Raw genomic sequence first — 141,110 nt, 5'->3', positions numbered from 1 at the left:
TGGCAGGAAGGACAGAGCTACTGCTTTTACACATGGGAATCCATCACGTATGAAAAAGGAGGGCTAACAGCCATTTGTTGTTTATTATGTGGATACAGCACAGTCAGGTGATAGTACAGCTGAGGAATCCAGTCTCAGGTACCTTTAGGAGAGTGCAATGAAGATTGTTTTGAGAACTGACCCAAGAGAACACACTTGTATTCTGAATACCCCTCACTTGTGGGTGCAGGTCACCTAAAGGCACTTCCCAGAGTTGAAAGGGGTAAAAGCTTCTTCCTTGTAAACTTTGTAATTGCCAGGAGTCAGAAAAAGACACATAAAGAAGGTGTATGTAACTTGAACACTTTTAAAAACTGAAGGACGTATCAAAATAATATATAAAGAAGAATTTCAATGTTTTTTCATAGAATTATAGAACCATTGATACAGTTACATAATGGCTTAGGTTGAAAGGGAGCAGTTCTTTATCCACCAAATAATCTTTATTCACCAAATGATTCTGCCTTTTCCAATTTTTTCCCAGTTTGATCAGGAAGCCATATATACATCCTAGTTTGTTTCTGGATTAAAACTTTCTCCTTTGTTGCCAGTTCTCCTTTATCATCAGCTTCCTGCAGATGCATCTGTAAGGACCATCTGTAAGGGCCAGGGGTAGTCCACATTTGCTCAGACCAGGCTTCACCATGCAGGACCCTACTGGTGCCCACAGGAGATCTGAGCAGCAGCACCAGCACACCTGTGATGCTTAAATACATCAAGATCAAGGCAAAGTATACCAGCTACAATGTCATTCACAGATCAATATCCTATTAAATTACTTGGGGTGCTGCACTATAAATCTTTACAAATATTCCAAGAAATACCTACATGACTAAATGGAACAGCTTCTTGATGAAACATATGAGTGGAGGAAAAAAAAAGAAAGAACTTTCTTGACAGTTCAGTATTATTCATAATATTTGAGCAAAAGTGCGAGAAGTTGTTTAAAGAATGTTTTAGCCAGACAGTGTTCATCATTTCCAAAACAAAGCTGTTTGCTCAACAAAAGGCATAAAAACATAAAGAAAAGATGCAAGATACAGTTTTGGACTAGCAGAACATCCTTAAACTAGGACAGGGAAGAGAAGGAAAAGACAGCAAACTGGAAAGACTGAAGTACACTGGGTTGTTTATTTTCTCATTTGAACCAAGGTGGGAAATTGCAACTGCTCTAAAGCCCTGCCTCCTGGTGAATTCATCTCCTTGGGTTCTCATCTTTACCAGTCCAAAATCCTTTCTCTTTCTGATACAAATCCAAACTGTCACTCAGCTTCAGTACACAACTCTAGCCCCTATATCCCACGTATGCAGCTGACTGCTTCCCATCTCCCCCATGCCTTGATACGGCCATTCTCCACTTACCAAGGTGAGAGTCTGTAGTCTGTGCTCAAATTTTTCTTCATTTCTTCTCAGTGCAAAATCTATTAACAGCATCTTAGCAATGCAAAATGCATCTGTAGATTTGGTGACGGATTTTATATTTGTTCGCAGCCCTCCCAACTGTGCCTTTTAGATGACCACCTTCTCCTAGATTTGTACTAAAAGCTATTGCAGTGGATTCACATTTGAATTTGGTCTATTAAAATGTAAACCATCAGCTGGCACATCTTCAGCTGGCACGTTGCACTATTACTTTCATGAAAGTACTGAAAAAAAAATATTTTTCAGTGATACAGAAATCATCCTGAAACATTACCCGTGCTATGACATAACACATCCCCATATAAGTTAAACATATTCTCATTGGGAAAATGTTCAATTTTCCCAAGCATTTCTTTGTTTGGCTCTTCGACCTGTTCTGTTGGAGTGTGAGATTGGGACACACAAATGAAAAGCAAGAAAAGTTGGGTGCAATTCTTCCAAGGACAGTATTTTTCAGTCCAAAGAGAGTTTGGCTTTTAACAGCAACATATGCTGCAGCAAATGTTCCTTTCTGTTGATGTTATTCATTATCAGATGAAATTTCCAAATGTTCCAAATTTTAGCAATGACAGAAATTCTAAATACTTAATTTAGAAATCTAATCAATGAAACTAAGTTAAAAAAATAATTTGTTAAATAAAAATCCACGAGTTTCTCCATATCATCTATTCAAAGGCAAAAAAAAAAACCTGTTTCTGCATACTGAAAATTATTATTTAATTGAAAATTATATGAAAATTCCTATGAAAAAAAAACAGAAAATAATCAAAGGGAAACTTAAAAATGTATATTACTTCTTACTAAAAGTCCTTTTTCATAGAGATTAGAAAAAAAATACTGTGTCCCATATACTGTATTCCCTCCCTTCACACATGCATACCTTTTTGTCCTTTAGAAATAAAGACTGTACAAGCTGTTATCTCTTGGTTACATCTGTTATAGGAAAAGGAAAGCAATGACACAGTGCCACTGCGTTGAGTAGCAGATCTGGATGAGAAAGGAATGGAACTGGGCCTGAAACTACCGACCACTTACATAATACTGAGCCTCATGTATGTGTATGCATCTCCTAGGTTATAAGAAGAAAATTCGGCATTTACCTATGCCATGCCCCTAGCACAGAACTGTGAAGAAGTCACAAACAGAACCTGTGCTTGGTTTCAGCCACCTCAACACACTGCAGTCCCTGTGCATTCATTCACTCACAGCTGTGCAGATGCCCACTGAGGTGCTTCAGCCCCAGAGAAGTGATGTACAGGCATTCACACTGGCATAGAGAGTGAAGGGTTTAATACAGCCCAAACCAGCATAATTTCAATAGAAGAACATATATTAATAAGAGTCCTAGGATCACAGAACAGTTTGGGTTGGAAGAGACCTCAAAGTCCACCCAGCCCCAACCCACTGCCATGGGCAGGACTGTCCCCCATCAGCTCAGGCTGCCCAGGGCCGCAGTTGATTGCCTCCAGGGATGGGGCTCCCATAACTAATCAAAACAGAAAAATGCACTTTATGGAAAAAGAAAAAAATCCCTTGAATACATACTCCAGCAATGTTTAAAAGATAGCACCTTGTCTAGCTTTTTCATACCATTCTTATCTTTGTAGTGTCAGAGTTTCTCCCAGTTTATGGCTCTAGTGTTATGCACACAGCAATGAAGCATGACAATACCTAACACTTGTTAACAGCCCTCATCAGCTTGTAAGCATGTAACAATTACTAATTAATCCTGGTGATACTCATCAGCTGTAGGCTGTTAAGTAGAGTACGGTTATCTTTGTTCAGTGACAAGAAAACACTGATGCGGTTACAGCTCTCCAGTGATCAAAATATATGTGGTTCGTGCCTCAGAACTTCAATATTCTGTTACATTATGGATATCAACCATTCCAGGATGGAAAAAACTCTTTTCTTCTATGCTTTCCTGAAATACATACCTGCACTGTCAGCATTTCCGGCTCATTTTTCCTTTCTGTTAATTCATCAGCAATGTAGAAACCATTAGGATATCAAACTTGCTTACTGACTGCCTGCTCTATGAGCACATTGGTGAAACAGACTTTCAAGCATGTGCACAGGGTAGGGAGCAGAGCCCTGGTACTCTTTGCAATTCCTGCTAACCTGGGTTCAAAATGTCAGTGTTGGTTCTAGATGAGTCAGTTACTGTTGAGTTCCTTCTTGAAGGACTTGGGCATGGGGTGCACATAAAGAGCAGGACTGCACATCTGTAGGCAACAGCTAGCATCTCCTAGGAACACTGATAGGCCAAAAGGGCTGCAGCAAGTCAGCCAGTACATATGCAGTGTTATCTGCTGGGATATGCACTGCACAATAGCCAGGCTCATCCTGAATAAGACACTCAAGTGCAAGCACCAAAAAAGCTGAATCATTCAGGGCAGGCTCAGAGGTATCACTTGATTCTTGCCTCTCTGAACAAAAGTATTGGTGGAATTTGATTTTTTGTTTATTTGTTTTCTTGTTTTCATTACTTTGGATTTTGGGGGGTAAAGGGGAGGAAAAAAAAATCTTAGGAATCATGCTGAAATATCTCCAGATTTGGAATGTTTCCCCTGTTTGTTGCAAGAATCCCAGCAGACTCAGGACAATTCAGAGTTACATGTTGGACCATTTGGAGAAGTCAATATTTAAAAGAGCTAAGTCTTTACTTTTATCTAAAACAGAATAGCGTTTCCTTATGATCCCAAAGATAGGAGGCTCAAAAGCATGTCTGCAGCAGTGATTTAAAGCAACCTTTTGACTTTGCTCTGAAAGAGCCTGGACGGGCTCCTGCAGTCACTTACAGCTGTTCCTGCCATCCTGCTGTGGTGCAAGCTTCCCCTACCAAGAGAGAGGAGGTTAGCTGGAGCATGGAAGGACAGCATTGAGCAGACTCTGCCAAGGAAGGGTGAGGGTGAGATGAAGGGCAGAGCTGAAGGAAAAGCCCTGGGGAGTGAGCTGCCTGCTCCTGCTCCCTCAGCAGCTCTTTCCAGCTCTGAACCTTCGCATCATTTTGTCACCAAGAGGGACGTGACCATTCCACTGTTTGCTGGTGGCCAACATAGATCTGACAAGATCTGTCTTCCAGACAAAATATCCAGCACTTTTCCCTGCACGGCCAGGCAGCAACAGCAGTGCTGGGCTGTGGGTTTCCCCACTAATGTCCCAACCTTTTGCCTGGGTGCATAGCAGGCAGTTGTCCTGGAGGTTGGTCAGCTGAAGGCCATACTAGCTTGGCTGAGCTGATAGGACTTGCGAACTAGAATCATGGAATCGTTTAGGTTGGAAAAGACCTTCAAGATTGTCAAGTCCACTTAACAATAAAACAAACCATATCCCTGAGTGCCATAATCACATATCTCTTGAATACCTTCAGAGGTGGTAGCTCCACCACTTCCCTGGGCAGCTCCTTCCAATACTTGACCAACCTATCCATGAAAAAATTCTTCCTAAGACCCAATGTAAACCTCCTCTCATGCAACATGAGGCCTTTTCTTCATACCCTATCACTTGTCACCTAAGAAAAAAGACCAAACCCTACCTCGCTACAATCAGGTGGCTATGGAGAATGATGAGGTCTCCCCACAAGCTTCCTCTTCTCCAGACTGAACAACCCCAGTTCCTTCAGCTATTCCTAATGTATCTTATTTTCTAGTCCTTTCATAAGTTTCGTTGTTCTTTTCACAGGAGTCAGGGGCCAGGTAAAGCAAAGTGCTGCTTCACCAGCTTAAGGCCACCCAATTGTTGTAGGTTCAGACAAAGGAGCTTTGGGGAAGTCCAGCTTAGAACATAAGCAGATACTTCTATGACCATTGAACTACACTGTGTACTTATGTCTGACAGGTTAAACAAGACTTCTGAGTGAAATTTTTGAATCTGTTCTAGATGATTGGCTCTACAGTCTCTACTAAGTGTGCCCATTCATAACGTATATCATATATACATATATATACAAACACAAACATTTAATAAAGATAAATCTAGTATCAGTTCTCTTACTGGGCTATTGCAGGATGTTTTACTGCAGCTATGAAAATTACTGTTAGCTTTTAAATTGGATCATCAGCTCAGTATTTTACAAATAACATCTCCTATGCCTTGAAATGTTACATCTCAAATATTACAGCAATTTACTATCAAATAAAAATGATAAGGTTATTTCTTCTGGCAACACTGACTAAGAAATTTCATACAAATTATTTAAAAGTGCCGCTCCAGACATCACATTTTTCAAACAGATAAGAAAGAATTAGGCACCTTTTGACTGTAAAACCTTTCACAGAATGAATAGTCTTGGCTTCCATTCAAAAATTAAAGATCAAATATGTAATAGCTTAAAAAGTACCCCAAACCTGTCTGTTTCCAGTTGCATGAATGGCAATATCTCATGACCTTGTTTTTGGATTTCTACAATAAATGTTTGATATACAAGTTTTTAATCCAGAGTTTGCTCACTATAGGAAAGAAGTGTACTGTTAAGACATTCTTCTTGTTAAAAAAGAAGCCAGTCAGAATTCTTTGTAATGGTACTTCCTGCAGCATTATCCTCACTAAGTAGTTGGCACCATGTATAAAGATAAGGAGATTGAAAACACAACATGATATAGACAGATGAGAGGGAATGAGAAATATAGGGAAGAATTCAGTGTGAAAAACAAGCACACCATTTTAGCTGATCTCCTCTCTTCCATCCTCTTCAGCATCCCAAATAATCCTTATCTAAATATTTTATTATGAAACTATGTTGTCTCTTATCTTTTTACACCGTGGGTTTGTATTTGATCTTAATCTTCTTCTGTTTATTTTGTACCAGCCTCTGGCCTTTTCACATTCAAGGATTTTCTTTCAGCAGAAATTTCCCATTAGAGTAGAAAAAGTATGACTATATCTGTGGGTAAATAAGCACATAGGATCTAATGATAAATGTGGAAAAAAGATATGGCCATCTTTGCATGAATACATTTTCTTAGAACTTAAAGATAAGCCACATCATTTCTTTTCATGATCTTTCTTTTATAATGGTATCTCCTATAGGATGAAAGCATGCTGAAGGCAGTGCACTGAAATTACACCAATCCGCAATATTGCAACACATCAGAACTCCAACCTCATGTCTCAGTAGTGCGCCTCCAGCTCCCATAAACAGCTCTGCAGTTCTTTGGAGGAAACATTTACTTTACAATTTTACCACAAACCAGAAAGGCAACATCAGCTATAGTGCTGCAAAATTATTCCCCACTCACAAAAGCAGCTGTGAAAGAACATTATCATTACAGAACTCAAACATACTTTTTTTTTTCTGGTTACAAATTCTCATTTAAGATTGCCTATGAATATTAATTCTCATTCTCCCAAAATACCACAGAATGTGCATTCAATCATGAATTTCTCATAAGATAATCAAGACTTCATATTTTCTATTGCCACGTGAGCTTCTTCTGGAAGACAAGGAGCACCTTATTGGAGCTGGAGTTTGAACCTGATAGTAATTCAACTTTGTGCCTTTCAGAGCAAAACCTGGCCCTCGTAGTTTGCCCTCCCTGCAGTAATACCATTGCCAATACAGCCTGCATACAAAATCAGCATTTATTTTCCTCACATATTTCAGAGCAGGGAGTGGCATAAATAAATATAAGCATTAAAAAACAGAAGCTTTTCTTAATCAAATGCGTGTGTACTCTGACCTTATCAGGACCTTAACATTCAAAAAACGCTGAACCCAGAATTTATCTCCACTGCCACAAAGGTGGAACCATGGAGCACACAGGGGAAGTTAGTGGTATGATCAACTTGGCTGCCACAGGCAACAGCAGAAATAATGCAAGGACAGACTTCAGAACAGGATGTGTAAGGACCTCAAGTTCTGTCTGAACTACTGACAGGCCATTACTGCCATTGGTTTTAGTGAGTAAAAACTGGGGGTTGTGCCCTAGTGTTGTAATCACGTTTCTATTTGTGTAGATATGACAATTATTGTGCAGAGTTATCAGCAAAAGCTGTGCAAAATATTTACAAGGAGTGATGAGTCCTCAGGCTTATGTTTCCAAGAACTTGGTTTACTGGCTTCGTAATTGTAATACAAATCTCTTTTCACTTAGGCACCCTCACACCACGCAGAACTTTTCTATATTCATATAACAAATGGAGACACTGGGGTCAGGCATAGCTGAGAGAAAAGAAGAACAAAATCTGCAATAATGAACTCAGCCTGGATATTTATTAATTTTCTTGTTGTTAAACACCCAAACAAACCCACACAGAATGTTTGCTTCCAACTAATGCAGACCACGAGGTTTAATTAGCAGAAAGCTCCACAAATTGAGCCCTGCTGAGTTTGCTGTGCTGTTTTTCATCCAGGTTTTAAAGGAGACAAAAACAGCCACGGGATATCTCATTGTTTCCTGCATCAGAATGAAATGGTGAACACCCAAGTTAAGGTGATAATATCATCTTTTTTTTTCTTTAAATGCAGTGAAAACTATTGCTGTTTTTCCAGGGTCTCTTTGAACTGCTGAAGCCCTGTGTTTCTGGAGAGACACAGACACCACTAATGTGGAAGTAAGCATTGGGAACAGTCAAGTTCCCAATAGTGCAACCCATTCTTAAGACTTCTGTGGTTGCTTTTCTAAAAATAAGTACTATGTTGGCAAACATGAATAACGTTTATCTTTGTTTTCCTTTCTTGTATGAAAAATGAATATGAAAGTCTGAAAAATAGAGAAGCTGTATGGATAGTCTGCTTTAATAAGCGGACTTTCATCTTGTCAAACATGGCTTGTAGGACTTAACATCTCTTCTTTAGATTTAATAGCATTTTTATTTTTATCAGTTTGAGTTTAAAAGATGGCTGCTTATTGATTCATGGCAGGAGTGCAATACTGATTTCCTATGAATATGACGAAATCTTGCCCCACTGTCTGGCAGAAAAAAGAATCAACCACACGGCAGTGCTCTTCCTGAGGTCAGTCCATGCAGGAGAGCCTACATTCAGGAATTGTTCCTTTTGCTCATCTTTCTAAAATGGCCTCAAGTTGCTCTGAATCATCCTCTGCAGTCCTGGTTGCTTTTTTATCTGTCATTCCCAAGCGCTTGTTGAAGCCATGAGTGAAACGGCTGTTGATTTTGGAAAGCTTTCTGGAAGCTATCCTTTCCCAAGAAGAAAGAAGAATCTGTAAGTCTGTCCCAAAAGAGTCATGCTGTTTGTTTTCTTGTTTTGGCTTCTCCTGGTTTGGTTCTTTGGGGAAATTCCCTACAGGGAGTCCAGCTGTCTTCTGATTATAATAGCACTGGCAGTGCTTCTTGTTTCTCAATGCACTACTTATCTTCCTTCTACTGCGTTGGAGAGCATCACCTTCCTCCTAGTTTGTTCTGCACAAGGGTTCAGGAAGTGAAGGAGAAATGCCTATCTGTGCCCTAAAAGGGCTGCATTTGGAACTCGCAGCCATAGTGCCCAAAGCTCAAGTGGCTTGGCAATGAGCATCTTTTATTGCCATCATCACCATATAATTCTGTGTACTTACTACACCCATTTTTGTAATGATCATTTGTTATGCTTTGTCTTTTAAGTAGCCTTGACTTCATAATAACTTTTTTAGCTCACCCGAAGATCAGAATGAATCACTTACAAGGCTAAGGTAAGAACAGCAGTGTCCCAGGATTTCAGCCCAGAGGTATAACTTCACTAAGTGATCTCTGAGTAAAAGATTTGTAGGTTAGTCTCCATCCATGTATTCCACAATTTTTATCAAAGGCTCTCCTGGAAGGTTGATGCATGACAATGGCACTGCATCTTGCTAGCTTGTGTTAAAAGGTTTACTTCAGCAAAATCTTTGAATTTGTATTGATTTTAGTGTAACATAATGGAAAATAGGTACCTAATTGCTGATGTTCTGGTCAGCACTGTGAATTTTTTAATAAAAGCCATTTTGATGAACTAGTGCCAGGAACAAACTATCCATTATTTCAGACTGTCTCTGGTGCTTTGCATTTTGAACTCTCATAGATATCCGTGCCAACTTCCTGTCAGTTCTGTTCTGTCATCATTTCTCACCTATTCTGCATAAAAGCCAGCAGCCAGACCAGGGAACAGCAAGAAAGAACAGCCCCTTTGAAAGCAGCCTCCCTGCCTGTTCCTGCCAGTCATAGAATCATGGACTCCTATTGCTGGAAAAGACCTCTAAGCTTATCTAGTCCAACCACCAGCCCACCCCCCCCCACGCCCACTGCCCACGTCCCTCAGTGCCACATCCACACGGCTCCTGAACACCTCCAGGGACGGTGACTGCACCACCTCCCTGGGCAGCCTGTGCCACTGCATCACCACTCTTGCTGCAAAGAAATTCTTCCTTATATCCAAGCTGAACCAGTCCTTGATGACTGAGGCTTACACAGGCCTTGGGGACAAGTGGTGATAGTCCCTTCTCCAGCTTCATCCTACGGCTGCAGGACCAGCAGCACTGGAGACAGCAGAGGAGTTTCTGTCCCCATCTTGATATTGATATCTTTGGAGAGATATTTCACTCCCCAAAGAACTTTAACAAAAGCCCAACAGAAATGTGCCAGCTTGTGTCCACCCATGAGCATCCACCAAAAGTCATAGCAGGTTGGGAGGACACCAGGACTCCACACATCAGCAGATTTTCTTTTAGACTACAAGCACTGAGACTATGAACGAGAAAACACCTCACTACAGAGCAGCACGGGGGCATGCACATGGCCGTACGACACACACCATTGTGCTTGAAACACTGCCTACGAGACTGCAAGGACAGGTTGTCTTGCTAGGAGCAGTTGTGGCAGTGGAATAAAGCTGTATGCACCCAGACTGCAAGGACAGGTTGTCTTGCTAGGAGCAGTTGTGGGGGTGGAATAAAGCTGTATGCACCGGTAAGTTAAGAACAGCTCCAGGCCTAATGATTGTTTTAGCAGTGACCTGGAGATGACACAAACCCAGGAAAAGTATGCTGTTTGTGCTCATTGGTTTATTACCACCCATTGTCTGGAATAAAGCAAGTCAAAAAGATTGTTAAACCCTGCTGTGGTCTCAGGTACTAAATCTGCCAAACAAATAATTCCATTGCTTCTTGTTAACATATCCCAGAATTGTGAAACAAAAGGTACAAGTGATGTGTTGCTCCCCTCTCTGATTCTAAATGCAGTTTTTCAGACAAGATGTCTCTGAGCACAAATTCATTACAAAGCAGCTACAATGGAGAGGCGAGATGAAATAAAAACTCCACATCTCTCTGGGGAAGTACAATCCATTTCTAACATTTTTCTGCTTTTGTGTAGACAGCCATCATTGGAGGGTAAGCAGACACAACAGAACAATGTGCCAAGCTGTGGTTAAAAGAAGAAAGGCTGATGTGAGATTCTACTGCTAGTTTACAGAGTGCAAGAGGGGAAAAGAACAACAGCAGTCCGAGGCAGGAAGAATTACCTTCAGTTGTATAAAAGATTGACAATTAGTTCTCTGCATTATGGAAAGATCCAGATTAAATATAATAATTAGCACAGAATGGAAATGGGTGTTTCTTTCACACCAAATAGCAATTACCAAGGAAGCCTGGCTTTAGAAGCTAATGTGAGTTTGTAATGAATAGGGAATCAAGGAGCAGGTATACAGGGTGCCACTTAGTCATCCCAAGGATATAAGGGGCCATGGTCAGATCCAGTCAACATGGTGGTATGAAGAACACATGTATTAAAGTATCAATAAAGGGAACAATGCAGCCATTCATAGTGTGGGCTCAGAGTTAGTCAGCATGTATTTCTCCAGTCTGAGTGGGGCTACCAAATCAAAAGCTATTCATTCCACCCACCCAGGAAGCAAAAATTAAAAGAAGTGCATTTTCCCTGCACTTCCAGTGGTGTGCCTGCAAGTCCTCCATAAGGATGGTAGTTACTCAGAAATGCCCAATCCTCAGGGGCCATGGTGAGGAGGGGGATCACATCCAACATGGATGCTCTACGCTATAGGTTTACCAGGTGGGAAAAATTACAAATGCTGGGGTTCCTAGAGCAAAGACAGGAAAGTGATATTGAGGTGTAGAAATGCTTGAGAGAAAGGGAAGAGTGAATTAAATCTTGAGGGGAAGACCAGAAAAATAAAGGAAGCAGCAAAAATAAAAGTCCCACAGAAAGGTAAAGGAAGAGTGGCACTCTCAAATGTTCCAAACAGTGCAAGTCTTGCTCTGAGATCTTGGACTCGCTCCATCTGTCTCTTAGTATTGATCAGTTACATATAATCTTCACACACCTGCAGAAACATTCATCCTAATACCAGTCATCTGAGGTAGATTTGTAGTGCTATTGTTCTCACCTATAACTAGGGCAGCAGAAAAAATGAGAAATGAGCCCAGGCAGAAGGTCTTCAAGCATGTCTTCAGCAAGGTGTCAAGTCGTGTTTTAATTCACACTAGCTAATTCCACTGGGATTTCCGCACCCTGTTTCCCAGCTTGAACACTCCTTACCTTCTCCTCCATCATACCATCATTGACTGATGTATAGACTGAAATCGTATTTAATAGCTAAGGAGGAAGGATCAGACTTTTTAATATATGGATAAAGGGAGAATTAATGAAGAAGTATCAGTCAGCTGAGGGAAAGCATCAAATGAAAAGCAGACAGGGGAATACAGCTGAGGATTGTGCTCACTGCCAGCCAGGGGTATGTGACACCGGGTGATAGCATGGAAAGGGAAAATTGGGAGACACTCCTGAGCCACAAGGGAACCACTCTGCCGCTTAAGGCCCACCCACACACGGTTACTGATGCTGACTGAATTCTCTGCTCACAGCTGATACGTGGGCAGCAGTGGAACTCGCACATTCATCCAAATATTTAGCTGAATTTCTCCCCAAGTGCTTTTAATATCTAATCGCTTTCATTGTGAGCAGATTTGATTTTCTTTTAGTATCACCAGCTGCTCCGCACACAAAAGCAGTTGGCTGTGAACTTTAAAGTTTAACACTGATTTTCACTGCAATTTCATACTGGGATTCCTATAGGAGAAAGAAGAGAAAGGAGAGCAGCTCACTGGGGACACATTTATCTGTCCTGAAAAGGTGCTCTTCAGCTACACTACAGTCTTCTGCATACATAAATATACAAGCATAATCCACCAGACCACAGGTTCAGCTAGGCAACTCCTATTTCCAAAGTAGCCAGGGGCAGATATCAACTGCATAATGGTGTGCCAAATAACACTCTTCCTCATAAAATTCCAAGTCACTCTTGAGAAATATTCAGTTTAGAGTCTCTCTAGTATTTTTGTATTTAATTGCTCTCAATGGATTTTGCTCCCAATAATTTGTCCAATAACGTTGTGAGCCAAAGTAACCAGCTATACTGCATAGCTCAAGATTTCCACACCTGTACTGTGCTCCATGTAAAGCACTGTCTCCTGCAATGAGCTACATGGATGGCTGTGGCTGTCTCATTTGACCTGTCCTAGTCCTCTGTTGGAAGAGCCAGCAAGCAGCCATTCGCTGTTTGCTCTCTCCTTGTCACTAGTGATGTAACACACTTCTCTCATATACCTTTGTTGTCATTTCTTTCTCAACCTGGAGAATCACTGCTTGAACAGAAGCCATTCCGTCCACCCAATTATTCTTGTTGTCCTCCTTGGTATATTTCCTATGTCATCTGCATCCTGTCTGAACTGAGAGGACCAGATGTAAACACATATTTAGGACACAGGCACAGCATGATGCCTGCACACTGTGTTCTCCTTTGATCTTTATGCTTTTCCTAACAGCTCCTAATTTTCAGCCTGCTTGTGTGATCAGCAACAAGCACTGTGATAGTGTTTTCATGCAACAAATTATTAGAAACCTAAGAGCTCATTCCTGTGAGACAGCAATCACCTTCAAGGACATCATTTTGTTTGTGAAATTTGTTACGATAAATTTGTATTGTTTTTCCCATGTGCGCAATTTCATGTTTCCTGACAATGAATTTCACTGACCACTTCATCATCCCATCATTTATTCTCATAATGTCCTTCTGTAGTTCTCACAGTCAGCCTTGCATTTGCCCTGAATAACTTAGTATGATCAGTGAGTATGGTCAATGCATTTTTTCCATTTTCAGATCGTTATGAACATGCTGAACAGCATGAGCTCCACACACAGATTCCTGCAGGACTCCACTCATGACCTTCTACCACTGTGAAAGCTCACCATTCATTTTTACCTTGTGTTTCCTTTTAATTATCCATGCAAAGACTTTCCTCTTTCCCCAAGGCTGCTTGCTGCTACAGCAGCTGATGGTGAGGGACCTTGTAAAAAGGACCTCAAAAAGAAATCGATTAAATGAATCACCCTTGACTACATGCTTGCGGATTCTCTCAGCATGTTAAAAAATGGGTAAGGAGATAGGATTTTTTAGTCTTCTGGATGTGAATCCACATCCCAAGGCAGTGGAATTTCTAGCCATTTCACCAAATATCAAAAGCAAAGTTCTCCCCAACCTCACACATGCTGCTTTACAGCTGCATAATTGCGCAACCACAGAACGATTCCTTGATCTGCTTCACAGTTTATGCTGGCTTAGGCACTTCCAAAGAGCTGATTTCATATGAAAGAGAGAATAAACTATAAAATAACTGGGAACAGATGTCATAACCTGCAAACGCAGTTTTATACCAATGTTGATATTTGATATTTCTATTTGAATTTGACATTCCCATTTGGCAAAACATTATGTCTCTGTAGCTATGTATACATCTATATACCACAACCTTCTCAGTGTGCTCAGAGTGGTTTATTCTTTTTTTAATTAACTAATTATTTATATTTGTTAAGAAAAGTTCTTATAAAGGCTGTGTTCACGCATGGAGATGTTGAGCAACCTGGTCTAGTGGGAGGTGTCCTTGCCCATGACAGGTGGAACTAGAAGATCTCTAAGGTCCCTTCCAACCTAAACCATTCTATGATTCCATAATTCTATGTTAATCAGCTATGTTTTTTATATCCAACCTTGGGTAAATCAGAAGGAATGCATCAGTTCTTTAAGAGCATAGGAAGAGGATTTGAATATCATCATTCTGAGTATTTTCAGGCCAGCAGCTCTTAGATGGTAAGACCTAGCCTCTACCCATTACTTAAAGAGAAGAAAGCAAGCATTTCTGCTTTTTATAATACCAACTGGTTACCACATTGTGAACCAGGCATTGACCTGAACTAGCTGAATAAACAAGAATGGAGAAAGAATCCCCTTACTGTCTGAAAAGTTACTTCTTGTCAGCATTCATTTGGCACCTGAGTGAGTGCTGCTGGTCCATAAGCATCCATCATCTCAGCAGCCTGGCTTTTGTCTAACATGCTGGAACCAAAAATGTGCTGCTTTGTAACATCCTGTAATCTAAGCAAATATTCTGAAATAAATACAAGAATATTTCTTAAACTTTACCTTGCCATGATTTTCTCAAATTGTTTCTCAAAGAAAGAATCATAATTAAATTTGAGGAATTAGTTATTGCAGAAGGCATCACATTATACCCACTGTGAGATCTCTAATATTCCCATGCTCTGTGATTAAAGTGTGGGGAACGTTTCAGGGGCAAGAAAAACATTGCAAAGAAAGAGATATATTTTAAAAGCTTTTAAATTAATCCGTAGAAGAGCAGCCACCTCTGCTGCCACAACAGTATTGTCATCCCGGATTGTTCAGTACAGGGCTGAAAATATGGCAGATAATATGATAATAAAATGCCTCCTACACTCCACAGAAGTATCCTGGCAGCATATCCAACCTGGGTTACTTTAAATGGAGCTGGTAAAGATGCTGGCCAGTCAGCAGAGGTGATGACTGCACACAGAGCTCTCCCAGAGAAGTATAACAATGCTCTGTCCCTTAAGGTCCTCCGCTGCTGTATTCAAATATTTTATCTCTTTCCAGCACTCAGGATTATGTATTAGGGAAAGGAAGGAAGGATCTGGAAGATTGGTTTCCTGTGTTCTGGTTAAGCTTCTCTCTCTCAAGCCCGATGCCCATATGGCCTGTTAATAATGCAGAGCCGTAATTTAACACAGTTTGCCTTCAAATAAATCCCAAAGTAAGCATGGTCCAGGATAATGCTCACTTTAAATGAAGTGCATGTCCCAAAGGGAGCTGACAAGCAAGCCAAAATATAAATGTGAAAAGATGGAGGAAAAATACAAGCCATCCCATGTATTTCAAAAGATTCTATTATTATTATTGTGTTCAGGTTTCATCCTGCCAGCTTAACTGAAAAAGGGTTCAATCTTAGCTGACTCTTCTGCAGTTCTGCTGAGTTCCAGTAATGCACAGAGTTTTAATCAGAACATTAGAAGTTCATCTTTAACATATAAAAATTTTGTACTTTCATTCTAGTACAGTAAGGACTTCAAGGCAAATAGTGCAAAATGTCATAACTCACTAGCATTAAGAAAAGAGAGAAAGAAGGAAAGTTATAAAATAAAGGAGTTAAGGAGGTAGACCACAAGAGTAACATAGTGTTCACAAATCCGGAAGTGAACAAAGATGATTTTACAGCAGCAAGTATCACCATTAGGTGAATACAAGGCTTAGGGGTTACAGGTCAGTTGTTGGGGAATCACAGAACCAAAGAATTGTAGGGGTTGGAAAGGAGCTCTGAAGATCATCCGGTCCAATCTCCTGCTAAAGTGGACTCGCAAATGTAGGTTGCACAAGAATGCATCCAGGTGAGATCGAGTATTTCCAGAAGAGACTGAACTTCCTCTGCTTTCTCTCCGGCAGGCTGTTCCAGTGCTCTGTCACTCTCAACACAGGTAGGTTAGTATGAGCTGCTCAGCTCTTGGGATGACACAGGCAGTAGGAAAGGAAAGTGCTTTGGGCAGTGCTCATGTGGCAACCATAACACTGGATGTCATCCCACCTTTACCATACCTTTGGGCTTTGAGATACTGCTCTTATTTATTCTTCTGAAAACATAAAGAAATGTAATGATCCCAAAGAGAGATGTTTCAACTTGAGAAAAAAAGAATGCAACTGCGATTAAGCTGTGCCCTTTCATTAGCACTTATTCATGCAAGTCCTCCATCAAGAGAACAAGAAAAAAAACAAACAAAAAGTGAGCATATGGTTTGGCCAGTACATTTGATTTTATTGCATGTTCCAAACAATGCCCCATAAGGTCAGAACAGCGGCTTGAGCCAGCAGCTAGTTGAGGTCCATTAAGACAAGCGGAAGAATTTGTAGTGATCAGATGGTCATTTTTACTGCCAAGAGCTGGCCTGATCAGCAGGACAAGGACACATTTCTTCTAGCAGCACTGCACTGCTTCTCCTCTGTGGGCTAATCTTTGCAGCCTACTCTTTGCATCCTATTCTTGCTGCTGAGGGCACCCACCAGGATCAGCCCTACCTGAAATCCACAGGGCTTAGCACACCAAGGCCCACAGAGGGCTTCTATTTTTTCTAAAGGAGAGAGCAAAAACGTTTACTAAATGTGAAGTTCAAGTCACTTACTGTACTCCCTGGGATTATTCACCAACAGTAACAATTTTTATTTGATTTCTGCCCACAGCACCCAAGCTATCATAATGTTCAAGTATCCAAAGGAGACAAAAATTATTACGTAGCTTTGTGATATCTGAGCAATAATAATGAAAAAGCCTCGTTTCTAGTACAGTTATAGAAAAACAAGACCTATTACTCACATTACATTTAATTCACTTTCAATATGGCAGTATAGCTCTCCTGTCTCAAAGCATTAATAAAATGTAACTGCACTGCAAATGGTGTTGAGAAAGCAGATTTTCACAGATTTACTAAATCTATGAAAATATCTGAAGCTTTCTGAAATATTACTGCAACCATGAAACTAACATCTTTTCAAAAAATACTATTCCCAAAGTGCACCTGTGATCCGAAAAACAGACAAGAGGTTGAAAAACAAAATATCACATATTACTGCTCTACAGATATATTTTTTCCTTAAAATTATGAGCATAAGGACCTTTGCCAGCTTTTATTTCCCCCTAATTGCTTTTTTATAAAAGGACTTTTTGAGACATAGAAACAAAAAAAACCTCATTCCTCTTTATGCATCATCAGGTCGCATTCTGCTCTGTTTTATGAGCCTGAAACCTGCCTGTAGTGTTGGCATGTGCATGAATTTGGAAAGGAGAGATGAAACACCCAATAAAAATATGGGGAGTGGCTGGCTATACAGAAAGCCCTACAGAGAAAGATCACTAATGATTAATGAGTCAGTAATGTAACACTGGTTCTGAAAGAAGAAATCTTCTCTCATGCATTTACAAGATTATTGTTCATAAGATTTGAGAAGAAAATGATTGTTTCTAGCTGTACTGGCAAAACCTAACCAATGAAAAGGTATATAGCTTTGGGAACTGCACTCCAGGAACACCATAGGGGAGATGAGAGAATACAGAGCCAATCTCCATGATAGGTCATTTGATCTACACATCTTCATGAAGAAACCTTTTGGCCTCAAGTTGCACCAGGGTAAGTTTAGGATAGCAGGAAAAACTTTTTTATAGAAAGGGTTGTGAAGCACTGGAATAGGCTCCCCAGCAAGGTGGTTGAGTCACCGTCCCTGGATGTGTCACCCTCCATTTGGATGTGGTGCTCAGAGACATGATTTAGCAGAAGATTGTTAGAGTTAGGGTAGGATGGTTAGGTTGTGGTTGGACTTGATGATCTTTACAGTCTTTTCCAACCTGAGCAATTCTATGGTTCTATGAAACAGTGAAGGAATCAACGTTGGAAATTGTTTTAAGAACTGTTGGAGAGACAATCATCTGAGAAGAATACAATTAAGCTAACTTATTATGCCACAGAGGTGATTAAGCTAGGAAAAATCACGACATCAGAGTGTGGTGTGCTTATGTATTCCTAAGGGTAGTGAAGCAGTGGAAGAGGTCACATGATGGAACTGTAGGCTGTTCTTCACTGTAAGATGGAAGAACAAATGAGAAGAACATTGGTCAAGAGATGAACTGCCCTTTGTTCTTCTTCACAGGCAGCAGTCGGAGTCCCCACTGGCTCCAAGTCTCATCATAGCTCTTCATGGTGCTGGGTAGCATCCTAATGGTCACCCACTTTAGACCTACATAGCTCCTTACATGTCCAAACTTATGTGAAGATATTATCTCCTTAGACACCAAAATGCCCAAGTAGTAACATCTCAATTTTGTCAATGGAATTACTAAGGCAGAAGGCATGTGACTTGTACTAAATTCAGATCAATGCTTTGTCTTTAAAAATTGATCCCTTAAATATATATGTATATAAATATACCCACATTCAAATATATACTACATCTAAAAGAAGATACCTTGGGAGTAGCAGTACTATACAAATCAAATTTGGTGTTATATGAATCTGACAGGACAGCTTACATCCTCATAAGACAGTCCAGCACAACACCTACTTCAGATTTCTTAATGAACCATTTACTATATTTGATTACACGAGAAGCTATGAGAAACCTACATTAGCTATCCATAGAAAAGCTTAGGTTTTGGCTGAGGATTAATATAAGAGTTTTTATGTGATGCAGGCAAATCTACTTTAGCTTTCCAAGACTATAGCATTCCAAGGTTCAAGAGAATTTGCTGTTCAAAAATCCGCTTTTCCCCATACTTAGAGTGTGAGAATATTATAAAGCATAATTCTTCATGATCCACTCATTGCTATCATGCCCCAGTTATACCAGCTTTAGTAGATTCTAACTTAGTGGTTCTGTCATTGCCAGTGGATATATTTATTTCTTTTTCAGACTTACTTAAGAATGATTATCTGAGTTTTTGCTGATCTTTCAAAGTTTCTTCTGAAAGAAGAAATAGTAGTATGTCTTCTAGACAGATGACAGGAGAAGGAAGTCACCTATGAATGCACACGAAGGATTTGTACCCGTAATATTTACACGAGCATTAACTTTCTAAATCCTACTTTGTGACTTTCGCAGTTTATATTTTTAGCTTCTTGAGCTGGAAGAATTTGAGGATGTGATAGTGTAATGCAGAGGCTGAAATTTTTGCTGAGCTCTATCTGCAGAGACAAACAAATATGTTGAAAGTACCTGCAATTCTGCATGCAGTTTTCAAATGGGACTGTATATCATGAAGATTTCCTGCACTGTATCAACAGGGGGGAAGCAGTTAAGTCAAGTTCAGATATACATAATGAAATGTTGTTCAAGAACAAAAGCTGTCCCCATAAAGGATGTTTCACACCAAACGTCTACCAGATGGACTTTCCTGATAACTGCATATCTCTCTAGCAGTGACTCACTGTTTGAAATATCTGCTTGTTCATTGTATTGACATTCTGTAAACAGCAGAAGAGATGCACAGGGTAGAGTAAATGTCTGTCTAATCTGGAAATATACCCATGCTAGTTCTGAGGGATTCCTCAGCACCTTACCTAACAATGGCAGCTCTGCAGGCTGGTTAAAACGTTGACTATTCCTCACAGGCTGTGGATGTGCTACTACTGCATCAATGTGGATATCTGAAGTGCTGCTTCACTGCTTCCCTTGTCCATCCCTTCTCCACCAGCCCTCTGCTCTCCCCCAAAGACAGTAAACATCCTGTCTGGGCAATCTTCCTACAACTCACTACAGAGCTTTCAATAGCTGGTTAGGGCTAGGGTAGAAAAAAGCTTCTCTCACCTGTCTGACCAGAGTAAATAGCCCAGGGGAAAGAAAGGATATCATCCTCTTCATGGTAATTACTTTTACGTGTGTCTTGTTTGAATCTCACTTGTGACAATTCTTCCAGCATCACTCAGGCATTTGAATGGCTGCCATTTTAGTAAGTGTGTATGAAAGGTGCTTTCATAAAATCACAGAATCACTGAATCACAAAATTATAGAGTCATAGAATCACAGAATGCCTTGGGTTGGGTTGGAAGCGACCTAAAATCCTACCCAGCCCCAACCTGCTGCTGTGGGCAAGCCCCCACCGTCTCAGGCTGCCCAGGGCCCCATCCAACGTGGCCTTTAGTGCCTCCAGGAATGTGGCACCACAGCTTCTATGGACAGCTGTGCCAGCGCCTCACCAACTTCTCAGTGAAATATCTTCTCCTGATATCTCATCTAAATCTCCCCTTTTTCAGTTTAAAACCTGTGTAAAAAGTTGGCTTCCCTTCTGTTTATTGTTCATTTTGTAAGCCAGATTGAAATGGTAGAGCAGTTGTTGGCAAATTTCCTTTCAACACTGCAAAACCTTTACTGCATTAAAACAATGCAAGACTTTTCTCTGTGCGCATGACCTCATCTTTTAGCAGACTGGGTTAAATCCTGATACACTTTAGCAAAATGGATCCCAATTTGTGCTATCCCTTTAGCTATTACAAACCATCAATTTGTGTGTGAATTATAGGTGTTTTTATGTTACTTCTTGCACACATGACACTCTCTTCAAACACATGTTTTGCTAAGAGAGGCTTCATAAAGGCTTTGTTAGTGGACAAAAAGATACTTATTTTACACAGTTAAAGTGTGTAGGTGTTGCACAAGTAATGAACGGTTAATTTATGCTTATGGTACATTTAACTCAAGTCTCTATTGTAGCACTCCTGAAGTACTTTTCTATTTTCACTGGGTGCATTCAAAACAGTGCATGGCTATTCACAAGTTTTCTGAAGCTCTGTTACATTGACCATTATGTATTCACAATAAGTAGCACTGCATTTTAATTGGATTGGAGGAGGTTTGGGCTTTGTCATTTTTTCCTCATCAAGAAGCAAATTTTACACAGATTTTCATTAAAGGCATGAAGCCAGAGCATGCTGATGGTGGTTCCAATTGCTTGTTATAGATTAGATTGAGGCAAAGCACATGGCAAAAATATGATAGATTCCTTCACACGTGCTGCTTCTCTCAGAAATCGACAGGCACTGTGATGGTGTGAAGGACTCAGGGATTTCACCACTCCTCACAACTTCAGCCTAAAATTTTCTATTGTTTGGTGCATTCTTCACCTCCGTTCACTCCCAGTTTTGAACTGTCTCAGAAAAAAACTATGGTTGTGGTTTTCTGAAGTTGCCCTCAATGAAATACTAATGATGGGTTATTCTGCCTTTCTATTTTATTAAGATGAGTGCATGCAGAATCTCATAGACTTCCCTTCTTTGTGCTGCACAGCTTCAAAAAAATGTAAAGTGTTAACTCAAAAGGAGATTAAATTAGATTTGGGAGATGTGAACTCCCAAAAAAGAAAAGAAAACAAGAACCCTAATCAGTGTATTGTGATTGTGGAAGGCGATCTAAAGAAATATAGTGACATGCAATACATATTTAAAAGGCAGCTTTTTACAGCCACACATTTTTTTCCCATTTGTTTATTCATAGTAACAAGTATCACTGAGACACAAAATGCATTAGAAGCCACCTCACAGCACAGCAACCCACAGAAATAGCAGGTTAATTTAGCATCATCTTCTTGTGGTTTTAGACAGAGACACAAATGGCAAATTCTAGAAGTACCAGCCTGATGTAGTTGGTTGTACTACGTATTTTCTATTTCTCTTATTCCATTAAGAGGCCATTCTGGAAGTCACTCTGCTTGTTTCTCACTCTTTCCTCATCTGATGATTTACTTGGAGCTCTGCATATTTTGTTCTTCATGCTGAGAAAACCACGCTTACATTTTCTGACGCACCAACCATGGAGAAGCAAGCGCAGCTTCTTCCATGAGTCTGTGACTCTTTCCACTTATGATTTTTAGGAGATGACCAAGGGCTAGACTGGCCAAGAGATTCTGATGAAACATTCTGTGGTTGTCCTATGAGTACCTGCCCCAGCCAAGGAACTTGCAGGCCTGAGTCAGTCTCACTAGTGATCAGCCACAGGGAAAGGAGTACCAATGCTACACTCTGGTCAGTGGAAATGCCTCTATATGAAGGGTCAGACTACACATGATGCTGGACTCCAGGCAGACATCTCATGTACTTGGATGCTAATGGCATTCTGTGCATGGGAACAGACTAACTAATCTGACATAGGACTTCCAAGATGCATGTAGTGTGCTTATCATCTCCCCAGCACCAAGTGGGTCTTTCTACACATCTGTTCCTGATGGACCACAGTAGGATGTAGACAAAAGCATAAGCATGATGACCCAAGCTATGCAGGGGCTTTATCCTCTCTCTGAGATTCTGAAATCCTCAGTTTCCTCTCACATGGCATGCTTACTCGTGAATCACCGGTACAGAGACATGAAATAGCCACAGATCTTATGCCATCTTTTTTCCTGAACATTTCAATGACCAGCATAGACACATATGAACTTCGCATTCCCTCCAATCTGAGCAAGAATTTTGGAGATGGTTCCAACACAGCATTCCCCTTTCCTCTCCAAACTGAGCTTTCCTTTCTCATATATACCACTGGTATATATGTATATATATGTTCTGAGAGATGTTATACTCTCTCAAAAAGACAAGAACATTCTGTTCATAATAAACAATAATTTCAAAGGATGTTCAAGTTTTTCCAAACTTGGAATTGAGCAGGGGTAAAGTTCATCCACTAAACTGTACTGTACTCTATTTGTGAGCACTTTTCCTCTAAAAGGGTAAAAGATCACACATCCACTCTTACTGAGAGCCATAAAAGTCATGCTTCTGAAATTTTGAGGATTTCCATCAAATCACTTACTGCTACCAAATGGACAGAACAATTTTATTAAGGTAAAGAAAATAGACCATCATGTTCAATCAGAATCCTATTAATACAAGAGAGGACCATTATTCCAGTGACTCCACACCCTTCAGGAGAAGATATGAAACTGTTTCTGCAGACAGATGGACAAATGTTCATTAATGAGTCACCTCTCAATAATCAAGACAGAAATCTATCTGGAATTCAAGAATCATTAAGTTTTTTTGTTTGTTTGTTTGTTTGTTTGTTTGTTTGTTTTTAAAGATGTTTTATTTTGAGAGTGTTTAAGGCAGACATATTACGCATGGTAGATTTTTAAAACAACAGAGTGGAAGCAAATGAGTCGGCCAGTAGTAAAAACGAATCCACAGTACTACTCTGAATTCACCTCAGTAAGCCTGGAGTCTTTCTGTTATTGATGGGTTGCAGACAGAACAGACCATTATGCAAAGGTTTGCACCCCAAGAATATAAAAGGACAGTAAAACAAAGGATACATTACCAGCCAATAAATCAGATAAAGTCAGGCAAATAATTTTAAACCTAACTCATGAAACCTTCCCATAAGAACCCCTCATTCAATGTGTTGATGTAAGAGCACAGAAAACATACATTTTATTAGCTGTCAAGCTCTCAGATAAATCTTTAAATTTATTCTCAACTAAAGCAGGAACTGTTTCAGCGTGTGTAGGCTATATCTTGTCCTGCTCTGCAACTCTGTGTTGCAAGACGGAAATGTTGCAGTGAGCTGAGCTGACAGTTATACTATTCCCTGATTGAACTCTAAATTGTATTTTCTTGGGGGAAGGGAGTGTGGAAAATAATAACAAAAATCAGTGATTCCTGATGTGTCCCACATTTCACCTCAAGCCACTTACAGTTTTCTAGAGTTGTATGCCAGCAGCCATTGGCTAAGTCAAGAAACTATGATCTCACTAGCCTTGGATGGCACTCTGCATGCTGATGGTGGAACATGCACTGACCCACTGATCAACAGAGACTATATGATCACCCTCTTCACCTTGGCATTAAGTCATTCATGGGTTTTGGAGGGCAGAGGACCAGCAGTGACATGGTCAGACAGTAGCGAAAAGAAAAGCTGGTAATATCATGCTGGATGTGGTGGCAATGCTGATGGAGGGAAAAAACTCCCACACCCTGTGCACCTGCCCATGTATACACCTACCACCAGCACTCTTTATAACCCTAACAAGAAATCTTAAAATAAAGATCACAAAGAGGGAAAAATTGCAATTTTTTTCTCATCTACCCCAGCCTGGGATTTCCTGGATCTAGAGATTTTAAAGCTCTAGGCAAATGAATATGTTGAAACTATGATGGGTGGAACCAAAACACCTTTATTTTTGCCTAGATGAGTCATTTTAACAAAAACTTTGTGGAGAGGTAAACCTCACCATTACCCTTATTCCCGTATTTTCCATTTTCACCAGCACCATCAGGACACAGTAGTCCAGACAGTACTTAAAATGCTGCAGTATTTTAAGGACTCTTTGGGAGCCTGGAAATGCCTGAAGTGATACAGAAGAGGTTAACTTGAAGACTCTCACCATTGAGGGATTTCCCTTTTTTAAAAAAAAAAAACTTTCCTGCAGGACTTACTTTGTCAAATGCCAATTCTTACCATTATCATCCACAGAGATGTCAAAAATCAGCAGGCCTTGCTTTTCATTCTTTTACAGCAGATATGCTTTCCTGGATAGACGCAATGGAAATCATGCTAAAATGTAAGAGTCAGATAGGACAATAGCCTGCCTCTTTAGAAGGAGAGCTGCAGAGGCCCATGAATCTCATGATCAGTTCCAGCACAGCAGAAACTCTCCTTTCTTCTGCAAATTTAGAGATAATTAATCAAGGGAGTCTAGATATATAATTTTCCTCTTTCATGGAGTCTCAGTGCAGAATACACTCCAGAATCTGCCGAGGCTTTGGAATTTTTCCATTTGATTTAATTGATGTTTTAAAGAAGTCTCTGTTACACTTTGGGTTTTGGAGGTGATGTGTTGATTCTGCAAAGTTTATAGGAAACAGATGAAGCTTCAACTTACTCTTTGTGAATTTCCTCAGTGCAGAGTTTCAGTAAAAGCTACTGTCAGAAAATATTTTACATCAGTAACTTCTGTAAACACTTTCTGGATCACTTCATTGCTATCCATAGCTAAGGAATGGAAAAAGTGTAGTGGACCAAATAACCCAGGCTGGAGTCTTCCCGTATTCAGTATCTCAGTAAGGTTAATCAATTCACCAAGAAGTAATTGAGAACCAAGTTTAGGGTATTTCAGGCAGAACTCAATAGTCTCTGATGTAGTCAATGTTACAGATTTCTTTTGCTCAACTGCAAACATAGAACTTACTTTGACTAACTGTATTCATGTTCATTCTCTTCTTGAGCATTTGTCCTTCCGTTTTCTTGTTTGCACAGAAAAAGCAGAAGGACTCCACCATTTGAATGTAAAAATATTATCTGAGAACACTTATTATTTTATAGCGACATTTTTTTCCATCCATAATATGAACAAATGCATGCTATCCATATTTTAGCAGCAACTATTTTACATTAGCATCTGCCCAATATTGCTCTCTCTGTTCCCCAAGGAAACGTGGTTATGCAGATGTCAGCAAGACATCATCTTGTCTGACAGTTTCCCCAGTACTTCCTAAACAAGTTCTTGGCCAATTCCAGTGACATTTGACAGAAACACTGAAAACCAAAAATTAACTAGCTTTGTGAAAATGAAAATCAGGTGAAAGACATGGACCCAAGTTTCTGCCATTATTGTGGGAAAGGCAGGCAAAGCTCAGTCATCCTGCATTTGGCAGCAGCTACTGGGCCAAGGTGCAGCACATCCTTGCCTGCTCATCAGCAAGAAGGGGACCTGCCTAGCCTCCACCACTGGTACTTGCCCTCTGTGGTGACACAGCAGCACGTGCAGGGAGGAGAGGTTATTATCACAAGAAGGGCTTAAGGACACAAGCCTACAAGAAACTCAGCTAATGGGGCTGGAAGTTTCATCAGTTGTGCTGCTCATGGGACCTTTCTCTTATTTATTTGGCAGTTGTGCCTGAAAGCCTCTTTTCTGTATCAGACCCCAATTGCTTTCGGTGCTGTATAATACTGTATATAAAGACGGCCCTTCTTCCTACCAAAGCTTTAGTTGTCCTTATGACAGCTTCTCTCTGCTGATTGTGTGTCAAATAAAAACAATAAAAACAATAAATTAGCAAGATAATATAGAGGGACAGAAAAAACACATATTAAAATGTACAATGAAGCAAAATCATTCTTAGCACGAAGTCTCAAGTACAATTAGTAACTTTGCATATGTCACTAAATTTATTTTCGGTTCTCACTGAACACGTTGCTGACAATGCCTTAAGAAGGACAGATTTCTCAGAAGTAGATGCTCAGCACCGTGAAATAAAATGAAATCTGTGTATGGAGTTTGTGCAACCACTGATCTAATGTGAACAGTTGAAATTATTGCTCCCTCAGCCAGAAGCTCCCTCCCTGTAGCTGAGATGAGTGAACTGACCATATGCATGCTCCTAATCTGTTATAATGTGAAACAGAATAGGTAGCTTTTATTACTCTAGGTCTATTTCTGGCTCCCATAAATGAAAATAAATCTGCCTTGTCACCTCAGCAGGCATGATTTTTCCTCTCTCTCCTGAGTACTAAGAGCTTTGACAAGAAAACTCTTATTTGAGGGAAGGGGAAAGCAGCAAAAATAAATGTAATGTCTTAAAAATTCAGTCAACTGTGCAACTCCAAATTAACCAAGGAGAAGTAAAGTTCTTCACTCTGTCCTACCCCAAATCATTGTCTTACCTCTGGTCATTGTGAGACACCAGGGAACTCAGTGGTCACCAGCCCCATGAGTAGAATCCATCTGGGGTATGCCAGCCCACCAGGGCACTGGCACAGCTGGTGGCTCAACTAGGTTTTGCCATAAGGTCAGGTTTTATCCTTCATGAGCGTAATGCCGTGTTGGGCAGGTTTCTCATACCAAAGCATCCCATACTTCAAAACGACCTGTGTAACCCAAGTACCTCTCACATAACTTCTGTGCTCTGAACTGAGGCAACTGGCGTTGTGGGCAGCTTGAGAAGTTAGGCAGGATGCTGAGGAAGGAGCTTCAGTGTTCTGTGCCGCTCCATGCTGGCATAAGTTCAGAAAAAAAAACCACTCAGGGACTTCTCCTTTTTTCGCCAGTCCAAGGACTAAGCTCCCTTCCCCTATGCACAAATCACAAATTAGAATAAATGGAAATGACTTTGAGAGACCTTTGCCTTAATTCTCTCTGCTAAGAGTGTTGTCTATATCACATCACCACAGGGCCTTATACCAAGGACTCTCTTTTTCAGGAAAGAGTAAACTCCGTATTCCCATTTTTATTCAGTGTTTATGTCAAAACTATTTGCAGGCTCTTCTAGTGGCTGAAGATTAAGAGCTCTTTCATCTACATTCGGTTACTTCGACTTAATTTCCTTCAATTCATTCCATCGGCAGCTGCAATTACTTCTCTTCACAGACACTCCTCGCCTTCTGTTATCAAATTCACAGCAGCATTCATGAGTGGTGTCAGCTCCTGAGCAGAGCACATCTCCTTCTAAAGGACAGATTAGTGAGTAGGCGCTGTTGGCTTCCAACGCCTTCCTCCCGAGGGTCATACTGCAAGCAAGTCCAACTGAAGAAGAAAGGAAACACCACTCATGCCGTATGGTATATTCCAAAAGAAATTTTCAGGAATAAAACCTGACTGCCAGTGCAGAGGGAAAGAAAAAGAAAACATCACTACTCACTTTTGGCTGCAAAACTTGTTTTCACACTGCAGCCATCCAGTGTACTGCTCCCTGCTATATGCTCAGAATAAGAAGGCAATGTGATGTGGCAGTGGAAATGGCACAGCAAAGGCAAGAGTTCTCCAGCAAGCGTGTGGCTAAGGCAGGTCAGCCTGCAGTCACTGTGGGCCACTTATCCAGCAGTTGGCCTTACCTGAGTGCAGCAATACCATTGCTCAATACTGAGCCGGCCCCCTGCTCCTGTCCTCAGTTCAGCTGCTGGTTTTGGCCATACATGATGATGTGGGGGATATGGGAAAATCATTCTGAACTGCTTAGGCTCTTTTAGATGGATACAGGTTTTAAGTGCTTTTATGCATAAAGAAAAGTATCAAACTCACCTTCTAATATTTCAAGATATTAACTTAGATTTGGACAAAGAGATGTGGAGTCACTGTCACTGGAAGCATTCAAAGCCATGTGGATGTGGCACTAAGGGACATGGTTAGTAGGTATAGTGGGGACAGGTTGATGGTTGGACTAGGTGATCTTAGAGGTCCTTTTCAACATTAATGATTCTATGATTCTGATTCTATGAAATCAGATGACAATAGCTTTGTTTCTCTGCTTTTTTCCCTTTCCATCTCGTTTCCTCAATTACTTTTTTCCTCATCTTTACATCTTTCTTTTCCTTTGACCTTTTCACCTCTTTTGTATTTTCTCCTTGTCTTTGTCCCCCTTGGGGCAGCATATCCCCATCATCTCTCTCTAGCCTGGTTCAACCCAGAGCTGGGACACAAAGCTCAGTGTGGGTTGAGGCTGATATGGACAAGATGTGCTGTACACTGTGTAGCATATAAATTCAACTAATCCTCTTCTTGGACACAGATGCAGTAGTCTTGTAGTTCTTACTAAATATAAAGCTCCCAGGTTGCCCTGTGGAATGCAGTAAAATGCATTGGAGGGGCACAACCCATTTTCAAGTGTTGATGCAGACAGAAGCAGCAAAAAAAAATTGTGCTTTTCTATACACAGTTCCCATAGAAATCTTTCACACAGCAAACTGTGTGCTTCTCAGATGGATTTTGCATGGCTGTTCACCACCACCAAAGTCCACTCATCTCTGCTCCGACTGTTTGTTCTGCCCCAGAGACATGAAGAAAGATGGCCCTCAGCAGCAGGGACAGAGTAGGACTGGTCAGTGCTTCCCCCCATTCACAAATCCAGTTGGCAGGCAGATCTGTCAGATACCCTGGAAGAAGTCCTTCCCTTTTGCAGGCATTTGCATGGGAGCATATGGTCTGTATCAGTTAGCACCTTGCTCATCATATAAAGCCACCAGAACTGTAAAATCTAATGTATTCTTCATGTAGGTCTTGTGAGCACTGATGCCTCTGGGCTATTGACTCGTTTTCCCCTCCTGTTCTCTTCTACACCAGTGGTATTTTATCAGGTTGATAATTCGACTGTATAAGAATCCCCCGGTATCAGCATTAGTTTTGCCAAATCCCTTTTCCCTGCACGAAGACAGACAGGCATTCTATTGAAACAATAAATCCATTATGTCAACACAATTAATTCTGTTAACTGATTAAAACATTCTGTCGAGGTACAAAAGGCATTCATCTAATATCTTCATCTAGTTGACAAAACACAAATCATAGTCTTATAGTCTTTGAAGTCGTTGTGTTCTATGCCAAGGAAAATCTTTCCTGTCGACATGCCATTTTATCTTTGCTTTGCAGGGAGTGGGGACATGTGGGCTCTACCAGGAATCTGCCCAGTGACACACAGAAAGCAACTGTATCTCCTGGTGTCTGTATTCCATCTGTCTGCCTGGACAAGGGCTTCTGCAAGGGACTGCTTCTAATTGTGTGCTTGTACCACAACAGTCTTTTCCCTGGGTCAGGGACCATCATTCCTCTGTGCATTTATTTATATAACACAAAAGCAAAGGAATGGGTTCCCTCTCTGCTCTTGCAGTACAATAAGTGCTTGATTTCTCTTGGCACTTCTTAATGCTATTATAGAGCAAATCACTTTCAAAGTCACTGGTGAACACAAGGGGTTTCAGGGCTCCAAGTTTCTAAATGAGATCTGCCATCCATGAGTGCCTCCATATGCCTTAAGGAAAGACCCTCTCTTCTCACACATAGGTTTTGTACTGCAACCATTGAAAATTAGAGGTTGAAATTCTCCATTTGTTTCTTCAGGGAATCATTTCATCACAAAAGGACCTCAAGTTTCACTCAAGCTCTTAACAGTGGGCTATGGAAGGAAGAGAGGAAGGAGGTTTTATATGGGGATTATGTTCCTGTTTTCCCTCTTCTCCTCATAAGAGGTGAGTTTTACCACAAGATGAGTTTTTAAGTCACCAGAGCAGTTAATCCTGCTTCCCTGGAAGCTAAAATGCAGCCAGTAGGGGTGGCTCCTCTGCAACGGGCCAGGGAGTGCAATGTGCAAGAGCAGATAGCTAAGACAAACTCAGTCTGGTGTAAATGATGGCCTCTGAGAGCTGAGAGAGGGCTGAGACACATCTACGGGGCAGGACCACTGCTGCAGCTATTCCTTCACCACCTGTGGGTGCATGCACTGGGACAGCAGGCCTGCTGGCCATGGAGGAAAAGCAGATGTAGCAGGACATGTTGCAGTGGTGGCTTGGCAGTACCCTGAAGAAACACAGGCCAGGGCAGAGGCTGTGTTCATCACAGCCACCTGCTTGTTGGGAAGATAAAGTTGCCTCATGTATGAGACAGGCACTGGAAAGTATATTTTAATAAGTTCATTTTAAAAGCAAAATTATAAAGAATTAAGATGTTTACAATAGATGTTTCAAGGAAAACCCTCAAAGTACACTTCATCGCATCTAAATCTCTTTCAGACTACATCCCACATTTCTTTTTATAACCACTGTAGCTGCATTTTCCTCCTTATACTTTCTAAAAGGCAGCCGTGTAGTTTCACATAATGCTGATAGGATGATTGAGAATTGTGTGGTTATCAATAGATAGCTGATTAGCAATTTTTCTCCCATCCATGTCTGCAGTGGTTAAGAAATATCCAGTTGATTCCTTCCTTTCTAAAGAAACCTTATTTTTTTCCTGTTCTGCTAGAAAAATAACCTGTTTTGGTTGATCTATGATTTAGCCCTCTGCTGTTGTCATGCATTGTTTTAGAGTCTCTAATGAATTGTGGTAGTGAGCTGAATTCCTAATGTACTTATGCATATGCTTACCTTTAAGCTGGTGAGTGATTCTTGCAAGATCAATAACGCTGTGTTTAAGTACGTGCTTAGGGGCTTTGGTGGACTGAGACTGAAGTGTTCACATTCTGCAATGCTGAATTCCTGCTGGACAAGTTCTGCAGTCTTTAGATTTGTTATAGATTTAATTTTGCAGACAAGTTTTTTCATTTATTAGGCATCTGCTGTCCCCTGAGCAAATCTGTTACGACATTTTTCTGAGTAATTATCTCAGTGCTCCCACAGATTTCACCTGTTGGATCGGCTGAGACAGTCAGCTCGCTGAACCTCAGAAGTGGCACAGAAGTTATCGAAGTTAACAACAGTAATGAATTAAGTGATAGCTATTTTGCTAATTTGACTAATGAGATGCTTTTCCAGTGTGGGGCAGATGTTGCAGATACACAGGCACAGAGATAAACCTAAATCTTTGGAAATTTAATTCTTACCTTCAGGAAATATTCTGTTCAAAATATTCACAAGTGCTCATGGGAAGCCATCCTGTGCTACCTAGCTGAATAAAACAAGTAAGTGGTTAGGGATAGCCTATCTTCAATTCTAAACTTTTCCAGTATTATCTGAAGTGCTTTGATACTTGATCTTTAGTTAGATCTTAGCAGTAACTTAGCAGTTAGCAACCCTTCCTGTGGCAAGGCGGTTGAAACCTGATGATCTTTGAGGTCCCTTCCAACCCAAGCCATTCTGTGATTCTATGATACTCATTCTCTGAGGTTTTGATGTTTCATAAGGTACACCCACTGAAATCAGCTGCAAAATCTTATTAAAACATTACTTGAAATCAGTACAGGGTCAAAACCAATCTGCCAATCTGTACAGTCATAATATTTTACATGGTATCTGTGCAGAGGTCGCTTAAAAATAAATAGTTTTAATTGCATATAGTTTCTCTGTTGTTTTTCCACTTGGTTGCCACTATATTAAATCTGCTGTACACAGATTTTTCATTTTTCCCAGACAAAAATCTAGGTTAACCTTTCAGTATAAACATTTCCCTTCCAGACACAGAAATATGTCTTATTTTGCAGCGAATAAAATGTTAGAACATAATGCAAAATTGTATAAATACTTACTGCCTGGTAGAACAGAAGCAAGAGGGCAACGTCATTTTGAGCTGCTATTAATATACTGTACCAAGAGAAGTAGAGAATTGTCAAATCACAGAATGGTTGAGGTGGGAATGGACATCTGGAGGCTCTCTGCTCTAAGCCCTTGATTTATCAGGGCCACACACAGGTGTTGGACACACTAGCATAAGAAGGGACAGTAACTTGTAGAAGGGCACAAGTAGAGCAAAGCTTGGGGTTGACATGGGGTACTCAGTTGTTCATTATACAATATGTGACATGGGGTCAGGAGGAAGGGAAATTTCTGCCTGATGAGTGGTGCCACAGTGCTTGTTTTCTGAAAACCCTTGAAACCTCCCTTGAGGAACACAGAAGGCTTGCTTGTGTGGGACATCTAGACAGCCATCAGATAGAAGGCATAGTAATGTCTGTCTTTGAGTCCTTGTGCTGCCCCTGAGGTCCTGGGCATGGAGAGGTGTTCGGATCCACATCATCCTTGGGATGTGGATGGTGACAAGTCAAGTACAGAGGGACACAGACATGGCACAAGATGTTACAACTTTGTCATTGCCAAATGGTACTTTGGGAGCCCATACTTGCAGGCAGGAGGATAGCTGCTGCCTTCTGAAGACTGATGACTTCTCTGCACCCATCAGTCTTTAACTAACCCACTGGCAATGACACAGCCACCATGTACATGATACTGCATGTCTCCACAGCCTCCTTCCAAATTTACCAACTTTGGGCTATGTGGCAGATATCAGCAGATACCAGTACAAATCACTCAACGCTCTGCTTTTCCCAAACTTCACTGTTGGTAAGACCCAGATACTAACCCAGGGATTACACAGCCACACAGCACTTGTCCCACACCTTCGGCAGAGGATGTTAAGTGGAACATGCCTCCAGCACTCTTACTGAGGGCTGCCATGTGAAGGGTTGGAGGCAGCACAGCAAACACTGCCCTGCACAGCCTCTCATTTTGACCAGAGCAACAAGGACCAGAGTTTTGGCAGCCATATGCAGTACCTTCTATCCCCACAGCACAGGGTCAGTTTGGCTGGCTGGTACTCACATCCTGGCTGCCATCCCTGCCCGCATCAAAGAGAAGGGCAGCAGAAATGAATGTTCACGGAGGTGCCACGTGAGGACCCAGATTCCTCTGCAGGATGGCAAATGTCAGCAGATGACTAAATAACACCAGATGGCTTGTCAGGTTTTTCTTTTCACCCTCTTCTCTCACTCCCAGCCGCACTTGGTCACAATATCTTCTAGGCAAGTGGATTGCCTTTGCTTTCATCTCCCCAGCCCCATTCCCAAACTCTGTGCCATGACCCCACCATCCTTACACACCCCATGTAGGGATGGATGGATAGTGAAAAGCACATCTCACATGTGGCTGCACAGAGGATGGTAGGATGGGGTTTGCTTTCTCCCCATTTCAAAGAGAGAAGGCAGGGGATTTGGAGTCTGTAGGCAAGAGAAGATCAGTGAGCAGTTGGATGCAGTAGCAAGTCTCAAGAAAGTTAGTGTGGCAGTTAAGAATCAGGGAGATGAGCAGGGCTAGCTGAGAGGCCCTACAGCTTTTGGAGTAGGACAGACTGACTTGGAAAGCAGGCAGGGAGAGAAGAGGGTAAATCAGGATAGCAGCAGAAGCATCACTCACTGTATCAGCACATCCTAGCAGAGACTATCAGCAACAAACCCTGGGCATATAAACAGACTGAAGCAGCAGGTGTGATGTTCCATGGTGCAGAAGAAGCTCCAGCCATAACTCCCAATGCAAAGCCTGCTGCTGAGCCTCAGCCCAGAGGCGTCACCATGTATGTACCCAGGGACCATCACTGCGGGTCAGTGCTGAGAGAGGGCACGGTCCACTCTCAGGGGCAGGGCACCTTTCCCAACCCTCCTCCTTCATAATGCTGCACATCTGAAAGTACACTTGGCCTCTGTATTGCTGAAGAAGTTCCTCAGAGTGCTGCATAACCTCTTGGTCTTCTAAGAGCATCTATTAGCACGTGAATCCATAACAAGTCCTGGAGGCCTCAAGAGCTTCCTGACTGATTCATTGGCTCAGACACTAACATCCCCAATAGGGCTAGAGTGCACAAGGTCTGCTCCTGGAGCAGATCCTCCAAGTTCCACTCAGTCCCAAAGGACCTCAGGTCACTGGCACCAGAATATATTTGCAGTACAAGCCATGACTGGACATGACTGGGGCTTTCACCTGAAAAGAACACCCCAAAGCCAGTTAGTGCTAGTGCAACTGAGAGTTCTACACTGTACCTGTTCCTTGTCTGATCTAGCATGACAGCTTGTAGGTAAAATTGCATTTTTATATTGTCCTAAAGCACAAGTGACAGTTTTCACTGAGCGTCCCTGTCATGGAGTAACATGGGAATGGCCACAATTCACTATGAGCACTGCCAGGGTAAGCTTAGTTTCAATAGCAGCAGCTGGAAGAGCTAATGTAACACCCCCTCATCACCCTAAAATCCCTTGCTGCAACTGCAAACATGCTTTCGCTGCCACCGAAACATGGAGCAGGCAATGGAAAGGGTTGTAGTAGGTTTTTGCCAGCCAGCATCTAAGCACAAGAGATGTCTGTAAGCACTTCTGTTTTGCCCTTACACAATTACAACAATTCCTTCAGGTTCAAACTCAGATGAATTTGATTATGTTAGCAAAATGACATTGGCCCTTCAGATGACTACATCAGTAGGTTTCAGAAACACATAGTGCGTGTAACGTCTCAAGGATGTTCACAAAACAATATGCAAGTGAGGCCAGCTTCAGGTGCCAGCCCAGAGATGTTGGAGCTATAGGAGGAAAAAGCTCCACTGAAAAAAGATGTCCCAGTCCTCTGAGATGGCCTTCAAGTTACTTTTGTTTGTGTAGCTGAGAGATTTTTCCCATCTGTAAGGCCAACATAGTTGCATTATGGGAGGACATTATGGGAGGATGTTCCTCCTTTCTTCTTATTGTTTTCAGGACCAGAGAGTCCGAAAAATTAGTTGATAGACTGTGATGCCTACAAGTACATCTATTCTCCAGCCAGAGATCAATATTGCACACCAGTGCTGCAGCTTCTACACATAGCTGTGGGATTACTTGTCTCTGTCATAATACAGCTCTAAATTTCTGCGTGTTTGAGATCAACGTTTTATCATCCTGAAAGTGTCTTCCTCATTCCCCACTGTCAGGCAAGTCAGGGATGGGACATTTCTGTGGCCTGACAAAGCATTTAGGACAATTAATAGTTTTAGAAAGCATTAACTCCTTTGATTCATATTAAGCACACCCTATGCAGTATGTTTTGTGCTTATTTGTCAGCGTAGAGTCGTAAGCCATCAAGCTAAAGCTCACACAGCTCATAGAATCATAGTCATATAATAGCTTAGGTGGGAAGGGACATTAAAGATCAGGTACCAACACCAGCTGTGGGCAGGGCTGCCCCCCACCAGATCAGAATGCCTGTTGCTGTTTCTACTGTCCTGAAATTATCTCTTGATTTCTCTCTTCAGTCCCTGATGGTGTTGTTTCTCTTCCCCCACCAGACCTTAATTCTCCTCACTAACGTTCATGAGCTTCAAGCCCTGCCCCAGCAGTCCCAAACATCCCCTCAGCCCATCCACCAAGATCACATCAGCTGCAGCTCTTTGCGAGGGGAGCATAGTGTGCCCACATGGCTTGGGGAAAACCTCCCCAGACATCACCACTGCACTCAAAGCACAGATTTTATCACAGAACACTCCATTTTTTTTTAATTTTAGCAATGACTTCATCTTTACTTCTTAAAGTGTAAGCAAGGATAGTAAGAAGGGTGACTTACAAATCATTTAATTACCTTCTGCCTCATTTTTTCACTCTTTGTGAGGTTTTGGAATGGAAATAGGGCCAAATTTTCTTATGTTTTTAAGTTAAGAGAGGTTGCAGTCTTTCTATATTTCTTTCCAGGACTATTTTAGTATATAATTTGATAATAGTCTGCTATTGCAGTGACCTCAAAGACAGCTTTTCCTGTTTTAGTCTTCTAGCCTCCTACTGGAGATCTGAAGGGCTATATTAGAAACTTGAGGGAGATGAAGAAGTAGATTATTCTGAACATTTCCACTAGCACCAACATCAAGTATGCTTCCACAATCTCACTGTCTTCTCCAACAGTAGGTTTTATTTCCAAAACTTTCTGTAGCATCATGGAGAACTCTTGAATGCTCTCCACTTGCTGTCCTTAAGGACTGTGAGGCAGTTCTCAAAGCAAATTTTGGCGGTGTTCAGCTCTTGCATTGATCCACCCAAGCACAGCACAGGGAGGCTCTGTACAAAACTGGAAATGTGAATGGCTGCAAGCTACTTCATGGTCTGCAGACCATGCAAAAAAGCAACAGCAGCAGTGAGAGGTACAAAATCTCCTTTGTGCAATATCTGCATCTCTAAACCACTGACACAAGTACTGTGACTGCGCTGAGCAGTCGGCCACCTTCAACACCTTTGCCTGCTAGGAGGAGCTATCGCAGACTTTCCCTCCTTCCTAAACCCCTGATGGTCTCCTCCAGTCCTTTTGGAGAGTCAGCATGAAGTGCTGGCCAGGAATCAGGGAGAATCTCTGCCCTCCTTAATCAGGAACCAAACTTGCTGCTTGGGAGGATCATAGAATCATAGAAACAGAATTTTTTGAGTTGGAAGGGAACTTCAACAGTCATCTGGCTCAATCCCCCTGCAACGAACAGGGACACCTACAGCTGTATCAGGTACTCAGAGCCCCTTCTAGCCTGACCTTGAGTGTCTCCAGAGATGGGGCATCCACTGCCTCTCTGGGCAACCTGTTCCACTGCCTCACTGCCCTTATTGTAAAAAACTTCTTTCTTATATCCGATCTAAATCTCTCCTCTTTTAATGTGAAACAATTTCCCCTTGTCCTATTGCAGTAGACCTTATTAAAGAGCCTTTCCCCTTCTTTCTCACAGCCCCCCTTTAGATACTGAAAGGATCAATCCCACTGCAATTAGTGATGGGATGACCAGAAAGATATGAACCTCTCTAATACCTTTCGAGGAGTTAATTAAAGGGGTCTAATCTCCTCTGAGAAGAAAAGAATCTCAATCTATCCCTGGAAATTACTTTCTCTAATAGAATGACGTAAAACCAACTAACATCCTACACTGGGTCGATAGTTACCTCATAACTAAACACTTTGCATAACACACAAAGGACGCAGTGCTCTACTACCCACAGAGCACGTGTATTCAATATATATCTATATATTTTTACTGTTCGTTTGCTTTATTAAAGCTGTAATCCCCGGGCTTTTAAACACAGCTGAAGAAACAGGGCAACCGGGAAATGAACACCGCATTTGCAGGGGAAGAGGGACCTCTTCTGGCTGCAGAACGAAAGGAGCAGGGTTTGGTTCTGCGCAGAGCCTCAGCTCTGACCTGTTATTTAGCAACAGCCCCAGCAAATAGGCACAGCCAGGCAGCTCAGCTCCTCACCATCTTGGGGTGCTCCAGGCAAGGCAGGGATATCTGAGCTGGAATGGGGCCCAGGAGGCAGGCAGGCGCTGTGGCTGTGCAGCCAGCCCTGGGAGCTGCCCTGCAGCTGTGAGGGAGACCAAGGAGCAAGACCTACACTGGCCCTGCCCCGAGACTGCACAAAGCTGGGCTTTTCTCTCTGAAAAGCCAAAGGAATGCTTCTAGAACCACATCCATGCTATTACATTTAAAATGCAGTGCCAGAGCTTGCCCTCTGGTGCAGGAGTGAGCCCATATCTGTATTGCAGAACTCCACACTTCCCCACAACATGGCGGCCATAGGAAGATGACTCCTGCAGCCACACGCTGTCCCACATCAGCACAGGTCTTGCAGGGCCTGAGGAGCATCTGGCTGTGGGTGGTGTCCAGAGCAGCTCTTGTCGGTGCTGACTTTTGTCCAGCACCTTTTTTCAAAGCAAGGCCCACGCCACATAGGCTGCAGCCACACATGGGCCCATGGCACAGAGCAGCACTCGGTGCCTCCCAGGGCTGCACGAACTGCCCAGTGCTCAGAAGTGCTACTGATATCTGCCTCCCCACACAGCACGCACAGTTGCAGGAGGAGTTTTCCCTCCTTCTCCTCATGTCACACAGACAGCTGGCTCCCACTAGTGCTGTGTTTCCATGCCAAAGCAGTGGGGAGGATTTCAGATCTGGCACAGCAAAGTGCACAGCAAGCTGGCGTGCACCAGCCACTTGTCACTGCTTGTGTGCATGCTTCCTGCCTGATGCCTTCACTCTTCCATGGCTTTACTACTTCACTTCAAATATTACAAACTGCAAGTAATCCTCTATTAAGTAGGAAACATAAACTGGCTGCAGGAGATGCCACGTGAAGCTGCTGTCTTCCCCAGACATCCCCACACAGACAGGGCCTTGCACCCTCGGGATGGCCGCAGTGACTGTGCCTGATGAGATTTGAGCAGCAGCATTCACCTTCGGTCTATGGGATGCCATAGTTTTGGTCTTATGGAGAGCCATAAGATTCTACACCCTGAAACAGCACTGCGCAGCTGCATTTAGGCAACTGAATCCCACTCATTTTAGTGGGAAAGTCCCTGCAATTGAGAAAGACCCTGCAACTGCATGGGAGCAGGAGTGCAGTCAGGGAATCATCACAGATGTTTGCCCTCTTCTTCTCTAGAGCCGTCTTTTGCAGGTACTGCCTGAGGCACAGGGCTGTACCTCCTACTGTCCCCTGCACTCAGCCCTTCCCAGGAGATCCCTCCTTCAGCAGAGCTGCAGTTCAGCCAGGGTGCCACTCAACCACCTCCCAGACTCTGGGAGGGGGGAATGGAGCTTGTAAGTCTGATGCACTAAAAAATAGTAGTTAAAGGGAGAAATGAGGAAGTTCTATTTTGCTTCACCTGGGAGGAGACAAAATGGCAGAGAACGTGTTTTTATATCCAGAGAGAGTTTAGATAAAAGTCTAGTGATGTTTCTGCAGAAAGGTCCCAAGGATTAATGGCAGTCAACCACTGCTGCCATGTATTGTGTCCAGTGCATTTTGGGTACCCCAGGAAATGCATCTACAACAGCACCAAGCAGTCCTCACTGGGGTGAGGACCAACATACAGTGACTTGTGGCCTCCACTGTTGGCTCTCCTCCCCCCTCACTCCCCAGTAAATCTGCATTCCTGCCACTTCTTATGGAAGGCTGTTACCAAGCTTTATCTCCTGGGAATTTGTCTACTTGTTCCATCACAAAATTGTCATCTTTTGATACAAAACTGAAGATACGTTTTTTCATTTATTCCTGGTCTGAAAAGAAAACAATACAAACCTTTCCTGTTTGACTGACTGGGAGTGGTGCAGAGGGGATCAGGACCATAGGACAGTGCTGGTGGGAAGGGCCACCAGTAGGGTCTCCAGCCCCATGACCAGACCAGGCTCTGAAGGCTTTCTCCACACCATCCTTGCAAACAGCCAAAGAAGGACCCTGCCCAGGCTCTACGAACTATTTGTTCTCATTTCAGGAGAACTGAGGCATTCCCCCAACGTTACGTGCAGCCAGTATCACCTGTAATGTCAGTGCACAGGGGTGAACAGCTGCAGAAACCATGGTTTTATTTTGAAGGTCAAATGGAAAATACTTCATTGGTTAAAATTATTCCCTGGCTCATCATCATTCCTTCCATGTTAGAAAATTGACTGGAAACAGAACCGAGAGGAGAAAGCAAGCTGGATACTTCAGTATTAGAGGATTCCCAGGTGTACCTGCTGGACACACAATTCCATGCACTCCAGGCAGTCAGTGTGACTTTTCTCACCTCTTCATCACTTTGCCATAAGAAATGATTACTTACTACATCTAATTACTTCTTCACGTTAATGAAAAGGAAGCACCATCCAGCTCTGCCTCCCACAAGCAGTTCACAAGCTTGCTCCATGACCTTGTATACTCCTCCACCTGCCTTCATTTGTCAAACTTAAGCCAGGAACAATTTACCCAGGCCCCAAGGCTACTATAAGATCTCATTACTGCAAAGAGCTCCTCTAGCCCATGCCCATGTGCAACACAGCATTATGTATTATTAACAGGATGCAGCCAAAGGAAGAAAGAAGCAGAGGAAGTAATTTTTCAAATGTTTTCTTTCCCCTCTTCTTCCCCTCCCAGAACAATGCAGAGCCAAGCAGGCTTCCAAAGTTCTGGGCTGGATTCGTTCAGTGTCACTGACACAGACGGTTCTCAATCTACATGCATGACAGCTCTTCTAATTGGAAAGATTACAAAAGTCTACTGCTCAACTGAGTTTCTCAGCAACTGTTAAGAATAAAATTAAAGGGAAAGGAAAACCAGCTGCAGAGTACCAGAAGACATCCACAGTGGGAATGGGAGCTGTGGGGTAGGCAGCACTCCTGTCCACATTTAATTTGGCCATATTAAAACTAACAGCACACAGGCAGCAGGGTCACATCCTCAGCACAGTATGTGCAGAGACAACAACCATGGAAACAAAACACTACCTGTGCCATTCTGAAGCAGGTGCAAGAAGAGCAGGTCTGCTAGAGGGGACAACAAACAACATCTGACCAGTGAAAAGAGTTAAGAAAAGCACTTCCCAAACCTCATTATTAAGGGATGCCTGTGCTTTTCCCATGGATGACTGCTGCTGCTCTTCTACTGCAGGCAAAACCTAGGGGCTGTGCAGGATTTCAAGAAACAACAGCAGTAAAAACTTGTTTTCTAATAAACCAGCTCCCTACATTCCCCAGCTCACCTTATAGGGTCCGTCTGCCAGAATCTGCACACAAAAGCAAACTGCTTGTGCTTGAGGAGTCCTAGTTCCTGTCAGTCTGCTGACTGAAGCTCCTGTCAGTCTGCTGAGAACAGCAGCTCCCTATCCACAGTGGATCCTCATGTCTGCACTGAAACTCAGCACCCCAAAGGGGCTGGCTTTGGCCAAATAACTGGCCACACCTAAACTGAAGGGCTCTTATAATACAAAGAGAATTCTGGATTTTGCTGCTCTCCTTGCCTCTCTTATTTAAATATATACTTATGTTTCTTGTGATCATCTCTGAAGAAGAAACCAATCTAGCTGGTTATGGATATAGTAAGGAAAATGGCAATTGTCACTTCTGCAAAATATGAAGTGAGTCCTACCCACATAAAGTCTGCACAGTTCAGGCTTCACGTCTTTCCCAAGCTATCGTAGATGGCAGGTGAGAATACAAGAACTACTTCAAAGCATTGCACCTTCCACCTACCAAATCTTTTACGTAAGACCTCTTACAAGATAAATTAACTACATAATGTTAGTTCCTGAAGCGAGGCATGATACAAGGCTCTTTATATCTGAAAGCTGAAGGCAGTTGCTAGAAGCACTGTAAGAAATCACAGAATCATAAAACAACCTGAACTGGAAGGGACCCACAGGGATCACTGAGCCCATCTCCAAAAACTAAACGATGGAGAAAATACACATATGTAAATAGAGGCAAACTCCTGAACACAACCGAAAAAAGGTTATGGCAGTTGAAATGATATTTCATACTTGTTCACATTCATTCTCAGGTGAATTTACAAAGAAGCACTAGAAGTCTTTGCTCTAAGGTTTCGTTGGAAACTGATGCAGTTTCACAGACTTGGGGAAAAGAGTTGTTAGTTGCAGACTCGAATACACTACTTTACTGTGTCATAATTAGTCACACTGGGCAAATATTTGCATCCAGCATTTGGTATTCCAGTCTGGTTTTCCATTTTCTAAAGGGCAAGGCTCCTGACCTTTCACTCATAGGAAAAATGAAGTTCTGCACCCGTGGCCAAAGGAGAAGTTCTTTACCCTACAGCCCAGATTCCACTGAACTGCAGAGATGAGGGCTCTGCTGAGAGCTGCAGCTGGAGGAACCCATTCCAAAGGAGCATCTGCACAAAACCCAGAGCGTGCAGCATGAGAGGTGAAAACCTGACAAGTAAAGAGACCCCACAGGCTTCAAAGGCAAGGAGTGGATCCCACAGCTTCAGCTGCTGTAGGATTTGCTTCCTAGTTGCTTTCACTGAGAAGGGCACCCATCTTGGAGAATATGTACACACACCACTATTTCGACTTTTTTTTTTTTTCCAGTATTTTATTTCTGACAGGCATTTACAACGTTCCATTCATAGAACTAAAAACATAAAAATAGACCTTCTTTCAGCTTATAAAAGAAATATATAAGAACCTTTGACATAGACATGTCATGACATTATGTACAAGAACAACGGTACCTTCCCAGTACCAGCCTTCCAGTATTCCAGAACTGACTGTATTCCACTGGGTACAACATAGGACAGCTAAAACCTCTGCTTTTCTAGTATGCTGGGACACAACTGATGGGTAGATGATATAAAACAATGATGTAATCATACAAAGGGTATAGAAACCTTTCTAAAGCTTTTACGAAACAAAATGAGAAGATAGCAAAAGGTTAAGAGAGAAAGCTTTCATAAGAACAAGTATAGTGCACCAGAAACCAGAAAGGGGTGGAGGAGAGGGGGATATGCTAAGTGGGACACAAAGACAGTGATGGATTTTGGGGAGAATAATTTTCGTTATGTTTTAAAATATAGTCAGAGTGGATTTTATAAAATATAATCCTAAAGTTATTATAAAATTTCAGGTTTTCAAAGTACCTACTGATGTGTCAAACACCAACAGATACCAAAAAAAAAGAAAACTTCATATAATCTTCCTTTTTTTTTTTTTTTTTCCTCATAGGTGAAACTGAAATGGGAAAAGCTATATAAATTCTTAAAAAAAAAAAAAAGTGCTATTTGTGTTTTGCATTTGGAAGTCTACTTAAAAACCATTTTAGTCACATTTTACCCTGTTTCAGATGCTTAAATAAAAGATTTAAAATGTTGAAGAGGTTTAGAACTTGCTCATACTCTACTGCGGTGGAAAAGCTTTCAAAAAGGAATTGAAATACACTAGTTTCACCCAAAGTAGGAGAATGGATGAGGTCAGTTTTTTTGGCCATGAATTCCCTGTCCCCTAAGCCCAAACTGTGTCAGAGAAAGCAGACCAAATGAATCCACAGTGCTGCTGCCCCATCGGCAGCGAGGCTGCACCACGGATCAGTTTGCTCCGCTATAATTCAGTAATGTCATTTTATTCTTTTTATTATCTAACTAAACTCCAGCCTCAAACATATACAATAATCCTTTTCTTGAAGAAAGTTATATCTAAATAAGAGTTTCCAGTTCATATTTGAATATAAAACCCACCATTCCTAACCCTCTGCAAAAATCTAGCCTTGTATCCTAGACATGGAGCTAAGCTAACACTGTAAAATTCTTATCCCTTTGTGCCCCTGCATCTCAGGTAAAATACAAAAAAATATGTCTTCAAGTGTTAAATTTGGATCTCTTAAGAGAGTTTGGCATCTTTACAACATTATGCAAAACTAGAGCTTCCAACATTGACATTAAATTAGACCAGCCACAGACCAAGAGGACTTAACACAACATAAATCCCAAACCTTTCCTCACACATTCCTAAAATACATGTATATTCTCTTACATTTAAAGAGGGAAAAGTAATAAGAATACTGCAACTGTACATGTTAAAAAGGCAGTTTCCTCATTCAGGAGATGAACCTACGGTTGACATTTTACGGCTATAAAACCCTTTGTTCGTTGTGCTATTGTATAAGCTAGTTTGCTGTACGTAGGTTAAGACATCCAGAGTAATTTGTTTTCCAGTGATTATATTTTCCCCATACTTAATTTCAGCCCCTGATTATGTTAGAATAAATAAAATAGTGTGAAAGCCCTTGGTAACGTAAGACAGGACCTTAAGGTTATTCCGTTCCAAGATTTTGAGCGTTTTACAGTTGCCTAAAGTGTGGCCGCATGGCTTCAGACCAATTCAGCTGCCATAATGGTGTGTGCAAGTGTGCAATCTATGGGGACTGGTTCTCGGCGGTGCACCGAGAGCGGGAGGGAGAGCGGGCAGGATGGGGAGACCTACGCATCTGGGCAGGGAAGGGGACCGGTTTAGAGCTCCGTGTTCAGTTTCCTGCTCGGGACAAAGTCTTCACGCCTGACCCAGATGACCTCCTCGCCGTGGCCCTCCACGTCACCGTTGATGCCGCTCAAGGCCGCCTGCTTCTTCAGCTGGGTCATCCTGGAGGCGTGCGTGTCCATGGCCGGGCGCGAGCGGTCTCCGCGGCACGTGATGGAGGCTGCCTGCAGCCGCTCCCGAAGGTCTCGTTCGGCCACGGCACCCCTCATGGCCTCACAGTACTCATCGTCATCGCTGAGGATGTCCGTTTCCTTGATGTCCTCCTGCTCCTCATACTGAGCAAGGTCAAACTGTTCCTCTACCCAGCGGTCAGTGTCCCCACCGTGCGTGGGCTGCTGGGGCTCTTTTTCGGGGCTGCTTGTGAAGACGGCATCTGAGTCAATGGTAAACCTGTTTCGGGCCAGCCGCCTCCTCCTCCTCCCAAGAGACTTGCTTGGGGCTGACACTGTGCACACACAAAGATAAAACCCCAGAGGCTTTTTACACACGGTACAATTCTCTCTAGAAAGTTAGTCTTCCAAGGGCCCTTTATGTAACACCGCTAGGCACAAACCAGGCAGACTCCCAATAATGACCTAGGCATTCCGCATCCTCCCTGTGGGCTTCACTCAGCTCCTCGGCACAAGTCTCTCTCCAGCTGAAAAAGGGTTTTCTGCTACTCAGATCCATGGCTGGGATAATGGCCCACAATTACTGTTCCTCCTAAGTGGTAGGCAGCCAGCCAGCACAAAGTGCATCTGTTCAGCTCAGCTTCTTGCAAGAAGCACCCTGCCATCAGTACACAGCAAAACCCAGCTAGCCTTACACCTCAATACAGGAAATTGCTTTGTCTCGGGTTAGAGCAACATTACAGGTTTCCAAACAGCTACCTCAGTACTGAAGGTGCTGGAATTGTTGCTTTACCTATGTCATGTTTTCTATCCAAGCTGTGCTAGCCTTTTCTCCACTTTCTCCCTGCTAGGGAAAGGGGGGGGGTGGGGGGGGGGGAAACCAACCCTTTCAGAAGTTCCTTACTCAGCATCAGCTGGTCTATTAGCTTTTGCAAAAGGCCCAATTAGCAAATTCACATCTTGGTAGGAACATCATCCTAAGAGGCCTGTGAGACAAAAAAGCAGGGGATGAATCCTGCAGCTGGAGGACTTGCAGCATCCCAGTACTTTACGTGCATACACTCAGTTCCGCTGCAAGCAGGTGAACTGTGAGGTTACAGTTTGTCCTTCTTCACTCAACAGCATCTTAGCGCTTGCAGAACATATTCATTAAACTCTAGCAGCCTGGGGAGCATGGGCTACATTTTAATATCCCTGAGCCTCAAAACATGCACAAAGGATAACAGCTAAGCTGTTGCAGATTTTAACTATAGTGAAAGATCTGGACTTCGAAAGATTTTCATCTCAGCAGAATTCATCATGCAAATGCACTGACAAGCCAAAATAAAATAAGGCCTGGCATCTACACATCAGCCCCACAGGCTGACTGAAGGAGCACTGTTAAGACCATTGCAATCTGGCCTTCTCTCAAATCTTCTTGCTTATGATTTTAAGCGTCTGCGAAGCAGATGGCTAACATCACTTCAAGTGAGAAGCCATGCTGCTAAAATTGCTATTGGTCTGGCCTGCCCATTACAGAAGAGGAACAGAAAACCGGATTGTCTACACTGCTGGATCTAATGAGCAGAAAAAAAAAAAAAGAAAAAAAAAAAAACCAGACCAGAACAAAACACGCAGCGGTGCTGTGTATTTTTCAGTTGGAAGCAAGTGTTTCATCCCTCCATCATCTAGTGTTCTGAAAATGAAAACCTGTTTTTCCCTGGGATTTTCTCACTGGTTTTGCCTGAAGTCAACTGAAAAGGAAAATCCACGGTTTAGGACAGAACATTACAATAAGAATATCAAGTGGATGCCTCTCAAAATACAAGAAGTAGAAGCATGTGCCTTTAGCCATAAGGCTGAAAAGGCTAAAATGGAGGGCATAACAAGCTGTCTCTTCAAACCACGCAGATCTTTCTTGTGCATTTTACTTTAAAAGTGCTTGGGTTAGCTCAAAAATTCTGTACATGCTTCTGTTTAAAAAAATATGCAGTGGGCTTCTGCTTTCTTCAGTTGAGACCCATTTCTAGATTAAAGTGCACAGCCAATTGGTATCAACAGGAATTCCTTTTCTCCCTTCCATGCCAGGAGGATTGCTCTGAAGCTGAGCCTCAAGTGCAAAGCAAGGTAAGTAGAGGCAATTTAAGGCTCTGGAAGAGGTGAAGCATGGAAAAAACAGCAGGGTTTTTTTGTTTGTTTGTTTGTTTTTCCATACACAAGAGAGAATGCAAATGGCAATGCGCAAGTATCAGACACCACCACATCCTACAACGGTGCTGGGGTTACTGGGATCTTGAAAGTCTGTAGCCCTACAGTACCTGCCCTGTTCATGGCTGGCCTTGCACCTTTTAGAGCACACAATCTTTTTCCACCAAAAGGAACATATTGCTGGGATGAGGGCAAACTTTCGGTTTTGAGAAGCTGCCTTCTGTGCTTATCCCGCAGAATCGAATGCACTGCCTTCAGAAAGTCCTTCCTGTGTTCTGGTGAACTGAAAAAGAGGAGAGAATACAAGAGGCAGAGTTACCTCTTGCAAACTGCCAAAAGCTCACTGTAAATGAGATAATTAATGACCAGTACTGTAACTTAAAACCGCACACTGACTGGCATACATTTACTCCCAGGAAGACTCAATTTAAAATAGCATTTTCAAGGCAAAGCCAAATCTATAGTTATTGCAACAGATACCAAAGAAAACAAACATGCTGTTTATTAACGAATCCTGTTGCCATGCACTGCTTTTTCTCCAAAACCAACCACTTTGCTTTGTCTGATAAACATCAAGCTGACCTGTGGTGACTAATTAAATCTCAATTTGTAGCCTGTAATCACACACCAAGAAGTCTTGCAGATCTGTACTGCCTAATAGTGGGACCTGGCTTGATATCACCTCTGTTGGATCCTGGCAAGTTTGCAAGTTCTCATTTGAAGTCTAAAACACAGCAGGGCAACCACCACAAAAAAGACAGACAAAATTCATCTAAGGAAAGACTAATGCCCTAAGGACAATAGCTGGAAGTTGTTGGCACCAGTTGTTGGTACCAGCTGAACAAGACATGTTAGCAGCTATCTGGCACAAAGATCCAGAAGTTTAATTGGATGTAAATTTGTGAAAGGAAAAGTGTAAAAAGGACATTCCTGTGAGTGAGGTTGATCAAATATATGCCTTTATCTTAGGTAGAGTTTCATAAAGGTTCTAACATGCTCTCCCTAATTTTCCCCCCAGGCAGCTCCCAGACTGTCTTAGATGAATGATACAGGCAAACTGGGATCCACGGATGCAGCTGCCATTGGAAGATTTGGAAATACACTTACCTACAGCAAAGGTGAAACGTTCTTTCTGGCCTGCCTTCAGACTCAGATTTAACGTGGACAATCTCACATACAGAATTGGTCTCTGCATCTAAAGCAAAAGCAAACAGCACTTCATAAAACAGGCTCTCATGCTTAACCTTAGCTAGAATATTTATTCTGTAACCCTGAAAAATTGTTAAAGGTTGTGTGGGATAACAAATCATGTGTTGAAAATAATATTAATTCATGGATGAAAAGCAGTAGTGGGCAAGTGGCTAATGAAACACCACATAAATTGGCCAAAATCTAGTAAAGCTTCATATGCACTCACTCAGTACTATAAGAGTAACAGAAAAAAAAAGGCTTTTCAGGTACTCCATATATTCCAGTATTGCCATATCTTACAGGTGTAACTTCTGCAGACAGCTAAGTTACATGTTCCTTCCACTTTTGCTTATGTACCGGGAGAATATATTAAAAAAAATCTCAGTCTTAAATAATGACCTTCACTGCCATTTGTCATCTGTCACAACAAACAGAATTCACTAGCTCTGTTGTTTCATAGCTGCAAGATCTCCTTCAAGTCTCTAGAAGAGGAACAAAATGAGCCAGAGCCAGGAGCAACTTTGTTCAGGTTTTCTAAAACCTTGACTGCCTTCAGAAAAAGAAAAAAAAAACTGACAAAGTGAAAATACAGAATTGGAGCTTTTGCCCCTTTGTTTCTCTCCAGGGTTGTTACTGCTGTTGATTGTGGATTCCATTTTCAGGTCCCCAGAGCTGCACACACATGCACTAAGGACAAACATTGGTTAGTCAATGAATGTTCCCAAAACAAAGGTTGAAAGGATTACCAAATTTTTGCAGCTAGAACATTACCTGCACTTGCCAATGCTCGAACCTGCAGTGCTTCCAAAGGTATCATGTGACGAAAGCGGAATGGATCCCAGTCTTCATAAATTGAAGCTCTATGTGATCCTCCCTGGGAGAATTTCAAAACACCATTAAGAAATTGGGATATTCAGATCTCAATGACAGTTGTCATTGCTATGCACTGAAAATGCCCAGCTAAAGACTTGTTGCAGTTCTTTTTTCTCTACATCATCTCAGTAACTAGCAACATTGAAGTGCCTATCTATGAAAATCTTGTTAAGTTCTGGACCAAAGCAACCATTAGACCAATGAACTCTTGTCAATTCCTTCAAGAATCGTTTAAGACTAATCCTACACTCACACTTCCCATTGCACATACGCTCATGAATGTGCACTGATCTTGCTTTAGTCACTCCAAAGTCATTCTGTGTCCAGTCAACTTAAAAGATTAGCATTTCAAATCACACTTTTGGTTTATGCTGTATATGGGAATCAAAGTGTTTCTTATAATATTATAAAATATATTCCCTGTTGCATTAAGTCACGTGTTCACTGTGAACCATAGCTTTAAATTCTGACTCCAGAAGGATCTGGTGATTCATAGTGCTGGCACACCTTATTTGCCAAGAGCAGCTACCACTTCCTCAGTGGCATTTAAAACTAACAGCCAGGACTGAAGCAAAGGCATTGTGTTTCACTAAGAAAGTTGACAGCTCTCACATTTGATTTGTATACACTGACTGAAGAGCCAAACACAAGAGACTCACTCAAGGTGGTACCTTGTTCCATGAAAGTCCACTCCACAGCGTGGAGTGGATGTGGTAAGCAACATGAAGAGCCCAGCAGACAGTAAAGGATAAATTAAACAAACATTTGCAAAACACTGGCTTCAGGCTGAATAGGAAGCCACTCAGAATTCCTCAAATCCTTGTTTGCATGGTTGTAAGCAAAGATCAGATATGCAAAAGCAATCACAGGCAGCACAGCTTTATGGAAAGCAAATCTGGATTAGTGAACTACTACAAATGTACACAGCGGCACAGAAATGGTCCACACAACTTACAAGTTTCTTCTTCTGTTTGGAACCATCCTTGTACACAAGGACCACAGCAGTTTTGAACACTGGAGAAGAAAGTTAAAAAAACAAAAGCCATGTAGTAAATAAGGTTGGGAAAAGGTTTCCTACATGCCCAAGCACACAGACATTTCAGCTCTTCAGACAGCCCTTAACTGAGTCAAGGAGGCATGAGTCATCCTAGCAAAAAGCCCAAGCTCAACAGCTTTTAGCACACCATTACTACATGGACACTTAATTTTGGACATTTTATTCCATCAGTTTAAAGCTGTTGGGAGTACTTAAAGTCGCTGCACATTCCCAGCAGCTTTCACGAGGCTACTCAGCTTCAAGGTTTCCCAGCTTACAGCAATGCAGTCAATTTTTATATGCTCTTCAGAGCAAAGATGAAAGATTCTCCATTCATAAGCTGTTTGGTAAAAAAAAAATAAAATAAAATCAAAACCAGTGGCTTTCTAACCTGCATAGCTTTCTGAAAACAGCAACATAAAAACCTATCGCTTATGAAGAAGTCTAGGAACAAACAAAGCCTAACAAGTAATGCTGAGCTTGACTTAACATTGAAAGTAACAAGTAGATGATTTGCCAATATAACTTTGCAATGTATCATGCTTCAGTGCAGTGGAAAGACCTTGAAATCTATGCCAACAGCATCAATTCCTCATCTGGCCACCCAAGAAACAGTACTTGGGAGAAAGACAGACTACTCTGAAGCAACTCTCTGGGAGTTCTGGCTTAGCTTTAAGTACTCTCTGAAGTTTAGATGCTCAAAACATTTTTGGCAGGAGGCATGAAGAAGAAAGGCAAAGCCTCATCAAGCCTTAGCCCTATCCAACAGGATGTGAAGCAGTTAGCATATATCAGACTACCAAAATATATCTCTTCAGATGCAAATATCTTTCTGCATAGTTCTCAACATATAGCCTGGAATATGGGTTTAAAAATCTCTTGCACTATTACAGCAATCACCTCCAATTTTTTTTTTACCAAATTTAGATGAACACAGAACAAAATTTGACCAGTACAGTTTTAAGATCCAGCCAGTGTTACAGAAGACAATGCTCAATTACCTTCAACAAATATCTGGTAAGGAACATGATACAGTTTCTCACACATCTGAAATAAAACTACTAGGATACAAACCAAATGCTGCCAGCTCAGGTTCCTTCTTCCATTTCCCTAGTGAAGCAGGAGGATTAAGCCATATCACTGTGTTATGCAAGAGCAAATCCCCCATGGAAAGGTCTGCAACCTGTCAATCACAAACACATGCACAAAGAAACAGTGTATTTCAGTCCAAAGTTTTCTTTCTTGAATTTCAGTTCAAGAAAACTTTCCTGGACTTAATTCTAAAACAAACAAACAAAATACAAGTACATTTTTGGAATAGGTTATTTAACCAGATGACAGCAAGTGCGTGCAAACAGACAGATGGCAGTAGATGTGTGTAAATCTTTAATTGGAGGGCATATATAAGAAATCAGACTCAGCCTGGCTCTCAAAATTTTACAGGCAGCCAGGACTGGCAAAAATGAGAAAAACATAAACACTTTCCCTTGTGTTTTTGTCTGCTCCTTTGCCATCCTTCCTCTTACCAGCCTTGTGATATTTCGTTTGAACATTTAGGCATGCTCCCTCACACACTCACACTCATGCAGTTTGGGGTAAAGTTCAAAGATAGCACCAGATTAAGCAATTGCAGCAACTTTCCCCCCAGATTTGCCATGGCTTGTGATTTCCCCCAAAGGTTCACTTTGAAAATCATACTGATGGAAATGGACTAATAATGGAGTTCTTAATGACTGCTGGGATACGCATACTAATGCCACTGCAGCAACCAGATCTTTTTCTTTGACTTCTCCCAAAGCGATAACTCAAGGGCAACCTCCAGTCTAGGGGCTATCCTTTTGCAAAAGGCAAACTTCACCCAGAGAAGGATATCACAGGTAACATGAGTGAAACAACCTGAGCTCTCCCTGACAACAAGAGCAACACTAAGATACGTTTGCTGTCTCTTCTCCCAAATTAACACCAAGCCACAGCTGTTTTGTCAACAGAAGTCCTGACCCATTCTCCCAACTCCTCTTTGCCAGGATCACCACATCTTTGCCAAGGGCATCTGGTCTTCTCTGCTCTCTCCCACTACTTGCTTCTCCACACTGCTGGTATGTAAGTTGCTCACTTAAAACTTTCCCAGGACCGTTCAATCCCACACCACCTGTATCCTGTATTTTCACAGCAGCTCTTAAGCTTGATCTTCATCTCAGTGGTTGGCAAAACCTTACTACCGTTACTTCGTATGGTCATGTCTCTCTTGCATTCATCCATACCAAACTCACACTAGCCCTTCAGCACTCAGCTTCAGCATGCCTCCACCTTCTCCTCAAGTCTCTCCTCACCTTGCCCATTACTTCACACTACTCTCCTTGATGGCACTGTTGGACTGCAGGCCTACATTCTACTCAGTAAACGAGCGATCCAAGTCTCAGTTTGAAACTTCAACACATCTTCCACAGCCTACTGCACCCAAGACTGAGCACATTCAACCTTCAGGTGTTTCAGTAAGCACTCTGCAAGATCTGGACTGAAGTCCGGGACTCTCATATATCAAGTCCACTAGCACACTTTCTGAATCAGAAATAGTAGTTTCTCGCACACTGGAACTCATTTTGATCTCTGTGAAGTGATTGAAGAGATAAATGTAAGCTTGCCTCAGGACATCCATCTACTCAGACTGGTGGGATGACATTGTGTTGAGAGAGAAGAGCCAAGATATGGACATTAAAAAGTTGAACTGGGTTTCTGAACCAAACACAACCTTCAAAGTGAATGAATGCACTCTTTACATTGGTTCTACTCACTGAGCTGTATACAGAGAAACAGTTTTTTAATTGGATTGGGATTTACCTCTTTGCACAGGAACTACTTCAATGACACAGAAGGAACGGTAGCTATTTGGTAAAATTTAACATTCACGCCACAGGCACCAAAAGAACAGCCTATTTATTTTCTTTACATATTGTTTATTACCTCTTTTTTCTCTCCTGTTTGTTCTGCTATGAGTTGGTCAAACACTGCCCCATATTCTTCATGGATTTTCTGCATTTCATTAATATGGCTGGCAACTTTGTTCATTGTTTTTATGGCCACTACAGAAGAGAGAGAAAATGGGAAGGAGATGAAAAATATTTTTAAATCTTTGAAAGGAAGGGCAGGAGAAGGGCTCCAGACCAGAAGTTAAAAAGAGAAGAGGAATGTAGGTTAACTCCATACCATCAAGGTGATAATGTTCTTCACTGTCTACATCAGTCAGAGCAAAGAGCTCCTTCAGCAGGAGAGGGTATTTCAGTATCCTCTGGATGGGTTTGATGAGGTAAGACTCCAGTGTGGAAGAGTGCTGCCGTCTGGGATTCTGAGCATCCAGAAATGCCTTGAAAGCAGTGTCTGTCTTGGCTAAAAGATTAAAATGAAGCAATTGCATAAATCAAAAATCGTAACAGCTGTCCCAGCAAAGTGACTTTTTGAGCATTGAATTCATTTATCTGTAGACATTTTGCAAGGAACTGCAGGTTTATCAGATGATCAGTGTTATTGGGATTATGCATTTCAGGTTTTGTGCTATTGTCACTTTGCCACAGATAAGCTATTTATGAGTTAATATGAAGTAATACCCACTGTACCAAGACTGGGTACACTGTACCCGGTGTGATTTCACTATACACCTCATTTCTGGCCCTGCCGCTATTTGAGAGCAGCATAACCCCTTTTAATCAATTGTTTCCTTTACAAACAGGCTCAAATCAGAAATCTGTAAGAAATCACAGCAATCATCTGGTCTGACAGTCAAGCCCACAGTATTGGCAAGTATGGTTATTTTCTCACATCATTATACCTCAAGTTGCATAAATAGACAATAAAATACAATAATAAATAAATAAAAAACCAATATGGAGGCAGGAAGCAGTAAATTTATATACCACATTTTGAGAGTGCAAGCAGACTGGGTACCTGATTGCTATCATCTTTTCTACCTTACTGCTACCAAATGTATAGAAATAGAAATACCATTTAACTGTTCCTTCTTTTACTAGAGCATAAAAACAGAGAGCAAAGCACAGATAAAGTTTTTTTAGATAAGAATAGATAAAGAAATTTTTAGACATACAAGTTATTCAGTGCAGAAATAATCCCCACAAATGCTTTTATGAGAGCTGCGATCCCTGCTAATGTTGGGTGTTTGGTTGGTTGACTGTAGTTTGGTTTTATTTTTTCCTTCCTCCCTCAGACAGTCACCTGATTTCAATAAACAACTTCAGTTTCAAATCCAGAAGCCATGTGCACCTCAGCTGAGGACACTACTTCACACTTGAAATACACTCCTGGGCTTTTTAAGAGATTTACCTCTGGAATCAAATTTGAAGTTCTGTCTGTGTCATAATTCAAACACAACCATTTTTCATTCATAAATATAGTCAGTAATGAAAAAACAACAAAACAAAACAACCAGAACTATGTACTGTTTGCTCTTAGCATTAAGGTCAAGCAGATTGCAAAAGAAAGCAAGAATGTGACCAGCAACAAATCATTTATTCATGTATTCCACTGAGCTGCCAACTATTCTTTGCAGCATGGCAAATGAGAGTTTACAAGAAGAAATGAAAAAAGAAACCTGCAAACAGAAACAAATCAAACAAACAGTCCACATAAGCTTTGTATTGACAGACATCCAGATGTTCTTTAAAAAAAAAAGAACATCCCATTTAATGGCATTGCTCCCACAACTGGAGCCATCTATTTATTTAACATCTCAGCCAGAAATTAATTGCATGAAGCGCTGCTAACTCTAAGAGATTAACACTTTCATGGAACAAAAACATCCCTCCAAGTCAAGGAGGCCCATGATCAACTGTATGCCAGAACACAGTTCATTTATCTCCACTTCAGGAAGCCAAACTCTGGTAGGAATTTATACATGGAAACCTCTCAGGCAAATGGGATCAAAAACAAGAGGAGGAAGAGAGGGTAGAGAAAGCACAGCTAAGTTTAAATATTTAGACAGCTTCCATAAAACAGTCTCACAGGCTGATCTTTTCCTAGCAGCTGTCAGCATTCAACCACATTTGCTGGAGCTTTAATGGAATTGTCATGAGCATGGATTCACTGCACACACTCTAAAAGGAACCAGAGGTCATCACCAGTTCCGGTTCCAAAGTGCACAGTGATCCATTAGTGCAAGCCACATTGCCCAGTGATGGGAGACTTTTTACTCCCTGTACGACTGAGGGGGAATTTGATGTGTTGGAGAAGTGGAGGAAAAACCACATGTGAGGTTAACTGCCTCTTGTAATGAGCTACTTGGGTATGATTATATCAGTGGTGGTCCACAAACATCTAGGGCAGAGAGTTCTCTGTAAGCCTGTCAAGCCAGACAGGCTGACTCCCCTATCACTGTAAGAACTCACAGAGAGCAACCATACACACATGTCCCCAACTCTCCATCATAAATCTTTGAGTGGTCTGGTGTGCAGTAGCCACATTTCATCCCCCACACAGACATCTGTGACAGCCCAGACCAGTGCATCATTGGCACATCTCTCTCTCTGGTCTGTCTGTCCAACACACAGCTCCTACCTTTCACCAGTACTTTTGGGACTTTCGTGTGGCTGGCACAGAAGGCACTGTACAGCTTGAAACGGTCGGCGTAGTAAAGGAAGGATCCACCCAAGGAAAACAGCACTTTCTAGGATTAAAAAAGAAAAGCATGTGAAGACCAGTTAGTTATTTTCCCTCCTGGAAAGCCACCTAAAGTCAAGCTAGCAAGAAGATAGGGGACTTTCACAGAGAATTGTGTGAAAGCACTGCTGTTCTAAACACTGCCTTAAGTATCAATTGTGGTTCCCAACTGAGAGCCTTCATCAGCAGAGAAAGGTCAGAGCAACAATACAGAGATGTCTTGCAAGATTGATGGGAGGAGTGAAAATGGGGTTTTCCTCCCTGACCCTACAATGGGGTAGAAGCACAGAGGAAGTGGGAGTAGAAGCACGCAGGAGTGGGATGGAGGGTTTTCATTTAGCTGTCAGATGACAGATACTGCATTTTTCACAGAGTTTTCACACCATGTAACAGAAAATAGGACCAGCCTTGGTGCCGGAATCCAGCCTGGATACAGGCTACATGGTTAACATCATTAGCTGTGTTCCCAGTCAGGCTGATCTGCAGACACCACTGACTAAAGAGGAACTAGCTTCACAGCTCCAGAGATATATTTAAATGCCTGAGCTTAAGATGTTCTTGTGGCCAGACACCATAGGAGGGACTGGGTGTGTCCAAATTCACAATGGACCAGTCATTAAGGAACTGCAAGCAGGACTGGTATCCCTCTGCACAAAAAAAAAGCAAGGTCCCTACTCTGCTGAAAATTAGTTTGTGTTATGGTTCAAATATAATACAGATGTTTATGTCACAGTCAAGCCTTTGCTCCACCACCCACCAAGGAACAACAGCATGGTGGAAGGAGACGAGACAACATAGGCAGTTTGCCTACAGTCAGCAGAAGGAAGCAAACTGCAGAACTGAAACCAAGTCCAGCCATCCCATTTTGCAACTGCTTTCAGAGCACGCCCATAGGACAAAACTGAAAAATAAATTTGATGCACATTTTATGTAGAAAGGTAGAAATAATCTCATTCAGAACAGAATTCTCTCCATGAGAAAGACTCTTCGAGAAAGACTCTTCCTAATTTCTCTCCTCTACCTAAAAAGAGTCAAACTTTTTTTTTTTAGTGGGAAAGCCTGTGCATTTGCATTCTCCATTAAAGGCACATTTTCTACAAAGCCAAAGTTAGGATAGCAGCATTTATGATTGATGCTGATTTTTAATGAATACCTGACAGCAAGAAGCACAGAAACACACACAAAGACAACTGTTTTCAGCAGTTTTTCCACGTCTGTAAGTTGGTCAAAGTGCTATCCCAATGGATTTATTATTATTCATCACAACATTCTGTCCTCTACCAAGGTGAGCTGTCTAAGCATGAAAAAGTTCCCCAAAGACAAAACTGTTTGAGCTGCTTGCCAGAAATCTAATACATCACGTACTACAGAAGACACAAAACTATTTCTTCATTTTACTTCTTTTTTTTTATTATTTTTTTAATGAAATATATATGTCTCTAGTTTACACTTCTAACTTTCATGCACAAGTGTCGATACTTGGAAGCAGTTGCTGTATAGTTCTGCTATGCTCAAAAAGCCTAACTGCAGAACTCAATTTATATTCTGTACCATAGCCCCAGTGGGCTTCTGAACTGCTATATTAGACTTGTCAGAACAAAAATCTTATGTAATATTCCATTTCTAGTTTTTCTTTACAGCTTGAGACAAGAAATCTGACAGAAGAACAAGAATAGTATCTCTAAACACATGGTGTTACATACTTCTAGTGCTCTGTACAGCTAAATGCAACACGAAGCAAAGTAATAGCAGGATGGTCTTCCAACAACCTCAGTATTAGCAACCAATCTCAAGCATAAGTAGATGCTGGTTTTCACAAAAAGAGTGACAGTAAGTAAAACAAATACAATAAAGAGTGTTAGAGGACAACTTCTAAGATTATAGTTTATCATTTATTATAACATTAAATTGTGAGCCTACTCCGAATGTAGATAGAATCACAGAATCATAGAATGGCCTGGGTTCAAAAGGACCACAATGATCATCAAGTTCCAACCCCCCTGCTGTGTGCAGGATCGCCAACCAGCAGACCAGGCTGCCCAGAGCCACATCCAGCCTGGCCTTGAATGCCTCCAGGGATGGGGCATCCACAGCCTCCTTGGGCAACCTGTTCCAGTGCCTCACCACCCTCTGAGTGAAAAACTTCCTCCAAATAATAGATAATGAGTTTACCTTAAATTGCTCAACTTTTTCAAGCTTTTCCAGGTCTGGAACCAGCCTTACTCCATCTTCAAGAGTTTTCAGGAACTCTACCTGAAATGCTACCATTTCAGTCAGATTCCCGAAGAGAACATCCAGCTAAAAAGAGGAAAAAAAGCAACATGCTGAAAATACCACAGTTAAGGTCACTTCACAACTAAATCAAGTCTTCTAGAACTTCAGCAATTTTCAGTCCAGTCGTATAATCAGAGTGATGTTTAAGATAAAAAACACAAACTATCCATTATTGTACCTTTACACTCTGCTCAATGAGCTATTTTAAAAGAAATGGAATTCAAAATTTCTATCAGAGCTCACTGAAACAAGCAAATTTAGGGGTGTGGAGGGGTGCATGTATGTAAGCTATCTAACTAAAAGATAAGCACTAGTTAACATACCTCATCTGGTGTGAGGAATGTTTCTTTCTGTAGAGGCTTCAGATATCTCTCCATTAGACAGTTTAGGTCCTAAAAATTCAGAAAAAGATTCCCATGTTGGTTCCTTGAACTCTGAATATTTATTGAAGTGGCTAAGATCACAGTTTTCCTCGTGTATGGATTTTTCCTCCCCACACATAAGACGAATCAGATTTCACTGAATCTATGACTGTGTAAGAGCAGACACTTACACAGATTTACTAAGAAAACCTATACAAGATTTCACAGACCACCGTTCCTCTGCATTTCTGTCAAGTGAAGACATTTCAATATTACCGAATATCAATTTTGAATGCCGACTTACTTCAGACAGTTGTTTAAATTACTATTCTAGTGACAGATTGTAGAATCCAATAAGAGACACATGCACAAAATAGGAGTTGAAGTAGAGAAGTGGCTAACAAGGCTTTCCAGAAGGAGAAACATTAGCAGACTGAAACAACATATCAAAATCCCCTACTTTGACATAGGTGCGCTCTGTTTCGAGAAGTTCGCAGATGACCTTTCGCAGTTTATCTGCGTCTGTGAGTTGTCTCATGGTGGCCAGCTGGGGTCCTGTGAATTCCTGAGGATGAGCACTTGAGTCAGAAGGGTTCATTTCATGAAGACTGCGACAGAAAGCAGCGACCTGCTCTGTACTCTTTAAAAACAAGAAAGAGGAAAGGCCAGTGGTAATAACTGAGGCAGGAGTTACAGGAACAAAGGAGTTGAGAACCTCTGCAGTTATGAAGTTGCAGTCACCAAAGTCTAGAAGTACACACATTATTTCATATATATATCTACCCTCTTTCAGTGTCTAAGGGTAAAAGAAAAAGAGTTGCACAATTCAAGTTAGGTGAAGTGTTGTCTGGCAACCTTCCTGGTTTCAAACGAATATGAACTTTAATAGGTTTGTATAGCATTTAGGATTGAAACAAACAAACAAAAGGGCCTGAGAAGTGAGAACTAAAAATTACAGTGCCATCAAAACACCCAAGCCCTTTTCAAGTTCCCTGATCTAGTTTGCAATGGACCTGTAAATGGCTGTGTCAACACAGCCAAAGAGACAACATGGCGATAGAAACCCTTTGAGATGTTTTACAGGGGGGGGAGAGCCATCTGGGTAACCAAAGCCTCAGGCTTCAAAGCTTTCTGGAAAGTAACTTGAGTTTTTGTTCTGGGTCTGAAAACACAACTTGCAGGGTATATTTCCTCCTTATGCATCAGGTTTTTCAGAGCTGCTACATATCACTGGTTTCTTTAATGTTTAATTATGTCTCTATATAAAGAGAATTATCCTCCCTTCACCTCCTCTCCTTAGATCACCTGCCTGCATCTTTCATTTCACTACAAAGTTTGGAGCAGGTACAGTCTCCGGTGTCAATGACGACAGTCCCAGGCTTCTAGGATTGCCAGCACAGCAGCACGCCCTATCTCCTTCCATCCCCGAGACCCGGTGAGAGCTCGGGAGGGAAAGGAGCTTCTTTACTTGATCACACCTCTCTAACCTTCTGTGTTTAATCCTGCCACGGTATCTTAAACCAGATTTAGAGACTTCCCAGCATTACCTCTATATCCCTCCAGTCCACGCTGAAACAACTTACGCCAAATTATCCTGTTCAAACAGAAAGCATGCAGGGAAAGGGGAGAGAAGAAGAAAGAGGGAAAAAAAAAGCACAACACCGCCTCACAGTTCGGAGACAGAGCCCTGCTCACTGGGAGATCACTCCCACCAGCCAGTACCAACAGCAGCATCAGGAGCCTGAGCTACCTGAACCACCCCACACCTTCGTGGTGATTCAGTGCAAAAAATTCTCTGCATTTGTTAAGCTGCATCACTTGCTCACACATCACTGTTTTCCTATCCATTCACTTGCTAGACTAGAAGGCCATGAAGCTCAAGAGGAATATTAACCATTTTAGTGGCAAGAAAGGGATATCCTTCCATAGAATAATAGATTAGAATCATTAAGGTTGGAAAAGACCTCAAAGATCCCTCAGTCCAACCACCAGCCCACCCCTCCCCACGCCCACTGCCCACGTCCCTCAGTGCCACATCCACACGGCTCCTGAACACCTCCAGGGACGGTGACTGCACCACCTCCCTGGGCAGCCTGTGCCATTGCAGCACTGCTCTTGCTGAGGAGAAATTGTTCCTAACACCCAATCATCAAACACCTGCTTTCCCGGAAGGTGTCTTAAGGCTGTAAATGCTCACCTAAATGTCCCTCTGCAAGGCATCTCAGTACAGATACTTGTTACACAAAGGATAATTTTCATCAGGACAAAACTGTAAGCAATTAACTAATGGTAGCCAACTGTCCATACAAAAATGCTTCTTGGACATGGGTGCTCACAGGGAAAATATTCATCTTTAGTATGAGATTTAAGCTCAGATCAGGCAGAAAGAAAAAGCATGGTTAGAAGAACTAGTGAGTCAAATCTAAGTTAGCTTCTGGTAACAGAACATGTCAGTGAGTGTCAGGTTTGTTAGTCAATGTAATTCCATTTATTTCTCTCTATGCTTGCCAGACCCATAAGTACAAAGCAAACCCAAACCTTTAGGTTAAGTTTGCAATACATTTCAATACATATGATCTTGATCTCAACAGCTTCAAATCTAAAAAGTGCAGTCAGTTAAAGCCTAGATTCAGTGGCAGTGCAAAGAAACAACTGCCCAGTTACCTGCTTTGCTGCAAAGAGACAAAGGACTGATAGTTAACAGTGGTGAATGAAAGCCTGCAGAGACCCAAAATAGGCTGGGTTTTCCTCAGAAATTCTTGAAAAAATAATTTGAGGAAGTCACACCCAGTGGCATTTTATTTTAAGAGTCAAGTGTGCAACTAAAAATAGTTACAGTATACAGAATACGGTATAAAATCAAACTCCCAAGTGTTTTCAGCAGTTTGTGTGTGACAGCCTGCAGACAGTTCACTGTGCTGTGCATTCACTTGCATTAAGCCACAGGGAAAGATGGGTCACCCAGAAAAAGAGAGTGCAAATCCACTTAAGACTATGAAACACCAGCAGAACACTAACAAGCGGCTGAGAACTGGATAACTGTCATACAGGCACAGGTGCTGATCTAGTGGGAGCACTTACACCTATGGGCCAAAAAGGAAGTCCAGAGACTTGTAGAAGCCTTGTCTCCATGCGTGCATGCTCTGTACAATGCTCACTGACTTCACCCAGAGCCTGCTCCAGCCAGCAGCAGCTCTCACTTCTGCCTTGCCACTTTCATGCCTTGCATTTTTTGCTCATTTCCCCACAAGTACCATTCGTCTTGTACTCTCCAGGCAGACAGAAAGTCTCAAGCATGTTTATCTTCACAAACCTGCTCCCTTGCTTGTTCACTGAACAAACTGTTCCATTCCAGAACACAATCATTTCTACCTCATGCTTAAAAATCAACTGCTAGACAGAAAGCAGGTGCATGTTGGACCTAGAGATGTTCAGAACACAGCTGTTTGCTTATAACTCTCAACCAGTATAAACAGAAGCACCTCCGTTCCCATTTTCCTAGAGAAAATTGAAAGAACAGAGTAGGCCTGGAACAGAAACAGATCCCTTTGTCTACCTACACCAGCTCTGTTTGCCAGCTGCTACTGAACAGTGATTTCTCCAGAATTAGTGCAATTACTTTAGGCACAGCCCTGCCAGCAGTCCCATCCAGCAGCCTTGACATGAACTGGACTTCTTGCACAACAGGGCTGCAAGGCAAGGTTTGTTTTGCCATTGCATTAACCCCTTCTCTGCGGGGGACTCAGCAGAGGAACTAAGCTCACATCCTTCTGATTGAGGAAGGGGAAGTCCTTTACTCACTGTGCACGTTAACAGTGCCCACAGATGGGAGGTTTGGCTGCCTGCCCTACAGTTGTGGAAGTGGACTGCGATCTCCTCTTGTGCTCACCTTATAGAAAGACACGGGTGCAAAGGCATCAAACAGAATGCCTTGTCAAACTGCATGCAACACCTCTGCTTTGCACCACACAGCAAACTTGAAGCAATACTGATTTCCCAAACAAAACTCAGGCAAACTGCACTCTCTCATGCACTGGCGGAACCGTTAATGACACTGCACAATAACAAAACGCCTCTGCAGGGTATATGCATAACAGCTCAGCCTTAAATCTATAACCTTACAATTAAAACAGCACGAAAATTTGTTTAGCTGCTAATTCCTTAGACTAGAAGTCGATTTGCTCACCAAATACAGCATACGGTACAGAGAGTCGCCGGATCCCACAGCGCTTTCGTTCTTGAGTTTACGGTTAACTCTCCGCAGAGCCGACATGGCCAGGAAGGCAGTGCTAGCAGCACTGTCACTCCGTGCTTCCAGCCTCAGCTGTGAAAAAAATCCCGGCTCTCCACATATTCAGCTGATCTGAAATGCTCTCCCACTCCAGAGAGATATCCTCACTTGAGACATGCAGAAGATGGCCACACTTTAACAAGAAGGGGCAGTGACCGTATTTATCCAGGCAGAGCCTTTCCTCGTGTGTTGTTTGCCGTGGGCCTCATTCACTCACCACATCAGCTGGAATTAAAGGCTGCCCAGGAGTTGCAGCTGAAGATGTAATGCTGCTTTTCACGGAAACATGTAGAGGATAATTTCAGCAGAAAGGCTGAAATGCAGCAAAGGGGAGGTGAAGGCAGCCCTGGAATATAAATGTCTCTTGCCTGTGGCGGAGCATGAGCCAATTGGCTACGAACTGCACTGCCTAAGAATATTAAACATCTGAAGGGACAGAGGCAGAGAATTAAAGGAACTTTAAAAAGCCAGTTATGCTGCTGGCAAACCTACCCCTCAAATCCCCACTTTAATCCTTTCACATCTATTGCAGCACACTGAAGATTTTGAGACTTAATAATTCTGGTCTTCAACAATGCCTCTCAGAGAAGATGACCTATTTTCCTTCAAAAAAATATCTCTAAGTAATATGAACATGTACACATATACAGACATTACAGCACACTCCCCAAAGCACAAGTGCTGCAGGGTAATTAGCTCCAGTTTCAAGATGCAGATGCCTTAAATTAAAAACAAGGAGAAACGGATGTCCTGCAATATTATAACTGATTGCCAGTTTGTTTGGTTTTGTTTTTCAAACATCCTCATCATTTTCAGAGGACCACTATAGGAAAAAAATACACACAAAGACTCATCTTGTGATGTACCACAACACGTGTCCTAGCTTTTGGTGACCTGCAGCATTAAGTGCTTAACACATATACCCACTTTTCAGGGCACCTCCTTAAAACCTTCATTTATTCTACAATATTTAAAAGGTCAAAATAGGTCACCACAGAGGCAAGTAACTGTTTAAGACTTAATTACTCTGCTCTGAAAGTATTCTGCCAACTGATAGAGAAGAATCACCTAATTTCCACACAAAGCCTGAAAGTTCAGTTCACACAGTGGATGAAAACAAGTCCAAAGAGGTGGCAGAAAACATGCTTTCCTCTCCCTGCTACTCCTTCCCTGCTATCTCCTCCCCAGCATTGGCTCTCACACAAAATTGAGAGAGGGAAAGCAAGCAGCATATCCTGGGGAAGAAGCAACTAGGAGTACAATTCAGGTCACTGTTGGTTGCACCCCTTAAAGGGATGCTCGCTGGTGTTTACAAAGATTAAAGCCCAAGAGGGCAGGTTGATAAAGAGAAGGCATTGTGAAATTGGATAGGGAGCAAGCTCAGAGAACAATGGCTATCCCATACCACTGCACTGCAAATGCCCCAAAATACTACGCACCAATTTCCAAGGCAAGTTATCAGAAACAGCTCTACAGTCATCTTACTTTGGTTTATAATAGCTCATTTGAGGATAACGGAAGAAGTAAATTCCATGTTATTGGGTCTGTAGGATACAGAGGACACAGGATTTTCAGAAAAGGTAGGAATCCTTAAAGCTATGGGTACACTCTCCAAATCCACTGCCACCAACAGCTTGGAGGCTTTTGCAGATTATGAAACAAATACACCTGTATGGAGCAAACACACACCCACATGCACACATGCCAGGCTGGGGGAAGGGAAAGAGACAGCTGGAAGGGAGGAGAAGGAGGAGATAAGCCACGTTCAGGTACCTCCTGTGTCACTCATCTAAGTATCACCTACATGGCAAAGCAAACAGTAAGGCACAAGGGACCCAAGCACAGCTATTTGTAGGATTTCCCCACCACTTACCTTCATAAAGAGCCTACCTAGTATGTGCTACAAGAACACATGAAGGACAGCTGCAGCACTGTGTTCCTCTCCTTTTCCCATGAATTATTAACTCCCATCTAGAAATGGCAAGCTGGGAAATTTCCTTCAAGGAGCCAGCATCTCTCCTCCTCAGCAGCACTCCGCAGGCACCAGCAGACCACCGTGGAGCGCGGATGTTTGCAGGATTAAGCCTTGTCTCAGAATCGTACTATCACAAGGCACAAAGCAACCCAAGCACTATTTTAAGATCTTCAGTTGCTAATGCTGCATCTGTGCTGAAGGATGGGGAACTTAGCATTTAGCCAGGAGGCTCCAGCGTAGCTCAACTGGATTTCCTCTACTGCCAAGGGGTGAATGGATAAGAGCACTCCTGCCCTGCTTTTGCCAAGATGGGTAGTAAATAATTACAAAGTCTCTTTGTCATTCCACTATCTGACGGAGCCTGGAAATCCTGGTGGCAAAGGTGATACAAGGAGTGTGCCCCTCCAGGTGGCAGGAATTCAGCGTTTCACTTCCCACATACAAAAATAACCTGCATAAAACAGCACTGAGGACACCAGCTTAATCTTCTGCTCCGTAATCCTATGAGCATGGGAACGGTCAGCAGTGTACAGACAAGAAAACACCTTTGCTGTTATCCTCACCGTACCAGCCAGGTGCTGATTTTCCATGGAGGAAAACACACTGAAGATTCCTCACAGCCCACACAGATCAGCTTTTCCAAGAACACAGAAAGCAAAAGGATTAGGAAAACCCTCCTGTGGATTCAGCTTTTTTTGGTGGGGTATTAGTTTTTTTATTTCCTCCCACCTACAGCACCAAAAAACATATTTTTGGTTTTTAAAAGAAAACATGCACTGAAGCTAACACTTCATTTACACAAGGATGGATTTACCTCTCATTGGAAGCTTGTTAGAGTCACGAGTTACTCTTCCATTATATGAATATTAAGTATTAGAGCTGCTAGCACACATTTCTCAGTTTAACTAAATCTGCTGAGCCACAGAGCTAATCATGTAATCCCTACGTCTCGCTTCAGGCAATTACAGCTTTGAAGATCCAGAAAGCAAAATGCAAAATGGAGTCCCACAGCCTGGCCCAGCTCAGAAACAGAAAGCTATACAAAACACAGCAAGAACACTTATTCCCTAAGTAGCTATGTGCTATACTCGGCACTCTTCCACAGCTTCAGTGCTAAACAGAAGAGACTCTTCACAGAGCACGTGGAATTCCCACACACTTATAGTTAAAAATAAAGAAGTATCACCAAGCACTTCGCTTGAGAAGAAATTCTTTGTACTTACAAGAAAAAGTTCTGCAGCAAAACCTGGAAGCAAGATGTTAAGAATAACCTCCTTCTTTGCCTGCAAGCTCTACATATATTTCATGCAGAGGAATGTTTTCTGTTATCTGACTTCCACTGTCTGGCTATCAAAGCCAGAACTACAGGCTGGAGTGACATAAGAGAACAGGAAACCAGAGGCCAGGGTCTTTTCCTTTTCCTACAGTAAGCCAGTAGCATAGAACAGGGACCAATTTAGGACTCTCCGTAATACACTGTAGCTAAAACAAGAGCTAAGAGCAATCATCTGCATATAAGTACAGACTGAGCAAGATCTCATACTCACTAGACCAGGAGTTCTGTGGAAAATTAGCAATAAAATCTCACCATCATTTGCTCATGAAATACCTCAAAACAATCAGTGCCTTTAAAATAATCTCACTTGTTTCTGCCTCAAAAACCACTAATCATCACAGATAATGTTGTGTGAAGCTCCCCAGCACCAGCCTAAAGCAAACTACCAACTGCTGTGAAACCCACCCCCTAATATACAGCAATTAGTAATCCATTTGCACAACCTCTTAGCTGTAATTGGAGAGTTATGCTTCAATTTAAGGTAGATGGGCCATAATTAGTTTGCATTTAAAAACTAGCACATGCACTATGCTACTGATTTAAGGAAATACTGTTTAATTTACAATCATCCCGTGCCTTGAAATCAAGAAGGAACAAGAAATCATAATAGTCCACCTGATCTTCTGGTTTAGCTCTGGTGAAGAAGATGATAAACTAGCTCTTTTAAAAGCACATGGGAATACTGTCACAAGATAGTAATGATTCACCCCCAGAAAAAGGGTACAAGTCTTGTTCAAGAGACAGTGAAGTACTATACTGAAAGCAGTAATCTGTTACATTCAGTATCATCTGGAAAGACCTTAAAAGATTAACATTTTCCCAGGAAAGATGTTCTCATCGTGTACAGCTGAGAAGTCAGCACATCAGCTGTGAGCATGCTGTGCTTTCACTCTTAGACATGTGAAAATGAAAACTTCTCACCTTGCTCATCTTATCGGCTTCATCAGATGACTCCAAGTCCTGCACTTCTGCCTCCTCTGGTGCTGTCTCAACAGAGCTGTCCGGGTCGCCACAAAGCGAGTGCCCTGATGGAATTGAGATGAGTGTCAAAAGCCAACCATAATGTCCAAAAATTTAACAAGGTGCAACAGATACAGAGCTCCCATAGATGGCCAGGCCTCATCTGAGCTTCAAGTCAGCATACAGAGACTTCCCAGAAGCTGAGTCCAGATGCTAATTCCTTTCAACCTTCCTTCCTCAAAGCCCATAGGGAAGAGTTTTTTCAGTGGTGGGGTTTTCACTCCTGGGGTGGACTGTGAAGGTTGTTTTCTGGGTACATCTCCCTGCCTGCATCCTGCCATTCAAAGACAGTGAACATTCCACCAGGGATTATACTCTTTATTCCATTATGCTTACTCTTCAGATAATGCAGAAAAACCTAATCAAAATTCAATGGATGTAACAACAAAGAAAATCCATTCCAAATCAAGACTGAACAGTCACATTAGCACCTTTCTTGGGGAAAACACTGTTGTTAGCATGTAGCATTTAAACATATGGGGGAAAAACTGATGCTTTTCTATTACAGAACAGATTTTTGTGCAAACTAATGCTTTTTTGGTTTGCCAGCCCTACAAACAGAGACAGCCCTGAATCCACTGGTCCCGCAGACACCCTCTTATTCAATCCCAGGTTGAAACACAGGCTTTTGACATGGATTAAAAGTAATTTAGCACATCAGATGTAGCATCATTTCTATGTTAGTTCCATGCCGACTCTCATGTTCCTTGCTATTTTCAATTAGACATTTCAATTTAGGTAAGTCACATAAATTTGTCTATAAGGAGCGTTTGGCTAGATAGTAACGCTGTAAGGAAAAAGGCCACAGTGATGATAACACACATCTGTCACACTGATACGCTGCCATTAAATATAGTGTGATTTGGACTAAAAGGCCAGAATAGTGTGGATGGCCTTCTCATTCAGCTAACACTGCTGCTGCTGAGAAGATTAAAAAAATGCAAGTGATTAACCATGTCTAGTATATTTGTTTATATTTGTACTGGTCTGAAATATGTCTCACAGCACAGAAACAACAGTATCCAAGAAACATGTTTCCTTATGGAATAAGAAAAAAAGCCTGCAGCCCTTTTGCCACAGTGAAAAAGCCATTGCTCTTCTTTCACAAAGTTTTTACGTTTGCACATAATGCTAGCTCAAGAATGCATCCTAGATAAGCCTCTCTGCATCAAGACTGAGTTCTTCAGCATTCAACTTTCAGCTTCTATTCTTCCAAAGTTCCAACCACCATTAAAAAAAACCAAGTGCATATTTGTACAAGATTTCCACTTTAATGGGTCAGGAAATAACTTGGAAAATCTGTATATAAATTCGGAAAATATCTGTATACTGAGATGGATCTAAACTGGACATCAAATAAAATGTGAAAAAAAAAATTGTTCATAGCTGAGCTTTCCAAAGATATGCCTTATCTTTCAAAAAGATGTGCTTGTAGGAGATGTTTAGCAAAGTAAAATCTACTTGGGGAAGTGTTCTGTCTGTAAGAAGCTACGTTTTCTGAGAACTTGTTCACAATTTCAGGAACTTAGACTATCAACTTTTTGGTGTCTCTATTAATGTGTAAAAAAATCTTACAAACTTTACATTATCCATTAAAAAATAAGAGTAAAATGTGCTACATATCATAATTCAGTTTGAGCAGCCTGTGTTCACTGCTATTTATTTTCCATTATTGCATGAAATATATCCTACAGCTGTTTCTTACCCCACACCAAGGCAAATAATGTTTGCTTGGGGGTTTAGAGTTTGGCTTTCAAGCTATCAGTTTTTCTTTTCCTGTGTATTAGAACAACACTTAATCTGTTTCCTGCAATGTAAACAGTCTTTCACTTCTATCTTAATGAGCAGTCACACAGGATATTTCTAATGTCTTAAGCTGCCACAGCCAGTGTCAACTTTAGTAGAAATCTGCTGGTTGTTAAACATGGGCAATCAGTTCAATACTGCTGCAGATTCCTGGAACAGCCTTCTAATTAATACCTTCCACTTACTGTCCTAATTCTGTTAGGTTCATTACATCATTCTATTTTTGCTTTGTAAACCTTTATTTAGTTCTGCAAAGAGCTCAGAGGACAATGTGATCACTTCCTCTTGTAACACCTGAACGCTGCCCAACAACAACTGTTTGTTAGGGACAAAAACATGTGGACTTCACTTGACAGTAATGAATTAGAAAGAGAAATCCAAGAAGCAGCTGGAAAAGGGGTCAAGTCCACGTGCCACAAGCACAGATGGAGGTCACAAGAGCACCCAGGTTGCCTTGGCAGTGTAATATCCGTGACATTATGACTCATGCCTGTTAAATAACTTCTACTTATGACTTAAATTAACAAAATAAAAGGAAGTCTTATATCACCAGAGCAGAGGTGCTGGGACTTAAATGCTTGAAGAATCACGTAAGGCTTAAGTACAACAGCCTATGGCTGTTGTTTCCCATTTGCAGGGCTGCTGTCATCTGAGATTTTAATGAGAATTCTTTAATATCTGTTACTGCTATTAAAACCTAGTTCTAGAGCCAGACAATTAATGATTTTTTTTAAATGCAATGGAAATAAATATTCCCAGCCAAACTTTGACAGCAGTGGTGCAAAGCTTAGAAGTGTCATCCTTCTGACTTTCTGAGTCATAGAAAGCGGCACAGAAATTAAAAAAAAAAAACAACCTCCATGTTCATAATTTTCATATCTTGATGTTCTATTTCTGCTGGCAATACTGAATTTAGTCCCCCAGCTGCCCTCCCCTGACGCAGCTCCATGCCGTTCCCTCGGGCCCTGTCCCTGTGAGGAGCTGCAGCCGCCATCAGGCCTCCCCTCAGCTCCTCTGCTCTGGGCTGGAGACTCCAAAGGTCCTCAGCTGTTCCCTGCAGTGAACACAAGTGACACTGCACATCCTATGCCTAAAGCACCGCGAAGGCAATTAGAAACAGCAGACACCCAGGAAGGCAGATCTGGCTCTAGCTCAGGTCCGAACCAGGTCCCTATTTCAAAATGCACCACAAAGGGAACTCACTGCAGTGTTCAGGTTGGGATAAAACTGAGGTGCTGGGATGCACAAAGCACAAGGTACTGCTTTGAGCAAAGGGGAACTTGGAACTCAAAAAGGAAGTCACTTAATGAGCAAGGGTAAGGCTTCATAAGCAATTCTTCCAGCTTTGCCATGCCCTATTTGTTCTTCCCCTCGCACCCAAGTTATGCAGACACGGTTGTCAGACACTGAGATGAATGGAAATAACAAATTTTTCATTTAGGAGGGCTGCTCCAAAAGTACTGCCTCCTAGTCTATCATGTTGGCCCACAACATCAAAGGCGGATGATGGTGGTGATATGGCAGTAGAGGGTGAACCTTTCGGTCAATATCCCATTACATGTTGTTGCTGTGTGACAGATGGCAGCAGAGGGGCAGTCTGACACAATGGCATCCGACATGGAAGTGCATACGAAGCAGAAGTGCGGAACTGAATTCCTCCATGTGGAAAAAACGGCACCCATGACAAACACGGCTCATGTTTGACTTTTGCCTTGAAAGGAATATGACTAACACAGTTCAACAGCAACTTCCTTGAAAGAAACAGAGGATTCTCCAGAAGAGAATTTGTAATTACATGGAAGAACTCTAAAACAAACTCTCAAACAAACTGCTAGGGATCTATCTCTCAAATCTGGGTTTTAATTGAGATAAAACGTCACTCACAGACCCACAATTCAACAGGTAAATATGGGTATTTTCTTATTTAAAATAATCATGTTTAGCTTTGAGGTACTGAAACATAAAAGAAGGAAACATTTTCTACATCAGGATGGTCTGTCCAGGGAAGTTACATAGAGTTGATAACCTCCCCAAAGATCTGTAAAACTGCACTGCAGTTATCTCAGTCATAGTGACCAAAGAACTCACAGGAGCAACCAGAAAAACCTGCCTTTTCTGAAGAGCTGCAGAGCGAGCCCCACAAATCTCCCTGCCTTTTGCCAGAACTCTATTGCTTTCCATTCCATTTCAACTAGATTGCTCAAGCATCAAAAAAATCTATGCTGAATGTTATTCAGTTCAATCATTCTTCTTAGAGAAAATTCAGATTCAACGAAATCTTCCCTGCTTCAGTTGCTTTCTACCCTCCTCAGTTCAGCTGCCTGCTGAAACACTTGCACCACGCTTTAGTTGCCTGCTTCGAATAAACAGGAACATTCACAGAAATGAGACATATGCTCAGAGATGCCAGAGACGTTGCAATTATAAAATACACCCAGTCTATGGTTCAAAGAGCCAGCAGAGGGAGTGACAACACAGCAAGAATATTAAAATTACAAATCTGTTGGTGATGAAGGAGGTTTGCTTACTGCAGCTAACATGGGAAGACTTCAAAATACAAAAACTAACATGCTAATAGCCACAACACTTCTTTTAACAGCGGCTCAGGTAGACTTCCGAAGAGCCAGGAAGGAACAAGTCCTCTAAACACAGTTCTGACTGGGACAACTTCCACAGACTTTTGCTTCTAACGTTTGAAAAAGCTGATCTTCTGACAACTGTTCTGCACGCCTCTGCTTGATCATATGCAAGTACTTCACTCACTGCTGAAGTAAATGCCTGTGAAATTGTTAAATTCTGAATGCTAGCAGTGGTTGTTGAACATTTTACAAAAAATACAGAAGATACAAAATAAATTGCTTTCTCAAGAAAATAACTCATAAGAAATTAAGGCTACTGTTCGTCTCAGCTTGTTCTGAAATCAAAACTACTTAGCCTAAGTGGAACTGTGGCAATACAAAGATATAATGAAAAACAATAGTAATTCTGACAGCATAATGCAAGTTTGTTTCATTTTTATGCCATTTGCTTCTGAGAATTAACTTTAGCCTCAAGTTCTCCTGCCTACTAAATGACACAATAATAGACTACTTAAAAATGCCTATCTAGAAGACTGATATACTCATTCAAAACAGGGACATATTTATCTTTGTTTTTTCAATCAGTTACATCCTGCACAATGATTTAGTTCTCAGTCACCCCTGCAGTGTCATCTCTCACGCTAGAGCTCTCCAATGTTACAGAATCATGAAATCATACAACAACTAGGGTTGGAAAAGGCCTCCCTCCTGCTTTTTAAGTTCCCTTCAAGTACTGAGAGGTCACAGTGAGGTCTCCCCGGAGCCTTCTCTTCTCCACACTGGACAAGCTCAGCTCCCTAAACCATTCTTCACAAGAGAGGTGCTCCAGCCCTCTGATCGTCTTCGTGTCCTCCTCTACAAACATAGTAATACAGGAGCATACAAAGCCTAAAGCTCAGGAAGTCCACTCCACTTTAAAAAAACATAGTTAATGGTGGGGAGAACACAAATATAGATAACACATCCCACTCCCTTCCCAAATTTGAAAGCCCCTCTAATAACAAAATATCTCCTTTATGCTTCACTGATTTGGAGGAGACGTGACACTGCATTTCCAGCTTCCAAACTCTCAATGTCTGGATTGAGTAGAGACAAACCACTTCTTATGAGAATGGGAGACAGCTCTCACCAATCACTGTAGGTAATAAGGAAAACATGTTGTGGGGCTCCAGGCAGAATCAGAGCTACTGCTCCTTCACTGGACCTATGCATGTTGCATTAGGAGAAAAGATTGACAGCCAGAAAAAATATTAATAGATGAATGGAAGAAAACCTGTGGCTCTGCAAGCCTGACACAATGTGAATTCCTCGGGGAAAGTATACATCATACTCAAGATGATATTTTTGCAGCAATTAGAGGTGTAAAACCCAAGGTCGTTCAAAAAATAGCCCATTAAGACAACACAATGAAGTAACAGCTGCCAAAATGTTGATTTGCAGGCTCCAGTCTCAACCCCTGTACATACAAAGCCATTTTAGGTAATAAAGCATCCATAAGTCACATTGCATTTAAAAAACACACTGGCAGGCACTTCATCAAGGTCAAGGTTGAAACACATACAGGTTTTGCTCCTGGAAGGCACTACCAAAGTTTCCTTAAAAAAAGAATAAAATTGTAACACAATCTTTTCTATTGAAAACATACAATATGTCATGCCTCAAACAAAAGCTCTGCCCTTTGCTGACTTCACAGGATATGAAGAATTGCAACAGAGAAGACAACAATGACAGGACATCAGCAATATCGGCCAACTGACTGTGAGTTTGTGTGAAATGGATGGGGTCTACAGGTGATTTATACCTGCTAGCATGCTGGCCCAGTAATGCTTCGCTCCCCTGCTGAAATGGAGGTTGTACTAGTTCAGGACTGAAGGAAAAATCTGCGTGCTATAAATAAGCCTTAGAATAATGGAGCTGATTTGCCTAGCCAGCCAAACTGCCAGCAATCAGCAAGGATACAAACAGGCCAGTGGGTATTTCACACTCGAATGCTTTCTGCAAGAAGCTGCAGAGCAGAGACCTAAAATTTAAGGTGCAGCTACAATCCCCCAAATCAAAGCATCTATCTCTTTTTTAAAATTTCAGATGAATCCAGTTTTAGTTTAAAAAAAAAGGTTAGAAAAAAAAAACTAAAAAAGCACTGAGACAGAAGAACAAAGGCTTCAGTAAAACACGGTGTTCTATTAAAACCTAAGTAGGGAGAAATTGATGGAGAAGATCAAAACACCTGCCTCCAAATCACAAAGCTGGATGCAGATCATTGCTTTCATTCCCACCCCAGGGTAAGTCATTCCAAATTAAAGCATTGGTGTTGTTTAGCTTTAAACACTGTCTTAATGTCGCTCTTCAGAGGCATATTTCATATGGCAATTAGAGCACTTTCAGAAGCTGCCTTAAACACCTGCACATCTGCTGATGAACTATTTTGCTGCTTCTTTTGGTTAAACAATCATTTCTCCCACTCTGAGGATGAATGAAGGCGACTGCCACCTTAACATACGCTGCATTTTGAAGGTAAGCAAATGTCAGGAGAGCTCTAGCTTCTTTGGTGCCTGTCACGTGAAAAAAAACCCAAAGGAACTGGCTGCAGCACACCAAAAGTAATCATCAAATCATAGAACATCCCGAGTTGGAAGGGATCCATAAGGATCATTGAGTCCAACTCCAGGCTCCACAAAGCACCAACCCAAAAATCAGACCATATGTCTGAGAGCACTGTCCATATGTATGCTCCTTGAACACCACCAGCTCAGTGCCATGACCACTGCCCTACGAAACCTGTTCCAGTGCCCGATGGCTGTACCAAGAGACACCCAAATGGAGAAGGAAGCCCTGAAGCTGTGCCTCAGCCTTGCAGAGATATTGAAGACAAAAGCATTTGGTGTACCAAGGAGTTTAAACACTCACTGCAGGACACGGGAAAGAAGAAGACCTTCCACACCACCAAGATAAAGACAAAAGCCTGACTCGGGAAAAATTTAGAAAAGAGCACAGGGAATACTCAAACTGAGTGCAGCACAAAGGAAGCGGTATCTACAAAGCAGCAGAGGCAGGTGGTCTGGTTTTGCTGAAACATGTTCATCAGCCATGTCCTATGTCTTATTTCCATATGGTGCCCACAGCTTTATTACTGGGCAATATGAAAATGCCAGTTGGCAAATCACATACTGTCTGACTCTCAGCAAGAAAAAGGACCCCTCTGTGACCTAAATATTCAAAGAAATGACGCAGTGCACTGAGAGTGGCAGGGAAGCTGCTTAACGAGATCAGCTACTGACACAGTGTGTTACTAAGTGTTACTCCTCTGGTTTAGAAATCACCATGTTGCATAAATAAGACCCAGCTTCCAGTTCTTTGCACTCACGGCAGAACTCCAAGAGGTAAGTGCAGTCAGCATGCGTTTCACTGGAAAAGCACAGGCAAAGGCAGAGGGACGGGCCACAAAAATGTGGTGTTATGTAGGAAATGGGGACATCTGGTGGCCAGCTACTAACATTTACAGCGTGAGCTTAAGAGTTGATTTTTGAACATAGAACCCTAACTTGATAAAGTTCAATGAAAGGAAGACAGTCCTTCTGAAATTGTTTAATTTTCACTGCCATGGGGGATTTATCCCACATCTTACACGAGGCTGATTTTATCCCTATTTTTAGAGGTATTCACAAAAAGCTGATGTTAAGCCTTCCTGTTTGTGCTATTCTACTTGCTATGAATATCACCCTCTAAAAAGTCACACTTGAGGTCTATTTTCACCATCCTCACTATGTGTTCCTGTTATCAGAACAAGGGCATTTTTGCTAGATCACTTTCAGTAAATAGTTTCAGCAGAACAGAGCAGCACCCAGAAATGATGAGCAGCAGGCTCTACCCACCTGATACTTTGCAGGCAGAGATGAGTCAGCTTGGTCCTGGGTCCAAGCAACCAAGCTCTCACTGTGGCTTGTTAATTCCTGCTCAGCATCAAGCTGATGCACTCACACAGCTTCTGGGTCAGCTCAGATGTGCACCCTGACCCACCAAAGAAATCCCTGTACTGGATGACTACAACTATCGGAGAGACACCTGGTGGGAGAAGGCTGAAGGAAGGCTGAAGGCTGACCTGAATCCCAATAAAATGCAGGAACAGCCCCTCCTGCTCCAAACGCCCAAAACAAAACCATTTCATACATGTCAGAACAATTATTTTGACATTTATGAAACCTGTACTCTGGGGCAAATACTAAATACTTTGACATATTCAGAAACCATTTACTTTTGACTTTTTACTTTTTGGATGCCAAAATTTGCCTCAGCTCTGAATAGACTTGGCTATCCAAAAACTACTTGGTTTTGGCCATTTCACACATTTTTCCTGATTTTTAAATTATTAAAAAAAAACAACAACAACAAAAAAAACCTTAAAGCACACAGGTATATATGATATCCTCTTTATCTTTTGAAATAGGGGGGACATTTAGAAAACATGCAAGTATGAGGAGACACAGTGTAAGAGCTTTCCTGCAATTCTCAGCACCGCTGTCTCAGACACACAGTGGCTATTAACTGCCCAAGGTTTGGGCCTGCTATCCCACAGGCACTTCTCTGTTTGTCCTCATCTAGTGTAGGAAGCCAAGCTACTAGCAAACAGTTTACATCCTCTAGAGGTTAACTGTCTGCCATTCAGTTCTCTGAGCATCACAGTGATATGCAGTGATATTCATGTGATTCATCAAATACATGGGGCTCATGGCTGATCCCAGAGAGGATTAATGCTTATTCTCTCTTCCTTCCCTGCTATGCATGTACCTGAGGGCAAATCCAGAGGTAAAGATACCTCCTGTGCAGCCCAGAAGTAAGTGAGCAGTCAGGTAGGTGTGTGACATGCTGGATGCACAGGTAGATGATGGGACCCGCATGCAGGGATTACTTATTTCACAGTCTAACTGTGTACACAGTCATCCTTCATTGCTAATGCAGATTATACCTTATAGCTTCCAGATCTCATTTGTTATCTACCCAGTGCACTCAGACTGTAATTCTTCTCACTTTCATCACAGAAGTTACAGATAGCGATCAATGGGACTGCAACAGCATACTGGAAACACCAATCCTCCTCCTGGTAACTCCTACATTGAATCCAATACCTTGGTTGCTTCCAGAAAACACCAGTGTGCTGTCACTCAAGTCAGACGGGTTTTCCAAGCGACGTGGTGGTGGCTGCATTAATTTTTGCCCTTCCTCTATCTCAGGATAGGTACGCACAGTAAGACACAGGGAAGGCTGAATGAGGACGTCTTTCAGCAAAGCTGAGTCCAGATCTTCAGCAGCTTTCTTGTTAATCTCCACAATTTCATCACCAGCTTTCAGGCCTGAAACATTAAAAAGAACAGGTAAGACTTGCACAGTGACACTACTCACAGACATCAAGGAGCTCAGCTCAGTATTTATACAGTGCCAGACAGTAGACAGTGCTATGTCTAGACATTAAATAAACGCGTATGATTGCAAATCAGATTGAAATTGGATGGACTTTAAACAGATCTGTTGTTAGGCTGGTATTCCAGCATCCATAAGCATGTAATGCCCATGAAGTTCCTCACAAGGTACCAAAAGGAACATATCCTGTCTTTCTTCACATTACTCTGCAAGGGGACAGCTGCTATGCATCAAGCCACTGTACTAAACATATTCCTCATACATAGGTGCATGCTTAAGGACAGAGGTAGACCTTGAGGCTCTGCACACAGGACAGAGGAAGGACTGGGCCAGGTGAAGCGATGTGAGTTAGGTCTGTCCCTCTGCTCAGGGGAACAGGGGTTCTCAACGAGCAGCACAGCTAATCTCCCAGAACTGCTACCAGCTGTGCTGCTGGACAGAGTTGATTTTTGCTTTTAATTTTCTGTACAAGTGCATGCTTTCATACAAAGTGATCACCTACTGATGCACCTAAGAGGAAAGGTAACATTTTGCACTCAACCTGTGTGGGATTTCAGACAGCATCCTCTCTGTCCCTATCTGAATAACATCTCAACATACAGATCTTCCACAAAGGCAAATTTTAGCATCTGGTAAGTTAGCCACATTCTTTTCAATTTAATTTCAGGAGCTATTAATAGCCCCAGCACCCAAGGGAAAAGGGGATCTGCAGAAGAAGCAGCTGACTCCCACTGGCTTCAGGGTGATGAAGAAATGTGACACACAACTTGCAGCCCTCTTGGGTCCAGCAGGAGGCCTGACCTTCCCCTTGGCCTGCCTGAAAATGACAACAGTGGGCTGGCCAAACAAATTCCAGCATCAGTCAGCTTTTAGGTCAGTCTTCAGGACTGCACTCATCACTGAGGGTGATGGCAGCAGTCCTCTACAGGCATTTGCCCGGAGAAGACAGAAAAGTGTATTCTGCCATGGCAACAAAAGGGACCATTGTGGCATCCCAGCCACCATTCTTGTACTTACAGGGTGGAAAGCTGAAATTTACTGGGTCAAAAGAGCTGCTCCTTGCAGGTGACCTATGCTATCAGACCTGCCCTTGCAGATTCCATGTCCACCCTTAAGCCACAATGAGAGGTCCAACTCAACTCAAGAGACTGAACTGCAAGTTGCAACCATCCTCCTGGAAAGATTACCTGTCCTCATTGGAGAAAGAAACGTGGTGGAAGGGAGAAGGCTAAAGGGCTTCAGCCTTCTGTAGGAAAATTGAGATCCCTCTTAAATGCATGTCATTGTGCCCAGAAACTGTAGCACAGAACACAGTTTCAGAAAGAATAAGATGAAATAGATAAAATAGCTTCAAAGTAAATGGACCGTAAAATCGTATTTGAAATGAGGACAAAAAAAAGCAAGTCAAGCATTTTGCATTATTTCATTTATTCTACTTAGTGATGATATCTCATAATAGTAGCGCATTAATATGTCTGTAACCATAAACATCACATCTGGGGCTTCATTTACTCCTTGCAATTCTTGCTTTGAATCATTTGGGATGAAGGAAGACATGTAGCTCCGTACTATCAAGTATCTCAAATTCCAAAAATGGCCAGGTTCATGCATACCAACAGGAAAAATAATCATAAAAAGAATTAGGAGAAAATAAAATTTAGGAGTTTTCCATTTGGAAAAAAGATTGAAAAGGAAATACTGTAACTCTTCTCATTGAATTTATTATAGGAAGTGCAGTCAAATGCAAGCATAAATGTAGATAATGGGAGGAAGAGAGAGCTTTCCTCTCTGCTAACTATGCGTATCTTCTCATAATATCCTGCCAAATACTGTCAATGCAGAAGTGGCTTTTTATATCTATTATGAAAAGCAATGTATCACTGAAAGCATGTTTTAGCACTTCAGCCCTGCAGGAGGCAGTGTGTATCCATGTGTACATTTAAATTGCCATTCAAACACTTCCTGAAGGCAAAACAAGAAAGCCCTGTTGCTGTACCCCCCAGCCTCCTCCTCATTTTCTCTTTGTTCTCCACAGGAAGCCCACAGAGGTTTACCTCCCTAGTGCAGGCTGGCAGAGAGCTGATCTCAAGCTCTTATTCAGGGCTGTTGGCAGAATCTCCATCCCATCCAACAGAGAATTACCACCCGCTGTGTGGGGCTGAGGTGGAGTGAAGAGGGACAGGACAGAGAAAAATGGCCTTCTCAAGCTTTACTGACACGCAGAAGCCTTCAGAACCCCCCAGGTGGTTTTCTTCAGGTGAAGTTAGAAGCTACAACTGAACAAAGCTCCAGGCTCCCTGCAGCCAAAACCGCCCCCCCCCCCAGTCACTTTCAGCTTCAGGCCTTTCCCTCTGCCACTTTTGCCACTTCCTTCACTGCAATGCAAGCCAAATACATTTGCTAGTGGGTCAGAAAATCAGTCAAATGCTTCTGCCTCAGCAGTTTTCTAGCAAGACAGTGAGCTGAAGCAGTCAGCTCCAGTTTGGGAGAGAACAACTCCCATTGCTTTCAGCAACTGCAAGCAGCTGAGTAAGCTCTGAATTACCACAGAACCACTCTGCAAGAAAACTCTGAAGGTGTTTTCGAGGACTCGGGGTTCTAACGGGCTACGATGAGGTGAGAATCTTCCTACTCTTCTTGTTCCCTGTATCACTCTTTAAAATTTGCCTGTCTCCCCGACAAGCCCCTCCTGTGACTGTAGGAGCAGCACTGCCAGCACACTGGAGAGAGCAATGAACAGGAAAAAGCAGCAAGGGCATGGTGGTGTCAGGGTTGATTTCAGCTTGGGTAAGGTATGGCGGAACCATGGTCATGAGGCACTGGCATAGGCTGTCCAGAAAGGTGGTGGATGCCCTGTCCCTGGAGACACTCAAGGTCAGGCTGGACAGGGCTGTGAGACTTGATGGAGCTGTAGGCATCCCTGTTCATTGCCGGAGGATTGGATCAGATAGCCTTTAAAGGTCCCTTCCAATTCAGGCAATTCTATGGTTCCTACTCTGTGCTGGGATGAGCCTGACAGCATAGTTCTGTCTGCAGGTTTCCATTGCTTTTATGCTTTCTGAAGAAGCTGGGCACAAAAATACAGGCAACAGCTCCAGCCACAGGGGATAACAGGATTGCGTCTACCATATCTGTTCATTTCACAGTGACTGACTTCTGGCTCCTGGTCTTCTTTCCAGCTGCAAGGAACCCTCCTACATATATAGTAACTCAAAATTAAAAGAGGATGACTATACAGCACAGCTGATCCCAAAGGCAGAACAACCAAGCACCTGGTTCCTCAAGTTCTTGACAAAAGAGTATGATCTCTTCTGGACTGGGATCCTGAGTTTGGTGCGTTTATAGAATTCCCATCCCAACAATCTTAGGTCTACACCAGGACAAACAGCAAGATAAACAAACATGTAAATGTAAATTAAAAATGTCTTTTACCTTTCTTGAAAGCTAGGCCTGTCTCTTTGACACCATTCACATACAGACGACGAATCCCTTCTTCTTCCACAGAGGACAAAGAGAAACCTAAGGAGATACCCAGTCACATGGTTAGAAAGCACCAAGCAACTCCACTGTTTCCTCACAACAACATGCACTAAAGGGAAAGCAGTGCTATGCCTGTTCTTGACAAAGTAGTCACAAACTTTTCCTTTCTTCCTTTCCTTAAACCTTTACGAATGCTGAAAAGTGAAAAAGCATCTTTAAGAACAAAACTGAATTTCTAAGTTTTTACATAAATCATTTACGGTTTTATTTAAGTATACCACAGCTGCAAAATGTTGGAACACACTTCAGATTCCCTTCTCAAAGGTCATTTCAAGAAGTTTGCTGTTTGCAGACAAAAGCTGTACAGTGCTGTGGCTTGTGAACCAAACCAACAAAAGCCAGGAAGCTGACAGTATAGCTGACACACCGTTCCTTAACTCATACAATGTACAACAATGTCTGCTACAGTCTACTTCTGCTTTTTTGAAGTTTGTAGAAATGTTGCCTTTCCCTCTCCTCCATTCTTTTCTCAGTTTCTCCTGGCACAATCTGTGTAACTTGCCAAGTTTCAGCACACATTTTATAGCTGCCCTGGAGACCTACTGAACAACCTTATAATGGAAGTACTGACAAAGTCTTAATTTTAACAGTGCATTTGGTACTGTTACATTTGGTTTTGGTGATTTTCTTGCCATTTGTGTTTGATGTTGTGTAAGATAATAATGTGTAAAGTAAATACAGTGTGTTTAGTTAAACAGGTCTTGCTTATTTACTGTTGAGTTATCTAAAGCTGAACATTTGCCCTTCTGAAACTTCACTGCTCCCTAAATGGGTATAGGCAACCATTTGCTCTATCTTCTTCCAACTAGAAAAACATTTGCAGATCTCTAGGGGGGGAGGTGCTTGTTTGACATGGAGCCACCAGTCAAGAGGAAGCAGATGTGCTGGGAGCCCATTCTGACTTTAGGACTCCCTTCAAGCTGATGGTTATGGACGAGAAGTCATTTTTTCTATATATCATTTAAAAAGAAAAGGAGGGGGAAGAATGTGTCAGCCTGGAAGCTACCAGCATATGGCCTTTCGTGGCTTACTGAGTTCCTCAGCCTGAATAAAACAAACTTTGCGAAGCTCACTCAGTACGCTTACTTTGGCAGAGAGAAACTCTTAACTAAACAAAAGAGCAGATGTAAAAAAAAAATAGTAGCTATTAATTGTCATCACTGCAAAGCGTACCTGGAAAACCTAAACCACAGGCATGGTGGTGCATACCCAAGACTGCTGTTTGAGTCAGCACGAACGATCAGCTATTAAAACAATCACCATTTTGCAACTGAAATGCTGCTTTGCTATACTGCCTTCACTCCAACTACCACACAGTTAAAACAAAGCTGAAATGCATCTCACATTCTTGTTGTAGCTAACTGGGAGATGATATCCAGCCTGTCTCCAGCTCCCCTCTTTTCCATGAGAAAGCAGCTTCCCCGTCCAAACTGTCAGGGCTATAAGGTTATATAGTTGCATTTTAATTCAGCCAGGGCAATGATTACTGGCAGAATGTACGTAAGGAGCCATTATGTATACTGTCATCAGCTTTCAGAGATAAGAGATGGGCAACCAGCAGCCTCAGAATGACCATCTCACAAGTCTACTTAACCCCTCCGCAGACAGGGTGTGTGACCATACTCCAGGTATGGATAAACAGAGCTCTGTTGCCACAGTAGCAGCAGATCCAGTGGCTGGATTTGGTAAACAATTTGGAGGAGCACTCCTGTCCCTCTGCAGTGCTGCTGCCAGTGCTTTCACAGCCAGGCAGAAAAGCAGAGCAGGGAACACACACATATATGCTTGTGTATGTATGTATGTCTAGTTTGTATACAGACGTGGTACAAATGTGCAGCTTTTGTCTGGATTGACTTTCCAGGTGCTCCACACAAACACGTGTACTAGCACTGCAGGAGGCAGGAGTGGGTGGAAGTGACAGTGATTGCATAAGCTGGCATCACTGCCAAAAAGATTATTATCAAACTGTGCATGGACCCTGAAACACAGGTGTTAAGAGATGAGCGCTGACCCCGACAGAGCCTTTTCTTCACTGAAAAGTTTTGACGACAGGAGAACAAAAGTCAGCACTGAATAGCACACATAGTCACGCCAAAACAACACAATACCAGAACAAACCTGCTTCCACAGAAAAAAACCATCCCCTGGGACGGACAGTCGCTAAAAAAGGATCAGTGTAGGGATGCTCCTGATGCACACATGCGCTGGAAGCAGTGGGCTTTTAGTGGGAACGCTCCCTGATTTCTGCCCACATAGCCTTGTATGAAGAGGCTGGTACTAGTGAAAGAGGCAAGTATGGATATGCCAAGACTGCACAGCAACAGCACCCAGTTGGCAGATGTCATGAAGGCAATGGCCAGATACTTCAGAAATGTCTTTTATTACAAACACAGAAGCAATCAGGAACACTCCAAAATGCCCCCCAGATGAGTCTTCCCTGAAATGCTGTGCTCCGTCCTCTTGGTGTCACTTCAACTCAAGTTTGCTCAGACACCGGAGCAAAGCTGCTCCAAGAGCCTGCTAATGTCTGCAGAAGCAGCTCTGCCACCTTGCTGGCACCGGGATCTCTCACCTGGCTGTAAACAGCTTGTAAAGCCAGCATACAGCTGTTCACTTATTATTTTACCTTTCTGCTAGGCTAGTGAGCTGGATTGGCCAGTCTAATTGCACCGTCGACGACTGGACAGTCGAAATGCACCTTTCGTGAAAGCATTTCATCTCCCCACCTTTGATGCTATGTCTGTTAAGTGGAGATAACAGCTCTAAGTCCACATTGTCAGGATTAAGTAACAGCTGCTTGTGAAGTATCTTGAAAATTCAAGGTGATTTACAAACATTACTGTTGATATAGCTGGAATACTAGGAACAGCAACAGGTAATGTCACTATTTTCATAATCTCATTTATTTTCTTCTCATTTTCATGAATTCTGGAGGAATCAAAGCACAGGGGATTTGGACACTTGTTCTAAAAATTTGCAAGAAGTATGAGAAGGGCTGAACAAAGCTGCACAGAAAAAAAAAACAATCAAGAGAATGAGAAATCCCTCAGCACCATAGATGTTCAGCTGCGGTTCAGCACTTGGTGAACAGGGGCTGAGCTTCTTGCATTGCCTGGCTGCCTAAGAGTCAGCATGAGATGTAAGCCTTCTCATAGAAAGACCTAAGCAGAGATGATTGGAGACATTACAGCCATCTTATTGATGTAGACTTCTTTCAAAACAAAAGCAATAGAAAGAAATCTTAAGCAATCCTGTTAAAAAGAATCTATGCTGCAACTATAAAGCTCTGATCTTTGTATTGCCATAGCTCATGAAAGTGCTTTTAATTTACTTTCTGATATGTAGAAGTGTGTACAGGCAACACTAATTCCATACAGAGACTAAAAGGACTAAAAACTCCCATGTACTTAACAATACAGCACTGGAAAGGATTGCAGAATGAATTACAGCCTATCCCAGCACCAAGACAGGACCAACACAGCTATTTTATCCTCCTCTGCTCCCCTGCATGCAAGTATTTCGGTACACACTTGTCACTGAGTGACCATATAGCAGTGTTTCTGAGACACATGCAGACTACAGAAATCCTGCAACCATCTAAAGTCAATGCAAGTTTGCCATTTTCTTTCAATGAAAGCAAAGTCAGCTTTTTTGGGGGGGTGCACTGAGCATTTGCTCTTTGCAGGGTCAGAGCTGCTGACCAGATACATCCCGTGTCTCATGCAGCCGATTCCCTTTCACAGGACATGACAGTGCGTTTCATTGTCTTTCCCGTCTATCACAGAAAACAGAAAGGGAAAAGGGAAAAGAGAAATGGGAAATGCCACAATACCCCTAGTTCTTGCAGTGCTTTCAGCCACAGTGTAATTATTTAACCTAGGGCCATTGCTGTGCTAGTTCATATTTCTTTCTCAAGCCGTCAGCATTCAAACCACAGTCAGCACCATTGCTTTGTAGCAGAGCTCAATATTCAGAAGGCCGGCAGTTGCATAATAAGCAGTTCAGGGATTTGGAATTATTCTAGTCATTAACACACAATATTTAGACAAACAGTAAAAAGATGCAGATTGACTTCCCGCAGGGTAGGTTGCTCAAATAATGTTTAAAAACACTACCAAACTGTAATTGCTAGACCAAAGGGCAAACTTGCCAGCCTGGAGGTCTGCAACTTCAAATACTGAAGAGATAATATGACTGCTCCCACATAAAGATTGGGAATTTTGCTGAAATTACATAGGGAGGACTACCTCCACTTCCATCCAGATCTATACAACAGGTTGGATTCCAGCTCCAGAAGTTCACAGACGCTCTTGGAGAACCCAGTGTGCACCAGGGCCAGGCTCTCCCAGCCTGGGAACACCGGGGCAAGATGAGAACCCACCTCGTAGAACTACAGCAGCCAGGGAAAGGGGCCAAGGAGTCTCTCCTACACCAGCTGCCCAGCCACAGAGTTGGAGGGGCCTCCCACCCACAGCTCCTGGCTCTGTCCCTTCATAGCCAGGGGCTCTGGGAGAGGCAGGGCTGAGGAGGGGGAGAGCCCAATGTCAGTCTGTTGGTAGCCCTTTCTGAAACCCCAGCTCCATGACAGGGTCCCTGTGAACACCGCAATGCAGGCATTCTTGTAAATGTGACAATCAGCAAAGAATGCTGCTTCCCGCCAGCACTCAGTCTCACAACCTCCGTATGTGGTGCTTTGAGAAACCACAAAAACAAGAAAACATTCGTTCCAAATGCCACCGTAGCTCTCATCAAAGAGCTCCATCTCCTACGGCTTGAGCACCAGCAAAGAAACGTGTTCAGTGTGCCACACATAAAACAACACTGCTTTAGGGCAGGGGAGTGAGCTCTCTGTAGATGGCACAGGAATCAGATGTGCACTCCTTATTTTGCTCAACTGGCCTCTCAGGTGTGTCAATCAATGGCAAGCACACACTAGAACTGACTCGGTAGGAAAATAAAAACAAAAGGAAACAAAACTTACCATAAATATCAGAGGACGTATCAGACTTCTCTATCTGAATATGCTGCGTAATTTTCTGACAGATCTCTATTTCTTTGTAGAGCTGAGCAGAAAAAAGATACACAGAAATAAGTTACTGTGGGAGAACACATTAACTGTAGTCATATTGACCAGTCTTATTTTCAGGAGGAGGGAGAAACAGACTGTGGTCATTACTTATCAGGCAGATTTTTTCCCATGTGTACAAACCATTAGTTTCGTCGCTATGCTTGACTGTTAGAAACTAAAGAGGAGTAAGTAGTACTTTGCTACTGCCAACATGGAAGTAATAATACATTTATTTCACTCCATCAATACAATTTTGAGTGCACGAGAAAAAGAACTTCCATTCCTCCTTCTGTATTTAATGGGAAGATATCCTTTAATGTTAAGCATGTATATTATTTACATTAAGACACTGCAGGACTTCAATTATTTTATAGCACTAAAATTCTAAGTAGGAATTTTCCTTCTTAAAAACATTTCTCAACTGTTAGAAGATGATTGGATTTTAAATGCAGTTCCTTTCTCACCTTTCACACGTTAATGTTTATTTCTATCCAAGCCTTTGAAATCATCATTAACATCCTTCCTGGGAGAGCAGCACCAATTCACACCTCTGGGCAGCATCCAAGCACACTCTGTGTGAGTCACTCTGCCTTTCAGGAGCTGAGCAGCCCCCCAGCTGCAGCCCTGTACTCTGCTTACACTGCCAGCAACAGGAATTATGCTTTTAAATCTTTTGCTTCGTGCTACTTACTCTTGTATCCCAGCCCTGCCGCTCAGCTCCTAACAAATGAGGTGGTACTGGGGCCTGTCACAACAACCTAAGTAGGGAAATTCCATTTTTCCAGATAGTCTCTGAACTCAAATCTCTGGGAGTCAGCCCTAACATTCCCAAAGCCATACTGACAGCTGTGGTCTCAGCACAAGTTTGAAGCTGTTTTTTCCATAGCACACATAGTTCAGTAACAAGCCATCCTTCCACCTTTGGAAAAACCACCTTTGGAAAAATATCGGAGCCACAGAAGAAAGAGCTCACAGGCAAATATTAATTCTGTCAATGCGGTTAAGACTGTAAAAAACCAACCACAATAATTAAGTGACGTTTTGAAATTAAGTGACATGAGTATTTGGACTGAAGCATTTAATCCATTCCCTTAAAAAAGTAAAGTAAGTCATTAGGAAAGGTTTCTCTCCTGCTTCTACCAACACTTACTCATCTGTTTAATGCAAATATTAGGCATAATGGAACAGCTGAATACCCATTTAAGTGGTTGTTACAGCAAGATAAATGTAAAATTCAATGAGGATGCCATGCTAGCAGTACTTTTAAAATGCAGTTTTCAAAGATAGGAACATATTATTCAACACTTGAAAATGAGTCAAATGACATTCACAAAATCTCAACCAGATTTTAGTAAACATTTTAAAAAGAGGAGAAGGCAAAAAACAAGTGAAAAATGTATTGTTTTCACAACAAAAATCGATTGAACTCTTCAGCCATCCCAAGGAGAATTTAGCATTCAAGGGCAGTGCTGCCCCCTCCATCCACTTCAATCTCTTTGCTGCCCCTGGTGCTTCTCATGGCAGCCTGGGGATATTCATCATTACCTTCATTTCCTCAAGCCCTTCACCTGCTTGCATTTTTTCCTCTAACACTTTGGTCCTCTCACAGCATCCTTTCCCAATGCCACCAGCCTCACCCCATCCTGCCATCATCCACCCCATCCATTTAAGAGGGGCCTCTAGCCTCCTCCCATCTGAAAGCGCCATCAATACCCTACCCAGTGTAAGAAGTCTGGCACATCAAGCTCCAGCCCAAACATTCCAACACTTCATTTACAATAGAAGGTGCTTAAACTGCCTGGTGTAGCACCTAATGCTAAATAGCTGTCCCCAAGCCCTTAGTAACTCTTATAACACACAATAAATGAAGTGCATGAATTTTTGAAAGGCTGTGTTGGAAAACAAAGCATCACCATGAATGTTTTGGAAAGGAATGGAATATGGTTGCTTAATCTCAGCTTCTTACTTAAATCATTTGTTATATTCTTCAAGAAAAAGGATTATCATCCTAAGAAATTACCTTTCCTACAGTAATGTATTTTAAAAGCATTTTAGTAGAGGGAAGATAGCTCTGGCAAGATGACATCAGCACTCGCCTGTTATAAACACTGTTTGGGCGACCACAGAAATAGAGCCATTACTTTTATCACAGTGCAAGAGAATCATCTCATTTAACACCTGAATAAAAGTAACTCATATTTTCTCATGAAACCACGCACAAGTGCACAGACCTTTAACAATACTACATTAGGTACGATCCTATCTATACTGTAATCTTTCAGCACACTCATAGTGCTAATGACCGTAGAGTTTAATTTCAGCTTTCCTCAGAATAAACAATAACTGATGACTCTGTCAACCCTATATCCCCTTAACATAAAAAAGTCAAAGCCAAAATCTGTCTCCTCTGAGTCTTAATCTTTCACAGCTACGCTTCACTTCCCGCTTTTAGTACTTTCTCTGTTGTTTTTTTTTTAACTGTGATAATGGCAAACCGCAGAAGTTCTTTAGTAAATGAATAAAGGCATTCATAACCAGCAAAGTTTTACTTTTTATAAATAAAACAGCCACCAATAAAAAGGACTTTGAAAAGCTTTACAGCATGCATGCGTAAAATCACAGAGCCAAAGCATGACACTAATTCTGTTTGGTCTGTTTTTTTAATCTCAGATTTCAGAATTCCTTTGAAGTCTGCTTTTGAGATTCATGATACGAAGACTTCCAAATGAAGCAATTAGGAATGTATATTCTCACACAGCTTTTTAACCTCAACATATACCTTCCCATACAAAAATATGAAAACCACCAAAGACCAAAGCAACAAAAACAACTTGCACCCTCACTCTCTCTCTTAAAAAAATCAAAGTCATCTGAACAAGAAGCACTGAGGTTTTAACAGGACGTCTTTAAAACAAACAAGGAAAATACAAACGAGAGGAAAAAGCAGCCTTGAGAGAAATTAAGGTTAAATGTGCATTGCCTTGACCTTCACCCATTACCAGTAGCTGTTCCTTCTCTCTTCCACACAGACCCACAAGTGCACAAAAGTAAGCAGAACACAACTCTTTCCTCAAGATGAAATGTTTGGAGGGATTGCCTTACTGCAGAGCAATTGCAATGGCCTGCACAGCTCCATAATTGCAAGTTAAAAAGCATAACTGCATATTACAAATACCAAATGAACACTAATTAACAGTGTCCTACACAGTGTCATCTAATTTTGTTTAGGAGGTAGCATTACCAGTTCGTAGATATCCTCCTCTTGCTTTGGTACATAAAACTGCATCTGGTTTTCAATCAGGAATTTAAGACGCAGGTAGTGAGCAGAGTGATCCAGCTGGTGTGTCTGCAAGAAATGGAGAAGAGGCTTTGTAAGACAAGAGCAATGGCTCACATTATCTCTAATCAGAAAATCGCATGACATTCACAGAGAGAAAAAAGTTCCTCCAGCATCATCTGTCATAAGAGACCCATGTTCTCCTAATTTGAACAAGAATCTGAACCTTCCCCTCTTCCCCAGAAGTAAGAGTTTAAGGGCAGTGCTATTACTCTGACCAGCCTCTTCAATTCTGTTTATTTTGCAGTTCTGCTCCATTCTGTTCTATTGCAGAAATAAGCAAAAACTATTAAAGCAAGGACATGGAGCATACCCACGTATAGAAAGTGCATTTAAAACTACAGGAAGGAAAACAAATGTTCTGCTAACAGAAAAATGTGACAGGAAAGTCTTTGCTTTGGATTTTTTTGGTTGGTTAGTTGGTTTGTTTTTTAGCATCTTCATAATTTAGCAAGTACGTACGGTGTATAAATATATATATGCATGCATCCTCTGAATTCAAAATAGGTTGGCTTAAAAAGGGTGAAAGAAGCTGAGAGTTCTATACTGGACTACATCCTAGTGGAAACAGGTCACACCGTTTTAATGAGTTAGTCATAATTAGCTGAGGATATAGCATTTGGTCTGGGAGATGTTAATGACCTTTTCTCAGCACGATTAATAAGTTCAATTTAAGCAGAGGTTAATGCAGTGTGTAATCAAAACACATTTGGAATGATGATAAACACAAAGAACGTCATTCAGAAGTTGCTTTCAAAGTTCATAAACTGTTGACTAAAGCTAGTGAAAAACCCAGAAGTGATTCAGAAATACAGGAGGTAAATTCACCTCACTCACTTTAGACATCCCATTATTATAAGCTTTTATAAGTCTGCCTTTTCATCTTTTATCAGCAAATTACCAAAATTTCCCGGTTGCACAAAAAATAGTGGCTCATCTGAAAATTTATGGAACAATGTCATTATTTCCTACTGGTTGTGTGTCAGACTGCTGTTTTTTAAAGGCTCACTTATCCACCTCAAGCCAAGATAATGACATACTGAGATTCAGCTGACTGATGACACAGTACAGATTGTGAGTAATGTACACCAAGTGACCTGTGGAGAAGATTGTGCCTTGATCTAGCAAACCCTTCCGCAAGTATTCAGAGAACAGGGAATGTTTTTAAAGGTCTGGATTAGTCAATGAAACAAAATAGCAACCAGTGCAAAAATAAAAGACAGATCTATTGCTGTATTGCTGCGTTCAGATATGTCCAATTCAAAAAACACGTTGTCCTTACATGAAACATCTGAAATGGAGTCAACTCTGTTGCAAATACCTGCTTAATTAAACAAGCAACTTGAAATCAATCAAAAGACAAAATAAAACAACAGAATAAAGGAGAGCCTCACACTCATTCTTCTTTTTTGATACACATCTTACAACCTTTGCTCATTGTTTACTATGTTTACTTTTCCTAGTTTTTTTTTCCTAGTTTTCCTCCTCTACGCACATCCATGCAAACACCTCAGAAACTCAAGGGAAGCAGAATTGGTTGTAGCTGTTCAGAAATGACACATAGGAGTGCCAGATTAGTGTCTGGCCAGATTAGCGTGCTACCCCTAGACACAAAATGAAGAGCACCATGCACACAAATTAAGCAAAAACAAGAGGAGACATAAAAACGCAGATAGCACAAATGAACAGTGGAGCAAAAAGCCTGTGATAAGGCTCTCTGAAAGCCTGTGAAAAGCTTGAGCCATTTAAAGTGGTTAATGGGGAAAAAGTGCTACATGGAAAAACCATACTAGCAGAAAAACTAACTATAATCATAGAATCATTAAGGTTGGAAAAGTCCACTAAAATCACCTTGTCCAACCATCTAACAGGGCAACCTGAGAGTCTGCTCCTGCACTGAACTGCATCTTCTGTGGTCTCCTGTGCATAAGATCTCGTATGTCTTCTCCATTTCACACAGCTTCAGGTATGGCCAAGTGAGAGTCACCCAGCAAATGCTAGGTTGGTCAGATTGAGGCTGTATAATTGCATGTGATTTAATAAAGCCCAGGGTTTGGCAAGAGCCCCCTACGCAGTGCTGTGTATTTTTGCTACTTCCACCTCCAACCACCTGCTCATTGCAGCAGACATCCAAAGAGACACTCCTTGGTGTCTGATGAGCTCGTCAGAAGGCTGGCAGGAATTACAATCTGCTGCAGAGGGACGAACCCAGCCCAGGGCTTCGAGGTGCTTTGGAGCAGAAAGGCCACAGGCTGCACTCACATCTTCCTGCCTCACACTGCTCCTCAACCCCCTCACCTGATACCATCTAAACAGAGGAGCCTTTCCTACAAGTGGGTGGCTTGATCTTCTATTCCCAGCGGTCCATAAAAGGGCTGCTGCTGGCTTTGTTACAGGAGCAGGAAGAGTTGATGGTGCCTCTGGACTCACACCCATTGGTCTCTGAAGGGAGATTTGCTTGCGAGAAGATTATGCAGGCCATTTGAGAGAGCAGGAGGAAGCCAACACAAGATGACAAATGCCACACTGAGGCTCTGAGCCATTCCAGAGAAAGGCCCAAAGAGGTCACTGGATAAAACATAAGGCATTCAATTCATCCAAGAAGCACCATCAGCTGTGGTGGATGCCATTCATCCACTGCAGTGCAATCCCCCCCGGCGTCAGGAAATGCAAGTCATCACCATTAAGGCTGTGGTGGTGCAGCACATGAGCCATAACATCTAGTTAATTAAAATACATATACTGCAGCAATGCCTTGTACGCATCAGAATTTTACATTAGTTAAACTCTTTGAGATAGAGGCACAATTGTCTACTGAAGCGAAAGGAAAGATAGTCTTGAAGTGGAAACAGGCAGTCTGCCCTGAAAGCCATTCTCTAAAACCACTTTTTTTCTGTTGCTGGCCTAGCTGTGCATCCATATGTGGGGAGGTGGGAGCAGAAACAGTTCAGATTTAGTATGACTAATACCCTTTCAAGACCACCCAAAACACCTTTAGCAGAGCAAATAAGCATCTTGGTTTATTTATTTCTCTCCTAATAACTCTGGCTATATCTGGACTAAATTAAGCAGCTAATCCAATTTAAAGCCCAACCTGACCAGGTTAACTGATGTGCTCTTGAAGAAGAACTTACAGTCTAGGGTGGGAACCAATTCAAAAAGCTCTGAGGGGTGCAGTTGGGTCAGCACCCAACCTGAACTATTCATCCATTTTGGCACCCCTCTACTGAAAGAGTGGACAGCACTCCCAGGGGACCACTCAGCCTGAGAGGAGACATGTTCTTCCCCTCCACGTCTTCCGCTTTAGTGAATGACCAGGACATCCAAGAAAGGTTGTATTTTTTCAGCTTGGTGTGAGAGACTGAATTAGGACTGAAGTTACAGCATCATGGAAACACGCTGGTGAGGCCACCGTATTACTCTAGCTTCACACTTGTGTGGCCCAAGTCTTTCTGGCTGGAAAACACCAGCTAAAAATCAAAGCAAGCCTACAGAGCAACAGACTTAAGTCAATTCTCAGAGAATTGGAGCATAGATCCAAAGACCTAAGGAAAATATGCTTCTTGTCCCTTTCAAAAACATAAATGGTGAGAAAATAGAAGGTTTTTTGCATCTCACTTTTTATGTACTTCAGTCAAAAGACTAAATGCCATGTAGTCTTCTATGCTCAGTTTTGGTGTTATTCTCTCCATACTGCTTCTGCCTACATCCATATGTACCGTGTGCATTTCTACTCAATTTGAAGACATATCATTACGCAAATTTTAGTAATACATATATATACACGTTCACACCAATAGCTATTATCCATATGAAGCAATTTAATCATGTACACTGACTTTTCCTGCCTTCCAAGCAATGCTATTAGTTAAATCTTAGGAGAAATCTTTGAGAAACCACTTTAAAATGTGCTTTAGACTCAACTCCCACCAATCTTGAATCATAAAAGTGTCAGCAGCATCCAAAACCTAACTCGCTGTATAATAACAAGCAGCAATGTTAGTATAAGAACACATTTTCTACAATGACTTGAGTGCACTTAATGTTCACTGATAGAATAATCAAGCTCAGTTTAATAGCACAGATAGACTTATCTGCATCTACAGACATGAAGAGGCTTATATGAAATGTAGATCTTGAAATGTTTACTATACCAGAACTTGACTGGTTCTCAGATGGCAGATGGCAAACTGATGTGAAATGATGTGGATCAGATATTAAAAGGAAAAAAATGAGCTGAATGCAAGAGACAGAAGAAAGAGATTGATTATTAAACATGATAGAAAAGAAGGCATCCATCAGTGTTTTCCAGGCTGAAAACTCTGACAGAAAGGAAAGAAACAGATAAGAAGCAGTTCTTCAAGAAAACAAACACTCACCCACCTCCCCATTTCCATATACAGCACCACCCACTAGAATAAAAAACACAGTGAGAAACCACATCCTCAGCAGGACAACACTGAAACCCATGGAGCTACACCAGTTTACTCCAGCTAAGAATGTGGTCCACTGAGTTAATCACCCTTACCGAAAGGAAAATAAAAGTCCGAAAAATAAATAATTACTAATAATGTGTCATCCAGCTTCCCTATCGTGTCCCTCCCCAAAAATGTCAATTTTTCCCAAATACAATGAGGAGCTTTCACAAGCTGTAGCCACCTTTAACAGTGCACCTGGCAGAGGGATGAGCACACTGTATCATCATTCCAAACAAACACCTTTCTCTCACCATTCTTCTCTTTGGAAGCACATACAACACGTTCTGAAAGTCCCCAAAGTTAAGCTCCTGATAGCAATGAATGTTTTCTTTTCTTTTGCTGCTGTTGTTGTACAAAAGAGGACTCATTTTTCAAAGCAGCACGTGACATGAGTTGGGTCTAGATTGCAGTCAGCTGGTTAGTGGAAAACATACATTATACAGATGCCAGAACTGAAAGCTTGTATTTAATTTGTCAAAGCTTTTAACTTCTCTGCTGAGATGCAACTGTTTTTAATGCCCAAATGGCTCTGATATTTCATTTGGCAAAGAAATCCAGGTGGTTTTTCTGCAGATGAAAGCTTTCCTCTCCCTTCCCTCCCACCACCTACGTGAGGCAAGTTTGTCTCTGCAATGCAGGCAGCAAACACTGGTTCCTACTCCTGGCACTGCTGTTTGCTCTCCCACGCCAGTCAGAAGGGAGTAAGAGGCAGGGGGAAGGAAGGAGGAACAGCACCTGGAAACAGGGCAACCAGACATGTGAGAATGGGTGGGATCTTCCATCTGGCAATGGAGGGAACAGGTGATGGGAAAGCTTGGAGACTGGATGCAGAGAAAGGAAGCAGGCTGGAGAACAAGGGCAGGAGAGAGAGAAGGATCCCGCACCCAGCTTGGCCTCCAGTGGAGGGATAGCAGGTAGGTGGGCAGGTGAGAGGCATGAGAGGGTGTGAAGGCACTTCAGAGACTCATGCACAGGGGCAAGAGTGTAAAAGGCAAAAATCAACCCACCTTCTCATGACAAGTTTAATTCCAACTGTAGGAACTTTTCTTACAGTTTCGTTAGCATGATTTTCCTGCAAAATTCAGTGTAATTCACATTTTTCATCTAACTTACAGCTGATCACTCAAACACAGTGCCGCCTGAGCACTGGCATAGGAAAAAAACACTACGAGGTTCATCTGAAAAGGCTGAAATGAAAGGGCTCATAGCTGCAGACATTTGCACTGCTCCAGGGCACACTGGCAGCCTTTACCTTGCAAATCATCTCCAGCACATCTCGAGAGGTGTCCCCGGGGCGGATGACTGTCAGAGCGGGCTGGTTGTTCGGCAGGCAGAACCAAGACGGCGTAAAGTACTCATGAACCCAAATATCACAGTCAGGATTGTGCTGATGGACGCTGCTCAGTGCCACTTCTTTTTCCCTCTAAGCAGACAAAATCCATTATGACTAGAGGAGCCCAATAAGATCTTCTTCACAGTGTAAAAAACATTACATACTGTACAAAAAAAACCTCTTATAGTAAAGACATTTTATTCATAAACATAGGCTGAGGGCTTGCCTGGACTGGAAAACTTTGCCGTTCTACCTGAGCAATGTAAAGTGTGCCTCTCCAAGCCACCCACACAGCTAAACTGGTGCAATGTGTGTATCCTGGGATTTCAGCCTATGGCTATTGAGAATGCTAGGAATGCAACAAAAAAAATGAGAGTGATAAAAAAGAGTTCTAAAATTAAAACTTGAATGCACTTCATCTCCCAATCCAAAAATAAACCAATCCAAGGCCAATAAAACTGAAATGTTACATCCAGAAATGCCAAAGTAGCAAATCTTAGCACTTATTTTGAATTTCCTGTCTATTGTACGTCCAAGTCAGACTATAAGCTATAAATCTCCACGAAGTGATGGGGCTGCAAAATTCCCATTTGCTTCAAGTGGGCTCACGCAGCTAAATACATATTCACTACATGAAGAATGCGCCCCTTAGCACTGTCTTAATGCTGCTTTATAGCTGGCTTTCTCTGGGGAAAAAGAAAGCAGTTGTAATTGTCTCTGCAAATGCAAAAGCTTGCAGAAGCACGTGAAAACAAAACAGAGAAACACTGCGCTTCATAGCTGCAGTAGCCCTAAATTATGAAAACCCCATATGGCCAACACCACAAGGAGCCATTTCCCAGACCCAGCAATGACTGCTCCTCCTGCGGACAGGCACCTCCCTGGTGTGCAGTGCTGATACCCTTCTGGGCCTGGCGCCTCCTCTGAGCTCAGGATGCCATGCACTGCAAACAGTTTTGATGACAAGCAATCAGTTCAGACCGATTGTAGAGCAGCCACCAGCCTATGCTGTAGCATGCAGAGGCTGCTCTCTGCTCCTATCCCAGGGGCTTTGCGTCTCCTTGCATCCCAAAGCCAATGCTGCATTTAAGCTGTGAATGGGAAGGAGGTAGCTGGAGAGCTGGTGTTTTTTACCTTGCCGTCCGGGACTGTATCGTCAAAGATTCCTTCGAGAGATTTCTTTACCGAATCGACTCCTTCACCAAACACCTGAGGAGCAGAGCAACTCCGTTTTAAAACACAAGTGTACATCTGCTCCCTGTGCAGGACAAACTAGGGCCTGACAAGATTGATCTGCTGCAAAAGTTGGCAATGAACAGTGTTATCTAATACTCAACATAGAAATCAAACTGAAAAATAAAAACAATCATCTCAAAAACACAGAAAATGAAAATACCAGCTTGTTAGAAAGGATGGGGAGCAGCGGACAAGCTGGTGACTGGACACCACGCTGAAAGATCAGATGTCAGCTCTGTTTAGTGCTCTGTCACTAGCTTACACTGCAGAGCTAGACACCTTTTACCTCCTTTTGTGCTCAGTTGGGTGGCTGCATCACACTGTACTAGACAGGCACCAGACAAAACACACCTGCAAAAAACAGTCTGCCCTGTGCACAGCTCTTACCTGGCAGCTGTGGAGGGGAAAAACAAGGTTGTTACTGCAACTGAAACTTAAGCTTAAAACTGGAAATCTAAAGTTTTATAGCTATGCATCACCACAGGTTCATGATCGAGTTGCTGGGTTTGACTGTTAAGTATACTGCGCCTAAAATGAAGCAGGACCAATCACTCCACTTCAAGCATTTAGAGCTCACTGCTTCAACTCTGCAAATAGCTGCATGCTGCTACATATGAGCTGGGGAAATACATTCAGACATTACATTTGGAGTTTCCCACGCTTTCTCAAAACTTCATTTCTTGACTTTCTCCAGCGCGACTGTTCTTTAACTTGGAACAAAATCCCTCTCCATGCCTGGGAGTAATGGAGGAGTTATGGGAGTGAGGATGGGGATGGGGAGGAAGCATGAAGAATGCATTTATCCCCATCAAAAGAAAAAGAAGGCTGAACTCAGGAAAAACACAGCACTGAGGAGATAGCACAGGCAGGATCGTAGCTAAGGATAAGAGATTGTGCTTGATGTGGGGAAAACAAGTAGAAAATAACATGGATGCCTCAGCACCAGCGCGAAGAATTGAGAATGTACTCACAGAGCATCTGGTGCTTCTCAGCAAAACCCAGAGCTCTTGCTCAGGCACTACATATTAGGTGAACATCTAATGTCTTACTAAAAAGAAAGCTAAATAATTTTCCAGCATTAATCCCCTGCTCAACAAAACAAACGCCCACTGCTGTGTTGAAAGAAGGAAGAAGTAATCACAGTGCACGGAACAGAATGTGTTCCAAGCCTTTCCCCCACCTCAGAAAGTGAAAGAAAGAGGAGAAAAGCCTTCATTTCCTGCAATTAGATGAGGTATGGCTCTCAAAAATTGAAAGCTGTAACTAGAGATGTTTGGAAAGAACAACAGGGAAGTACCTTCCTACCACACTAAAGCACATTTTACAGAAACATCTGAGGAGTGAAAGGTTTCAGCTTTTGCTTTATAAAAATTCAAAGTGACTGACTCTCCTAAATACAAATCTTGTTACTTCAGAAAGTTTTCCCCAAACTTAGCCACATTTAAAATATTTTACAAACCCATACTTTTAATTTAAGGAAATTAAAGTTTCCATATTTTTTCCTTTTTTAAATTTTGTTACCAAAACTGTCTTTCTTCTATATTGTTGCCTCACTGTTGAGTTTTGGGGAACTATCTCTAGAGAAAAGCAGAAGCAGCAGGAGTAATGTAACCTAATCCGCAAAGAAGGGTATGAACTCCAAATTGCACTTCAGGATGCTGAGGTACACTTATCTGTAATTAGTCACTGATTTTTGAAGAGGATATGGAATGTGACGGCTACATACCGTGAAAAATTAAGCAGACAAGTTTTAGGTTGGATGTGTAAGTGCTTGGTGTGACTTTCTGCACGAGCTACATTCTGCATGATAACAGGTCAGCTTGAAACCGCTGGTGTCACAAACTCCCACACGCTTACCTGATTAATGCTTGGCCTCCCTTGTTTTTTCTTCGAGGTAGTATCCAGCCCCCAGAGAGAAGAAAACCTGCTTCTCCGTTTGCTGGCAGATCTGGACATGGCTTGAGTCCTTCTCCTCACACCGGACTCCCCTGTGCGAGCCGCCACCTGTCAGTGCCACATGGTTTCACAATCAAAGGTTGCAGCATCCCACCGCACCGCTGCTTACATAATCTAACAGTGAAATATCCTTACAAAAGAGGCAAAGGCTGTAATAACAATGCGTGCTCACAACAGGGACAATCTTGCTGCTGCCAGGCTACCTCCTTCTCACTGCAGTTTAACTCATTTCTTCCAGTGTCAAGAATTAAAAATTATTACGGACGGCATCACATGTTTTTTGGCATTCAAGCTGAGGTGTTTTAAAGCAGCTTTTTCAACCCAGAGCAAAACCTCAACATCAATGAAAGTGTTTTGGGTTCGTTCTTTTTTTTTTTTTCCATTTTACTTTCTAAGGAGATTTCAAAGCTGAACACACAAAGCCTTCAGAGGGCAGTGAGGCACTGGCACAGCTGCCTAGAGAAGCTGTGGTGCCCCATCCCTGAAGGTGCCCAAGGCCAGCTTGGATGGGGCCCTGGGCAGATGAGCTGGTGGGGAGCAGCCTCACTGGGGGGTTGGAGCCTCATGATCTCTAAGATCCCCTCCAATCCAAACCATTCTGAGATTCCATGATTCTATGAAAGCCTGACATTTCAAAAACTTGACTGCTGCTTACAAAAAGTTTGGTCTTTTTCTTTGCTCCTTCCTGTGAAAGCACTCTAGGCATCCTGAACCGATTCATAACTTTCACAAGGCCAGACAAAGGCTTGCAAATAGGTCACGGTGTTTAAAACCTACACTTCCTTAAAGATACACAACATCTGAAGGTGTGAGCAAAGCACAAGAAAAAAAGTGAATTGAATTGAAGTGATCCTTTCAATTAGAGCATAGTTAACTGCTCAGATATTTGAAAAACGGACCGAAGCAACTCCTTCAGAAGGGAAAGCTATTTGCTTTCACTGAGACCAAATATTTGGGGAGCATTATCCAAATAAGGAAACTCTGGTAGAAATTACTGCAAGCTTAGTCAGAGGTGCTGTGCTTAGGCCAAAGTTTAAGCAGATTTCCCATCCAGAGGTAGAATCAGGACAGCTAGCTCCTCTCTTGTGAAAAAGGGAGTGGTAGAAGATGGCAGGTACAAACGGTAGCAAAAGGCAAAGCTAGACAGACAGACAGACCTACCCTGCAGACTTGGCCAGGTGCTTCCTGGAATGCCTTTGTACTCTATTCCCACACCCAAAACTCACAAAATATGACAACCCTAGCTGGAACAGCCAAACCTCTGAGTGATCCCTCAAGCTAAGGAGCTGAGAAACTGGTTGTTTGGGTGCATCAGATACAAAAACCTATATAAAGATGGGAATAACAGAAAGCTGGCTTGTGTACCCAGAGAACCATCACTGTGTGAGTAATGGTGATTCTTGTTCAGGAACATTGAGAAATCAAGGAAAAGGAGAACTTGAAATAACAGCTTCTTCCACAGCTTGGCCTTTCTTAGCTGTGACACATCTCTTAGCTGTACGTGGGACACTGTGCAGAAAGGCTTAGCCCATCCTCTGGCTAACACAGTGAGGAACATCAAGTGAGCCAGGGATGCGGTGCAATCACCATGCAGTATGCAGCTGGAGCCTGAGACTCACTGCACCATATCCATGAGGGCACAGAGGGACATGTGAGTCTGCTTAAAGTAAAAGCAAGCACGTGTCTTCTCCAACACAACGTATTCAAAACATTTTTTTTTCACTTGGCTCTCAAGAGACACCAGTATGAAGAAGCAGATTGTTTTTCAGGCTAACAGTGCTTTGCTAGATGCAAAAAAATAAGCACAAATGTAAATTACAGCCCACCACTTAAAAAAAAAATACATAAATCCACCAGCAATTAACAAGATGATGACGCTAATCTTTTCATGTATAAAAGAATAAAACGCCCCTTACTGAATTATAGTTCTGGTTTCAATTGAAGGGTATAGCTGACATCTACAAGACAACAGTGGAGTTCAGCTATTTCTCTGAAGCTCCAGGAGCCCAAGACAAAACTACAGGATTATGATTGAAATTCATTAAAAACCCCACCATTTTACAATGCATTTCCCTGTATTTTTAAAAGCTGTGTTGTTACATTATTTACATTTAAACAACCATTTTAAATATGTCACAACATAAAGAGCAGAGAAGAACATTTCCCCTTCATGTGGAGCATGAGGTGTTGATCACTAGAGACAGGATATTAGACTAATTGGTCAGTAGCTTCATCCATATGGTAGAAAGTAAGCCATGCCCAAGACAGTCTAAGCCAACACGTGCTGAGAGCCTCAGAAAGACTCTCATTGACCTCACAGGGTTTTTGGATCAAGCCCATGAACACAGACATCAGAGATGAGCCTGCTCTTTGTGACAGGAAGTCCTGTTTCTAGAAAGCATGTTCAGTGTGCAAAGCTGGAAATTAAACATGGTTCTTCCGCTTTCATAACATCATGGTTCGCAAGCATCTGCTTGTTAGTTTACATCCAGGACACACACATCTTTCAGGAAACAGAATAGTCTGCGTGCTAAAGTATGCTACAAGTAGCTACAGATACAGACTGCTCTTTCTCAACGTGATTTTTGTAATGGGCACGTGAAGAGATTTTCAGGTTGGCAAAGATGACCCCTGGCTTCTGTCCAAACTTACCAGTGCGTGGAACGAAGAGACTGAAAAGATTCCAAGGCGGCCCATTGCAACTTTAGTTGGACGGCTGGCAAAAGCAAGCAGTCTTTTAGGGTTTGGGAGCTCCCCTCCTTGGAGACTAGCCAAGTAACAGCGATACCGAAATAGATCCATCTGGAACTGTTCAAGGTTTTGTTCCCAAACAAAAATCTGTACACAGAAAAGATCAAGTGAAATGAAGAAGTTTGAAAAATGTCCACTGTTCCCAGCAAAATATATTTTTCACCAATGCTGATCTCATTTTCAAAGAAAAGAAACCTCGATTCACTCTTCCCTACGCTCTTAATCCCAAAAAGGATAAAAAACCCACAATTTTTAAAAACTTTTCATTAGATGTAAAACACTTTTTCAGTGTTCAAGGCAGAAGCTTTCTCCTGGGACAACCTCCCCTTTGATACAATGCTAATTAATAGCATTTACATTCCATTTTTAATTTTCTTTGTATTCCAGGATTCTTTACTGAGTATTCCCTTAAGAGGCTTCTTTCACGCATCAAGGGCATCTAAGAAACAAGAAGACCAAAAACCACCCAAGTTTCACAAACAGAGTACCCCAAAACAGCTGCAGCAGCACTGCTGTAAGCACAAACGGAGCTCGCTATATTTGAAAAAAATGCAGTGCACTGGGAATAATTAATCTTATCAGTGGAAGAGCACTGTAATCAGCCTATGTGAGGAATTAAATAATTCAAATTGCTGATAGGAAACGGTTTCAAAGTGTTTAGAAAAACTCCTTTACGTCAAAGGAGAGACTGCTCTACCCTCTTACTGTCACTGACAGCCTTTGAATGGAGCCCTTTCAACAGCAGCAAGCATCTCCTCTCTCAGCTCTTCCCATAAGTTTCTAAGGGTACAAAATCCCTTCAGTTTAGCACATTATGGCCCCAGCCACTCCCTACAGTTTGCATCACAGGCACATTTGGCAGCCGTGGCAAAAGAGCTACAAACTAATGAAGCAGGCACCATATGTTAGTTTCCTAAAATAAGGTGCTGCTGCAACAGTAGGAGAGACTTCTGCTCTAGGCTCTCTGCTTCTCAAATGCAACTGTATTGTCCACTTGAAGTCAGAAAGACTTGTGGGGGCTTCAGCCATGAGATCAGGGCAGATCCTTCTAACTAGAAGAAATCAGAGATGGCTTCTTCATCCCATCTACTGGTTCAAGAATCAGCCTCTTCTATGCTGAAGACAACTGTGGCAGCAGGATTTGTTGGTCTACAGTCAGCTCTCACTACAACATCCTGCTGCCTCTTGCCCACAGTATTCTGGTAGCCTCTTTGCTCCCCTAAAGCTCTCACTAATGCAGGCAGCAAAATCCTTTGCATGAAGATTGAGAAAACCTGTGCTGTAGCTTAGAGCGTGTTGGGTGGATAAATTGTGCAACCTGGGCTGCTGGCAGTACTCTGCCAACACACATCCTATCTACCCAGGGGAGCTCTGCCAGCACACACATGCAGCAGAGTGGGGACAGATAGAGGTACCACTAAGGTGAAGAAGGCCTTAAACATTTGTCAGGGGCCCATTTCACATAAGCAGGCAAGATTACTTGATCCAGTATGGTCTTCTTCTTCTTGGAGTCCGTTACTGAGGACAGCTGCATTTCACCCATTTTCTTCATCTTCTCATCCATGTCAATCTTCTGCTCCAGCTTTTTTATCTCTGTTTTCAGGAGTTTGACAGTGTCCTCTTTGTGATGCTGCCTTGCAACTGCAGTTGCACAAGCTGAATGGATTGCAGTGATCCAGTTCTCGAGTTCGGTCTGGCTAGAGGTCTGAAGAGAGGGAAAGAGGAAAAAAGAAGTCAAGATCCTTTTTAAAATTGATTGAAGATTAACAACACAATTCCAAGGAGTTTTGTTTCCCTTTGATCATGAGAATCAAAGCCTTAAATCCACTTATGAGAGAAGTAATAAAAAAATCATACTTAATCAGGCCATTTTTAGCACAGCACTAGGCATTCAGCACCTAAAATTACACATATGTCTATGTTTTGCAGCTGTACAGTGTTTCCCAGTAAGTTTTTAGGAATTCAATACAATGTTTCCAGAATATGTAGCTCATCATTTAATAACATTTTCTAAACTCTCAGTTCCCCAAGGCAAATAATGCAGCAGCCTCTGTGCTCTTTGCAGCATGGAAAGCTTTTTTGGCACGCAACAGTTAATAATAAATTAATGACATAAAACCTGTCCATGATATCTATTACTAGCTATATTATGATGCAGATGAAGCTTTCTGCTTCTGGAGATCCCAAAGCTCTCTGAAGATTATCCTATTACTATTTAAGGCAAGATCATCATAAGTTTTACGGCCCCAGCACTGTCACTTCCCAAGCTTGTGTAGGACAGTTTGGGAAAAAGGGGAAGCCTTAGGCTGGGCAGTGGACATCAGTATGTTTTCCTGGAGGAGGGCATTTCTGATTAGAGGCTTTTGACACAGAAAAAAAAAATACTTCAAAGCATTCCTTTTCAAGACTTTCAAAATAAAACATAAATCTTCTCAGTCTTCTGACAAAACCTCACTCCCTTTTACAGTACATTGTAAAACAAAATTTACAGTCAAGTCAGGGTTGCAGCGGACTTGCTCTGAGTGCCAGCCTTTCGCAGTAATCACACTGGTATTTGGCTCATGGTTGAAAAGGTAGCAAAGTGCCAAACCACCTTGTTCTCATTAAATTTTCTGATGATACCTGCTTTATAAATAGACAGCACAGTATGACTTCTCCAGTTGCCAGCAAAGATGAAGAAGGTCATCCTACTGCTCTACTTGCAGTCACAAGTAACAGCTAAGGCTGCAGCTTCCCGAAGCCATGGAAAGATTCCCATAGAAGCACAACTCTCAGAAATCACTCAGTACAGACCAGACTTCAGGTCAGTGCTCCCAAAACTTCTGTGGGACTGAAACAGGTGAAACACGCATGTCCTACAATGACATTACCTTCATTAACTCAGGTTAGGAATACTAAGAAAAGACAGGGTCTACGCCAAAAAAGATTGCTCTTCTACTACTTTTTCATCTCTTCAGTAGGCACTGCACAAAGCAGATTGCTAAAATTGGGCAGGTTCCCTGCCCAGGTAGTACTACTAACAGGCCCTCATTCATAGATGCAGGCTTACAATGTCTTACTGCTACTGCAGAAGGCATGTTAAGAAATCCTCATGCCTGAGGAGTTTCTGCTGCAAGGTGAGACACTGCAGAACAGGATTCACTTTGCCTTCACCAGGTGGTGAAACCTACCACCTCCAACAGGAGAGGGTACCACTGGACTTGTAATGAGATGCTATGTTTTGTTGATTCCTATAAAAGTATAGTAGAAAGAGATCATCTTTTTATTTTATTCAATTGTAAAACATTATCTGCATACTTTTAGTTTCAGGTTTCATCTGGGCTTCTGGGGAAGAGTTAAACAAGAAAAGGAATGTGGAAAGGATTTTAAGAGTTCAAGATCCTTCTGGTAGAGAAGTAGGCATGGGGAGTCACTCTGCTTCTCAGTGGAAAGGACCACATAAACAAGCTGCAAACATCTGATACATATGTAAGTGGTGTCACAAGTTGCACTGAGCTCCTGGAAAATACATGTGACATCTACAAGTAATGGATTTGTGTAGGCATGATAAGAACTGACTGAGCAAGGAATTATAGTGTAGGAGGTACGTGATGTCTCTAGGTGCAATGCAGTGGGAAGGCTTGTTACAAGATGTCCAATATCTGTACGCATCACAAAGTAACCCTATTTTTTTCTCCCTAAGTATACAGTCTCCATAGGACTGAAAATAATCTTACTTAAGTCTGTGGTGTCTTCTCAACAAAATCACTACTACAGCAGTGTATCATGTGGGGATATGTATGTATGACATTAGTAGTTAAGTAACGCTTAACTTGAACAGCCATATGCATACTTGGGCTGCTCTGAACACAGAAGAGCAAGCCCTACAGCACAGTCACTAGCACTTTGTTTCTACCACTGTGGCTGATCTACCCAAATCCATCCCCTCTTTCTCTTCTGCTTCTGCTTCATTAGAGTTGCATGAGTTCTCTGACAGAGGAGACATGTCACATAAAAATTTCTACTGCCACAAGGCAATAGAAATTATTCCTTTTCATTTGAAAAGGCTCACTTTTGCTATTTACTACAAAGTTACAAGAAAATCTACCCATGACATAATGACACAGGGTTTTTAATGAATAGCACCCTATGAAATGTGCTGCATGTGACCTTTTCACTATTTTACATCTACTGGCATTAATTTTACGAGAATTAAGGTTTTCCCTTAGAAAACTGGAAGGAAAATAATTTGTATGAGTGGACCAGGAGGAGGCGGTGCTTGATGGTCTTTCAAATACATGCTGAGACCACAAGCACCATGCTTTCCTCCCAGATGAAGCTCTCCAGGTGGCAAAATACATTTACCCTCTCCAAGAAAGGCATGAAATTGAAGAGGGACAGTGCAGTATTCCATTGTGAGGGGAAGAAAAAAACCAAGCTGAAGCAGCAGAGAAGAAAAAAATCTGCTGTTTTAAGTATGCAATCAGATAGTCTCTTCAAGACGTAAGCCATCACCACTTTTGAGTCAGCAAAGTTGTTTTATTTTGTACTAGTTTGAGAATCTGGTCATTTGTTTAGGACAGCAAAAAGGACCTACAGTATAAGCATAAAGATGTGCTCGTGGGGGGGAGCAGAGGGGGAAGGTTATGACAAGTAATTTCTGGTTTAAGAAAGCAAGAAATTCTGAATATACTGTCACTGAAAAGGAAAATGAAACATAAATAAGCAATTCCCTCAGTTAAGAGAACTGAACCCAAATAGGAGAAAATGGCACCACCTCAATGTAGGTTGGTACTTAGAAATAAGGGGATCACACCTTGACTAGTGACCAACTGTGATAAAAAACTGGAATGCCTCCCTAAAAAATCACTCAAGGAAGCAGTAGTTATCAAAAAGATTAAATATGCTTTAGTGAAATACATCAATTAATGTTTGATCTTCAATATAAGCTCTGGATATATATACTCTGCAATGTTCAGACGTTTCTATTTTCTAATTTAGAAAATATAAATAATAATTCTAAATAATATTTCAGTGTACTGTCAAACAGCAGCACAATTTTGACTGATGCCTGAATTCTGCACAGCCGTCAGAAATGAAAAACGCATCATGAGTTCCAAAGACTTGGTCATGTAAATCAGTCTAGCTATTCCACAAGCTTCTATCCTGGATATACACCTCTTTCAAGACACAGAGAAGTGTCACAGTTGAGGGATCACTGTGTCCCCTATCTAGTAATTGTACTCATCTGTAGGTACACCATAACTGCACTACAAAGCAATGCAAAATTTGTAGTTTTAACAGAGATGTCAAAATTTTTCTTAATTATTACTTTGCACCAGCCATCTAGACAAAGAGGATCCTGCCAGGCAATAAAAACAGATCTGACAGAGATTCACATATGGTGTTGGGTCTCTTGAGTGGCCTTTACAAAATATATCGTGTCCTTCCTCTTGCACTGCCAGAGGAAAATCTCAAACCTACTGGAGTCAGCAAGATTTTTTCATTGATTTGAACCAGCGCTAAGATTCCCTCCTTTGTCAGTGGAACAAAAAAGAGAACAAATCTGTAAAACCTTCAGTCCAAACCAACCTGAAAGAGGAAAGCGTCCCCAAGAGAATTGCTGAGACAGAAAACAAAGTCCTTCTTGGGGTGTTCAGGCACCGCTTGCACTATGCTGTTTTCCACCCAGACGGCGTGCTTTGGGATGCTGTTGTGGTCAATGCCGGATCGGCCATCAGTCTCATAAAAAAACAACGTGCATCCTAAAAGAGAGAATCAGATATTAGCAAGCAACACACTTAAATGCAACAGCCATTCTGCACCTATTCAGAGCTAAAACTTGGGACTGTAAATCATCCATCAAGCTGTCACAGGGGTGAGAGAGGATTTGCCAGGGCTTGTTCAGGTTTTCAGCCCTGTGGCAGACAGTGCTAGCAGCAGCCCAGCCAGCTCTGCACACCTCCAGCCGTGCAGTACACCCAGCTGTATCCCAGCAGAGCCATTTTGTTCACCCTGCGACTGCTTAAACAGCTGCAGATATGAGCAGGGAAGGTCACAGGCGGTAAAACGCAGCCCTGGATGAGACCTGTCATTATAAATCCCTGTGGGTGAGTCCTCCACAGCCACCCAATCCCGCCAAGGGAGCTCAAAGGAAGATGCAGGCCTGGGAGCACAGCCCCTCCAGCAGTGGCAGCCAGCTGCAAGCTGGCCCTGCCAGCCCTGCTGAGCAACCAAGAGCCCGGGGCACTCGGCCTCAGCCTCCTGCAGCTGATAACTACTGCAGTCCCTCCAAGGCAAAGATTGGGCTGCTTAATTACTGCATGCAGATGAATAACTGGAAGGAGAAACAGACTGGTATGAACTGTGCTCGCTGAAGTCACACACACACACAAAAAACCCATATTCCATTGTAACGTTTCAACTATGACTCACGGTGGTGATATGGACAAAAACAAAAAAAGCATTTCAGCTGATGATGGCAAGGAACCTGCTGGTTTTACAAAATAATCGTTATGATTCTCTGGGGGAAAATAAAAAAAGGAAAGGTATAGCAAATCTGCAACTCTAGGGTCTCTTTCTCTCCCTCCCACCTCCCGATATAATCTCCAATTGTTTAAAACTGAAACTGGTGCGTTGTTTCTCTTCACTGGAAACAGCCCTTGGTGCAAAGTGATGCCCTGTTACCCAGCCACTCAGAAAACTATTTGCAGACAAACAATTGCAGCTGTTAACTTCAAAGCCCTGTTTAAATACTAACATTATTAAGGCACAGCAATCTAAGGAGCAAACACTCCACTTGAGTCAAAGCACTTTAAAATAACATCTCCTCTCTGCTCATCCTTCCCCTTTCTCCTCCCAGATGGCCCTTTGTGTGCCTGCTCTTCACAGCAAGACCTTCCTGCCGTGGGGCCGCTCTCAACAGATCAGGGCTTTCCCCTGCCCTCTCACCCTAGGCCTCTCCTCTTTTGTTTTCCCAGCCTCTTGAACTACTGCAAGGAAGAGCTGGGCCATGCCTTTCTCCTTGGTTTTAAAATACCGCTGCAAGTGCTCTTTGGGAAGAACAGGACTTTTAATGCAAGCTTTTTGGATAGCCCCATGCATAGCAGGAGACGCAGCCTGCTGCTCTACGTCCTCCAAAGAGCAGACCATGCTGGTCACAGCTGAGGGGAAAAAGCCCAGTCCTGATACTGCAGGCTTTGCTCCTCATTTTGTTGCATAAAGATCAACGAGAAGCTGTTTTGTGAGGCCAGCTCCTAACTTTTGCTGCTTCTTTAATGTTTAAAGTGCTCAGACACCAAATAGGATGGAACACCACTGCAAAAATTCACAGAGTGAAGGCTGTGAGGCTTGGGAAGCTGAGGAGGCCAGCAAGGAGGCTGGGTGCTGAGGGTTGGATGACTGGTCACCACTCTGCCACAGTGGAGTGACAGTCTCCTAAGTCACAAGCTAGCCGTGCCAACCAAACCACAGCTTCCTGACCACACTACCAATGTGTTGTAACTCACTAGGCGTTACTACCCTTGGAGCAAATAGAGGCCTCGGAGAACAAGGTACAATTGGTGCAGAGCGAAACAGGAATGTATAGCACAGCAGAACCCGTGCACAAACACATGTCAGCAGCCACCGTCTGCACTAGAAACCTACATTATCAGGTGCATTCTGGCTGCTCACAGGTATTTGGTCCATCAGCAAGCCCTAGACACGCCTCTTAAAGGCAAACACCCAGGCATCAGAGAAGCCATCCCAGATGATGGCACCAGGACCCCTAAGTATGAACCCTGCAGCACAGTCACGAATCTTTGACAACTTGCATGCCATAAAGCAAGCATGACAACAGCAATCAAATAAAACTCTCCAGTGAAAAATCAGGACCATTTCCTCATGCTTGCTACTAACTACCCAGACAGCTAATTACCACGGCAGCTTTTTTAAAGAGCCTGGCCTAGAGGTATATTCAACTGCTGTAACACCCATCCCAAGGATCAATGCGGACTTCTATTTGAATGAATGCTTCCACGTTTGCTCTGTACCTTTCAGGGAAACCCAGTAGTGCTTCCACTTCCTGCGCGTGGCCGACTCCACTTTCTTATTCTTTTTGTGCACCAAAAAGTTTTTCACTGCCAGAGCACCGGCTTTCCGTACCGTACCCTGGGCAGCAGTCAGGAGAATGTCTGACTGCCCCGGGGAGCTGAGCGTGCCGCTGCTCTGCTCATCACTGAGGGCAGAGCCGGCCTCCTCCATGTTCTCACTGTTGGTGGTGCTCATCTCCAGCTCCCGGCGGAAGTTCTCATACACCCCCTGGCGAAGCCCGTCGCCCGTTGAGCTGCTCCCGCTGTCGCTGCCGATGAAAGCCCGACTGGCTGTTGGTGAGTAGCTCGAGTTGGTGGCATTGGAGCGTCTGGAAAGGAGGTCAGTGTCGGTGGCTGCTCCCTCAATCCCACTGTCAGTGAACTCGCTCCCTTCACCCACGTTGACATCCTGGTTGAAAGAGAAAAACAGCATGAGGTGAAGAGCACGCTAAGTGTTACTCAGCCGAGCATGGCCTGCAGGAGACCCAAAGAGAAATAGAAATTCACAAGACAAACTGCACTTCTTCACATTCCTAGTTTGTCTGGCACTGGAAGATCTCCATATCTTTCCTCTGAAGACAAAACCTCAAAGAAAAGTTACAGCAGGCAGAACTTTCAGCAAAGTTTAAAAAAGACCAAACATACAAACACAATTTCAGGTGGTGTCTTTTTGGCCGTAGCGTTTTGGAATACAACACACAGCATCATTTGTTTACATTAGGCTAAGTTAACAGCACTGAAGGTTTTGCAAAACGAGAACATATGGTAGCAAAAACTGCACTGTCGAGAAAAGCAGCAATCGACCTACGCATTTTGGAAAGAAAACATTGGTATTGTACCTTCACACCTACAGATGAAGATATATTTTAGACATCCCAAGACTGTCATTTGGAAATTATATAACTGCAAAAGTACCTTTTCTTTCTGCTAAGAAGTTAATGCATCTGAAATTACTCCTGTATGGTGTTATTTCTACAACCCCTGATAATGGGCCAGAATGTTATTGTGATAGATCCTGCAAAGACCCACAAGAGAAGACAGTTCCTGGTCCCCAGGAACTTGAAGTTGAAAGATCAGAAGAGGTAAGAATATGACTGGCTTGAGCAAGAAAGGAAACAGCGTGACTGAAGCTGGGTTTTGAAAGGTGGTGCGCTGGTGATTCAGCCTGTCCAGTGCAGCATGGCAATTGTCCAAAGGAGAACTGTCAGGGACTTCATAGCAGTTTCGCATCCAAGGGACAAGTAGCCCAAACTAAGATCAGTGACCTAACCATTACCATCTTAGCACACAGAGATGCTTTGATGGCAGCTTTTGAAGGACAAATAAAGGCCAAGCCCTTTAAGTGGAGACAAACCCTATGTTTGATACTTAGGAGAAGAGGGAGAAGGGGAAGAAGATGCAAAGTGTGAAATACAGCCAAAACAATGGGAATTTCAACCTCTACTGTTCCTACACATGAGACTAGTGCTTAATTTACATGATTTAAAAAATAAATAAATAAAGGAGACTCTTCAAAGAGGTGGCAGATTGCATTATTAAGCTTGAGAGAGAGAGAGAGAGAGAGCAAACTTCTAGGTGCTGACTTGAGCAGAAGTCTTCGAAGTGGCCGGCCAAAAGCAAGTGCGCAGAAACCAAGAAACCCTCCACCAAGCTCTGCCTGAACTTTTTCTCCTGTGGAACAAGAGCTGGATGAGGAAACTTCAGTGGGAGGGGAGAGGTGTTTCTGAATTTGACTAACTTATAAGGCATTAATTTGTAACGGATGGGCTCGTTCTTTATAAACACTATTTCTCCAGGGAGACCTGGAGTCCAGCTGGAAGAATAACCACTTCCTTCCCCACTCAATGAGCACAGTTACCCTAGTCAGTCTGGTAATTTAATGCAACACGTAGTGACAGACAAGCTGTTCTGGACAGGCCAATATTCCTCTACTCCCACTGCATGTGAATGATTTGAGCAGGGCTTCCCGTAAATGCAGTCATCTGCCCGTACGGAGCAGTTTTAACAACCAGACTTTTTCTCCTGCTGTTCCAATACACTTGTTTTTTTGGAATCCACTTATCCTCCCATTTATTTCAGCACTGCAAACGAGGGATATCTACAGAGGGAAATGGGTGCTGCTCAGAAACCACTGTTTACAAAACACTGTTGCGAGTGAAGTTTTGCACTCCGTCACAAAAAGCTGGATGGTGCAACTTATGATGACAGCATTCCATATGAGACCCCACACTCAGAGAGCCAGGACTGGCATGGGTGCTCTGCACCCCTACATCTGAGGCACTGCCCCTTTGTCAACACAGCTAACTCAGTGTAACAACAGGGTGCCAAAGAACTGAATCAGACCCCTTGTACTTACTGCAGTAGTCAGTCAAACTAAATGACTGCGTTTTGCATTTCCTTTCTGAGGCCCTCTTCCTCTGTAAATGTTTTTGAAGGGAGAAAGTGTGTCAGTGGTATAGCATAAACAAATTTGCATTTTGCAGGGAACATTATGCAACTGTGGCAATGAAAATTATTCGAGGTTTTATCAGATTTTTATTTTAGTAAATGACTTAGGAGATATGCAGTCAGTCCTGTATTATTTTATCCACGTGTATTAAAAGTACAGTTTATTTCAAAATTTCACCTACTGAAACCTTATAAAATATATCTCACTAGCATTGCTTGGTTTAAAAAAACAGCGAGTTACTTAAACGATCAAGTTGAAGGAGCTGAGACTTGTCATGCAGCCGACCAAGGCAACACCAAGGAGTTGGTGCTCCTTAACAGATCCAGATAATTTTTTCAAAAGCAGAAGCATACCCAGAGGTGCTTCAGCAGAGTGCTGCAATGCAGGCTCTCAAAATTCCTCGTGCCCTGCATGACGCAGTCTTCCTGTGTACCCTTGATGAGACACAGTGTCATTCGCCTCAGTTTCCCAATCCATAAATAGGAACTGTACTCAGTAACTGACATAAGGGGATAACAGCCTATTATTAATTAAATTAACAAAATGGTGAGGATGGAAAAGCCAGAGGCTCATGAGCTTAAATTCTAGCCAACACTGCAAAAATCTTTATATGTTACCACAGTGCAAGTGACGTGTTGGATGGGTCAAAAGGCATTTTTAGTCTTATGCTTCAGTCTTGCCCTAACCTTCCTGTGCTTGCTGCACTCCCTTTCCCTCTCTGAAACACCCCGTATCAAACATTTCTAACCAACATTCAGGAGGTTTGGGGGGGAGGAGGATCTGGGTACACAAAGGTCAGAACGGTTCAAAACTTACAGCCTGCTAATATTGTTCATGCTCATGAATTATGAAATGTAGCATTCACTGAGATTAGCGCTTTAGGAAGTCTGCTGTATGAGATGATTGGTCTACGGGCCTACGGGTTAGTAGGGTTAAGAGCATTCATTATACAGGTCTTTGACTTCTGAGTTCCTGCTGTAATGTCAGCTAGTTCTCATCAGAGGGTATGAAAAGCTCTCAAGAATCAGATTGCATCTGCTGTGGCCGTCTCACAGCGCTATAATCTGCACACTGAAGGGCATTCAATTAAGAGTTCAGCAGCAAGCACAGAGGTTTAGTATTGTGCTGCTGCAGAAATGTGCTGAGGATGAATGGGTAATATTCCCAGGACTAGCAGCAAACCGTAGCAGGGTTTGATCGGCACATCACTGGGGGCACAAAATTACTGCCATAAACTTTCAAATGAGGATGCCTACAGCAGAGCATCCTAGCTCCCACTGTCAGCAGCACGGCTCCCACCTATGAGACTGATGGGGACAAAGGCCCCAGCTTTGGGGTTCAGCCTTTGAAGTACCTGCTGACACGGCCACCGCAGGCTAGTGCCCAGATGTGAAGTGAGCATTGTGTAACCTTGATGAGACCTATTTAAAAATTACTCACGTTTCCTGCTCAGTTTTTCCAAGAGCCCCACAGGCAATGGCCACGTCTCCTCCAAGGATGACTTACTACTGCTCCACGTCCACAATGGGATGTGCCACAGAGGCTTGCTAATGAAACAGATGTTTCACTCCCTGACAGCAGTTCCAGGTAAAGCTTCTCGAGGCTGACAGTTAACTACAGACACAGCTCAGCCCTCATTACTCACCTCCCTGGCTCCTGCCCAGGTTTTCTGCTGCTCTCTGTCAGGATGCAGACCGGCATGTGCCAGGCACATCACAGGAGCTGGGAGACAGCTGAAGATGGTAGAATGCACATTCCTGAAGCCTGGAGTTTGGGACTTTATGCCCAGAATAAAAGCAACTACCACTAAATTACTCTGGACTTCTAATTATTATTATGGAGGGGCTCCATTTTATTTTCTTACTTAAAAAAACAGAAGTTTTATTCCACTTTGTCTAAGATTCAGGACACTGAACCCAATATTTCACACCTCACCAGAGACCTTGTGTTTTGTATTTTCAGCTTGGCAAACAGTTGTTTCCACACAGAGGAATATTTTTTTGCCTAGATAGACTATTATAGGAACCAAATGCAAGACTGAAACTAAAATCTGTGCAGCCCGACTTAGCCTTCCCCCTGCTGTGTACCTAGCTCTGGGCCTGGGAGGACAAGAGAACAAAGCAAGGGGGAGGTGGGAATCATTTAATTGGTCACACAAAGTACAAAACATGCAGCAAAGAAAGTGTATTTCCTCTGAGACAGAGAGATCAGGGAAGTCGTGGGAATGGCAATTCCTGCAATTTTGCAAACAGAATAGGTCTCAGACCAAGATGACAACCTGAATAAACAGGGGCTTTGTCCTTTTGATATAAGACTGCACTGTGGAAGGCTGGGAGAAAGTAGCAGAATGACCCCTGGCTGAAGGAGAGAACTAAGCAGGATCTGTGCTACCCTATGCAAGTGCCTAAATGGAGAGTCAGTGACCACAGCTTCCACTAGCATCCTGGATCCCTGAGGTGGCTGAAGATGATGGAACAGAAGTACCATTTCTTACTCTGACAGAGCTATCAAATGGTTGTGAATGTTCTAAGACTGTGAAAAGAAGTTCAACAGAGACTAATCAAGGGAAGGGGGGGGGGGGGGGGAGAAGGTGGAATGCTCTATGTTGGAGCGATGCACCACAGAATTAAAAACCAGAGACAGACTGAATGCTGTCATTGTTAATAACAACAATGAAATGAGGCCCAGCAAGAAGGCCACGTGCCAGAACAGCTAAAACAGCCTTAATAGCATTCAAGTGTAATGAAGTGGAATTATCACAGTCCAAATCAAATGCAGAGATTGGATAAAGCATTAGTGAAAATATGAGCAACCTACTTCTGAATACTCATGCAATGAGCACCTCTACACGTCCACTATGGTCACGTTTGTTAAAAAAGTATTGATAGATTTAGAAGATGCACAATAAAATTTCTGCTTTAGGAAAAAAAAATTAAAAAATGTCTGCCTTCAGCTAGCAAGGATCAAACAAACATTTTGGGGCAGATTCCAAGAGCCTTTGTCCTCTTTTTGAAGCCATTTGGTATAGGCCTCTGCTAGCAAGGACCACTGGGTGGGTGTAGCTTTATCCAGCTTTCTGGTTCATGACTGGACACATGCAGAGTGCTTACAGCAAGCAGGCACTCACCAAACTCCCCAGCAGTAGCACTGTTACATACACTATCAAGATGGTTTGCTGAATCACTTTCTCTTGCTTAACTGGCAGCTGCGATTCACAGATACTTTAGGCACATTGGACTCAATAGGAAACCTTAGACCTCTAATACAGAGTTACTTTTGTGACTAATACTTTCTTCTGAATTAACCATTACATTGAAAGTTGGTAAAAAGTGACTGCCTGTTTTGTTTTTCTTGGAAGGGGCTCCCTCCAGGAGGACACAAATATTCTGTTCCCTGTCCTGTTGAGCAACAGAGCAGTAAGGTGTTGACATTCAGCAACATCCTGAAACTGCACACAACCTGTCTGGTTGCTAGTTATGCAAGTACCACAGAATATGTTTAAAATAGAACGGGTAAGCAACCTGATTGTTTGCATGCTTTTATGTGTCTGGTGTCTCTTTGAAGCTCCCACTAGGAAAAAGGTTGTCCTGATACTGCTTTGCCTTTCTTTTCAGTGTTAAATCCACCCTCATTTGTTGGTTAAAGAGTTCTGTTAAGGTACAGTGTGCTCAAAACCAAAATGAACTTATTTCTTTGGAGTTACTTGAACACCCACTAATAAATACATTAGAAGACCTACTCGTCTTGAAAAGAGTCAGAAAGAAAAGATAAATAATATATTTCAGTTGAAAGCTGAGTAGGAGAAATGGGTTTAAAGTTGCAACTGAGAAACGTAGAAACAACTCCAAAGCTCATTCTGTCTGGAGGAACACAATTGTGAGCTCTGTTACGAACACACTGCATCATGTCCACTGGCTGTAAAGTCAGATAGATTACAATAACACCTTAGAGAAAACCAGCTAGCATGGTAACAAAGTTTCCTCTCAACCAGATGCTGGGACTTGATACTGAAGAAGGTTTTGATGTATCTACGGGCCTGTATACAACAGGACAATACTGTAGGTGAACTAGCCAGGAGGCTTTGGAGAAATAAACTGAGAGCCACAAATCGCCATGGGCAAATGGCAGATTTGCAATGGATTGGTTGAGTCCTGTCTATACTGCAAGGAGGGATCCCAAGTCCGATGAGGAACTGTTACAAGCCAATTGTAATCAGTATGGGGATACCAGACTGAGGTGTAGAGTTTGTTACTTCTAGGAATTCAGAAAAGATCTGACACGTAGAAAAAGATATAGTTTCTACATCTGTGTATTCACCTCTGTGCAGTCACATAGTTGTTCTTCAGATATCTGAAAGGGTCAAAATTAAAAGTAGTAATAATATTAAACATTACATATGTTATTAAAGCAGCGTGGAGTAGTTCTACAAGCATGCAGGTTTTGAACACAGTTCTCTGAAATTAAATTTACTGAAAGCTTCATTAAAAAAAAAAGAAAAAAAAAACAAAGTACTCTGAATGATTATATATGACCATCACCTCAGTTTTATACATGGCTCCTCCTCTCCACATTAGGCTATGATGTTAGCTTGGTGCCTCCAACACAGAGGTTGAGAACGTTCTTGGTTCACAGACCCCATAGATATTTTCCAATCAATATGTGGGACCTTCTAGAAAGATCATCACTGTAGTCCGCTGTGCTTTCCCCCTATGAGCCTAAGTTTTCTTAGCTGACTTAGATGCCTTAATGGCAGTCAACAGACATACAGGAACAGTCATGAAAGTACAGCTGTGAGTGTCAGCTGTGAGATAGCAAATGTGGAAAATGAATGTTCCTCATGAAGCTGCGATGGCATCCTGCAGAGTTCTTTAGAGAGTCAGGAAAACACTGTGGCACAAGTCCGTAACCTGTTCAATTTGGACAGTGAGTTGAATTTCACATCCCTAAAAGCTAAAGTATTGGGAAAGGGGAACAGGGAGGATGTTTCCATTTTACTTTTTAATAACATGAGAGAAATCCAAGCTTGTGAGATAATGCACAGTTAAGGGACAACAGACCTCTTAGCAGGAAGCAGCACAAAGCACTACCATGGGACATGAGCAAAACAACTTTTGCCTGGCTTTAACACTGACTATTATAAAGCACATAATACCATGAATAAGAATCAACCCATAATACAGCAAAGCCTCTCACAGTGTGGTCCCGGCACGCAGAACCTTTCAATACAGTTTCTGACACCTGCACAGGTTTGGAGTGGAAGCCCACTTTCCATCACCCAGCAGTTGGAGGAAGTCTCACAGCTCTTGAACACCACATTGTTTAATCTCTCTGTTCCCAAACAATATGCTGGACCCCCCAAAACTTACCTTGCTTTCATCCCAGTGGACCACCCATGTGAAGAAAGTTTCTAGAGGGACTGAGCTAACCATAAACTAATGCAAGCAGCCTAACTGTGCTCGAGTTAAATAAATGGCAACATGCCTAGCCAAAATCCTCGAAGTAAAATACAGGGTTAGGTTACTTTTTGTTCACTTGGTGCCAAGAAGAGGCAATTCTTCCAGTAAAATGCAGCAGAGGGAGTAGAAGAGGGAAAGAGAGAAAGCTGCTAGAATAGCAGCTTGAAATCGAAACGTATCGTCTGGAGGTGTCCACCTGAACAACCACGTAACTTGAGAGAGCAGGGAAATGTCTGCCACCTGGGATGATGACTAGTGATAGAATCACGTGCTGAAGCACTCTGAAAGGAAATGCTGCAAAGAAGCACAGCACTGGAAAGTAAGTACATCCAAGTAAGCACAGTCCAACAAACAGGCAGCTGGGGCAACCTGACTGTGATTTTTAAGTGGAAAAGTACTTGAAACTAAAAACGTGCAGTATATATAGTTTAACAGAGAATACAGTTACAGCCAGTGGTGCAAGCTCTTCAAATGACAAAGTCCTGCTGTTTAAAAAAATGACTGAATGGAGCTAGATCAGATATCAGGACTGCTAATTTGCTTTCCATTGGCTTCAGACCAAGAGTCAAGAAAGAAAAACAAACTAAAATCTTTGAAAGAATATCAAAACATTTGCCAACAGAGACCAAAACACTCATTTTCACATGCTCTTTTCCTTGACAATACTGGGGCAGAGTTGCATGCTCTGAAGGGAGTGCCTGCTGTTTGCTTTAAAATATCCTGAACAGGCAATACCTGTGTTAATGTCATCCATCTGGCAGTGGCAGGTCAGGTCTGAAGCCCCCTGTTCAAGCTTTCCTCCAGGCTCAAGCTGAAGCTGCTTCCAGTTCACCAGGCTACAGAAAGCCCATTTGATTGAGCCAAATGGGTCTGTCATCCGGAGGCACTGAGACCTACAGCACTGACTGTTGCATGCCCTGCATAGGGAATCAGCAGGACCAGCAATGTGGATTCACAGGCTGCCTATGCTGGCATACACTTAGGCTTCTGCCAAAAGCAGTGGTTATCCCTTTCCTCCTAGCCCTAATCCCACCACTTTCTTTAAGTCAGTGCCCTGTGGCTAGCAGCTGAGAAAAGAGATGCTGTTTTCTAAGGGCTGGTTTGTCAGTGTTGCTGGCTAAGCCATGCGCTATGGTGGGAGTGAGCCCACTGTGTTACCCAAGCTCAACCATCCGATTCAAGGACCTCTGCCATTCTGAGATTCGGGTTGTGGCTCAGGCTCTACCTTAGACCTCTGGAACAATGTCAGCCTGGAAGGCACCACAGGACTGCACAAACAAGGACTGCAATCACTAAGATGCACACTCCAAGAGAAAAACATTAACATCTTACTTTTAGGCTTTTATTAAACTATGTGTCATTAATTACAATTTAATGACACACGACTTCACCGCAGCCTGTCTGTCTGTCTTTGACTCCGTGTGGAGTCAAATGACTAATACAAAATTATTTGGGTCAATTTGATTAAGAATCACATTTACGTTGCAAACAGCGATGTTTTCCAAACTTCGGGCTGAAATGTCCAGAAATACTTTAACAAGAGCAGAGCTTCAATTGCTGGAGATATTCCATTCGGAAAAATGATGACCAAGGAGGGCCATAACAGGAGGCTGTAAGGTCAGAAATGTTATGTAGAGAGTGAACAGGATGCAGGGAAAGCCAAAAGCAGAAAATGATTTCAAAAAAGGGAACTCATGGGGGACAGGTCAATCTGACAGTCTTGGATGCATTCCTCGCTCAGGAAGCCTCAGATTGCTAGTTTTCTGGGATCAGGGAGAATGCCCTCAAGGAAAGTTCACTCTGTATTCTCCCAGTTTCCTTCTTTCTTTTCCTGAGCACTGAGGATCTGGGGAACAAGATACCGGGCTGGAGGGAGCTTGACCCAGTGTGGTCCTGCTACATTTTGAGGCTATATATTCTCTACCGCAAAACCATTTGTGAAGAAGTTTCACACAACTTAAACAGAAAAATGTCAGCTCTCTGGAGTTTAGCCATCCTGCAGAATGTAATGAAATACTATAACCTGTCATAAAACTCCCCGAGATGGTAAAAAAATAATATCAGCTGGAAAGACACTCTGAATTATTTTTAGACTGGTTTCTGTGTATATCCTGATCTAGTTTCCACTAAAACTGGTTTTATCCCCTGCATATATCTGCAGAACTTTATACACGGGATTTTTTTTTTTTTTTTAAAAAGACTTGAAATCCCAAATTCCTTCAGGCTACCTAAAGAGGCCTAAAAATAGCAATAAATACAAAAATCTTTACAAGGGGGGATTTAATGCGCCAAGGACATAGTCTGGCACTGGCACTGAAGCACTCCCAGCTTCCAAGTGAGAGAGGAAGTTTGTTCCCCAGCCCCCTGTTCAGTTCACAACAAATGCAGTTCACAACAAAAACTGAGCATGCTGTAAAAAACATTCACTTTCCCTGCAGAGTTGAAGAACATCTTGCTGGTCCTTCTCAAAAGTTATGTGATAAACCTGGACTGCACGATTGTAACATTAACTGAGCTTTCTGTAAGAAATCATAAGCTGTACTATAAAGCTCAGAGGAATGAGCCTCCAGAGAGGATAGAGGCCAATGTTTTAATGCCTAAGTGGTCCAGCAAGAAGAAGTGCTTTGGCATTTCTGTTTGGATCATGGTGCACACAGGAGACATACCATGCAGCTAGTAAAATACCTTAACATAAGAGACAATACACCCATAGCTTCTACTCCTAGTTTTTTAACTGCTAAACAAGTACCAGTGCTGAAAGCCCAAGGAAGTCTCAGGTTTTGGTGCAGAGGAGAACACAAGATGGGCTTGGAAGTGGCACTAAGCCATATCTCAGAGCTTCCCTTCCATAATTGCACCCTGAGACTCTAATGAGAGCTCTTAACAGCAGGAGAGTATGAGGTTACAGTTCCCCTGTGAACACCCTCCCAAAGGAGGAGGGAATCTCCAGCATGCATGTGTTTAGCTGTGAGCAGGACACAATAGAGCCATTTCACAGAAATCCGGATCCCAACTAGTCAGCTGTAGGATCCTGGGGATCTTACAACCCACAGCCAGAACAAGCTGTATCCAACAGGAGGTTGTATCTCTTCAAGCAAAAATGGGTGAAAATGTCAGCCAATTAAGCTTTTCCCACCTACATCACATCAGCTCCAAAAGCCAAACCAGGATCCCAGCAGAGCTCTACGGGAAGTCTCACTTCAGTAGATCTAAATCCTTAATGTTAAAATGTTACAAAAAACAGAACTGCTGCGTGGGAGCACCAAAGCCACTCTGTGAATATTAATCGCTAGCATATATTGAATGTAATTGTCTCTCCAATATTAAAAGGCTTTCCCTCTCAATTAATGGAAAGTGACTCCCACAGTTCAATTTAAGGTTTAAATTTGGAAGGAAGAGATTTTCTTTTTCTTTTTCTCTACCTTTAATGTAAGCCATGTACTTCCAGAAAACCAATGGATAAGGCATTACACCAAAATTTGTAGAGCTGTCCATACACGTCCAGCACGTCCATACTATGATACAACCAAACTTGTTTTCCAGCAGCTCTGGTCAGCACACCACAAAAACTGAAAGCTAATGATAAGGGGGTCATTAAGGATGTGAAGCCCATTGAAAAAGCATTGAAAGCCTGGGCCTGGGAGAGGCAGAAGGAAACAATTCCCAAAGTTGTGCTTGAGCACCAGCAGGCACAGACCAGTGCAGTGCCAACGAGCACAGTAACAGCTAAGCAGTAAGGCCAACAGATCTACATCTCAGCTTGCACCTGTATGCTGGGGTAACCATCACGCTCTTCTTCACCCTCGTGGTGTCATGTGAGTGAAGTGCTGAGATGTTTTCAGACTGGGGACAAAGTGCAAGGACAGGTTGATAGCTTCCCTCTTCTCACCCTATCCAAAACCACCTAATGAGCTTTACCAGGGAACCCATCCTTTTATTTTATGTGCAAATTTGGACTTCCTTTTCACTCAAACACATAATGACAGACACTGCCCCATTCTTGCTAAAGGTAGGTTACGTCTAACATGACTTCACTACTGACAAGTATCTTATGCTTACTGTATGCTGCTAGGATTAAAGGCTTGGAAGGAATATTAACTTCTCCAAAGCATTAATTTTCTTGATTTTATTTGTGGTAATGATCAGTGCCAAGCCTCCTCATAGCCACTGTTTGTCTCCAGGCACAGGAGATGCACCTAGTGAAACCATCCCACAAGCCATTTCCTTGGGTATAGCTGAACATGGTTCGCAAATTCATGACTTTCACTTAAGTTCCTCAGAGGAATTTTCTTAATAGCAGGATAGACGCCCAGAAGAAAAATAAGTGCTTCACTTATCACCAGTGACACTGCTCCCCTTTTCTTAAATACACTTGAAAGAGTGCTGTAGGCAGCATTGCACCTAATAATCTTTCATGAAAGCTGTTATGTTCAGGGCTTCCAAATAACATCTTGCTTTTGTTGTTCTTCTCTTCCTTTTTATCTTGCACTGCCTGCACCAAAGGGCTTATGCGCTCTCCCTGTAAAAATACTTCCAAAAATAAAGGGCTGATTTGGAAGTACAAAGCTGCTGTTGTGGGACGCTGCAGCATCTGTTTTAGCGTGTCATCTTTATATTTAGAAGCAGCATATCCCCACAGATCAAGCACAGCCGGTAAGTCACTCAGCAACCCCTTCCCATCAGCTCTCACAAGTCGGTGCCAGCCGACGTCCTCCCTCCAGCTGCAGGGGGGGCTCCTCTTGCCTTCCCACAGCCCTCTGCACAGAGGCAGCCCCGCACCTACGCCACGGCACGCTGCCACCTTACTCATGCTGTTGAGCCTTGTCTCTTTCTCTCTAACATTAGTGTCCTGATGAAAGCTCAGCCCAGTGGCGAGACAACTGCTGGCCTCCAACCTTGATGCTTTTTTGCAATGTGCTGCTTTTTCTTTTTCTGGGTCACGCGGTGCGGTGCGTATGCCGCACGGCATCTGTACGAGAACATGCTATAAAATCAGAGGAGCCACTGAAGCGTGCAATCTAGCACACAGCTCTGACCTGTGCAGTCAGACTGCTTTGTCTGTGCCCCTCAGCCATTTTTCTAAGCAGATGCCCACAGCTAGAAAATAGTTGACATTGAAAAATGCCAGAGAGCCTCTTCCATGAAGCAGCTGGAGCTCTGCTCTGAGAAGGTTCAGCAAGTAAACTAAATGAAGTTAAAACAAGCACAGCATTCCTACAAAGTGTTTGCCACATGTGAGCTGTACAGGTGGTCAGGATTTGAAAACCCTTTTTCCACCCCCCTCTAAGAGCAGTCTGCCCTTTACAGAATTGCTGTTTGCAGCACCAGGCAGCACTGTGTAACTCAACCAGGCAGAACACAGCAAAGCAGGACAAAACACAACACAAACCCAACAGGAGCCATCAGAACAAAGACCGCACAAATACTGTCTGGAGGGCAGGAGGGGCAGCAGATTGAGAAGCTTGTCTTGGCTCCTTGCTGCCTGTAATGGATGATGGCTACGATGTCCTCTCAGGCTAGAATCAGCATCTTCTCCACACACCCTCCATCATTCTTCAGTCTGCAGCGGGTGAGCAAAGCAGCTCGCAGCACTGGCAGTCTCCTCCAGAGACCACTGTTACTGGGTGATGCTTTGCACAGATGTGAACACCATTAATTAAAAGAGTGAAATTTCAGCCCAGCAAGCATTTATAATGAAGTGGAGGGGAAATACTCGCAGACTTCTCCTTTGCTTTCAACCATGAGGAGTACATGTGTGCGTGCGTGCAGGAGGGGGAGAGGGGGCAGAGAGCGCAGAGAGGGCAGAGAGGGGAGAAGCAACGTGTGTGAGCTCCCAGGCAGAGTGATCGGTTTTGGCAGCTACCCTGAAAGGAAAAGGCACCGTCAGCTCTGTAAAATACACAAGAAGATCTTTACTGGCAATCTTCTCCAGAGTTTGCATAGAGTGGAAAAGGCCCAAATAGAGCTGCAGAGAAGGAACACTGCACTGATGTATCGAAGCCACCTCCTGAGACTGTTTGGTTCAACTCTCACCTGGACACAGTCCCCTGTTGCTGCTTCCTGGAACAGAGGTGTTGAACAAAAACAGAGCCTGGAGGAACCTGGAATATCTTTATCTACAGAAACAGCCTGGCAAATACTACAGGCTTCCCCTTTTATGAGAAAAAGATGGCCTTACCTGAGTAGTTTTTGCCCTCCTGCCCTGCATGCTGTTACTATGGCTCATCTGTGGGTTGGTGGCTCCTTCTGAAAGGCAATGGGACTTCCTGCAGGGCAGCGTATTGTAGTTACTGTAGGAAGGCGCATCCTCGGCAGCACCAGATGCCATCTTATGGCTGCCAATGTCTGGGATGTCAGACACTAAATTCCGGCAGTACCCTCCAAAAGCATTGCGTGGGCCCCCATTTATTGTAGCACTTGGGGCTTTGGGGGAGTACAAGTCACTCATGGAGTTAGCACGCTGGCAGCCAACCAACTGCTGAGGGCTGCACTCAGCCTCAGTTCCCCGGGCCGTCTCAACGTCCTTCTCTTCGGCCAAGCCCAAGATTTCCTCATTGCTTGTCAAATGCTCCTGGCTGAGGTCAGAAAGTGAAAACTCCAGGCTGTCCTCCCGCCAGATATCGGCCGATTTGGAGCGTTTCTTCTTGAAGCTGGCTGTCTCCACGAACCTCGTCCCGTTTGGCGCGTACCGGCGCAGCCTCCCGTCGCCTTCAGCCAGGAATGGTGGTTCCTCTCCATACAGCCGGCTCTCCTCAGAGTCGGGCATGCTCTGGACAGAGGCTGCGGTGAGCACAGTACTGCTGTCCATGCTGGGCGTAACAGAGGAGTCGGTGTGGTAGGAGACGGGCCGCAAGCCCATGTCCACACGGTCCACCCAGATTGGGCTCCCAAAGTCCTCGAGGTTGGCCTCCTGGGTAAAGGGCTCCAGACCGTTCTCTGCCAGAGACTGGGGGATACTGGGGGTGCTGCTGGAGCGGGTGCTCACCTCTGAGTTCCTGTGGATAATTTTGCCAGAAGAAGCGTGTCGGGTCCGGCGAGAAGCTTTGTTGGTGAGGCGAAGTGAACGTGATGTGTGCTTGCGGCCCAGGCTGGCGTGCTTGTCTCCATAGAAGGCATGCTCTACGTTTTGGCTTTCCGCGTTTCCCATGGCTTCACAGTCTGCAAGGGGAAAGATCAGGGACCATTAAAGTCAGCAAGGCTTGCTGTAGCAGCGGTTACAGTAATTCAACAGTTCAACAATTAATTAAGGGAGCTGGCAATTGTACCAGCTCCTTACATTTACAAATCAGATAAATCAGTACAAAGAAAGAAGGCAGATCATTGCTATGCCAGGGTGAATGATGAGCGTAGAAGAGGGAAGGACTGAACCTTGAATAGTGGTCTGGTCTGGAGCCAGTTTATCAGAAGGTACACTATTAATCTCAGCCACGCACATGCTTACTTGACTACTGATATTAACTAATCCTTCACGATTCTAGCCAACAATATAAATTCAAAAAATCAACAAGCGGATAGGCATGACTGTTTATCTGCATGCAACGAGACACCAAAAAGTAGAAAGACAAACATCTTTATTTGACATTTCGGGTTTTTTTTTTGCTAGGAACCACAAGTTGAAGCACCAAATAGCAAAGTACAAATTCAACTATTTGTTAGCAAGCTGATGATAGGTTTGATTTCTGGAACAAAAAACAGAGCAACATTAATCAGGTACAAAGATCCCCACACAAGAGAGCTGTATTATAAAAAATACATTATCATGAGTGACTCAGACTATACAAAAATAACCTTTCCTTTCTGCTCACTCTGAAGCAGATAGCTAGATCTAAGCACTTTGATCTAGCAAAGAGAAAATCAAGCTGGAAGATAGGGACTGGGTTTCTGTCCCCTTCTCCATATCCAGCCTCCTGCATTATTAAGTTCTGCACGCCCCTCCCTGAAACGGGTTTCCCATCTAGCAGATGGGAGTCATGATCTGGATTCAGCCTTGGAAAACACTTTGAGATCTGTGCTCTCACTCAACAAATGTCAGAAATATTTTTTTAGTAGTATTGGTTCCTTCTGAACCAAAGAGCAAGACGAAGAGCAAGAAAAGTAAATGCTAAAGTACATGGCCATTCAAAATTAAATAGGAGGGATCCTGAATTACACATAAGACAATTATATTTAGATAAATAGTCCATTAATCTTTAACAGAAATTCCAAGACAAAGCTTCCTCATTTTAAGGTACTTCTATTAGTCTGGGTTGAAAAAAAGAACTCTGTCTTGACAGTAAAATATTCTGGAGGTTTTAATTTCTCCAGGCAATTTCTTCTCCTTTAACAGGACATGCCAATGAGTATTGAGCCAAGTATTCACAGGCTGAATGTGCCCATGCGTGCTCCCTCACTATCTAAATATACAATATCACTATTGCATGAAACTGAATTAACCCTACATAAAATACACCAAAAGCAATGAATTGACTGCGTTAAACATGGGCACAGCAGTTCTGCCGTAGGCTGCTCTGGATACGTAGGGTGGAACTCAGCTTACATAGTAACATTTCTGAAAACAGAGGACAACACTACTTAGTATTTCTGCCCAGCTAGGTAGGTCGCATCTGAGGCTAAAAGTCTGCTCAGTGCCAGAGCAACGGGCGCCTCCAGAAATATCTGGACATTTTGGTATCTAAAGTAAATATACTCACCTGCCAAGGAAACCATACCAGGAAATACCCTGCGTCTACTGAATGTAATGGCTGAACTCCCATTGACTGTCACGAGACTTGGTTATCATGCGTCGTTTAGAAAAATAAATGTGCTGAACAGAGAGTAGGTTTTAATCTAAAAAAAAGTAACAGCATTATAAATCCCCAGGCAGGATTTATTATTCCTTAGAAGCTACAGACCTCTGATATGGACTGGACAGAAAAAAGAACATCAGCTGGCTACTTTTGAAGCACTTTAGAGCACAAAACCTGCATTTTGTTCTCCACACTGATGCCTAAAGCCAGACCTCAACACTCCCCCTCTTGCAAAAGAAACTCTCTTGGGGCAATACTTTTAGCTGCTTTGATTCCGAAATTCTTACTAACCATACTTTCATTTGAAAGGATTTCCACTAGCTGCAAAGCACATCAGAGCATGCAGTCATTTTTCCCTCATCTCCAGCAATGAAACCATCACTTCAGTATCTATTTAAGGAGAAAAAGCAATTCTAAAAGTTCTCTTGAAACCATGAAAAATTAAACGAGAGGCTCTTTACCTTTTGATATGGAGCTGCAGAAGGGCAGGAGTGTCCTAGCGCACTGCACAGCCAAGCACACTTGCTGATGAAAACACTGTGCTGCAGAAAGCAGCACTGTGCCACCACCTCAAAGTAGAATCCATGCACACCAGGCAGAATGACACCAAACCAAAAAGAAGCAGCAGCCTAGGCTGCATCCCCAGCCAGAAAAGGCTCTCCTGGAAGGAGGAAAATCTTTCCTCCACAGACGCAGACAGCTACAGGAATGTTTACTGAGCAGTTTCACACAATGAGAAGTATCTGCTAGATACCTGCGAGAAGTGCCAGACTTCAAAGTAAATAGCTGTCCCTTTTTAATTCTAGGTATTGGCGCTTTAGGTGAGGATGCCTTTGCAAATCCTGCAGACAGCTACTATCCAGGTGATTAGCCCAGAGCTTGCTCCTGCACGCAGAGTGAAGCCTTACCGCAATCCCTCCATCTTCCCCAGCTATATGCTGCAGGTTGACATGCATGCAAGTCCCACTAGTTTTCACTAGTTGCCCCCAAACCAGTTCAGGTGTTTATAGGATCTTGCAGTCAAGTTCACCAAAATGGGAAAAATTAAACTGAGAAGGAAAACAAAAGACTATTTTTAAAGCTTAGTTTTGCTGGGGTAATGAGCTGAACGCATGTGCACCAGCACCAGCACGAGAAAGCCCACCTGCAGATGCAGTGAGGACAGGCAGCATGGCTGTAGAGCCATGTAGGAGCCAGAGGAGGGGGGGAGAAGGTGGCAGGGGCGGCCGTGGTGCAGATGCAGTGTCCTCAGCTAGCAGGAGTGAGGCAACAGACACCCTGGGGCAGAAACGCCTCCAACTGCTCCAGCCACAACTGCCAGATGCTGCCTGTCTACGGCTTAACTGAATTTAGCACACTCAATGAAAAAAATCTGTGTCAAATTAAGAAAATGAGTCATATTAATGGGACTTGCACGTAAACGCTGATAGGACAAAGGCTCCCCTTGTTAGCTCGCCTGCCTGAATCCAAAGGTGACCATTAAAGACCTACTGAGGTACCCACAGGATACTAAATAAATCAAGTGTGACACGTCTTGATGCTTTAAACAGGTCTGTCAAGCATGGCCAAGGATTGCGACGTGTCAAAAATCTGTTTTGAATTATTCTCCAAAGCCAGCAGAGATTAGTGCACACAGACCATTATCACAAGCAGAACCAGTTAGAAATTTTTCAGCAGAAAATGTCGATTCATCAAAACCCAAATTTTTTGTGGGAATAGACAGGTTTTGATGAAAGACTTCTCCATTCCAAGAGGAAGACACATGAAAACCCAAGCAGGGAGACAGGCACGTCTCCTAGAGGAGATACCAGCTCAATGACTCAGTCACTTGCCAAAGAAGCAGAAGATTAAGATCTGTATCTGCAACCCAAGTGAAGCAAACAAGGGGCTGTGACTTTGTTCCTCCACATCCTCGAGGGGCAGCCTGACCATCGAGCTATGACTGCTCTGGGAAAGGGCTCCCTCTCCTACAAGATCTGCTCTGTCCTGGTTCAGAATAGGGAAAATATCAGTCATGGAAGTCCAGGAAGGATCAGGAAGGTCCGTCTATTGCACACCTATAGACAGTAAGTTTTTTTTTAAATTATTTTTATCATGGAAAACAAAGACTCAGTATGTGACTGTGATATCAACATTAGGATATCACCAGGGAGAACAAAAATTCTGCAGCAAATCTTTGGAAAAAACAATGCTCCTTCTATCAACTGCCCTACACAGACTGGTTGAACTCTAGCTGACCTGCTGACTCTTTGCTGGCTGAGTCATATAAAATGGTTACAGATAAAGAAGATCATATTCCAAATGACCACTGATGATGGTCCCATCTAAGAACACCATTTCATTTGAAATCTGTAATTTTTGTTTCTCTTCCCTTCTCCTCAATATTAAGTATTCCTTAAAAATATTACGAAGCCAAAATATTTGTTCAAAGTAAACCTATGTTACTAACTCTCCAAATTCCAAAAAGTTGGGCCTCTAGATTCCAGGAGAAAATCTGACATATTATTAACTTTCAACCAAATTTGAAGCACCTCGCAAGACAACAGATTGCCAATTTAAATTTAGATTTCTAGTAGGAGGCCCTGGTGACAAATCTGTATTTTTCTCCTGGAGCGAAGCTTGAAGGTTGTGAGAACCAGAACAATGATTAAATCCACAGTGAGCAATGATTCTACAGAAATAAACTTCTGCGCAAATCTTCCAGCCAACAACAGAGATTTTTACTGAACTCACAAGAACCACATAGAAAAATGTACAAGGCTAATAACCAAGTGCAAACGTACATATTTTATTGTAATCAATGTGCGCTTTTTCAAAAGGGCAAGAAGGAGACTGAAATTCTACAGTATGTCTTGGAGTTTCCCAGAAACTCCAACAGTATATTTAATTGTTTTCAAATAAGAGCCTTTTAACCAGCCATTTCTTTTTTGTAAGCCATCTCGTATATGCTAAAGCATGGGATGGACTCCAAAAAGGCCCTGCAGGCGATTCAAATCAGAGGAGGAGAGAGGAGAGAGGGAGGAAGGGATGTCATCAATAGCTGCTTGATAGCAATTCAAATGCCTTCGTATTGCTAAATGGGTGTAACCATAAACCACATGCAGCTTATCCAATTTTTCCCCTCCCACGAACCATTAAACAAACACAGCAAACTCCTCAAGAAAATGTATGGACACACATGTACCTTCCAAGGCAATACTGGTATCCAGCGCAACCTTCCCCAAGAGAACTGTGGCATTTAGAGGTATAGAATTGCAAATGATACCAAAATGAACAGTTACTGGGATTGCAGAAGCTGTCAGCACCTGCCACTCAGCGCCTCCATTACTCCCTCGTCAGAGTCTATGACTATATGCCAAAAACCTGGGGAGAAACAGGGGAGAAAAAAAAAAATCAGACAAAGGGTTAGCAGGAATGGCCATACAGGAGGACATATTCTGCCAAGTCCTATTATCATCACTTACCTAGGAAACATTGTTCAATACAGCATGCAAATGCCGTGTTTCAATTTGAATGATACAATCTGATGAGAGTAGAATAAAGGAAAAGCCCAATCAGATGCCTTGAGCCCAATAAACAGAGCTCCTCATCCTGACACTTTTTGCAGTACAATTCCCTGATGAAATGAAGGTGCCCTGCAAAGGAGCAGTCAGAGCAGAGAACACACCTGTGCCTGCTGCCTGGACAGGGCTCCAAACATGGCCTTTCACAAAGGCACCCTCTGAGGGACACAGGCTTAATCTCTGGAGGCAAAGCACCCAAGAAAGGCCTGAAACCAAGATATCCCAGACAAAATGCCTCTGTGCTGACAGCCTGATTTATGAAAAGGGTAGTAATCCCAGCAGTGATTTCATTAACATTTTTCAAGGACAAATCAGAGGCGTACAGCAGAGCGTTTACATGCGTTTCTGTGCACGGTGAAAAGCTCTTGGGGTTAATTGCACCCACAGAAGCGTGGATACAAGAGACAGCCTGTGCCTACCTAGGCCTTAGGCCAGTCATTAGAACAGTCCTGAAGTCACATAGGTGCTCATGCACAAGCCCAAGCAATTTCTTAGCTTGGTATGACTAGAAGACACACAGGGCCCGGTCCTGTGAGGCACCATAAGCCCACCAGAGGAGCCAGGGCTCTACCCACACCAGTTCCAGTCACACAGCTGCTCCTCCATGGCCCTGCAATAGTGTCAACAAAATGCCGCAAGCCCAGCTGTACAACTTACACATTCCTCCAAAAGACTCAAGAAAAACAAAACAAAAGGCTTTGAATGAGATTACCGATGCCTATCAGGTTATTAGAGCTATCTGGTGGGGAAACTGTGATCCCCATTTGGCTGGGTTCTCAAAAGAAATGAGCGTCATCGGCTCCTTTCCAAATTGAAAACATTCGCGTTTTCTTTTTCCTCCTTCATGTTCCCCTCTCTGTTCCTCACCTCCCCCTCTCCCCCCAAGCTATTGGTTGAGTTCTGTCTGAAAAGCGGTTCATGAATTGCTCAGGAGCTGACAGAAATTAATAAAATGAAGCTCATTTATATTGAAATGTTCTCATTACCATGCCAGCTGCCAATAGTTTATAAGTCAGGAATCTTGCTGACAAACAAGGTCCTGCAGGCAAGAGGCTTTCCACCTGCATCCACCGCATGACGGATAATCCTATGAAGTACATTCCTCACCTCCAAAGAAATAGGATTTGTGATAATCTTTTTCTCAGATCTGTCTGCTGTGGCCACAGAAAACGTGTCCAAAAGAGGAAAAATACAGATGTGGCTGAGCATTTATCAGGTTTTCCATCATGAAGTGGTTTTTGAGGAGTGTGTAATTCAGTCAGAAAGATCTGCTCCAGCCTGAAGCCAACTCTGCTCACTTCTGCAAAATACTAGCCACAGTGTGCCCTGCTCCACACACTGCTTTGCTCCTCCAGTGTAAATTATCCTCTGCTTCTACTCACGCTCTGCATCAAAATTTAAATGAATTGCCTTGTTTGTTAAAAAGGTGAGAAGATCCAAAGTGGAGACCCGGAACTGGTAGCTGAGTGATCCAAATTCTCACTAAGCTCTACTGCGTCTGAAGGGCTGGCAACATCCATTGCAAGAACGATGACTGTTCATGCACACACGGTTCCTTCAGAAGATTATGTTTCCTTTCTGAAAGTTCCTATTAACTTCTTCAACTTGGAGAGACTTTCTCAAATGAAAGCAAGCTGCACCTTTCAAAGAAAACATCAGGTTTTCATATTTATCTTTGCCTGTCATTAACGCGCACTGCAATGGTCCTCATCTCCACACTCTGTACTTCACCCCAGCAGCCCCAGCTCTCCTGCTCAGTAGCTCTGTGGGTCCTTCATGTGGAAGCCTTCAATGAGGTCTCTCCTCACACAAGCCACCAGCCAAAGGGAAGTCCCTGAGGCAAAAAGGGATGTATGCGCTCCTCCATGAGGAGAAAAGACAGAAGAAAAAGAAGCAAAATGGTTTGTTACAGCTTGCTTCCCAAATCCCTCGCAGGATTTGCTTTAGGTGTTCCTGGACACTTGCTATGCAAGCAGAGCCTGATCAAGGGGCAGCTAACTGCATGCTCAGATTACTAGTATCTCACAGCAACCGCTCTCAGGGCTGACAGACAGCTGCAAGCACGCATGCTTGGAACAGCCCACCTCATTAGAAAAGAACCATCAGAGGAAGATTTTCAATCTATGCTCAAGACCAAATATTCAGTCTTAGAGCTGGTTCATGTAAACGTGCATGCACAAACAGATATATGTACACATCTATGATGCGTGTGTGCATGCATGTATGCTAATGCCTACATATATCAGTGCAACTCCTTGTTCTTTGAAGGCTTGGAAGTAGCACAGCTGTATTTATTTCATAGCCACAAAACAGTGCCTTGAAAAATCAGGCCAAGGAGTTCCCACAGGGCTCAGAACACAGCAGCTTAAGTCAGTTCAAACTGAGGGAGCTTGCAGCAAGCCACGATGAATGGATTAAATGAGAGCATAGTAAGGAAGAAGAATATATTAAAGGAGCACCTAGTTATTCATCACATCTGCTACCTGTGATTCTAGGTACAGCAAAGAGAGTTTTGACTTTCATATGATGAGTTTACAATGACAGAAGACTAAGGAAAAAACATCAGCACACTTGCTTTCTTTCTGTTTGCAGACACTCAGCATGAGCTTTAATGGATGAAAAATATGAAAGCTACAGCTTTCTAAAAGCCTCCTTTTCAAAGCAGAACCTTTCCTGTCCAGCAAGGAAAAATTAGCATGCAAGTATATCTCCTTGTCCAGCAAACACAAAATGCTGGCTAGAAGAACAAGAGCTCTCCTTCAATTCTATTTTTACTTTTCTATTTTATGCTGGGTGGTTTTGTCAGATTCAAAATGCAACTGCAAATGTGAGACCAGTTAGTCATCACACAAATCTTCATCCAGCTTTGTGAAGCCCTCACACATTCTACTGTAAAACACCAGGATGGATATACATCGACAGGAAACAGCAGTCATTTGATACAGAAAATATTTAATGTTAATCAGTACCTTTGGGCTGTATTGTCCACCCACTATCCAATCCTATTCCAAACCACTGTAGCTTCAGTGTTCGATCCTGCCTACTGAAACGGTGAATCACTTTACTTGTAACCGGAGGCCATATTTTGTTAGCCTTTATTACCACTTGTTAACATGAATTGCTGCCAAAATCAATGGTAGCATCTACCCTGAGAAGAAAGTAAATGCTCTAGCGTGCTCCAGGGTCCTGCTGCCCTGACAGTTCTCTCCTCATCCTGTATTTCTGAGCTGCCCTTGGCAAAACAAAACATAGCAACCCACGGGAGATGGATGTACAGATAATGGATGGATGGATGGATGGATGGATGGACGGACGGACTGGATGACTGGTTGGGTAGGTGGATGGGAAAGAGGCAGGCAGTAAGAAAGGTGGAAAGAAAGGCAGGAAGGCAGAAAGGAAGGAACAGAGGGAGGGAGGGAGAAAGGAAGGGATGAAGGAAGAGAGGTTTCTCTAAGACCAGATCTTTGAGGTGGCTTCCTGTGATGAGGGTACATACCTGAGATCAGAAATTCTCCAAATTTTCTTGTTCTCAGCATAATCTCTGAAATAAGTATGATGTCACTGAGCTCACAGCCTGACTCTAGTGGATTGCAGAAGCTGGTTGACTTCTTTTAAAGTAGTTAAAGTCAAATATACTCCTCTTTGTGTTTTCTTTACATAAAATGCCATATAAGCTTTTTGTTTGTGAGGAAAATGAATTTCAAACCAACTACTTCTTATGCTACGTGTCAAAAAGAACTCCTGAATCCGTAGTCAGATGATGATGACCATGCAGACAAGGCTGGGAGGGATGTCCACACATCTGCTAGAACTGGCCAGCAGTGCTGGAATTGCAAAAACTCTTCATAACCACCTCACTAACATGTACCGTTTGCATCTGTCATAGTTAGGAGAACAATGCTGTGTGATTGCTCCAGATGAAGAGGAGGGGAAAGAAAAATAAACCCACATTCTCTTTGTACAGAGTTCATAATGAAAAGATGTGGGAAGCCTTGTTCCTCAAGCTGTAGCACCACACCTATGAGAATTTCTAAGGAAGGGATGAAAAAAGAAAGAGAGAGGAAGATCTGTCAGGAGATGCACAATCTCTGTATAAGCGACAATCATCCCCAAATCACAGCTAAAGAAGACAAAATCATAGGCATGGCACTGACAAAGTACTTGATAATGCACTAACAGAGCAGGCAGCCAGCCCAAGGGGATGCTCCCTATTCAGGGTTTCTATATTTATACTAGGGGATGCAAATAACTGACCCAGTTGCAGGTTTGTTTGTTTTCTAATCACTTTTACAAGTATCTTATGTGTTTTCAATCTTTCTCCTTCCCTTTCCTTTCATTTTTAATGGTGGGAAAATCCCCCTTTCTTCCCTTCGGGAAATCTGCAAGGATTTACACGTTGAAAGAAAAAGGCAAAGCAGGGAAAAAGGATTCTAATTTCAGATCATCAGACATAAGCAAATCTATGGGAAGCCAACAGGGCAACTCCCTGGAGCCATGGGGCAGGCTAACAGCAGCTTGCGTGCAGGGTGCTGGGAAGTTGGGGGGAGGGGGTTTACAGCCTGCCCTGGGGCAGTACGAGTGGCACAAAGCTACACAGTGCTGCAGGGCAAGCAGGAATTTGCCTAGCCTTCCTGGAGGGAGAGAATGAGAACAGGAGCTGGAGCTGGAACGACTGTGCATGCATTTATCCGCTACTTAAAAAAGGAAAAGAACGCCCAAAATGCAACTGAAATAAAAATAAAATGTGGCTTGTTTAGTTACCTTAAGGTTATACACTATTGTTATTATACTTTGACTGAAATTCACTTTTTGTTCACACTAATGGAACAGCGAACTGCGGATGCACAATGAGGACAGGGCATGCCAAATTCATTTAAAAAAAAAACATATTTAGAAGTAACAAGACAATGTTCAGAGCAGGAGACAAGCCACCATGTGGGTGTATCAGTGTACATATTCACATTGGACAGATACTGCAAAACCACCCAGAGTGACAATCTCAAGTAATAAGAATCAAAATCCTTGGCTTGAGTGAGTGGGGAGCCATAGCAGGCAGGATGTGAAGGATAAAAACATTGTGGAAAAAAAATTAAGGCCAATAATTGGAGGGGGGGGGTTGGAAATTGGAGAGGAAGCGTTTAGCATATATCCTCATTTAAACACATAGGTAAGTAATCTGATTTTCAAGCAATGCCAAGGACCTCACACAGATCATTAAGATGGTGCCTGAGATACAAACACAAGTACCTAATTTTAGATACCCCAACTTAAGTACCAGGGAGGGATTCCAGAGGTCTAAGGAAAAACACACAGCAAATTAAACTCAGGCGAGCTCATGATGAGAGCAGCTCTCACATTTTTGCCAGATTTACTACAACGGACAATGAAGTACCTCACCAAAGTACAGCTGCACGGCAAGGTAAGCTGTAGAACTAGCAGAAAAGTAACAGTAAATTCTGCAAAGGGGCCAGTCAAAGTACAACAAGGAAAGGTATTAAAGAAGAAGACGTCTTTTTAAGTTGTTGGAATCAAAGAATAGAATCATAGAATCGTTAAGGCTGGAAAAGGCCACTAAGATCCCCCAGTCCAACCACCAGCCCACGTCCCTCAGTGCCACATCCACACGGCTCCTGAACACCTCAGGGACGGTGACTGCACCACCTCCCTGGGCAGCCTGTGCCACTGCAGCACTGCTCTTGCTCAGAAGAAATTGTTCCTAATACCCAACCTGAACCTCCCTGGCACAACTTGAGGCCGTTCCCTCTCGTCCTATCGCTGATTCCTGGGAGAAGAGGCTGATTCCCACCTCACCAGGATCTCCTTTCAGGCGGTAATACAGAGCTAGGAGGTCTCCCCTGAGCCTCTTCTTCTCCAAACTGAACGAACAACCCCAGTTCTCTCAGCCACTCCCCGTCAGACTTGTGCTCCAGATCCCTCACAGCTTTGTTGTCTCCTCTGGACACACTCTAGGGCCTCAATAACTTTCTTGTAGTAAGGGGCCCTAAACTCAACACACAGCAAGGCAGCATGTTTTGTGGAAGTCCTGGTACTAGTGAGCTCCTACTTTTAGTTTGGTGTTTAGCAAGATTCAGCTGCCACTGAAAGCATCTGTTGTTGCCAGCACTCTTATGACTACATGGCTTCTGGTTTTGTCTAATGAGATGATATCAAGCACTCCAGAGCAGGTTTCACAGCCTGGCATTACCGTAGGACAAACCCTCACCGTTTCACCAGCATGCATACAGAAACATTCATGCAAAACTCAGCTGGTCTGCACCAGCTTGCCGCTGTCAGAGTTAAATTAAGCATGCAGATTTTATCTGGTACATCCTGACAGAACCTGATCACTCAAACGCTGTCACTGAAATGCACTCGCGCTGCAGTACGCTTATCTGGGCCTACCGGTTTTAGTTACAACTCGTATATCACACATCTCCTGAGAGCTCAGCTCTACCCCACTGAAGAAGCACCCGGCACTGAAGTCCTCACATTACGAACTACCTTCTCAGTTCAGAGGGCGCAAAACCTACAGGGAGCCATGACCTCTTGGGAGATATCTCATAGAGCCCAACGGGTGTGGGGACAGGGCTGATGGTGAGCATTTCTGAGAAGGAAAGGCCACACTGTGAAGCAGGGTAAGGCAGCTTCATGATGGAAAGTGAAACCAGCCAGCTCTGAACCTGGCTTCAAAAGAAAGTGAACGCTCTGACTTAATTTTCACCAAGGGCATGGGGGAGTGAAGTGTGTGAATACCACATCTGAGGTATCTGGGGAGCTAAATTCAAAGGGTTTAAAATGTGCCAGTCAGCAGGAGTTTTTAATCTGCATCCCAAAACTATGAGAGAAGTGGTACAAGAAACCACAGGTTTAAGTACAATAATTTTTATATTAAAACCTGCAGATCAGGATCCTGCCTGGGACTGGGGAACAAGTGATCCAAGAAATGATACAACCATCTGCCAAGCCTCAACCGCGTGCGAGTCTGAGGAACACATCTGAGAGGAGGAGGAACGGCACAGCAAGAAGTGGGAAATGAGTAAAATGCCACATGGGTTGTGGCACACTCATTCGATCTCTTTCTCCAACAGGACAAGCCATTTTATAGTGGAGAAGTGAGCAGTAGATATCTTTCTGGAAAAGTACTAGCTAAGATGAAGGTGACAAAGACTAGCATAGGAACTATGATACGAGTAAGAAACTCAGAGCTGTTGTACTGAAAGGAGAATTATCTGACTCAAGGGACAAGGTTTTTTAATGCTTTCAATGATGACATGCAAAGAAAGGAACACACTTCTGACTTGTGCTGCTGACACAGAGAAAGAAAGTCACAAAATAAAAGATATTGCCTCATATTGATCATAATTGATCATATCACATTACTGATGTGATGTAATAGTGATAAAAAGCAAATGTAGTCAAAAGATGCCCAAGCCAGGTTTTCCCGTAGAAGCCATTCACCTCATCCAGAATAACACTTGCAGTCTTCATCATTCATGGCAAAGGCCAACAAACGGAAGAATACCTTCAACAAAAGCAAAGCAGATACAATGAAGCCCAGATCTTCCTTTTGAGGGTTAAAACAACAGCATTGTTTCATACAGCAAAACAAAAAGGCTGTGTAAAGACAGGATCTGTGTTCACAGGCAGAAAAGGGTAACTTGAACAGTCAATTCAAATAAATGCATTCATGACAGTCTTTCAAGTTCCCCTCTGGCTTTGCAAACTGTGTCTCATTCAGGAACAATGTTGCAGCTGGCATGCATAAGCTACCTGCGATCAGTGGAAAGCCAGCAGAGAAGGACGGCCAATGCAGGTTTCGTACACTGAGCTCCTCTGAACATACAATAGACTGTCAAAAAGAACTTTTGTTTTCCTCTTCCTTTGAAAACAATTCAAAGAACATCACCAAAGAAAACTCAAGAAAAGGTGTTCCAAGTCCTCTGTGGGAATTTTCCAGCATCAGGCTCCCACTTTCTCTCACTGCCCCCCTAAATACTCTATGAAAAGTGTAAGCAACTGATCACAAGACAAACAGATGACAACTGTCCCAGCACCATCCTATAATGTAGTGCCCTAAGACAGCCTTGTGTGAAGGTGCCTCCCATGGTAGAAAATCAAGATTTCAGGCTCCCCAGACAGAGGACTCCCATCTGGATCTTCCTTGTCATGGAGAAGTGACATCCTCTGATACGGGACAGAAAGCTGCATGTGAATGCGTACACACACACACGTGTTTGCAGGCGCAGGAGTGAAGGGGTAAGGGTGGGGATGTCACTCTTTCTCTATTTTAATGATCTATCTAGAAAAGTAAGTTTTCAGTTGAAAAGACTTGGTGTGTTTTAGTGTTTGTAGGAATTGCTCAGCACCCTGGCTGTCTGAATGCAGCCCTCCGCAAGTTATAACTGCTTCCAGAGTTCCTCAGCTGTCCCAGATTCATAAACCACATTTCAGTGAATAAACCTTTCAGCAAAAAAGAAAAATGGATCTCCTACCCCGAGGTGAAACATTACTGGAAAGTCACCAGGTATTGCTATTAGAGAGAGTGCTACAGAGCTTGCCTGACTGAAGCCCAACCAGAGCATTGGTGGAAAACTGCTTACTGTCAGCTCTGCTTCAGTGCTTTCTTACAAGAGAAGGTCGCTAATACATTCTGCCTTAGTCCTTATTAGAAGAATATTTTTCTTACTTGTAGATGTTACTACAGGGTATAGTCACATAAATGAAACGCTATACGGTGCTAAAATACATGGTTCATAAGTGGGATTTACTTATTATTTTCAAGGAATTCTAAAGTACGTATTAGAAATGCAAATGTTTAATGAAACAATGGCTGAGCCTCTTCAAAAATGCCAGCCTGAAGAAATATCAGCCACACCATCAAACGAAGACACCATAAATCTACAAGACACTTTATAATTTCAGTAGCAGTAGGTGTCATTCCCTCATTTCAGTGCTTCATTTTGGTATGAGGCCCAAAATAGCCCTAAAAGAAAACACCTAGCTTCCCCTTTAAATTTACAGAGTGGTAGATGATTTTAGTAGCTGAGAAAGCTACTGATATTTTCTGTGGCATCATTCCCAGCCCATATGAAAATAAAAGTTGTGGTAAAAACGCACACATCATGTATTTGTGAGCATACTGATCATATTCACCTACGTCCAAGCTACAAGTGAATTATTCAGCCCACCTGAGCTCACAGCTGCTCCTGAATTCCCATAAGTGGCACCTGCCTGATAAAGGAAGAGGTCTCCAAACAGCAGAAGTGACCACTCTTCTCCCCCACTTTCACAGCACTGTTTTTCTGGGTATGCACACAGGACCCATAAGCATGCTGGAGCCTCTGTAATGCAAAAAGCAGCAGCACAGAGAAAGATCCCACTGTGTTCCTGGACAAAGAGAGTTTTAGTGAAATAGGTGTTAAAAATAGTATCACGGAGCCCAAACATTAGGCCTCCTGTAAGCCAAGTTTCCTCCCTCCAGTGCCAAAGCCACCAGAGAAGGTGACTGACATGCCTTCTGCTCCTCAGCCAGTCACAGCCCCACCATATTGCCACGCTGATCCAACAGACCTATATCAAGAGGATGAACTTACTTTAATAGCATATGGACATTCCTCAAAGACAAAGGCTATGGCCATTTTAAAGGGAATTTTTAAAGGAAGCCCCTTGTGTTATTTTTAACAGACCAAAATTAAGAAGTGAAGGACACCTTTATCATCAAGTTCAATACAGACTCCTTCATGTTGCAGTGCTGCATCAGCCTTTGCCTCTCCTTTTGGAAAGCAGCACTCTCTGTGCTAGTTAAGAGGTCTTTACTCATGAAATTTCCACATCAAGAGTAGAAAGCCTGACCTGCAAATGCTTTGGAGGCCTCTGAAGTTCTGCCACCAGGGACAGTCTTCCCATCTTTAACAATCAAATTGCCCACTGATGGGCTGCACATACCTTACAGCAAGCAACTGTGAAATCAAAATATTTCCAATGCAACTCCCTCCTCCCCTTGTTTACTTGTCCTTTTCCACCACTTTCAGACCCAATGTATCTAAAAGAAAAGAAGAAACTAAAAGCCAACGTTTTGCACTTCAGCATTTCCAGTTTTCAACCATGGAGCCAAGGAACATCCCAAGCTGGACGGGACCCGCAAGGATGACCAAGTCCAACTCTGGGCTCCACACAGCAACTCCCCAAATCCAAACCCTACCTCTGAGAACACTGTCCAAATGCTTCTTGAATTTCAGAACCCGGGGCCATGCCCACCGCCCTGTGGTGCAGCCCCTTTCCCTGACCCCCAGCTGCCCTCCCCTGATGCAGCTCCATGCCGTTCCCTCGGGCCCTGTCGCTGTCACACAGAGCAGAGCTCAGCGCTGCCCCTCCGCTCCCTGTGAGGAGCTGCAGCCGCCATCAGGTCTCCCCTCAGCTCCTCTGCTCTGGGCTAGACATGCTGAGGGGCCTCAGCCACTCCTCATACAATGCATATAAAATCTTCATCAAAAAGCTATCTTCTTTATATTAAAGGAGGAAAGACAGATCTGCGCTGTGCAGGAATCCAAGTTACAAATCTATTTGCCAGCACAGAAATGTCAGTCACAAATTCGCTAGAGCATGACCTCTGACTATGCCTGCAGAGGCCACTGCAATACAGTTATATGAGCAGCATTGTGACACAGCTTATAGTAACACTTTTTTCTCCCCAAAGAAAAACAAGCTTAGCATAAGCTATTCCAGCCAAGTGCAGTTTTGCTGCCGTAAGCGCCATGCGCATGATGAAGGCTCTGCGCTGCTGTAACAATGCCGCACAGTGCACCATGGCAGCAATGTGCTGTTAACACCTCTCTGGCCCCGCTGCACCGTGCTCTCGCACCTGTACTTATCAGTGTGATGGCTCTTTTCATTCCTAAATCAACCTGGATGCTTTCAGCTTTCTGAAGAGGAAAAGCAGCACTTAGATGTTGCAATGCTGAGCTCCCCTTCCCGAGATGCTACACGTGATTATTTCCAGCCTACAAAGTTGCCAGCTTCTGGCTGCGCCAAGGGTGGGCAGGAACCTCAGGTCTGTCAGGGGAAGAAGTGTCTCCCTGCACATTGCTGACACCAGCTTTTTTCTTCAAAAGGAAGCTGTTGAGCTCATGCATATCAGCCTCATGTGGAGCAAGTCACCACATGAACAACCCAGTCCGTCTGCCTGCAGACATGAGCAGCTCTGCTGAGCACCTCTGCACCCAAAAGCCCAGAAAAAGCGGCACAAAATAATTCAGCAGTCCCCCAAAGAAGCAGGGAGGCTTAAGGAGCCATGTGCACACAAATGTCAGCCCAGCCTTGTCGGTTTCTCAACTGCAGCTGTTAATTCTTCTCTGCCTCACACCAAAAAGGAAAGGTAGAAAGACCAAATATTCCCACGGTGGCTATGTTCAGGCAGGGTATCCAAAATGCAGTCAAGCTCACTTGTCCCTTTTCAAGAGGGGCCCTGGGCAACCCAATATAGTGCCTGATCTGAAAGGTAGCAACTCTGCCCATGGCAGGGTTGGAACTAGATGCTCTTTGAAGTCCCCTGCAAATCAAGCCCTTCTGTGATTCTGTGAAGAAATGATCACTGCTTTAAACATCCAAGAGTCAAAGGAAGACAGCACAGAGTGGAGCAAAAACACCTTTCCTCCAGCCTGTCTCATACGCTGTAGCAATCACCATGCTGTCCTACTGGTGACATCTGCAATGCTGCAATTAGCTACTAATATTTCTGTAATCTTACATAGCATGGCAAACAGCAAACCCATTAACTGTAACATTTTTGTGGGATTTCTCTTGGTTCATCTGTTCTTGTATTTATAGAAGATACAGAAAGCTGATGTGTTTCCTTTGTTTGTTCCAAATAGATCCACTATGTTTCAGGGCTCATTTCATGTTTAATTAGGAGATTAATAATTATGGACATACGCAGAGAATCCCTTTAAAAGATGATAATATTTGAGGAGCCACCTCATGTTAAAAATAAGAGTCACACTACTCCAAGAACCATCTGAAATCCCACTGTATCAATTAATTTCTGGGATATCGTTTCCTCTGACCACTTATCAGCACAGCAGATCACAAGGGAGACCTAATTTAAACCAGCCCCGCTCGCAACGCTCTGGAAATGAAACAAATAAACTACGGCCGCGACAGATGCAACAGTACTTTGAGGCCAACTTCTACCATCACCACTCACACCGAGCTCTGCTCTATGCTGCAAAGCCCTATTGAATGTGCTAGGTAGAAGGAAAGGAGGAGGCAAGGGCTCTCAGTGCAGGCCCATCCCAATGTGTTTGAGGGGAAAGTCCTCACAACCGCCAGCTGGGACCCATGGCAGCTCAGTGGCACACTGCAGCCCCCAGGACAGTGACAAAGCCAGACGTCCGGAACAAAGCCCCACAGACCTTCTGCAGTGCACCTTCATCAAACCTCCAACACTAGAATATGCAGCGCCCTAGTGGGAAAGGGTTACGAACAAAAGAAACCAGGCATTAAGTTTGGTGTGTCTTATCTACACCCAGCTGTGGGAAAGGAGGAAGGCACTCGATTATCACTTTCCATACAGGTTTTAACACGCCTCAACGTATTCCCTGCCTCTTAAAAAAAACATGAAAAAGAATGCATAATCACTTTTGCAGGGCACCTTTCCGCTCTGGCTTGTAGAGTCTGCCCTGCATGTACTTTTCCCACTGCGATGTAACTTGCAAAACATTTT

The 141,110-nt window shown here is 42.7% G+C and overlaps 1 protein-coding gene across 2 annotated transcripts; it reads right to left on the bottom strand.

Annotated features, from left to right (window-relative positions):
* Window positions 1-44,238: 44,238 nt before the first annotated feature.
* TIAM1 (TIAM Rac1 associated GEF 1) lies at window positions 44,239-123,193 on the bottom strand (the record flags this gene model as incomplete). 2 transcript variants are annotated; one of them, XM_079548589.1, is made up of 25 exons in its annotated part: window positions 44,239-44,711; window positions 46,674-46,846; window positions 47,671-47,758; window positions 48,526-48,628; window positions 49,583-49,641; window positions 50,738-50,846; window positions 52,625-52,743; window positions 52,868-53,047; window positions 55,226-55,334; window positions 57,500-57,625; window positions 57,925-57,993; window positions 58,424-58,603; window positions 66,487-66,590; window positions 76,094-76,318; window positions 79,818-79,904; window positions 84,907-84,988; window positions 88,235-88,339; window positions 94,061-94,231; window positions 95,276-95,350; window positions 97,235-97,381; window positions 99,986-100,171; window positions 101,565-101,789; window positions 105,656-105,828; window positions 108,097-108,544; window positions 122,219-123,193. In XM_079548589.1, 25 exons carry the CDS (start codon window positions 123,185-123,187, stop codon window positions 44,239-44,241), a joined length of 4,785 nt encoding a protein of 1,594 aa, XP_079404715.1. The 2 variants fall into 2 exon arrangements, with proteins under 2 accessions (XP_079404715.1, XP_079404714.1); XM_079548588.1 differs by lacking the exon at window positions 95,276-95,350 and having other exon boundaries at window positions 122,219-123,187.
* Between the last annotated feature and the right edge of the window lie 17,917 nt (window positions 123,194-141,110).

This window comes from Tetrao urogallus (assembly GCF_951394365.1).
Source record: "Tetrao urogallus genome assembly, chromosome: 1".
NCBI lineage: Eukaryota > Metazoa > Chordata > Aves > Galliformes > Phasianidae > Tetrao > Tetrao urogallus.
The sequence above is the reverse complement of the archived record's forward strand: the minus strand, read 5'-3'. Positions and strand labels throughout refer to the sequence as shown.